Source organism: Dipteris shenzhenensis, chromosome 29 (assembly GCF_047967505.1).
Source record: "Dipteris shenzhenensis isolate YYH24624 ecotype China chromosome 29, Dip_SZ_1.0, whole genome shotgun sequence".
Classification (NCBI taxonomy): domain Eukaryota; kingdom Viridiplantae; phylum Streptophyta; class Polypodiopsida; order Gleicheniales; family Dipteridaceae; genus Dipteris; species Dipteris shenzhenensis.
In genome coordinates, this window is record NC_141624.1 from 46,752,171 (window position 1) to 46,896,349 (window position 144,179).

The 144,179-nt window shown below is 43.3% G+C and overlaps 1 protein-coding gene across 3 annotated transcripts; it reads right to left on the reverse strand.

The window, feature by feature from the left end:
• Positions 1–32,023: 32,023 nt before the first annotated feature.
• Positions 32,024–112,206, reverse strand: LOC147882930 (FAD/NAD(P)-binding oxidoreductase family protein). 3 transcript variants are annotated; one of them, XM_087400992.1, is made up of 10 exons: positions 111,965–112,206; positions 111,660–111,736; positions 102,772–102,853; positions 102,236–102,370; positions 101,783–101,841; positions 90,667–90,734; positions 90,513–90,564; positions 89,888–90,124; positions 63,178–63,759; positions 32,026–32,777 (listed from the first exon to the last, which is right to left on the reverse strand). In XM_087400992.1, exons 1-10 carry the CDS (start codon positions 112,074–112,076, stop codon positions 32,553–32,555), a joined length of 1,629 nt encoding a protein of 542 aa, XP_087257118.1. In that variant the 5' UTR covers positions 112,077–112,206; the 3' UTR covers positions 32,026–32,552. The 3 variants fall into 3 exon arrangements, with proteins under 3 accessions (XP_087257120.1, XP_087257118.1, XP_087257119.1); XM_087400993.1 differs by lacking the exon at positions 111,965–112,206 and adding an exon at positions 111,423–111,477 and having other exon boundaries at positions 111,660–111,732; XM_087400994.1 differs by lacking the exon at positions 63,178–63,759 and having other exon boundaries at positions 32,024–32,777.
• Positions 112,207–144,179: the final 31,973 nt, after the last annotated feature.

Here is a 144,179-nt window from a genome sequence, read left to right on the forward strand (position 1 = left end):
ATGGAATTATGATAGCAACCAAGCGTGCTTCAATATCATTTAGTTTTTAAGTGTAAATCTTCACGTCTACCATTTTCATATTTTTTCTAGAGAGCATGGGTATTTTGTTGTTTTTGATGTCTTTGTAGCATAGAGTACATAGAAAACCTTTAATGGATTCAGATGTTGATTCGTGTATTTCATTGGCTACAAGGAAAATAGTCATGTCCTCCTTTATTTTTTAAAACTTTGCACGAAATGTTAACATTCCGCAACAAATGCATGGAAAATTGGGAGTATTAAGGACCTTCTTTTGATTTTTTTGCACATGAGATATTATTGTTCTTTTTCTCCTTAGGTGTTTACCTTGTTCTTGAGTATGCTCTATTGTTGTGTTATTTAGTTCAAGGCCAAGATTTTGTTGAAGTATTACTCTTCTCATCTGGGATTGTTTTTATTGACATTGTTGTTGTTTTTGCAATAGTTTCAAAAGTATGCCATGGATTATTTCTTGTCTCAAATGTTGCAAAAACGTTTTCACATAGAAGTGTTAGCAATTGTTGGTATATTATGTTGGGGAAGAACTCTAGAAGACAAATAAGGGTATTTGACTTGAGAGGGTTTTTCATCATAAAGTCTTCATTTTGCAACAATTCTTTCGCGTGAAGTACCTCTTCTATTCCCATTGTATTCATCGGGGTGCGTTGAGAATATTATGGCTTCAAAACAAAACTCCAAGCTTGAAATGACAACAAGGAGACATTCACATCAAGCATAAATGATCATAAGTGAGATAATTACATTATGCATTTGCTTCAAAAGCAATGATATGAGGTAGTCAATAGAGCGAGCGAGCCCAAAAAAGCGACACAATTAGTTGAAGTGGTTGGAAAATCAAGCAAGCAAAGAGAGAATCTAAGTTTTCTATAAGATAATTGCTTCAAGTAGAAAGTATTCAAAATTGTGGCTATGTGTCACATTTCTTGAAATTGTGTATTCTAAAGTTAAGTACTATTGTAATATGACCCCATTTGGGTTTGGAAATTACCCTAGGGGGTCACTCATAAACATGTAACATAGAACTTTAGTGCATTGAGGGGTATCTTTTAGTGGGGGGACTTACATGTTGCTTATGTGCATGAAGGGATTTATAAAATAGCAACTTAATGTAATTTATATATGTGGATTTATATGGAGTGTCACAATTTTAAGATAGAAAATGTAAACATGTACAAGGGTTTAACCATTTACATGAGAAAATGAAGAATAGGGGTAATTTTTAACACATGCTTGCTTGAACATGCTTTATGGGTTTGTGAAGAGTGATCCCCAGAGTGCAATTAAAAGGTAGAGGATGTTAAAATTTGGTTTCTTTTTGCCAAAATAGACAATATCTTCTCACTACATGTTATGGGAGACCTTGCTTTAAATTTGGTGCAAAAATTCATATTCTGATGCATGCAATTTTTTTGATGGTGCAAAAAGGCATGATATTCATCTAAATCATGCCTTGTCATTTGATTTGATATTTTGTCGCTCGCTTTTTGGTAATCCTCCATATCCAGAACTATTCACCGTGAAGCTCCCACTAGGCTTAGAGCTTCTAAGCTTTTCGTGAGCCATTATGAGGTCTTGGTTGTACAGTTCCACAAAAGGAATACCCAAGGAAAGAACAATGTCGACGTAGGGGCCTCTGATATGAGCAGGTACCTGATCTCTTGCACACTTAACAATATCTCCCGTCAAGCAAGGGACTTGTGCAATGGCCTAAGAGCCCTTGCAAGTGAAGCAATACAGACGTAGAGGATCCCGACTAACACGAATGCCTCCACATGATTCACAAATGAACTCAAGCAAGTCTACATTGATGTTGGTGAAGTGCATAACACCGAATACTTACAATGGGACAAAGGTTGGTGTAATCCAATTTAAACATTTCTATAGGAGAATTAAGATGCATGTGGGGAAATTACCTGCGTGCCCTAACCTAGTCTTGCAACCTGACTAACAAAAGCTTGCTTCAAGCCATCTTTGACTGAATCATCAGGCAACTCTGCTAAAATGGTGAAGTCAAAGATGCAAATTATTCCTTTTGCCTTCAAGAATGACACATTCTTGAGTACATACATAACAACGCCTTCTTCATTAAACTCTTGGACTAGCTGGGCCTTGACAAAAGATAGCTATAACAAAAATGAAGGAAACAACCCAGAAGTTAGACAGTTTTTTAGCTCACACACTGGAAATGAACTGCTAGTGTCTAGACTTACTGCTGCTCTATCTTCATCTCGGGGCCCATCCACAACTATTATTTGGTCTACCATGCCTTCATCACTTGCAACCTTTATTATGACAATTGCAACAGTTCCCATAACATCGAAAACATTTAACTTGCCAGAGTTTATATTTTCAGTTGTCCAAGGAACATATGTGCAAAGAGAATGATCTGGCACAAGCAAAGATTCCCCTCAAATGGTTCCCCTCTAATGATGCAAGTGGTTGCATCAACAAGTAGGGAGAATTTAGATGTTACACCGTCTGTTGGTCCTCTTGCAACTATAGATGCCCCCTCTATTCTATAGAATTCTCCAATTTGTAAAAAATTTACAAGTTGGTGGATATAAGTTGAAGGAATGAGCAAAGTAATAGTATGAGAACAAAATTTGCTGGTGAAATCTCCTTTGAGGAATGTAGGATATTTGGGGTTTATAACTTTGTAAGTACCATATTTGCAAAGTAGTTTGCCCTCAAAACAAAATCTATGTGGTGTACAATCTGAGAGGTGGCTTATTCCTAGGGATACTAAAGAATTCCCCCCTCCCACAAAGTTGTCTTTTGATGGAACTATGGCTTTTGCATTGGATGGGCAATTATGTGGTGAAAATTTCATGTTCTTGAAATCATTAACTCCATTGTATGAGTTCACTTCATCATTATCTTCTTTGGAGAGAAGGTGTTTGTTTGCTATCAATACAAATCGAAGTTGAAGTAAGATTAAAGATTGCTATAATGAATATCAAGACAAAATTTCATTAAAAAATCTAATACTTATAAAAATGATATCCATTTGTCTTATGATTAAATAGTAGAATTTTACAAAGACATAGCTTTATATATTAGAATGCATTCAATTGACATTGTATTGAAATGTAAGAAAACAAGATAGGATATTCAAAATTATACTATTCAACCTTTTTTGTTAATTTACAAGCATATAAATTATATACTTCAAGCATAATTCCTTACATTCCAAAGTTACTAAATTTCAAGCATAATTTCCTACATTCCAAAGTCATTAAATCAACAATAATACAATACAAAGATTGTAAAAATTATTCTTAGTACTTGTAACAACCTTTAGATGTCAATGAAATAATAATATTTGAAAGCCATTCACCAACTAATCCAACTCAATGTTTATAACTTCACTTGCACCTTTTTTGGGTGGGGATTTGTTTCCAAGAGAGGGTCCACATGAATAGTTTTATGTGAGCATCGCACATAAGAAGTGATTGTTGATTTAAAACTAACATACTCATACGAGCTTCTTCAATGGATTCAAAAGAAAGTGAAAACAATAAAAAAAAGTAATTCAAAAGACAAATGCGAAAATCAAAGAAGAAATGTTTACCTTGGGCATACGCCTCTTAGGCGACCTCATGAAAAGAAATTTTCAATGAGCGGCATAGTGTTTTAAACACCCTAATTGGAGAATTCTTCAAAAGGTTTTCCTTAGGGGGCCGACTAGGAGAAGCAAGCAACATTAAATTCGCTTTTGGAGAGGGGGGAGATGAAGTCTTCTCAACATAAGAACATGATGATATGGCAACTGCAAATTAAAAAACACAAACGGAGAAAACACTAGTAAAGACTTGCAAAATACCATGCACAAGTAGAAAGGGAGCTCAAACGCAACAAACAAATAATTACATGTTATGCATTAAAAGAGTGGGTGCATAATTTGTAGGCATTTCTGAATCCAGAGAGGTAACAAATACATATCAAGCATACGCAGGGTGTAGAGACCGAACTAAAATCCCAAAGCAGAAGACTTTCAATGCAAAGTAGAAGACATTCAATGCAAAATTCCGAGAGCAAGAGATCTTCAATGCATTGAGGGGAACGGGTATAGCACAATGGTAGTTTATGCGTCAGAGACTCTAAACGCTTGTAAAACATAATTAAATACCAAAAGAATGAAGTGTATGCAAGGCATAGTTCAGACCCCAAAGCAAAAAGGCAAAAACAGAGAGAGACGAAGAGGTGATGACAAACTATGTAGGTTTCGAAGTTTTCTTCACAGATACTTGCTGGAGGATGAAGTTTGTATGCTCACGGGAGAGCAGTAGTAACAAGTGGAGAGCTTCGTCTTTTACAAAGGAACATTGTTTCTTAGTGCAATGTATATAAATAGAAGCAAACTACTGCTATGAATAGTTTCACTTACCATCGACTACCAATTTCACTTACCATCAATGACGTTCTTCCCCTTCACTTGTTGTTCCACATCTTAAACAGTTGTGATTTTGTTGGAAGGAGTGCTAGGAGACTCCTGAAAGTCTGGGCATGCTTTGGCAAGTCCTGCAGAGTCTATTAGATTGCAAATGATTATGAGATAAACATTAGATTGATAGCAAATCAAAATGATCAGTCACAAAGTCAGAAGAAAGAAAAAAAGTTGGAAGACATATGAAAGTGAACACCTTTAGCAAAAGTTCCATTGTCAGTTTCCATGAATTCAACAGACACATCCACCAAGAAAAAGGTAGAAGTGTCCATACTAAACAGTGCATGCAGTGTTTTTATAGGCCAGAAGAACCACCGCAAGAGCAAGACGCAAAGACTTGGAGCCTCAAACAAATATCCACTCTCGCACGAATTTATGAATGAACAACAAAAAGCCATTGAAAAACCACACCTATCATACATGACACCGGCCTCCAAATCTAATGCTCTAATTTGGTACAATCAATTAGAATATCCTTTGTCAATAGAGATCTCTCAATTTGCTGTAGTTTGTAACTGCGAAGGAGCTCAGAACCTACACAAAAACTATTTATGAAATCACGAGAAGAAGAATAACTACGAAGGAGCACAGAACCAATACACAACAAATTGCGAATCTACGAGAAGAACAATTAGTCACCCACGAGGAATGAGTGTTCATAGAAAAGCTACGCAGTGAATGTCTTACTCCACAAAACAAATAAGACAGCTTTGCAATGACGTGCTTCATTTGTGGTGCTGCAATCTGATGCCAAAATCGAATGAATTATATGCAGATGTCCTTTAATCCTACCCTCTACCACGTGGCAAGTCCTAAATTCTACCAGCATGCATCCAATGCCATCTAACACAAACTTGCCATGTGGATAGTCCACAAATTCGTCTTTTCTATTTCATGAAATTCATATTTTCCGCGTTGTGCTTTTCGACAGGATACTATGGTCTACCCCCAGGGCAGGCCAAAAATCAATTTTCTCTTTCAGAAGGGAGGTTGCCTTTACTAAGGCCTTCCCTAGAGAGCAGGCTAAAAAGCAAAAAGAATACACTGGAGATGATGTGTAGGAAGACTATGAGAGATAAAGGGGAGAGAGAGAGAGAGAGAGAGAGAGAGAGAGAGAGAGAGAGGGGAGGGGGGGGGAGGGGGAGTGAGAGTAGAGAAAAAGGTGGGGGAAAGAAATAGAAAATGGGAGTTGAGCCAATCATAAATTTAGGACTTTCACAAAAAGAAAATTTTGCATTTTAGCTTCTTAGAGAAGAACCTCCACTTAGACCTAGCCAGAGGGCCGGCCAAAAAACTCTAACATTTGTTGTCTTATCGTTTATGGTTGCCAACAAACCATAGTGCCAAATACCTAAAAGATGATAATAAAAGAAGAAACTCAATCAACACATTTAAAGAGAACAAGCCAATGGCACTTGACATGCATTGCCACCCAATAGAAAGAGAGAGAGAGAGAGAGAGAGAGAGAGAGAGAGAGAGTTTACTTTACTGTGGTAATATGCTAGAGCTTGTGCTCTAGTTGGCTACCCTTTGCATAGTAGGGTTGTAGAGAGAGAGAGTTTACTGAGCTTGTGCTCTAGTTGGCTACCCTTTGCATAGTAGAGTTGTAGAGAGAGAGAGAGAGAGTTTACTTTACTGTAGTAATATATCAGAGCTTGTGCTCTAGTTGGCTACCCTTTGCATAGTAGAGTTGTATAATAGTCAATACCAAGACAATCATCTGTAAAGAGCCACACGTCATGGTGGTCAATTATTTACAACCCCCAAGACCCTTCAAAGGCCTAGCCCAAGCCACGTTTGGCACAATGTTCAAGTACTTTTCCCAATGTAACTCTCCAATCTTCTAGCTCATTGTACCCATGCAACTTTCAAATGTAAACTCTCCAACCTTTGTAGCTCATTATACCCATGCACTCTATAGTCCCTACATACTTGGTTGTAGAGAGTAGCATGATAGCAATCACCACACTAACTATAGATTGCCATATGGCCAACAACCCTTTGGGGGGGAGATGCATCAATTATCTCTTTCCTCCATCACAATTGCATTATGCTACCCATAGTTGGCCATATCTTGATCAAAATTTTCATGAATTTGAGAGACTCATGCATGCGAGGCCTACGTTGTAACATGGTGAATTTCAAACTTTAGTTTTTGTCTTCACGAACATCATTCATACATTAAAAAGCGGTGCACACCAACCCTCTTAACTGCTCCATGCATCCCAATGGAAACACCAACAAGAAGCTATGTACTAGGCCGAATAGCAATCTAGAGCGGGGTTACAGCTGCACAAGAGGATCGTCTTGCTTCCAAAAAGGATCTCAGGAGACAGGAGCAGAAAATCAGATTAAATGACTCCAAGTTGTACACTTCACAGACTGGTGGCCATGGAGAATAGACAAGCCCACCAAAGAGACTTTGAAGTTGATTAGAAGAAACAGAGTCCATGAGGATGTTCCACTTTTAAGAAAAGCAGATGGCTCTTGTATTTCATCTACAGAAGAGAATATCCAACTTATTCAACAACACTTCTAGTTACTTTTATCTTTTGCAGTCATTCCAAATGAGGACACCCAGAGAGCTAGGCAACTTTGCCAAACTATAAGGGAGAAGGCTATTGAAAAATATGATCTACCCTCTTTGGAGAAGCCCTTTACAATTGAAGAATTGAAGGAAGCAGCCACAACATGTCAAGACACCCAGGAGAGGATGGTCTTCCCATTGAGTTTTATAAGACTTTCTAGGATTTGGTTAGTCCCTACCTTTTCTTACTGTGGCAAGACAGTCTAATGGAGGGGGCTCTCCTCTATCATGTCAATGGGGGAATAATCAAGCTAAGCTCTTCCAGGAGAGGGCCCCAAAGATGAACTAAGAAGTTGGAGGCCCTTAACAATGCTAAATTGTAGTTACAAGATCTTTGCAAAGGCTTTATCCCTTAGAATACAAAGTAAGATAAGTAAGATGAAAGAGTGGATACTTCCTGAATAGAACGGTTTCATAAAAGGGCCATCTCCTTAAAGCCATTATAAACATTTGGGAAGGGTGTGAGTATGCTAAGGAGACCATACAAGATATATGCTTTCTTAAAATTGATTTTGATAAGGCATATGATAGGTTGGAATGGGATGTTTTAATTTGATCCTTGCAAGACATGGGGCTTGGTCCATATTTTGTTTCAAGTGTCAAACTCTTACTCACCAATGCTTCAACTAAGATAAATGCCAAGGGGGAGATGAGTGAATCTTTCTTCTTAAAAAGATCAATTAGATAAGGATGTCCTAGCAACAAATGTTCTTGATTGGCTCCTCACAAGTCAATTTCAGGAAGGTAACCTCCAGGGGATTGAGCTCATGAATGGTAATCAGTTAGTTTGTTAGTAATTTGCAGATGACACAACACTTACCCAAGGAATAATGAGCAGGATGTCACATGTGTTATGAATTGTTTGATATTTTTTGCAAAGCTTCAAGATCCATGATTAATCACTTAAAAATAGGCTATGACACTTTAAGTGGCAAGGATATTTGTAGGATTTGGGGTATCTCATAATAAAAAAGGGCATGGTTTTCGAACTATTGGGGATCCCCATGGGTTTTGAGATAACAATAAAACAAAGATGGGAGTGGTTTTTAGATAGATTTCAAAAAAAAAAAACAAGTGGAGGGGTTTTCAAGCCAACTTGGCAAGGAGGAGATTAGTACTAAACCACTGCATTTACCCTATTTCTAATTTTTATCTTTCTTGTTGGTCTCCATCTAAAACTGGATTAGGCAGATTTATCAGAATGTGTAGATCCTTTTTGTGGGGTGGTAGCAACAAGATTTCAAAGGTAAGATGGAGCTACTGCATTAAACCCAGGGAAGAAGAGGGGTTAGAAGTTACACATATTTTAGCTATAGCCAAAAAGCTCTCTGCTACCAGGGTAATCAAAGCCCTTTTGAACCCATGATGTGACTGGGCTTAGCTTTTGCTGAGAAAGATGAAACACATCAAACGTGTAGGGCTCCTAAGTGGAAGAACTACCCTCTAACTTTAGCTATCTTCAATCTTGAACCCTGCAAAGCCAAAGGGAGCTCACTGCGGAAATCCATTTGGGGTGCCTTTGAGGATATAAAATCTTTTTTCTAGCTCTCTAGCAAAGGTGCTTTCATGGCCATTGATCTAGTTTGGCTTCAACAATTCTCAAGAACTCTCTGGTGTGACTGATGAGCAATTTACTATGGCATCTTCTTTGTTTAAGAAGGGATTGCAATCTTGGGGTTAGCTATGGAATAGAGACCTTTTCAGATGGAAGACACAGCATGACATCAGAAGGGAATTTTCTCTCTCCAATCAAAACCAGGGCCTTATCATGAGTAGATTGGAGCTATGGTAGGGAGATGTTAGATGGAAGGGTGGCTATGTTCTAATTATACATAAAGATTTAGTTGGGTAGGTTGCTCTTCTAACCTTCCCATACCAACTCCAACTATTGACATGGATGACCTTTTCAGAACCCTTAATGCTAGATGGAATCTGAAGGATAGTAGAGATGCTTGGTATGCCAGGTTTGATAAATTATGGATTAAACAGGTTCTAGAGAAGATGTCTTGTCTTGCTTGGCTTATTATTCACAAAGCAGTATGGACAAATGCTAGAAGACTGAGAATAGTGTGGGACACTTTTTTACAAAAGTGTTAGTATAGCACTGCCTAGAAGGCTAACACACCAAGCTCCCTCACTTTATGTAGAGAAGACCTATCACAGCTGATCCCAACCCTACTTTGCTGATGGACCCTCCACTCAGAACCCTTTTGCCCAAAGCTATGACGATGCTGCGCTCTCCTTTTAGATTCATGCTTTTGAAGAGATGTCTATTGACCCTGCCTAGGGTGTTCTAGCTGCTGCTCTGTTGATACTACTGTTACTATTCTTACTACTACTGATCTTGCTGATCTCATAGGAAGCCACAATGAAGAGACTACCAGCTTCTCCTTTCAAGTTCTTAATTCTTCACTCAACAAATATTGAGGATCTTGCTTTATGTTGTTGCTACTACTCTTTTTGTAAGATGCCTAGGTCTGCTCAGTTCTATAGGCTAAACTTTGATGATGTACAAAGGCTACTCAAGATAATATAATCTCTTTTTTTATACCCAATAAATAAATAAATAAGAATTTCCAACCATTGTGCTCTATAACTCCTACCATAGTATTAGGTACTCTGGATGACTACTTGTGCAGTCGTGGAGATCATGAACTTCTAACTGGACCATAGTCATGGAGACCATGAACTTCTAACTGCCAATTCTTGAGGAGGGGGTGGTGGAGAGCAAGGCTCGCCTGTGGCTAGGAGCCTGCTCTTGAGAGTTGGCTGGATCTTTATGAATTTGAAGGAGTTTTGGAGGGGGAGTAATCTGTGCATGTGTGCCTACAAACCAAGGTCGTGATCAGCTCTATGCCAACCTTCCATGCCCATTGCAATATGAAAGAGATATCTAGGGCAGCATGCAAATCACTCCTATTGCCCACGGCCACTTTGGGGTGGAGATGAGTTGAAAGCAGAAGCCCCATACTTGAGCATCCACCCCCATCCAATCATCCATCATCTGATAGAATTGATTGTCCACCATGGCATCGAGCATCATCGGTTTCCACTTCTCCATACTTATGGAGGTGAGCTGAGGAACCCATAAAGGATGCATGCGAGAGCCAACCACACTGATTGAGCCCCCTTTATAGGGCTTGAGTATCAATACTGTCAGCTCTAGCATGGAATACATGTTTGAAATCTCAAGATAGTTCCATGTCTTGAACCTCCAAAACTCCCTCAGCAGTAGTAGCCTAGCATGTGGACTCAAAGGGGAAGTATGAGAGGATGAATCCCATCCCTCTGGCCCCCATGTCCTACAAGGGAGGGGAAGGGGGTTATTGAATTGAGCAAGAGTTAGGGGGGGAGGGTACGGCCTTGCCCTTTTTTGGGGGTTGGGTACTAAAGCCATATGAGAGTCAAAAGGAATGGGTGAGCCTGTTGGGTGGGGTGGGGGCACTAGGGGAAGAGGGGGTCGGGTGACTAGGGTGATAATAGCAGGGGGGCAAGGAAGAGGAGGGGGGGTGGGGGAGCGTTCGAAGTAGGAGATGGAGGGGGGGTTGGAGGGGTCCAGGAGGGGGGGTCAAGGGGGCTATTAACATCCACAAGGTATAGTCACAAAATGCAATGATTAGAGGCGATTAGGTTTCATGATTTACTTCAAAGGTTGCAGCCATGGAAGGAGTATAGTGCATGCTTCACGGGGTTAGAGCCGCAAATAACTCAAGTGGTTACAGGCCTCAAGGGGTTTGAGCCATAAATAACTCAAGATCAGCCTTGCCACTCCAAGTTTTGAGCCTCGTATATAGGTTTGGAGCCTCAAATGGCTTAGGACTTGTAGGCACGAGGCTAACACAAGCACTATTTGGTGCTCTTATATGGTTAACACAAGTGCTATTTCTGACACACAAGAGTGGAATAGTAGAGGAGAGATGGAAAGGATAGTAAAGATGCCTTGGCACCCTATGGGCCCAAGAGCCTTATAAATGTAAAGAAAGAGAGAGTGCTAAAAGGAAAAGGGTTGGCCCTCCCTTCAAAAGGTGACTTGTATAAAAGGCCAAATGGTTGACTTTGGTCTTCATTGTTGTATGCATAAGTTTGGAATACAAGCTCCCTCTTCTCTTCAAGAGTGTCTTTGGGTGTTCTCTTGTTTCTTTTGTAGTGCCTTTGTGTTTGCCACTCCATCCTTCTTCACTCTCTCTTCCCTTCTCCTTCTCCTTCCCTTCTCTCCTCTCTTCTCCCTTCTTCCCCTTCCCTCTTTCTCTTGTGGAAACACACTGTAACAATCCGGGAGCCGGAGTCGCTTGAGTGACACATATAGATGGATCGTGCCTTGCATTGCTCTCACAAGGAGTAGCTTGGAGTAGAGGCTCCATCGGCATTCCTTCAAGATCCCCATGACATGTGAGTCACTATCGAGACCACATTTTTGGCACCGTTGTCGGGGAGTTCAAGGTATGCTTTTGCATTGCATTTTCCTTCTTTCGTAATGTACCCATTACACATGGCTTCAAGCCTAACTTGGAGATTTGTTAGTGGAATTTTAGGAGAGGAATGAGGAAGTGTGAGTTGGATGGAAAAGATAAGGAAAACTGTTATTTTATGTTGAAAAGCATTTTTGAGTATAGGAAGCTTGTTGTTGAGGTTTGCTAGTGTTTTGAAATGATAGGCAGTTAGTTTCTCAGATTGCTAAGAAGTGTATGGTGTCAAAACTCACAAAAAACAACCAAGAATGATGAATCATGCTGAAAATCAAAATGGTTTTGAGTGTTGAGAGTCACCTCTCTAAGAAATCTCTCATTTTGCACTCAAATGTTGTTTTTCTTTCTTGTTTTTTGCATTGAGAAGGCAGACTAGGTAGTTTAGCATCTCCCCATCATTAAAAACCTTGAACAAAAACTCCAAAACTGTTAAGAATCATCAAAAATTAGTCGGTGACAGTGCATTCCTACCCCCATGGGTCAGTGCCATAGCGCTATCCCCATGGTCGTTCGCCATAGCACTATCCCATCGATCAAAATTTGCTGACCTGTGGCCTTAGCCCTTATCCCCATGACCTAACTTTTGATTGCCATCTAACCCGCCGCCCTAATTAATGTGTGTCAAAATCAAGTATCCCATTGGTTTGATAGTCATTGACTCACGGCCTTGAGTTTTATCCCTACAACCATCGCCATAGTCTTATCCCCACATCTGTTGCCATATTCGTAACCTACCAATCGGCACCTTAAGTGTACTCTTGTGATCGTTGTCATCCGGTATCCCATTGATCTAGATATCCTATCAAGATCGACACCTTAAGCTCATCCCTACGACCATTTTCATATGGCCAACCCCCTGTTTGCCACCATACCATTATCCCATCCTTAACATCCCTCTGCCCGTAGTCTTAGCCCCAAACTCTTGACCATGGGGATGCCACTTTTGTCCTATCCCATTGACATGTGGCACCACCCATCCCTATGATCATCACCTTAGCACTATCCTTATGATCATCACCATAGTCCTATCCCCACGCCTGTTGGGATATCTCTGGGGTAGTCCAAAAAATATAGAATCAAGTTTTAGCTAGAGTGTTCCATTTTTGAGGTCTTATACATGTACTTGAGATTTGGAATAATTTTGTCCAAGGAACCCTTACCGGAAGATAGTGCTTCGAGCTACACTCAGCACACCTTTCACCCCAGTTGTGGATCTGTCTGAATTAGAAGCTTGATTCCTAGCTCCCACTCCGTAATAGGACCCCGATAGGAGATCCATCTAGCTCTGACGAGACAAAGAGCTTGAACGAGGAGATGCAAGACCTCGCGGATCCAAGGGCTTCTAAAGCCCCCTTCACTAGCTTGGCACCTCCCAACTCTCCTGCTCCTTCTGTAGCATCCAAGTTAAGAGGTACAATCACCAACATGTTTAGACGTTTAGGTCGAACATATTTGGTAGACATGGAGAACCCCTTTACCAATATGTCTATGGGAAGGGAAGGTCAGCAACAACAACCAGCTCCTGAACCACAAATAGGGACTAAAAACACCTTTGTGCACCTAGGGCCCACAGCTTTCACAAGGCACCCTCAGTGGGAATGCATGGAGGATGAAGACCCATGGATGAGGAACTTCATGGGACAAGACCCCAGTCGAGGAGATGCGAGAGGCTCCCAAGGAGGGCATCTTATGAACTCCCAACCTTCCAGGTACCTCCGACCTTCATCGGCTATGTGGCACCACAAGTTCCACTCTATCACCCAATGCAAGGAACCTCCATGCCAATGCCCTGTGACCCACCCCCTCTAGGAGTCTGATTGTTCCCACCCGAAGCTATCAATGAATGGAGGCCTTGGCATGTCCACCCCAATGTCGGTACCAGCAACTCAATGGGTCCCACCACCAGGGCCAATGCTTAAAACCCCTACATCTTGTTAGGCCCACAATGGCACTGCCTCCACTAGACTTCCAAATGGTGTTATTAGATGAGGCGATGGACATCCTAGTGAATGCGCTAGGAAGGGGGCTACACCACCCCCGCTTGCACCAGTGTTTCCAGCAGGGATCATGAATCCTTCAAGGAGTCGACCCATAGCCATCTCCAAGTTGATGACCAAATTCCTTAGGGAAGGAGATTCGGTCTCCCATGTGGAGTGATTTGAGCAGATATGTGAAGCCTTTAGGGCTCTCAGAGATCTAGAAATGGCTAATGCATTTGGTCTCAGCCTGGATGGCAAGGCAGGCCAATGGTATAGGGCTCTTACTTCAAAAGAAAAAGTCAACTGGGAGACGCTGATGAGAAATGCCTTCATTATAGGGTTTGCCCCCAGTGGACATAAATGGAGCCCGATTAATCAATTATATGAGGTAAAGTAGAATGACAAGGAAACCTTCGTGATTACATGGCTTGAATCAAGCACCTCAATTCCCATTGCGAACCATACGAGCGGATGAGTGATGAACGATTGTTGCCCCACTTCCTCATCGGATTGGCAGACCCAAAGCTACATGACCACCTGATGGTTATGAACCCTACCTCCTTCGAATTATGTAGGAAGGTGGTGATCTGTATAAGTGATAATATGATGGACAAGGTTACCTCGGACAAAGCTCCAACCCCATCAGAAGTATCACCAATGGTGAGGTCTTCCAGTGTGGAGTTGACTAAGAAGGAGAACAACGAGCCTAAGGGCTTGGATATGAGTGAGCTGGCTAGTAGCACCTTGACCAAGGAAAAATGCATATCCTGTGTCGATCTCCTAGTCTCATGATCTCTGACATAGCCATTGTCACAGTATCCATGCAACGGTGATGACTTCCTATGTATTCTATCCCAAACTATCTTGTACCTTTGATGTATCTCAAGACTCTTTTGTCTACATTCCAGTGAGACTGTTTTGGATTTGCCATAAACTATGCTAGTGAGCTTACTGCATAACAAATATCTGGCTGTGTGATTGTTAGATATATAAGAGATCCGATGAGCTACCTGTAGTATCTATCATTGACTATAGGCTTTTTTGAATCTTTAGTAAGTTTCAAACTTTGTTCCATGGGAGTGGCTGCAATCTTGCAATCTGCCATATGAAACTTCTTCAGAAGACTATCAACATACTTGAGCTGACTCATGAATGTGCTATCTGAATATCTCCAAAACTCAATTCCAAGACAATAGTGCATAAGTCCAAGATCTTTCATGTCGAACTCTGTAGATAAGTCTTGTTTCAATTTTCTGATGAAGCTATCCTTGCTTCCTATCACAATCAGATCATCTACGTACAAAAGTGCAATAGTAATGTCTTCCCCTTGAACTTTGTAGTAGAGAGTATGATTTGCATTGGACTTCATGTATCCCAGATCAGCAAAATACTTGTCAATTGTGCAGTACCCACTTCTGGGTGCTTGTTTTAAGCCGTAGAGACTTTTCTTGAGATGGCAAACCTTATTCTCCTTTCTTGGTTCAACATAACCTACTAGTTGTTGCATGTAGATTTCCTCGTCTAGATAACCATTGAGAAATGCATTCTTGACATCGAGCTGATACACATTCCATCTGCTGAGTGTCACTAGTGATATCAAGAATCGTATGGAATCCATCTTTGCTACTGGAGCATAAGTCTCATCATAGTCTTGACCATATTGTTGTGCAAATCCTTTTGCAACTAGTCTAGCTTTGTATCTCTGAATACTACCATCTGGATTGTACTTCACTTTGCATACCCATTTGTTTGCTATGGCCTTCTTTCCTAGTGGAAGGTCGCATAATTCCCAAGTATTATTCTTATACAAAGCATCCATTTCTTCATTCATAGCAGTTTGCCATTCTAGCTTGTCTACAAATATGCGGAGATGCCCAATGTGTGGCTTGTGTCTAGTGAATGCTTCATAAGGAGTCATATCCTATATCGGTTTGGTAGGAAGCCGATTAACCAAATAGTTTACTGTAGCTATTGCTTCTACCAAATACTGATTTGAAAGATGCTTTTTACTAAGAATTGCTCTAGCACTGTCTGCTAAACTCCCATTCTTCCTTTCAGCTCTTGCATTCTACTGAGGAGTATCTGCACATGTGAATTTTCTTCGAATGCCGTTGATGCTGCGGGTCTGGGCATAACCCCATACATCTGTATGTATCAAATCAAGAATACCTCATGCACGAGAGGTACTTCTGACAAAGTTGGTTCGCTTTTGTTTGCCAAAGCAGCATGCTTCGCAAACCTTTCCAAGAAACTGTAGCTTCGGAATCCCAATTGCCATCTCTGTGAACCATTCCTGATGATTTGTCATGTAAGATGATGCACCGCTGTCGATGTACCAAGGATCCTGTTCCACTTGGTCGACTTGATAGCTGTAATCCTCTTTGGGATTGAAATTAGTGTCTAAGTGCACTGTACTTTAATGATTTTGCGAATTCAGGGCCTCCCTCAAGAAACTGTCAACATCCTCAGCATCCTCTACATGGGTCTTTTGCTGCTCACTCTCCTCTAGACTCAACCTGGCTCTGATACCATGACAAAATATGAAGAGGGGAGAGGAGAAGAGTGGAGATGAGGAGAGAGGGCACAGCTAGAGAGCACACCACAAATGACTAACTGTACACTAGATTTAGTTGAAAAAATAGAATATATACAAAACCTTTTAGGGTTAGGGTTAGGGGTTGACCTTATAAGGTTAGTGCTATGCACATATGATCATGTGATGGTGCTATGCACACATGATCACATGATGTTGAGCGTGAACTCTCAATAGTGTTGACTTTGACTAATGATGTGGCTCTTATTAACTGGATTGCTGATGTGGCAGTCAATGGTGATGTGGCCTGTGGATAAGCTGATGTGGCAATCATGCCATGTATCAAAGATTAAGAGGCTTATCTGCCATGTGGTAGATAAGATGATGTGGCAGATGACCAGCTAGATGCTAACGTGTCACTAGAGATAAGGTGTGCTGATATGGTAGGAGAGGATAAGACTACCATGTGGCAGATAATTGACCAAGCCTGGGCTTTGGTGACCTTTAGGATAGGATAGGAACACGTGTCTGCCTCTAGTAAACCAGAATCTTTAGAGATTCCCCATCTAAGATATTGATTTCGTTTCGTTCGTTTGAGTCGGCTTACTATTGGTTGCTCGCTGGACTGGTTGATGAAGGCGTTTGGTCATGCTACTATGGAAGGAGGCTAGAGCTTGCTGGTTGTAGACATTGCTAGTCACGGATAGGTCACTAGGAGCAATCTCGTTTGGAGAGGCATTTGGTGCAGTCCCATCTAGGCACCACGGGTCGTGCTGCAATTTGTGGGAGAACCACCTTCTAGAGTGTTGAGGCTTTGAGGATGTTGCAAGAGGCACTGAGTATCGTTGTTGGAGTCCCATGTTACTGTGGAGCCTTGGCACTGTTAGACACGGGTGATGTTAAAGGACTTGCTGTGAGGTCGTATAGGAGCTATAGCCTTTGAAACCGGAGCTGGATGTGTTGAAGCACTCTATGCGTGCAGGATTTTGTTGATGGTCATTGCTATTTGGAGTAGCTGTAGGAAGGCTTTGGGTTTAGCCCATGCCTTGGAGGGATTGGTGAGCTTGGAGACGTTCGTGGATGTTGTTTGGAGGTAGTAGTCTCTTGCTTTGGAGAGGCATAGGCAAGGCTATTGGCAGTCATCTTGGAGGAGCTTGTAGTTGTGCTGGGTGTTAGATATCAATGCTCCACTCTCATGTAACTATGCGAGAACCAGCTAACTCTACTTGTAAGCCCCCCATATGAGGAGAAGGCATTTGAGTAGCTCGGTTATCCGGTAGGTCCTAGTTTGGACACTAGATGGGGGCCATGTGTGGCTTGATGGCTGGACGGCTTCAGATAGAGTTGGCACACCGCCAACTAGGCTACATGCAAGTGCAGGAAGGCATCCCTTGACTGACCGCACTGAGGGTAAACGGAGCATTTCTCGGGGCAGCCCACTCTCGGGTTTCGGGGTCCGTTTGGAGCCTCAGATGATCTCGGTTGCATTGCTCTATTTTGCACACCGGTTCTATCGTATGGTCGGTGGCCTATTTTGCTGACCCCCAGTCGACCGTTTTGGGTAGACTGGGTCGATCACCCAATTGAGCCTAACTAACTACGACTGGTGGCTATATAAGAGCAAGCTTGTGAAGCCCATTTCATCACTGGCTATAGCAACCTTGATTCCTTAGCATTCAGCCTCCGTCTTCTACTATTTCCAGCATGCCATCGAAGCTTCTTTCATAGGAGCGCATGGTTGGGAGGCAGCGCCATCTATTGTATCAGTTCTATAGTAATCAATTTTTTGATTCTTCATACTATCTTGTTTTCTCTCTTGCATATGAGATCCTGTTATCTGTTGAGCGTAGACGTATTATTTTCTTACATGGTATCAGAGCCTGGACTCTAGCAAGAAGATTTGGTAGTGTGTTTCTGTTTGTGAGCAGATTGTGAGAGATGGCCTAGCCTGCAAGACTGCGAATCCCACCGTTCGGTGAAAGTGGAAAGTTGGATGGCTCTAACTATCCACTCTAGAAGTTCAAGATGAAGACCATCCTAAGCGCATACGAGCTTTGGGACACTGCTACTGGGATGGATGTGAGGCCGATTGCGAGACCGGATCTAGCCAATGTAGGACAATAGATTGTACCAACTGCGGATGAGATTCTCGCGTGGATAAGAAGAAATGCAGATGCGCTGTGTTCTATTGTCTACAATGTTAGTGATTCCGTCATGGCATTAATTCAACATGTCACCATAGCGGAGGAGGCATGGACGGTCTTGAAAAATCAGTACGAGACCACGAATTAGATGATTCAGAATCTGGAGACTCAACTCGCGAACGAGTTGTCTGAGTCTGAAGCGGTAGAGAAGTTCATCACCAGGGTGAAGAATTTGCGTGATCAGATGACTGCGATTGGCATCACCATCACCAGTGAGAATCTAGCACGAAGGCGCATACAGATTCTCTCACCAAAGTACGATGGTCTTGTTATGGCACTAAATACGCAGAACAGAAATCCATCCCTCAACTTTGAGGATTTCAATGTGATGCTTCTGGAGGAGGAGATGTGTCAAAAGATAAGGATTGGAGAAGATTCGGCTTTCTGGACCGGATCAAAGAAAGGTAAGGGTAAGGACTCTGGTAACCCATCTTGTTTTGATGATAAAAAGAGAAAGAAGAAGATCAAGTGCTTCTATTGCAACAAGGTAGGGCACAAGCAGAATGAGTGCCGAAAGAAGATTGTAGATGAGAAGAACGGAGTAAACAAAGTCCAGCAACAGCACGCAGGCAACACCAATAGAGCTATTTGTAGCAATTGAGGAGATTTGCACAGAGGCAGTTCATGTACCTGCGAATGAGATGTGGATAGCAGGAGATCAATGACAGGGTACTATTTCTCTACCAAGGTCGAGTACAAATCTGCATGCTTTGCTTCTTGCAAGGTAGTGTGGTTGAGGAGGATTTTGGGGGACATGGGTGCAATGCAGAACAAGCCTACACAGTTATTATGTGACAATCAGAGTTGCATGGTGATTGCAAAGAACCTGATGTTCGACGCTCACACAAAACACATTGAGATTCAATATAACTTTGTATGCGAGCTCATCATGGATGGAGAGGTCGACTTGGTGTACTGTCCGACTACAGAGAATGCTGCGGACATCTTCACGAAGGCTCTTGGAAGAGACTTGGTGGAGAGGCATCTTCATCGACTCGGCATTGGGCCGAAAAAGTAAGTTCACTTGCAGGTGGACATTGAGGGGGGGTGTTAGATATCAATGCTCCACTCTCGTGTAACTACGCGGGAACCAATAACTCTACTTATAAGCCCCCCATATGAGGAGAAGGCATTTGAGTAGCTTGGTTATCTAGTAGGTCCTAGTTTGGACACCAGATGGGAGCCATGTGTGGCCTGATGGCTGGACGGCTTCAGATAGAGTTGGCACACTGCCAACTAGGCTACATGCAAGTGCAGGAAGGCATCCCTTGATTGACCACACTGAGGGTAGATGGAGCATTTCTCGGGGCAGCCCACTCTCGAGTTGCGGGGCCCATTTGGGGCCTTAGATGATCCCGGTTGCATTGCTCTGTTTTGTGCACCAGTTCTATCGTATGGTTGGTGACCTATTTCGGGACCGATCCCCAGTCGACCGTTTTGGGCAAACTGGGTCGGTCACCCAATTGAGCCTAACCGACTACGACTGATGGCTATAAAAGAGCAAGCTTGTGAAGCCCATTTCATCACTGGCTATAGCAACCCTGATTCCTTAGCATTCAGCCTCCGTCTTCTACTGTTTCCAACATGCCATCGAAGCTTCTTTCACAGGAGCACACCGTTGGGAGGTAGCGCCATCTATTGTATCAGTTCTACAGTAATCAATTTTTTGATTCTCCATACTATCTTGTTTTCTCTCTTCCGTATGAGATCCTGTTATCTGTTGAGCATAGATGTTGTATTATTTTCTTACATTGGGCTGCAACACTGAGTGTTGGAGTGATGGTTGGCGAGGATCCAAGGCATCATAGCCAGATATTTGTTGATGAAGCAAGGCTATTGGCACTGTGGGAGTCATTGGATATGGCGGCCGTGTGAGCTGCACCTTTGTTTGCAGGAGAGCTTAGAGAAGGGCTCGATTGCTAGGCTTGTAGTTGAGGTAGTTCGTTGAAGGCTCACTTGTGTTGGAGTCAGCCTTGCTTATTGTCAGCAGCAGCATGTAGAGTAGGAGCTAGGGTGTTGTAGTCGGCTGGAGCATAGGTTGTTGAAGGAGCCAGGAGCCCAAGTTCCAAAGTCCCTCTCTCTCAAATGAAGCCTTAGATGGAGATATAGAAGGCGGCCGAGTGGTTATTACAAAGGTGACAAGTTGTTGCAGAGGCCACCTTAACTCATCACCTTTCTCTCTTTCTCTTAATTCTCTCTTTCCGTAAGTTCTCTCAGGTAAAAGAAGACTCATACTCAAAGTCTTATCTATCTCTCTCTCTCTCAACCAGAATTCTATCAAAGAAATCAAAGAAAAACACTCAAGAAATCTAAAGAGATTAACAGAAATCTCTCTATCACTCAATGAACGGAAATTCTCTCAAATTGGACAAAAAATCTATGAACGGAAGTGAATGGAAGAAACTCATGATCACTCAAGAGAACTCTCAATCTCACAATCTCTCTCACACTCTCAAGAATCACAATGACCCAATGGAAGGCAAGGGAGCTTTGATACCATGACAAAATATGAAGAGGGGAGAGGAGAAGAGCGGAGATGAGGAGAGAGGGCACAGCTAGAGAGCACACCACAAATGACTATTTGCACACTAGATTTAGTTAAAAATGTAGAATATATACAAACCCATTTAGGGTTAGGGTTAGGGGATCTAACCCTTTCCTTTATATCACTCTATTGGGTTAGTGCTATGCACATATGATCACATGATGGTGCTATGCACACATGATCACATGATGTTGAGCGTGAACTCTCAACAGCAACAATAGACTCTCTACCTCCAATATTTTTCCTCCTTGATACTAGCTCTCAAAGTGAAGATGTGATCCAATGTGGAGTAGTCTTGCCTAAACACCCTTCACATGCATGCCTACCCACTCGGCCTCTGACTCATGTGCATCTCTAGTATTGACCCATATAACTTGTCCATCAAATGGCCTACCATGATGGCTTAATTGTTACCAACTTCCTTAGAGTCTCCTATTTTGTGTATTGGGGTTATGGTGTGAGTGGTCCAAATCATGGGGAAGCCACCTTTATAGAAGGCTTCATTAAAATAGCTTGGCCAAGGCCAAGATCGATGCAAGTGTTTCCCAACCATGGGTTAGGAGTGTCGCTTGAAGGCTATTATGATCCTTTTCTTGGGCATTTTGAAGCTGCTTAATGGCATCCCTTAGCTACTGGGAGGTAGTGAAGAGAGTGGAGTTGGTGGTATGGGAATGTCTGAGAGGTCTAGTTAGGGCTAGTTGGGGATGTCATATGATGTAGTCACATAGTTCTTCCAAAGGGTGGGTGCCAAGTCCATATTCCAAGGGTTTTGGTCACCTACAGTCGTGTCGTTGCTCGTTGTAGCAACATAGGTGTTCACAAGTGTAGCATAGGTTCTCTGTTCATATTCCATAGAGAGGTGTATGTAGACTGAAGCATGGAAAGCATCTCTCATGTGTGCTCAGGTAAAAAAGAGAGCTTGTTCACAATGATGGGTGGAGGCTCTCACCTCCAAGGAAGTCCAAGGGTTTAGAAAGGGGCTGCAGGGTTGAGAATGGGGTTAAGGTTGAAAGAGCTAACTAGGGGTTCCAAGGTTTAGAGAGGGCTTCAGGGTTTAAGAGGAGTCCAAGGTTGAGGAGTGGAGAGCTGGTCTCCATCACAAGTTCAAGGGTCAAGGGTTGAGGAGGAGGATCAAGGGAGGCGGTAGAGGGAGGAGGGCGAGGGTGGAGGATGAGGAGGAGGGAGGTAGAGAAGGAGGAAGAGGAGGGAGGAAGAGGAGAAGAAGGGGGGAGGATGGGATATTGCAAGGTTAAAGCATGCTATCACACGATAGCATTGAGGGAGCATGGACCTAAGGAGAACAAGCACATGAACACTAAAGTGCATTGAACACTAAACCCCAAAGAGTGGGGCTTCAATCCATTAAGAGAGAAATATACATGTTGGTCTCTACACTATTTGAGGTACCTCCAAGGTGGGACCTCTTTTGTAGGGGACCTTTTGGATAAGAGTACCTCCACTTTTTGGGGGAACCTCTTAGTCTCTACACAAACTGGGCACCCTTCTTGAGTCCCTCCACAAAGTGGGGGAACCTCTTGAGTCTCTCCGCAATGTGGGGGGACCTCATAAAGTGTAGGCATTTACTCTTTCTCTCTCTAGTTATAGTATATATCTTTCTAGATCCTGATTTTACAAAGTATAATTGGATCTTTTCTAGAGAGGATTTTGGCTATCCTCATCCTTGTAGATTCATAATACCATCTTTCAAGCTCAAGTTATTACAAGAGGATCTTTGCTGCTACTCTATACACACAGTGATCTCATCTCCATTGCTCTAGACTGTGCTTCTGGCCCTTCTTGCCACAGGGTTAGCAACTCCCCTGGACCGATTTGATTACCCATCCTAAGATTTTGCATTGTGCTCCATTTATGGAATTTGTAGTTGTCAAGGTCTATTGTTCTAGAGTTGATGAAAATTTGTTTGATGTGATTGTAGTTATCATAGTAGTCCTCACCTTTGTTGTTGAGTGTTTTATAGCTCTTTTTTTTCACTTTCCCAGTTTATTATATGGCACTTCTTTTCTTTTTCATGCATGTAGTATGTAGATACACATGTTGATCATTTTGTAGCAGCAAAGTTTGTTCATAAAAGCATATGCTTTTCTTGATGTACTCTACTTAGCATTTTTCTTATGGATCTTGGCATGTGTTTCTTTGTTGGACAAGAGAAACATTTGTATGAGGGAAAAGAATAAGGTTGTCACTAGTGAGGCTTAGCATACATAGCTTCTCAAATCAAGAGGCTTAGGACTTGCATACATAGGGTTGGAGCACATAGGTGAATTTGTGCTGAAGAGCTTCCTATTTTCACCTAGGGATTGTGCAAGTGCATAGATGGAGCTTATTGGGTGCCATGTGCTACCTGAAGTAGATATTCATTTGATCACCTATTCAACTGGACTTGGAGATTGAGTCCTTGACTTTATTGGTGCTCTTCCCTATGCAATGGGGTTTTATTTGTACTACTATTGTGTCTAAAATGAAAAAGCTTTTGTGTGTATTTGTGGACATAACCTATGTGCCTAGGTGTTCAGACATAGAGACTTGCAGGATTTAAGGGAATTTGCTTTGCAATTTCAGCCACCACTAGAGAACATGATTTTGAAAGCATGCTATTATTTGTGGTCCGGTCCCCAAATGCAGTTTAACCAAATGCCACTTTTTGATATTTGATTTTTCTTTTCTTGTCCTCCTTTTTTTTGCAAAAGATCATCATTGTCCTAGAGAAACTTCTTTCTTGTTGGACTTTGGATCTTGTTAAATCTTGCCTAGTCTTGTACTTGAGTTGATAAGAGTATTGGCAATTTGGAATTGACATTCGAGTTCAAATTTATCAAAATTGCAACCCCATCATTCTAAATGATGGATGTTTGGATTCCCATTCCATCCATCAATTATGCATGCCTATATAAATTTTTTTTCTATCTAGGCTAATGCATTTAGCTTTGTATCTTTTATGCTTTGGATCCCTTGGACTTGATTCCGTTGAGTATGGAGCTCATTTTGTTGAGGAACATTTGTATTGGATGACTTCATGCTTAGTGTGTGCCTTATTTTTATAGACATGGAGTAACTCTCTATAGCTTCTGCATATTGTCGGTTAGGTACCGAAAGTTCTTGTAGCTCATTGCATGGTCTATCAATTGTTGCAAGTTTTGTTGGAACAAGGGGATTCTACAATTAGAATAGGGAAAAAAACAATCGAGATCCATTTGGATCATGAAAATCAAAATAGGTCAAAAAAGGATCGAGATTCAACATCTAGAATATGTAATTCCTAGATCCAAGGATGTAAGCCTGGAACCTAAAATATAGTATGACCAAAGTTTGGACCCTACATAAATGGTCATAACAAATCTCAAAATATGGAAATCCAAAGGAAGTTAAAGGTTGATTCCAAAACAAGTAAAAAGAATGGTATTTAGAGCTTATATATCTAAAACCCAAACTGATGGAAACTAGTATAAATCTAAGAGCGTAGAACCCAAAACAAGTAAAAAGAGTTGTATCTAGAATTTATATATCTAAAACCCAAACCCATGGAAACTAGCATAAATCCAAAGTCAAATTTTGGACCCAAAATACATTATCATAATAAATCTTGGAATCTAAATCCAAAGGAAGTTAAATGTAGAACCCTAAATAAGGAAAAAGAGAATAAGATACAGTATCTAGAACTTACATATATGAAACCCAAACCCATAACAAATCCAAAAATGAGAACTCAAACCAACTGTTGTAAGAATTCAAAAAGCTAGAGTGAGCTAACCCCAACCCCGAGGTCATTATAATGATAAGTTTCTTTACTTCATTTGCAAAAACAAAGTTATACCAATCATATTGTCAAAGACATTGCTATAATGTATAGCAGCACTTAATCGCCTACCCTAGATTTTGAATTCCCAAAACCCAAGAAAATAATAGCAAGGATCTAGATCCATTCATATTGTGAAAATTGGAATAGGTCAAAAAGGGATCAAGATTCACCATTTAGAACATGTAAAGCATAAAATGAAGGTACATGAACCTAGAACCTAAAATAGTTCAATCCTTTTAACCTTGCTATAATGAACAACAGCACTCAATTGGCTACCCTAGATTTTGAATTCCCAAAACCCAAGAAAAATATAGCAAGGATCTAGACCCATTCGTGTTGTGAAAATTGGAATAGGTCAAAAAAAGATCAAGATTCACCATTTAGAACATGTAAAGCATAAAATGAAGGTACATGAACCTAGAACCTAGAATATAGTACTGTCAAATTTTGGACCCTCAATAAGTGATTATAATAAATCTTGGAAGTTGGAAACCCTAAATTTAGAACCCAAAATGAGTAAAATGAGAATCAAGATCTAGTATCTAAACTTGAAACCCAAACCCATGCAAACTAGTATAAAACCAAAATCAAAATTTGGACCCCAAATAAGTGGTCATAATAAATCTTGGAATCTAAAAATCCAAAAATAAATTTAAATGTAGAACACAAAACGAGTAAAAAGAGAATCAAGATCCGGTATCTAGAACCTACATATCTGAAACACAAACCCATTAAAACTAGGGATTACATATTTATGTAATCACATGAATTTTTACGTGGTTTACATACATGAATACCTTTTTTATGCAATGACGTGCAAACATGGTAAAACCTTTTGATTACAAATCATATGGAAACATGTGACTTAGTCATGCTCCACCTCACCCCATCACACTAATTGTAGGAGCTATGGACTATAATCTTTCCTAATAGGCCAATCTAACTTTTCACAATTGTATTCATTTGTCTTGTAGTTGTGGTAAACCCTTACCCCAACATATTGGAGCAATCAACCACTTTTGCAATGAGCCCTGCATCATATCTGCTTTGCCATGCTTCCCATTATTGAAAAAGTTATTGATATGCATGTTTTTGAATCCTGATATGAGGTTGATGAACACAGGAAATGTTTGTCACTCAAGAATATCACATAGGAATAGTAGGGAACTAGCCATGGTGATAGTCGTTAAACACAACATGATTAATTGATTTCAGAGGTCAAAATCGGACAATTATTCAAGTTTGGTTTGAGCTTTTATTCTTTTTTGTGAAATAAATATTGAGTTGTTGGAAACCTTACAAACCGTCCACGGAAGAGAAGCCTAGTTCTCAACCAATCTCAAAAATGATAAAATGGAGAGCAAGAAGAATCTTGAGTGGTGATGGCTTGCAACACCATCCATGCAGAGAGAAAAAAATGCTTGTAAAGAGAAGTAGGTCCACAATATCTTTTGATAAATGCAAAGGTAGAGAAGAAGCCCTCCTTCACAACTAGCATCTCTAATGCACCCACTTAATAAAAGAAAAGGGCCGAGCTTCCATTGGCAACCTACACAACAAACAGGAAGTGGCGACCCAAGCACTTGAATTCCTAAAGATGATAATTGTTGTGGACGGTGACATGGACCTATGGGCAGTTATAATGTGGAGAAGAAGAAAAAGCTAAGTTCAAAACCTTGGGTGTAGATAGCCCTAATCCCTTATTCTAAACAATTCATTTGCAACCATCCAAAAGCATCCAAAATAGTTTATTATTTTACTTCAAAACCTTGGTCATTAGCCAAGACTCCTTGGGTGACATGGACCTATGGGCAATTATAATGTGGAGAAAAAAAAAAAAAAGTTCAATACCTTGGGTGTAGATAGCCCTAATCCCTTATTCTATACAATTCATTTGCACATCCAAAAATATCCAAAGCATTTTATTATTTTACTTCAAAACCTTGGGTGTAGATAGCCCTAATCCCTTATTCTAAACAATTTATTTGCAACCATCCAAAAGCATCCAAAACATTTTATTATTTTACGTCAAAATCTTGGTCATTAGCTGAGCCTCCTTGTTATGGCATTCTTGGCACTACTTGGATTGTCTCATAATATTTTTGAGTCGACATCATTGCATGCAATCAGATACTACTAATAAAGCTGTATGATTGCAACAAAAGCTATGGAAGACTATTAAGGAAGATGTAATAATGCACCAAGTGAAAATTGGGAAGACAAAGATGAATAAGCATTATCACTGATTGGGCTATACTTGGATACTAATCTAATCCATCATCCAAGGAACATGCTAAAGATGGATGGGGTGAATTGAACATTGTGTCAAAGATAAAATAAAGAATCAGGAAAGACATCTCAAAATCTAGTTTTATGGGCTTCAAATGCACCTCAATGATCCTTGGCATAACTTGTGAACAAAATAAAAAGCATCACGACTCAATTAGAAAGTATAGATGCAAAGGATGCACTTGCAATTCTTCTAAAGAGTATGCTTGAAGAATAGAATGCATTAAAGCTATGTTAGCACTAGGGAGAGGAGATCATGAAATATTGTAATACCACACTCCACCACCTTAAGTTGCATGGTACATTGGGGGAGGGTGATGGATCTTTTGTAACTCTTATCCAAACCTCATCCAACCACTTGGCAAAAGTAGCCTATACATCAAGGCACCAAGGGGGCTATTGAGATGTGTGGTGCCTTGGGCACAATATAGGGCAAGATATGCAATAGCATGCTACCACATGTGCAAAGGGGCTTTAGCCCACATGATGAGCAAGGAATGCAAGGTTGTACTTCATTCCTAGAGAAGGGGCCATGGTTTGCATATGATGATTTTTGTCAAAGATTAATGAATGTGATATTCATCACCCAAATTGAGAACAAAGACCAATAGGAATGCATCTACTTGAATAAATATTGTGAGGGATTAAAAGAGTTGTACAATATTTTTCTTTAGCAAAGTCAGGAGGCATCAAATGACTGGTACTAAAAATTTTGCATTATTTGAAATACTTTATAGAAAGTGGTGCTTTGCAAGGCACATTCAAAACCTACGTGCAAGGCAGTCAAAATATGAGTGAAAATTTTGCATCTATCTATATAAAGATCACATAAGGAAAACTAAACGAAAAAGAGGACTATAACTATCAAGTATGTATGTATAAAGAATAACATATTTGGATTGGCTCCCCAAATTAGACATAGATTACCAAGTGTTGGAACGAATAAGGGCATCTCTTAATCACCTACAATAGTTATAACACTATCTACCAATGTTTTTTATAACATTCACAAAAGGAGAATCCATGGTTACTACTACTAATTACCTTGAAATTTATAAATAGTGCAACCTACTAAACATAAGGTTGACATTTTTATCTATCAATAAGCACATGAAAACTTCATTACTTATTGTGCATGCTACTTTGACTTTTAAATCAAGGCCCTAAAGAGATACTTGACTACAAAAATCATATATCTTTGGCAAGTCCTTGATTTCTTTGCCATAATATTATTCCAACTAATGGTATTTAATCTTTGCATATATATAATCCTATGGATCAAGGGTTTTTTGCTTCACCATAGACAAACAAAAACACACATCATAAACTTCCTGGATTGTTGCAACTTGTCGTGATTGTTACTTTCTATTTATTAACAATGTGACATCATAGCATACACATTCTTATCTCTATTGCAAGAGACAACCATACTTGAATCATTTCCAAAAACGACAAAACTTGATAGGATCCAACTCACAAAGATTTATAGAATTCTAAATGAAATTTGTTTTTTAAGAAAAAAATAACTTTTTGTATTATGTCTCAAAAGAAGATATAACCATGTCAAGTTCCCTTTACACTCGGTACAACCAGTAAACAAAAGAACTCAAAAATTGTACTGTGTCCTTACAAAAACCAAATTTAAATTCTTTTTTAAAGAGAAATCATCTCACAATGCATTGACAAACATATTTACAAAAATAGCGACCCCATTATGTTAAGAAGATAGCAATGCAACTTTCATACTTGATCCTAATTTTTAAAAACTTATAACACTATAACAAGAACATAATGAAGAGATGTGAGGACCAAAACATTGATTACTTATAACACATCTCATCAAAATAAGAAGTTTATATTATCTTGTCATTGCTTCTCATCACACATGTAAGAGTACACAATTCATGAACACATCACCAACCAACAAATGAATAGGAGCACTAAATTCACATAGGCAACAAGTCACTCTATGTGCATGAATGTATAAAGAAAACACACCATATTGAGAGAGAGAACATGCAAAGGTATAACAAAAATGAATACTTATTGACGTAGAAATGATGTAGTATAAAACATGCCAATGGATATAAAAACCAAGTACCAAATATATATATATATATATACATTGTGTAGAAACAAAGTACAATCACTAGATGTACCAACGAATATATTGATTTGAAATAAAGCACCAAAACTTGACTCCAAATATTGTACCTTTTTTTGTACACTCCTCTTTTCCACCTTGCTTAGTAGTCTTTAGTAGATCTACAAGGATGAGCACTTTGACTCCCCTTCAACACACCATGTATGGCTCTTCTGCTCTATTATAGATCTACCATTGTAGTAGGCACCTAGGGGACCCAAAAGTGTTGTAGGATCTATTAGAACAGTCTAATCTCTACCCTTGAAGGTGATATTCAAGATGAACTATTGGTTAGATAGTACCCCCAACTAGGGCATATTACATAGGCTTTTATGCCCCTAGGTCTAGCCAACTAGTTTCTAGGATAGATCGACCAAGAACTAGGGTAGACTATACTACATGCCAACGTGATCTAGTGCCAGCCTACTATGCAACAAGTTGACCTAGACTATCCAAGGGCCTTCTCTTGTACATAGACTTTATACGCCTATTTGGTGACTTAAAATAAGTCTACCATTGGGGCCTATAAATCCCCCTATGCTAGTTCCCATTGGTTGAGCATTGCCTCAACCCATTTGTGTTAAATAAGTGCCTCTTACTATCCTTATAAGATTCTAGTCTGGGTAGCCCATGGTGGTTGCCCCAAACTTGATCTCTGTGAATTGCAAGAAAAAACTTTATGGAAACCTTTCTGAAACAAAAATTTTGTGTACCTATTAAAGAAAAAATAATTGATTGTGATAATCATAATGTGCCTTGCTTTAGTCATCCAATCCTTTAGATTGAAAGTAAACCATACTGATTACGATATTGCTAGTCATCTTGGGTTTAATAAGACTTATTAGAAAGTAAGAAAACTCTTCTTTTGTCTTAGATTGGGACATAGTGAAATCCTGAGTTAATACAAAGGGAGAAAACTATTCTTATGTCTTAGATTGGACAAACTAAAATCAAAACAAAAAAGAATCATTAGAGAGATGGAGCCTTTAGACTAGAGGGGAAACCAAAATCATCCTTTTTGTATTGTCTATTTCAATCATTTCATCCTTGCTATACTTGATTTGCATTGCATGTTTTTTTAGTTTTATTTACTAAATAATCACATAACTCCTATGTGCTATTCTTGGACCATGCATCCGTATGCAAAATATATTGGTCCTTGCACATCCTAAGTGATTTACTACTTTCATTGATGTGCCTTTACTATTTAAACTTTTGTTTCTCCTATTTGTCATTTGCAATATCGCTAGGCAATATAAATTGTGTTCACTAGATCAAGTAGCTTATATGATTTACTATGCTCATTGTATTTGACCATTGTGTACTTCTAAAATTAACATCTTTTTCACGTGTGTGAAACATTCAACATATATCTGCATAAAGCTCTTCATGCAAAGCTACACCATGGAAAGGATTTCTCAAAAGCCTATATAGAACGTAGGAGGACCATTGACTACGGGAAAAAAGCTTTTCACTTGACATAGTTCTTACATATTTTTCTCACTTTGTTATGTTTTCCTTCCTAGTGTGGAACTTTGATATTCTCTCTCTCTCTCTCTCTCTCACTTTGTTATGTTTTCCTTCCTAGTGTAGAACTTTTATATTCTCTCTCTCTCTCTCTCTCTCTCTCTCACTTTGTTATGTTTTCCTTCCTAGTGTAGAACATTTATATTCTCTCTCTCTCTCTCTCTCTCTCTCATATGATCATCCATGCATGTTCCACTCTATTAAAGTCTCCAACGCTCTCTCTTAGCGTAGTCAAGCTTCCAAAATCTAAGTCCATGAATATTACACTTTGGCAAGTTTCGATTAAAATTCCTAAATGTGTAAGTCATTAGATGTATAAAAGCTATTGCATGAAATAAGCCCTCCCACAATGAGAAAAAAACAAAATGTGTGGAGCTTCTAGCCAACCACCGAGCCTAATCAAAGTATAAGTCAAATGTCCAAAAAGTCTTAGTAGTAAAAACATGTGGTGTAGGAGAGACATAGACTAATCACCTCTCTCTCTCTCTCTCTCTCTCTCACACACACACACACACACACACACTTTTTATGTACATATAAATGTACATGTATCGATCTATATGTATACATGTGTGTGTGATTTCACACAAAAATGTGTGCACGCACACGCGTGTAATGTATGTAAATGCATTTGTGTGCACATGCATTCATCTCCGTTTCATTTGTGTATGTGTAAATGTACATATACTCATATGTACACAAACACGTAAACATGTCTGCGCATTTCACAAAAAAAAAGTGCACGCACGCACTCTATGGTCATTATATTATGCATGGAGCGTGTGCATGTACTTCTCATCTCTATGGACACTCTGCAATGGCTATTTATCATTTCTTCCGTTCCTCCCCACTTTGCTCTGTGCAGGACGCACATTGCATGGGGGATCTTTCAATAGCCCAGCTATAAGTGTTTTTTTGAGAGTTTTTAGTTCTTTTGTACCAGCTTTCCTTTACTGCATCAGCTTTTACTACTTTTAGTTGTTAGCATTTTGTTATGCCACTCTGGGGCAGCTATGAATTTAAATGCTTTCATAATGCAAAATTTCTTTAATTTAAAAATAAAGTGCTCCTTCAATCCATTATCACTTCTCTACATTGGATTAACAAGTTAGAAAATTGAATTAACAAGTTAGAAATAACAAGTTAGAAAAACGAAACCTTCTCTTTTGTCATGTGTGCATCTTTGTGCTTTAAGGTGTTCAAAAGTTTTGAGATATTCGACGATTGAACTAAGAGGATATGATGAGAATAGAGCTCGAGGATGTTCTTTGGTTTGTTGGAAAATTGGTTGAGCATGATTGCCTCCTTTGAAAATACTGTTACTATGCAAAAGCTTGATCAACTGAAGCTTGGTAGAAAGAAACAAGAGATTTTCCATGTATCAAGTATATTTTTCACCAAATTGCCTATATGACAAATGGAAATTTTGTGCATATTAAGGGTGTATCAATAAGTTTCAATAGTTGATACATATGACGAACAGATTTCTCATTCAAGCCTTTTTCACGGAACATTCCATCATGGACTGCAATCGTAATTTGTTCTTTTTTGACATTGACTGCAGTAAATAAGGTTAGCTTCTCTTTCCCCTGACCTCTTACATCTAGATGCATTCAGATACCACACAGGCCTTAATGTAAACACTCATGTATCCACTTACTACCTTCGTCTATGAATTGGTAATATTTTATTCGTAAATCAAGGATCACCAGCGAAATTCAGGTTGTGAGAAAAAGAACGCCATTATGGGCAGCTTATGTGCCAATTCATCTCGTACAGCCAGACTTCAACTATGACCATAACAGTGAACAAAAGGCAGTGAGCTAAAGGCTTTGTGTGCATTACTGGCATGCACTTTAGATTTGGCAGACGTAGATGTAGTCCCTCTGCATCCCATTCTTTGTTGCACAGCTCTCTCTGCTTTTCAAATTTTGATTTCAACTTTTCACTGAATGATCCTCAAGACGACTGAAAATTTAGAAGTCAAGTTTGGACTTCAACAACGCCCCCTCACCCATTGCATATGAAATGACCTGTCTTTTCAAAGGACCGAAAAGCTGTACAGCTTTGAAGGCTGCTGCTCGAGCAACATTCAGAGGTTGAAAATCCAGAGAGAAAACTCTTTGAAAACCATCCAAAATGGCCATCATTGGAATATTTGCAAACATCCGTTCTTTCTCATACTTTTCCAACAAAGAGACCTGAAATAAAGGAACAGAAAATTTTATCTTTATTGCGGATTGGTTAACAAATGTGAGCACAAAATAACATACTGGGGAGAGGGAAAACTTCAAAAATCTTGTTCTTCAGTACTATATTTCAAAGGAAAAATACATCTGATTTTGATGGATGCCCTCTTGCCCCTTTCCTGTATTTATTGGTGGCTAAAACAAGGAGCATATTTTCTAGATCTCAGGAAGATGTTATTGGGTTGAGACTTCCCCTGAGACAAGACGAGTTCTTGTATACTGAACTGGCTGATGATACTATGTCCTTTTATGCCACTCCACAAGACCTCGCAGCCTTGGATCTGTTTTGTTCAACAGCAGCTGCACATATTAATTGGAACAATCAAATGGCTTCTGAACTAGTAACCAAGACAATCCAAGATGGGGAGCTGATTTTGGTTTCACTTGGATTCAAAGGGGTGTTTCCCTGTCAGATATTAGGGCTGCCAAGTCAGTATGTAGTTTGTAGTTTTGTATCTGGTTTCTTACAATCTCATAGACCCATCCGTCTTTCGAAGACTTTAATAAACTTTCTTTCTTTCTCCTTCGCAGCAATTTGCCCTAGTGTTGAAGGGTAAGCAGAAGGAAACTCCTTTTTTTAAGGTGGTGGTAGTCAACCACGTACTACTGACCACGGCATGGTTTGTTTGCTCTTGTTGATGCCATTCTAGGAAACTACATCACTGAGCTCAAAAGGTTGATAAGGAGTGGTCTAGATGATTCAGCAATAGACATCAAAGACAGGGTGGCTTGAGAGACTTTGACCTATCCATGTGGGAAGGAGGCCTCAATATAATAGATCCAGACTTGCAAAGCAGAGCTTTAGTATGCAAGATGGTGGTCACAGGACTTGCCAGGATGGGAACCTTGGAACTTGGAAGGATTTCTTCATTAGATGCATACAGTCATGCTCTCCTACCACACAGAGATTGGATGGATATAATAGATCGATATTTACCTCAGCCCATCTCAAGGATCCTTCCTTTCCTCTTATGGCTACTATCCTATAAGCGTAGGCCAAGCCTCAAGAGTATCAAAGAGTTTGCCCTTCCTCTCTAGAAGAGATTGATAGGCAGCCTATCATGTGGAGTGACAACATACTTGTATATACCTTTGTTTTTTTTTTTTTTCAAAGAAAGGAACCTTGTATTAATGCCTGAAAGCTTTCATACAAGACAGCAGCCCCGAAGGTGGTAAGTATGGAAAAAACCGGAAAGGCTGAAAAAAAGAACCGGCTTGTTCCAGAGAGACCCATCTCACTACCTAGGGGATCTCTGGTACTGGGGCTAACAGCCAAGTGGGGGGACTATACAACCAGCGAATCCCTCGCGGGGTGAAGATGTAGAAAACTCCTGCATGCCAAGCCTTGTAGAAACGAGCATGCCTCTCGATAGTCGCCCTAGAGCCTGAAGTCCCACGCTCCCAGGTGGACCGTAGTGTGTATATGATGTCCTGCCAGATGGCGACCTGACACGTCCCAGCACTCCTGAAACCCCTGATCTGCAAAACAACCACACACAACATCAGAACTGAGCAGGCTGCTCACCACCCAACCGTGACATCTACGGGATGTGATCCCGAATCAAAAGATGTCCCCTCCGAGCCACGAGCTGAGCTACTGGCACGAACTCCCAATCAGATCCTAACCAGCCTGGTGTCCCATACCACCAGGTGGCGCTGTGAAGCCCTGGATCTGCCACTGGGCCTTGGGCTCGCTAAGATGCAGGCGCGCGTCCGCGACACAATCCAAGATCAGACCTAGCACCTGGGAACGAGACTTGCTCCCAACTGCACTTTGAGAACTGAACCCCCTCGGCCTCTTTTATAGACTCGGGCCCCGGCGCCAAAAATAGCGAAGACCTATAAATAGTTCATACCCTTGCCACTCAACCCGAGAATCAAGCCTGCCTAGCTCTAAGCCTCCCCAGGCTAACCTGAGCTAGTTCTGTGTACCTAGTACACGTCAGATACCAATCCGTGCACATGACATACTCCCCCTCCTCTAAGAACTCACTCCTGAGTTCGCTAAGAAATCCGGAAATGTTCTTTGGAGGTTTTGTAATGTCTCCCATGTTGCATCCTCCTCAACACGATCCTTCCACTTAATCTTGTATTCCGTGATAGTACGATTTCGAATCTATCTTTCACGAAATTCAAGAATAGATTCAGGTTCGTGAGGAATAGAAGTCAAATCTGTAACTTCTATAATCTCATGAGGAGAAACAAGTTGATCATCTGCACCCAATACTTCTTTCAGTCTACTGACATGAAAGACTGGATGTACTTTAACATCAGGAGGCAATTCTAGTCGATATGCAACTGGTCCAATTCTTTTAATGACCTTGAATGGGCCACAGTATCTGGGGGATAATTTCGGAACCAAACCAGTACTTAGGCTCTTGGATTCCTTAGGAATTCTCAAATATACCATCGTTCCTTCAGAGAACTCTCTGGGTGAACGATGTCTATTAGCATAAAATCTGTCCCGATCTTGGGCACTTCTAATAGACTCCTTGGCAAACTGCAACATTTCCTGCATGTCTTGCAAGAAGTTCTTAGCAGCATCATTTTGAATCCCTTTTAATCCTACCATAACTGGTGACTTAGGTTGAAACCCGTACATAAGCATAAAAGGACTATAATCTGTACTAGAATGCTTTGCACTGTTGTAAGCAAATTCAATCATAGGTAGATAATCTTCCCATGAAGACTGTCTCTTAGATACATATGCCCGAAGCATGTCTTCAACCAACTGGTTGACCTTTTCTGTACTGCCATCAGATTGTGCATGATCCGAGGAACTCATACTTAGAGTAGTTTCCAACTTCTGAAATACAAGTGTCCAGAAGTTACTTGTAAACTTTGAGTCCCTGTCACTGACTATGTCAGATGGCAAACCATACAGCTTGAACAAGTGGTCCACAAACTCGTGAGCCAATTGAACAGCTGAAATAGTTGTTCTTGTAGGTAAGAATCTAGCCATTTTTGTCAAATGGTCGACTATGACCCAAATAGAGTCATGACCCTTGCGCGTTCGAGGCAAACCAGTAATAAAATCCATGGAAATACTTTTCCATTTATTACCTGGAATCTGTAAAGGCTGTAATAAGCCCGCGCTTCTAAGGCGTTCAGCCTTAGTAACCTGACAAACCCGGCAACCTACTACATAGTTCTCAACAAATGCACGCATCTTAGGCCAATAAAAGGTATGCTTCACAAGAGACAGAGTCCTATGTATACCTGGATGTCCCGCACTAGGAGCATCATGACACTCCCAGAGAATCTTGGATTTAAGGTCCAGAACATCAGGCACACAAATCTTTTCATTCCGGAACAGCAAGCCATTCCTAATCATCCATTGACCTCCCGCCGCCTGTATCCTAGGTGGCACAATCCCTGAGTCCTGGTCAACCATGGAGCTCCCATCCTGGACTCTCTGCCAATAAGAACTGAAATGACTATCAGTTGCGTATAGCCCTCTCAAGGATTGAAATAGGTCTGAGGATATTTCCGTAAATGACAAAGCATTTACAAACTTAACTCGACTTAAGGCATCCGCCACACTATTCAACGAACCCTTACGATAACGTATTTCGAAATCAAAATCCTACATTAGCTCTGCCCATCTAGCTTTCCTTCCTCTTAATTCTGATCCATCACACACATACTTAATTGACTGGTGATCAGTCAATACAAGTAACTTTGAACCATACAAGTAGTGTCTCCAAACCTTGAGAGCATACACTACAGCATAAAGTTCCTTCTCAAGTGTGGGCCAACGATACTGGGTGTTGTCTAGCTTCTTACTCTCAAAAGCTACAGGTCTGCCCTCTTGGAATAAAGCTGCCCCAATCGCATAATCACTCGCATCGGCCTCTAAAACATAAGGCCGGGTAGGATCGGGTAATGCAAGAACGGGTGCTTCCTTGATAGAAAACTTCAAGGTTTCAAAAGCCTTGTTCATTGCATCATTCCAAGGGATCGGCTGAGTAGACCTGCGTCCACGACCTTTCAATATGTTGGTCAAGGGTGCCGTGATATGTAAATAATCACGCACTGACTTCCGAAGAAATACCGTAAATCCTAGGAAAGAACGAAGTTGTTTCACAGTCTGAGGGATAGGCCTTTCTAAAACCTTCTGGATACGATCCAGATCAATGCTAATACCTTCAGAAGAAATCTTGTGTCCTAAGTAAATGATCTCCTTCATAAAGAAGTCACATTTACTCATCTTGGCATAAAGCTTATGCTGTCTTAGAACAAGTAAGACAACCCGGAGGTGTCCTATATGATCCTCAAGCGTTTTACTATATACCAAGATATCATCTAGGAACACGATAACAAATTTGCCCAGAAAATCCCTGAACAAATCGTTCATCATCTGCTGAAAAGTAGCAGGAGCATTGGTCAAACCAAAAGGTAATACGAGGAACTCGTAATGACCATACCTAGTCCGGAATGCGGTCCTATCTATGTGTTTAGCATAGATACGGATTTGGTGATAACCCGTACTACGCAAATCAATCTTAGTGAAATACTTCGCTCCGGCCAAACGGTCTATCAAATCATCAGAACGAGGTAAAGGATAGCGGTTCTTAATTGTAACTTTATTTAGTCGTTTATAATCTATACACATTCTCCAGGAAGAATCTTTCTTCTTTCTTAAGAGGACAGGTGCACCCCAAGGTGATTTACTTGGGCGGATATAGCCCATATTCAGATAATCCTGAAGCTGGATAGCTAACTCATCCTCCTCTACCTGGCTCATCCTATAAGGTGGTACACTGATAGGTTGAGCCCCTGGGACTAAGTCTATGCGATGATCTACTGCCCGTTCTGGAGGTAAACCTTCCGGCAGTTGAGCTGGGAATACGTCCTTAAAATAATCTAACAACATTCTCAATTCTCGGTGTTCAAATACACTTAATTCATTTTTGTTAATGACTGAAACAACAAATGAAGAAAGTGGAATCAAAACACACTGATAGACATCATAATGAGAATTGTTTAATATATTCCGAAGCTGCATCGCAGATACAATAGGCCCCTGAGAAGGGGGGATTTGATCACACTGAATACAAAATTGGGTGTCCTTGTCTACAAAAGAAAGCGTATGCTCTGTCCATCCGATCTGAATATTGTGGGTTTTAAACCACTCTATCCCGATCAACAAGTCTACATGCTCTAGATGCATAACATAACATGTGAGAGCTCCTGTGTAGGCTTGAATCCGGATGGGAAGCGCTTCAACCTTGCGATCCCAAAACTGCTTCCCAGCTGGAAGCTGCACCTCGTAGGTGTGGTCGCTAGGTACTGCGGACAGCCCCATCTTCTGCACAAATTTGTAATTAACAAAATTGTGAGAGCTGCCCGGATCAAAGAGAATGTGAACCTGTTGGTCCCTAACTTCTCCATAAACTCGGAAAAGATCATGGGAACCAAACAACGAAGTATTAAAGGTACAATTACAAGAAAGGGGGCAGGTAATGACATTTACTGAAATACCTGTCATCGTGACTTGGTTGGCTCCCTTGGCTGAGGTACGTGGACCCGCCTGGAGCTTCGGTCCTAGCACCAACTTTTGGTTCTTCCGCTTAGGACACTCATTCTTTGTGTGGCCCCGCTCCTCGCAATAAAAACATCGGCCTTCTTTCTTGAGCCTGAGAGTGTGAAGGAAACGGGCCTTACCATTCTTCGCAGGAGTTAAGCTTTTCCTGGAGGCGTTGTCCGTAGACTTCGTCTCCCCAATACCAGTCGCATGCTGAAAGAACTTGCGTTTGTTCTTTCCACTCGTTTCGGTAACTGTGGTTGCCTTGGTACCGGCCATGGTATCATCATATATGCGCGCATATGTCATGGCCTCCTGCAATGTTGTGCACTTGTTATTCTTAATCTGTAACTTATAGGAGTCTGGCAAACCATCCACGAAAAAACCTAACAAGGTTACAGGATCCATTTTAGTGGCCCTGGTTTGCAGATCCCTAAATCTTTGAAGATAAACTTCAAAAGTTAAATTCAATTTTGACATATCGAGGGCCTTGAGTTTGCCGACGATATCGTAGTCATCTTCCTTCTTCAGGAACTCCTTCCTGAAGATGCCCTCAAAATCTGTCCAAGTATCAGGCTTAGGCTGGAGCTCTTTCCACCAAAGCAAGGCTTTACCTGACATAAACCCTGCTGCAAGCTGAATCTTTTTCTCATCTGGATAGGGGTGAAATTGGAAGTGTACTTGCCACTTGTGCAACCAAGTGTCAACTACCTCCTTTGTTCTTGATTTTTGGTCACCTGGAAAAGGATCCGAGTGATATTCGGGCCTAGCACGGAAGCCATGGCATCCACATGCGTGAGTGCCTGAACCGTGCTAGCCAGAAGAGTCAGAGTTGCTTGTATCCCCTGGAGTTGCTGTGTCAACCCCGATTGATTAGCATTGACCTGCTCAAATTTACCATCAAGAGCAGTCGTAAACTCACTGAAGGCTTTCTTAGTTATCAGGTCGTCATAGAGACCCTGATCATCCTCTCCCACTGGAGTGTAATCTAAGTCCTGCTCTCCCATAGTGAACTCGGGATTTGGAGCATCAGACATGGCTGAAATCTGATTTGATTACGTACGGAGAGAAATAACTGACTGAAACGAAGCACAGAGGAAGATGGAGCAGAAGAAAACCGTCCCGAATGAAGCTGACGGAAGGAGATGCTGAAATCTGGCAACTCGGAAGACCACGAGTCCTGGAGCCTCCCCGAACCCGCAAACCGGATGCGTAGGATGCAGTAAAAGCTGTACGGTCTGCTGACGCAGTGTCATCCTGCTTCAACATATATCCACTTGCTTGGTACTATTTCTTTTTGTTTTTCAATAGTATGCTTATTAAGAAATGAAATGTTTTCCTTCTGTTCAGTTACGGACAATGGGGACTAGGTCTAGCATTTGAGGGTGGACCCCCTTGCTTGGGGTTATGGGCATTAGTGACCCACAAGAGTGATGGCCTCTCTTTGAGAGGGACATCTAGAAACCACACCCCACCTGAGTACCCAAACATGGGACCAATCAAATGCACAGATTGCATACCGACCTAGGAACCATTCAAGAGAATGTTCCCTGAGCTTTGGGTGTGGGCCTGGCAGCATGCCAAGAGTAATGGAGATACAAGATAAGACGACAAACAAATGAGCTCAGTATGGCTCAATTATGACCTTAGAGTACGTCAATAGATAGTCTAAGCTGTTAGGAACCCGTGTGTACGATCAGAATTAAATTCTGACAACTTTGAAATTTTAGGGTTTTTGGGAGTGACGTGGCAGCTGACACGTGGCAGACTGCCACTTGGAATCTGAGCTGGCAGGACAGTCCACCTGTCCCACACATGTGGCAGCATGCATGGCAAGTGGCAGGGCATGCAGGCCAAGTGTTTGGCCCCAAATCTGGTAGATTTAGGGCAAGTGGTGGGCTGTCCTCTTTGGGACTGCAGCCCACCAAAAATCTGGGACAAGTGTCCACCTTCCACTCTAGGCCTAGGAGGGGGGCTGAGCCTATAAAAGAAGGCCTCTCCCCTTCATTCCACACATGAAAATTTCGTCACTTTTCTTCTCCCTCCTTTTAGATGATGCAGCAGAACCTCTCCAGCTCCTTGGGTGCAGCCAGCTTCTCCCCAGGCCATTCTCTCACCTCAGCAGCACTTTCTCTCTCTACAACAGCACATTCTCTCTCTACAGTTCCAGCCCCTCCTCTCCAGAAATCTGCCCCCTCTCAGCTCTTCTGGAACAGCAGCAGCATCCTCTCTCCTTCACCTAGCCTGGAGCAGCCACAGCCCCTTTCTCTCTCCTGCTGCAGTCTTTCTCTCTCTACTGCAGAATTTCTCTCTCTACTGTTCCAGCCCATTTCCCTTGCAGAAATCTGCCTTTCTGTGCACCTCTGGAACAGCAGCAGCTCCTCTCTTACATCTCCTCCCTTGGGATCAGCATAGGCACTCTCTCTCTACAGCTATCACTCCATAAAAGCTTTCTCTCTCTAGCCTACAGGCTGTTTTTCTAAGCTGTTCTCATTCCAGCCCCATTTCCACACTCTCCTCACCCAAGGTAGCTTCAGAGGCATCAAGGACTTCATCTGCAAAAGGGCCAAGTCACGAAGGGAGCCTGTACTGTCAAGTTTATCTCATTTACAGCACTATTTCATGTTGTTTCTACTATCTTTCTAGAAACTAGTGTTTGTCTCTAATGTTGGATGTAAGTGGTGATTGTTGCAGGCTTCTTCCTTGTGGATTGGGCAAGCCAAGAGCTGAAACCTGAGCTTGGAGTCCTCCTTTTTGTTGTCTACCTTGTACATATGCTCTTGAGTCTTGTATCTAGGTCCTAGGTTTTCACTGAGTTCATCAGTTTGGAAGGTGCATTGCACCTTGGTCTTGTATCTCCATTTTCAAGAATAAAGTGAGCCTGGATAAGGGGGGGGGCCCGTCTTGGCCCCTCAATCATATTGCATTCTCCAATGATGTCACTTTGTGTTTAAGCTGTATAAGTCTTAATTCCAGCTTAATTGCAAACTCTTAAGTTCAAGTATATGTGTTTGGCAACTCGCAATCATCTCATTCAAATGCCTCTGCAAAATCCGTTGTTTGAATTGATAGAAAGCACCGAGTAGTTTACACGCAGGCCGTACTGTTGCGGGCGTGGCTGGTACGGCTGCTGACATGGCCTGTACGGCTGCTGACGCAGGCCGTACGGTGGCTGCAGGTACAGGCGCAGTTGCTGTTCGGTGCAGCAGCAGGTACAGAAGCTGGCGGAACAGTCCGTACAGTCCGTACAGGCTGTACGGTTGTTGCAGAAGCTTCGGGAACCGTGCAGGGCTAACGCAGGCAAGGGCAGATGCGAGAGGCTGAGCGGAAGCAGGGCGATGCTGATGCAGGCTGTACGGACGAGGCTGGCTGGGCACGGATGTCGAGGTAAGATCTCGAAACTCGAGGCTGCTTGTGGGTAGCCTAGCACCCAGCCCCCACCTATATAGGGTGCAGGGCTGCCTTATTTGGAAGCTGGGCTTCCAAAAAAGGCTGAGCCCCTCCAGCTTTGGAGGGGTGCTTTTTCGAAAAAAGCACCCTCCTCCTGCGCAGGCTGCACGCAGCCCTAGGCGCAGGCTGTTCGCAACCTGTTGCGCAGGCTGTGGACAGCCTATTGCGCTGGCTGTGGACAGCCTATTACACAGGCTGTCCAACCTCTACTGCCTCGTCTACTCCGCCCCTTCCTAGGCTCTGCATCCCTTCCTCCCTTGCTGTCTATTTCCTGCACATCCCTCCTACCTTTCTGCTCTATTACTCCTCCCTCTAAACTTCTCTCCGAAGCCTTCAGAGATTTCGATTCTCTCTCACTCCTATTCTTCTTTCTTTTCCAGATCTTTCTCCACCCCTTCTACCCCAGGTAGTCAGCAAAAACGCAGCAGGAAATTTCGAATTTTAGGGCATACCTGGAAGAGAAATCCGTCAAAATTCTCGCACCAGAAGTTCCTACCTCAGGAGTTGGCTCTGATACCAACTGACACATCCCAGCACTCCTGAAACCCCTGATCTGCAAAACAACCACACACAACATCAGAACTGAGCAGGCTGCTCACCACCCAACCGTGACATCTACGGGATGTGATCCCGAATCAAAAGATGTCCCCTCCGAGCCACGAGCTGAGCTACTGGCACGAACTCCCAATCAGATCCTAACCAGCCTGGTGTCCCATACCACCAGGTGGCGCTGTGAAGCCCTGGATCTGCCATTGGGCCTTGGGCTACGCTAAGATGCAGGCGCGCGTCCGCGACACAATCCAGGATCAGACCTAGCACCTGGGAACGAGACTTGCTCCCAACTGCACTCTGAGAACTGAACCCCCTGGGCCTCTTTTATAGACTCGGGGCCCGGCGCCAAAAATAGCGAAGACCTATAAATAGTTCATACCCTTGCCACTCAACCCGAGAATCAAGCCTGCCTAGCTCTAAGCCTCCCCAGGCTAACCTGAGCTAGTTCTGTGTACCTAGTACACGTCAGATACCAATCCGTGCACATGACACGACTAGAATAGCCGAGGGTGGAACTGGGTCCTCACCCATCACAAGATTGTAACAAGCCACCCAAATGTTCCATGCCGTGATGCTAGCTACCACCTCCCAAACGCTGCCCTCCCTAGGAGGAGGAGCTAGGCTGCCAGGAGGGACTGCCCCGTGGAGTGCTATCCTTTGGATGCTCTGACCCTGTTTTTTTTTTTTTTTTGCCGAAAAAACAGTGCTGATTATATTACTTCGAAAAAACAAGATACATGGGGTCAGTTTTGCAGCTGACGGGGCTGCGTTCACAAATCGGACGCAGCCCTAAGTGTAAACAAAAAGCTCTCTCTCACGGAGGGATCAGGCGGGTGTGAATAAACAGCCAGAGAGGCGGTGAATAGCGCCTCTGGAGGCCCTGAGAAGTATGCTCGAAGAAGAGGCCCTGCGTATCCCAATCTCGGAGGAAACGTCTCCGCTTCTCCCGGCCAGCCCGGGAATCCCCCTGGATCTGGTCCCACTGGCCTCTGAGTGTGTGGATAATCTCGCTCCAGATGTCGGCCATGACCTGGGCAGTCGAAAGAGAGGTACCACCAAGGATCTGTGCACAGCGCGAGGTCCAAATGTGCCATCTGACGATGCTGCTAATAATCTCCCAGACTGGTTGCCTCTCCTGAGATCCTGTGTCCGCCTTTGCCAAGTGCTGCGGGATGCCCTCAAGCGGCCCCCAAGTCCCCTGTGTGATAAGGAACATGGGGTCCTGCGGGCTTGCCTCGAACAACTGATGATAGCCAGGTGTGGTGCTGCACCAGCAGAACGCACCCCAGGTGATCAAACCTAACTCCGGTGCTGCGCGAGTAAGGATCCCGAAGGCCCACCTCCACACGTCGTGGGCGCGAGTGCAGCTCCACAAGCAGTGCTTTGGTGTCTCCTCGTCCTCATGACAAATCTGACAAAGTCCATCTTGACCAATCTGCCGCAACCAGCTCCCCACTGGAAGACCCTTGTGGGCGAGTAGCCAAAGGAAGTAGGAAATCTTCCGCGGCCGCCAGCTCTCCCACAAGGCCTTCCAGAAGGCCTGCAAAAATAGCTGGAGATACCCTGAGCATACCCACTGGGCCGCTGGGTGGCGGTCGGCTCTGCATCCTCTCGAGAACTCTCCTGCCCAATTTCGTGCTGTAAGCAAAGAAAGGAGTCGGCCCCTGCCCTGCCACAACCTCTGGCCATCTCCACTCACCTGGGTCCCAATCAAGCTCTGACAGGGCCCGCCCCTCCCAAAGCCAGAGGCGCCATAACTGCAACTGATCCTGCTCTATACTAGGATCGATCCGCCAAACCTTCCCCACGAGGCCTACGACACGAACCCTCTGCCACGAGAGAAGGGGTCGATGAGCACACCCTCTCTCCTGAGTCGGCCGTCCCCCAAAACCGCGAAGAAGGATACAGAGGTGTCATCCAGCCGGCCTGCAACCACCAGTGGGATGCCACGGGGAGTGAACTGTCCAAGCCAACGGGCATCACTAGGCATGAGGATCTGAGTCTCGGGTGGAACCAACCAACCGGCAGGAATCGCTCCATCCATCTTTGTGCGTCTCATCTGAGCTCCACGGACACCTCCGGCTGCGGCTGCTAGAGCAACGGTCTCCAAATGTCTGTAAGTGTCCCTCCAAACTCGAAGAGATCGGGCTGGCCCCCGCATCCAGCCATCCCACGAGATATGTGACCTCTCCCCCAGCTGAAGGCCCGAGGTATCTCTGGCCTGATCGTTCCAGATGAGCGGCTGGCGGTCGATCTCCTCCTGACTGCTAGGAGGGTACTGGAGGAGACTGAGACGGAGTCGCCTTCAAACCGTGAGAAGGCTACGAATGAGCGGGGAGCGGGGGTGAGTAAGCGGTGCAAAGGTGAAGATCCACCGGAGGGACGGTAGCCACTCTCCACCTCGACGCGGGACGCAAGAACTGATCCCCTGCTGAAGTAACATCTTCCACGTTTGCCCCCCCTGACAAAGTGCGGAACCTACTTAGCCTAATCTATCACTCAATGAGCATAAAGATCACAGAGGATCAAACCATAGAAGAAACTCCATGAGAGAGAAAGGAAGTATGAAACACTCAATCTATTTCAATCTATATGATCAACAATACCATGATAGGCCTCTTATATAGAGAGAGCCTTTAGAATAGTCAAACCATGTGGGATCCTCTCATCCACATCTCTCCTTGTGGATATCCTCAATCCACATCTCCACATCTTGTAGTCCACATCCTAGGGTGGCTACTTTAATTCTTTCCTATACCATACCTTTGCCCTTTAATCTATGTGCTCATGGCACCATATCTCAACACCTCCCCTTGGTGCCATGATCCTTTGGCTACTGCAAGGTGGTCAGATGTGAGTTACATTCCATCACCTCCCCTTAGTGCATGCATTGCTACTTAAGGTGGTCAAGTGTGGCTTACATGTCAATACCTCCCCTGGGTGCTTTCATAGCTACTCTCAGGTGGTCAAGCTTGTTTTACAAACATATGGGCTGAAGGTGGAAAGGATTTTACTTTTCAATGCTTCATGTCGATGGCGTTCGCTTCTTCGCTTGACGTAGCATGATGCTTTGTTCTTCCATGTGCCTTGATGCTTTGTGTGTGGATGCCATGTTTCGGGCTATGGTCATCTCATGCACTTGTGCTTTTGGCATGCCTTGTGCATTCATGCGTTGCTTTGTTGTCATTTATTGCAAAGGTCTTACCAATTGATTTCTTTCAATATTGGCAGTGTCTAATTGCATACAATGATTCTGATCTGACAGGCGCGTAGAGCTTAAAAAGATGATCACTTTTCCTTTTTGGAGCGTGGCCAAATTCCTCTTGGATTGCAAGTTATGGCTTGTTGAAGTTTATGTGAAGAAGAGGCCTTTAATGATGTGGCAGAGGCTGTTCACATGCAACTTACAGGCCTGTGCTTACAAAGGGATTACAATGCCTGGGTGGCACTATACCATGTGGCACAACTTTGACCAAACTAAAATTCAACCAACCTATAACTGAACCAAACCCTGTGTAACCTAACCAAACCCTTTGAACTCAAGGTTAACTAAACTTAACTATTGTGCTAACCAAGGTTAGAATCTATCTGCCACGTGGCAACAAACTGACCAAGCCTTTGAACCATGGGTTAAATGCACCTAACCTAACCTTATTTTGCCACGTGGAATTGCCACGTGTCCTAAGGTTTTGTGGAGAAAACATTTGTGGAGCTAAAGAAGGCCCTCTGTCTCCCTGTCGCACCACCTGCGCCTCGTCGCCTAGCTTCTTCATCATTGTAAACTCTACTGGCTGCAGCTTCCTTGCCCTCGTCGTCCCCTTAGCGAGAGCTTGAATCATGATCACACTTCATCGTCCAGTCTGGATCACGCAAGAAGAGTTCGGGCAGAAGCCTGGCCTGTGGCTCCATCGCAGAACATAGCTTTCATCGAAAGTAAGCTTGTGCATGAGGGTTCACAGACATTGGCTTTGGAGCTTGTTGTTGTGTCGTTGCTAGAGCTACTCGTTGGAGAGGCTTCCATTAAGGCCGACGGTACAACATCTTTCGCTCATGCTGTATACAAAGCCGGCTGGAGGCAGATGAGGCTGGAGGTTGTAGAGGAGCCATGGCAGTCTAGCCGTTCCGTTTGCTGGAGTCGGGATGCTGGCTAGAGGCGTCACTTGTCCTCGGACTCGCTGCTGCCGAGTTGCTCTTTTGCTCCCTAGGTGTGTTGCTTGCTCTAGCGCTTGGAGTGTCACTTGGCTGTCGTGGAACGTGATTGATTGCAGACAATTTTGTTGCGTCCACTGCTGCTTGTTTGCCTACAGCAGGTACATGTAAGCATAGGAGTTGTTGAGCGTGGACAGCCGTTACAGGAGCGCTGGAGGCCCTTGTAGTAGAGGAATGAGCCAAAATTGGAGCTTGATGCGAGCTCGATTGCGACAACGGATTCTGTTAGAGCCAAAGCTCAAGGCGTCATAGCAAGCAGCGGTGGAGGATTTGTTGAGCCATTCATTGTTGAAGCTTTGGAGTTGCTTAGGCTATCATAGTTGCTGCAGAAATTCGGTTTATGCAGATGTGTAGGGTATGGCATGTAATAAAGCAGGAGGTCGCCACTGATTCTCTCTCTCTCTCTCTCTCTCTCTCTAAGCAAGGAACACTCAAGCTCACAATTAACTGAACTCTCTAAATGAAGAACTCTCAAAAACTAATCTTCCATTCTAAAACTAATCTAGGAATGGGAGCAATCCTAGTGAACTACTAATGAGCTAAACTAGGAGAGCTAAACCTATGCTCTGATACCATGACAAAGTGCGGAACGTACTTAGCCTAATCTATCACTCAATGAGCATAAAGATCACGGAGGATCAAACCATAGAAGAAACTCCATGAGAGAGAAAGGAAGTATGAAACACTCAATCTATATGATCAACAATACATGATAGGCTTCTTATATAGAGAGAGCCTTTAGAATAGTCAAACCATGTGGGATCCTCTCATCCACATCTCTCCTTGTGGATATCCTCAATCCACATCTCCACATCTTGTAGTCCACATCCTAGGGTGGCTACTTTAATTCTTTCCTATACCATACCTTTGACCTTTAATCTATGTGCTCATGGCACCATATCTCAACACCCCCGAGGTCAAACCGCGGATAACTAACTTGCCCAACAGGGCCTGACTCTGAAGCTCACGATCTATGACCCCCAAGCCACCCTCAGCCTGCGGAAGAATGACTGTCTGCCAGGCTACCCTGGCTCTGGTATCTCTAAGACCATCCCCCCCAGACCACAGGAAATTCCGGACCATCCTCTTGAGCTGTGCCACGCAGGATCTCGAGAAGCACCAACAAGAGGCCACATACCAAGCCGTGGCCAGGAGAACTTGGTTGACTACAAGAGCACGACCTGCAAGAGAGAGCTTAGCAGTGCTCCAGAAAGCCAGCTTCCGTCGTATGGAATCTAGCACCGGGAGAAACTGCTATGCTGGCGTGATGTCCAGGCCGACTTGAAAGCCGAGATATCTAGTAGTTTGCCCCCGCGGGATCCATCTGAAGCCCAAAAACCTCCCCCACTGTGAGCATGCCCCAGGGTTTGTGAGAAAACCAACTGATTTGTTCCAATTGATTTTCGCACCAGCTGCCGAGCAGAAGACCTCTAAGGCCAGCCTCACCCTCTCCAGCATCATCTCATCATCCTGAACATACAGCGCTGTGTCATCTGCATACTCCGAGTCCAGGAGCTCCGTGTCCTCCCTGATGGGAAGGCGAACACCCTGGATCCCTGTCGACCTCGCTTGAAGATAGTATGTCATCGCCTCGGCGAAGAAGAGAAACAGGTAAGGAGCGAGGGGACAACCCTGACGCACAGATCTCTCCAATCGAAATCGCTCTCCCATCCTGCCGCCGATGATGACCCTGCTGGAAGCTGTCCTGTATAACGCTGAGATACCCTGAATCCATCCTACTGGGAATCCAAGTCTCTCCAAAGTACCCTCCAGGAAGGACCAGTCCACTCGATCGTAGGCCTTCTCAAAGTCGAGAAGTAGGATGGCTAAGTGCGACCCGCTGTGCTGAGCCCACTCCGTCGCCTCTGAGAAGGTGAAGATATTATCCAAGATACTGCGATCCTGGACAAAGCCTGTCTGAGTGTCATGAATGAGGTCACGAAGTAGTGGCCGAACTCTGGCGCTGATCATCTTGGCAAGGATTTTATAGGCAGTGGTGAGGAGAGTGATCGAGCGCCACTGACGGATCTCCTGTCGATCTCCTCCCTTCGGGATGAGGCAAATCAATCCCGAAGAGAGGCTCTCTGGCATATCTCCGCTGCTGAAAATCCTCTAGAGGGCTGCTAGGAGGGGCTGATGGATCTGATCCCAGAAAGAGGTGAAGAAAGCGCGAGAAAGCCCATCCTCGCCAGGGGATTTCTACCCATCGATGGCCATCAAGGCCTCCTGCATCTCAACAGTGGTGAACGGTGCCATCAGCGTCGTCTGCATGCTGGGCTAAACAAGGGCCGGAATGTGCCTCCATACCTCCTCGCGGGAACGTCTAGTACGGGGGGCAAGCTGCTCCTGCTGGAAAAGAGTCCTGTAGAAGTCAGTAGCCAACCCCAAGACCTCTTCCTGGTCGGTAATGATGTGCCCCTCCGCTGTCCTAAGACTCCAGAGCTGGTCACCTGCTGCCCTCTGGCCATGCGTCCTGAAGAACTCTTTGCTCATCCGGTCGCCCTTCCGAGCCCAGTAGGAGAGGGAGGCGTGATAAGAAAACTCTGAGCGACGCTGGAGAGTCTCCTCAAGAAGGGCTCTGGCTCAAAGGGCCTGGATCCGAAGCTCCTCCGAACCCGGAGCTGCCTGCTGGAGTCGCTGAATGGAGGCGAGGTCCCTATGAAGAGCTCTCTCTCTGCCCCACCACTCCTGGCGAACCTGAAGGGCTGCGAGCTGGCAAATCTGGCTGGACTCCTGCAAAGCCTGCACCACCGACTCTACCAGATCCACGCACTCGCCCCAATCTCTGTCCCAAAGGCTACCGATACTACTGCGCACCTCCTCCCTAGAGAAGATGGAATCAGGGATCCTGCACGAACGGGGAGGAAGGGATTGAGCTGCCGAGTCTAGTGATAAGAGCACTGGCGCGTGGTCGGAGAGCGTTGTCCCTGGCACTACACCCACCTGACCACCTCTGCTGATGGCCCAATCACTGACATAAAATCTGTCCAGTCTCTCCAGGAGTTTGCCCTTTTCCCTGCGGAAGCCCCACGAGAAGTCCAAGCTCCTGTGCCATCGACGGAAGGACGGGTCTCTCCAGCTGTCCCTACCTCCTGTCACGAAGAGAAAGGAGTCCCAAGCAGACTGCTCTGCCTGAGCTATACCTGTAAACTCTGGCCCTCTGCCCTCTGCCCTGCTGGTCCTCCAAAGTCTCCAGATTGTTGAAGTCACCTCCAACAATCCACGAATCCATGTCTGGGAGAATTTCTGTGAGTGTCCTCCAGAAGATGGCTCTGCGTCGGAGGTCCGTGGGTGCATAGATGTTGAGGATTCCTATTTTTGAGCCCTCCAACTCTAGGCCAACCCAAAGTGCACGGCCTGGGATCAACGTACCATGGCCAAAAACTCCCTGGGAAAACGACTCGCAAACGGAAGTGCAGACACCGCCACTCCTCCCCTGTGCACCGATCGAGGGCTCCCAATAAGTGTGAGAGCGTCCAGGGAGGATCTTCCCGCAGCTACGAGTATGAGCCACTGAAAGCTTATGCTCCTAGAGCAAGAGTAAATCCAAGCGACCAATCACTGCTGGTTGAAGTTCCTGTCTCAAGATGAGCTTCCTAGGACCACGGGTGCCAGAAGAATGAAACCCGTTCACGTTCTAGGAGACAAGGTGTAAGCTCATGATGAGGACTGGTAGGCTGCGAACAACTGTTTGCTCGCGGCTGAGGTCGATGAAGAGGCTGGTATTTCGGAATGAAGGCGCTGACGCTTTTGTGAGGGTTTGGAGGGGGAGGCGGGGTCATCCTGCCCGTTCTTCAAAACTTTTAGCAAAGGCGTGAGGCCTTTGGTACCATGGACAAACGCTTTCTCAAGCTAACTCGAGATCTCTGAGGTATGTTGGGGGTAAAGGCACATTGCCAACCCTTAATTAAAGAATTAAAGATAGGACACCTATGACTGTCTTAAGACAGTCATAGGGTAAACCTAATCCTAATAAAACATAAGTGAGTTTGTGGTGTGGCTCACTATCACTTCACACCCGCACTAGAGTGTCTCTCTCTCACTCTCACTCTCTTGCTCTCTTCCACTTCTCTTCCCCCCCACAACTGGTATCAGAGCCTCCTCTCCCAAGCCCCCCCTTCCTTGTCTACTCCTTTCCGTACGGACATACGGCCAGATCCGTACGGCCGTACGTCGTCCGTACGACTGTACGGACGGACTGCGACGTACAATGCGCAGGCGGCGGCGACAGCGCGGGCGCGGGTCAGATCAACGTCACGGGCGTGGTCACGGTGGTGGTCGCTGGTCGCGGGTCTCCGTGCACAGGAGCTGCTAGCTGCAGCTCGAGGCGCCGTATCCAGCTAGCAGCCAGCAGCTGCATAGCAGCTGCTACTAGCTGCTAAGCCTTTCGAGGCATTGTGTGGGCACAGGGGCAGCAGATCAGGGTGTCGTCGATTTGCGATACTGTATTAGGCAGCTCCACAGCTGCTCGGCGCAGCTATTCCACAGCAGTAGCCGTACGGACTGTCCGTACAGCCATACGGACTGCCGTACAACTGTACGGACGACGGTCCTTCATCCACCTGCAGGTACAGTATGGTTGGCGTCGACAGCAGGGCACAGAAGTACAGCAAATTTTTTTTTGCTGCAAAAATCTCGACTTTTTGGGGGAAGCGTGCACCGATAGTACACAGGTACTCTGCAGGGACAAAAGTACAGCAGGTACTGAAAAGTACAGCACATTTTGTGATTGGAAGAGGAATATTCCTGAAGCATTCTAGCAGTATACTGTGCATTTGTTGAGGTACATCAGGTACTCTCGTGTCACTCACGCTTAGGGTGACTTGTGCCACAGTGGTGGTGTTTGTGCAGTTACTTATCATTCAGGAAGGTCAGATGCTTGTTTTGCAGAAGCTTCTATGCATTTACTGAGTGCAATTCTCAGTTTTGGGTGACCATTTCAAAGGGCTTTTGCCTGGATGTGTTTGCAGTATATGCCTTGAGGCAGTGTGTAGCCAGGGAGCACACATTTGCTTTGTTTCCGCAGTGCATTTGGTGACATTTGTTGCAGGTCACATTCTTTGTACGCACTTTGAAAATCTCAGTTGAGCCACGCTTGGTCAGGGCGCATCGAGTTTACTCGGTCCCTAACTGCCCATCGTTGACACTGCTCAAAAGATTTTCTTCTTGGTGTTTGTACGTTGTGATTTGTGTTGTTACTGAGTACACAGGGGCAGTCTATGCATTGCACATTGTCAGGTACAAGTGTCAGAGAGATTTCATATTGCATGCTACCTCAGTGTTGAGGTGTTCTCCACTTGATTCAGGTGTCAGATCAAGGGGCTTTTGCCCAGACTTTGTTTGATAGCACTTCGGTTACTGACAGAGATCTTCAGATGCATTTTCTTCCCTTGGTGTAAGGGTGATTGCTTGGGATTTATCCCATTTACTGTTGCAGGTTTTGTGACAGGCTGAAGGGTCATTTACTGTTTTTTGGGGTGTTTGTCAAGTGGTTTCTGCAATTTAACTCAGTGCCATACCTCATCTGAGGTGGGAGAAGTGATCAGTACAGTCAGTACAGCAGTGTTTACAGCAGTGTTGGTGGTTTTGTCAGATGATTGTGCACTGTTAAGCACTTGTTGAGCAGCAACAGCAGTCTGAAATCACTGTTTTTTATGCCTTTTTGAGCTCAGAACAGTTTGTCAGAAGGTACAGTATTTGCAGGGACATTTACTGTTTTGCTGCAGATTTTACTGACAGTAAAAACAGCACCATTGAGAGTGCTTCTGGCTCTTGAATAGAAATTTAGATAGCCCCTTAGGAGGGGGAGGGAGTATGCGTCATAGTTCGTTTGTTACAGATAATTAGTAAATTCTGTCGCAGGCTTTTCTGAGAAATCAGAACTTTTATTCAGTCTTTTTACTTCCAGGGAGTCAGGTACTTTCCTCATCTGATATGGCATCAGGAGGAGGTGATTCTTCAATTCTGAACATAAAGAAACTGGAAGGAGCACATAACTATGCATTATGGGCAGAACAGTGCTTGAATGTACTTCTGTTAAAGAAGATTGCTAAGCCCATAAGGGTAAAGGGTGTCAAGCCATCTGATATGGCAGCTGATGACTGGGAAGAGCTTGATTTGTCCGCGAGGGCAGCTATCATGCTCACTATTTCAGACACTCTTGTGTTCAATGTACAGGCTGAAAAGACCTCTTATGGTCTATGGCAAAGACTAGAAGAATTATATGCCCAAAAGAGCTCAGCCAGTAAGGTTTATTGGCTGAAGAAGCTGGTTGATCTTCGCATGAAGGAAGGTACAGCTATGACCCCACACTTGAGTGAGTTCAATGCTATCTTTACACAGCTGATTGCACAGGGGTTGAACCTTGATGAGGAGTTCAAGGCTACTTTCTTGCTGTGTACCCTCCCTGAGAGTTGGGACACTTTCAAGACCACCCTGTCAAACTCAAATGCCACTCTTATTTATGCTGATGTAGAGAGCTCTCTCCTTATGGAGGAGATGAGCAGGAAGAATAATGCGGGCAGCAAGTCTTCAAATGCTTTGCAGGTACAGGACAGAGGCAGGACTCAGCAGAAGGGGAGATCTGCTAGTAAGTCCAAATCCCGCAGTCAGTCCCGTGGCAAAAAGGACATTGAATGCTTTTATTGTGGCAAGAAGGGACATGTGAAGTCGAAGTGCTTCAAGTTCATATGGGATCAGAAAGCCAAGAAGGCTGAAACAAAGGATGCAGGAAATGCAAGCAAAGGCAAAGGCAAGGCCAAGGCAGATGACTTGGATGCAGTGAATGTTGCAGCAGAGGACAGTGACAGTGACATACATGATGTTTTATGCTCTTCTGCTGTAATGGCACATGCTTTGGTTATTGATGGCCATGACATGCACACCTGGCTCTTGGATTCAGGTGCCTCTTTTCATGTTACTCCTCATAGGGAGTGGTTTACTTCCTACACAAGTACTCATGGAGTTGTTCATCTTGGGAACAACTATGCATGTCAGATTGCAGGGATTGGCAGTATACAGATAGTACTTCCTGATGGACAGTCATTTATGCTTGATGGCGTTCGCCATGTGCCGCAAATCAAGAAAAATCTGATTAGCACTGGCTTATTAGATGACAGTGGTTACCACACCACATTTGGGGATTCCAAATGGGTGATTACTGATGGCCAGACTGTAGTGGCTGAGGGTTTTAAGAGTGATACCTTGTACCCTCTTTATGTTTCCAGTGTGGGTAATCATGTTGTTGCCATAACCGAGCTGCCAAGGGTTTCATTGTGGCATAGCCGGTTGGGACACATGTCTGTGAAAGGAATGCAAGAACTGTCACGTTTGGGTTATCTGCCGCCTCTTTCTTTTTCAGATTTGCCTACTTGTGATCATTGTATTTTTGGCAAGCATTCTGTGACTCCTCATAAGAGGAGATCTCCCCAGAATAGAGCACCACTTGATCTAGTGCACACTGATTTGTGTGAGATGCCAGAGTTATCACTAGGGGGTGCAAAATATTTTATTACTTTCATTGATGATGCCACACGTAAGGTGTGGGTCTATTTCTTGAAGCATAAGGGAGATGCCTTAGATGCTTTCAAGAGGTTTGTCGCTCAGGTTGAGAATCGGACAGGTCGTAGACTGAAATGCCTCAGATCCGATAATGGGGGTGAGTATGTGTCACATGCTTTTGTGCAGTTTTGCCAAGCTAAGGGCATCAAACAGGAACTCACAGCCCCTCATAATGCATCCCAAAATGGTGCAAGTGAGCGGATGAATCGAACTATTCAGGAGAAGGTTCGATGTATGTTGTCTTATGCTGCATTACCCCATGGCTTTTGGGCAGAAGCCGTGCAAACAGCAGTTCACATTATTAACAGGTCACCAAATAAGGCTTTGGAGTTGAAAGTGCCAGAGGAGGTGTGGTCTGGCAAGCCTCCCTCATATAAGCACTTACGTGTATTTGGCTGCGAGTGCTTTGCTCATGTACGCAAAGATCTACGCACCAAACTGGATCCAAAGTCTATCAGATGCATCTTTATGGGTTATGGTGACGAAGGTGAAATGGGGTACAGGTTATGGGATCCCGTTAAACGGAAGATTATACGCAGCAATGATGTCATCTTTAAAGAAGATAGTGTACACAAGGAACCCGTGCAACCTGTGGAATACAGGAGGGTTATTTATGATGATGTTGGACAGCAAAGAATGCCCATTTATATGCAGCAGCAGCCTGCTGCAGATCACCCTGTTCAAGAGGGTATACAGGCTGAAAATCAGCCAGATAATTTTGCCAATGATGCACCACTGGATGTGCCAACAGATGGGCCTGTAGAACAGCCAGATATGGTGGTACAGCCACCCGTCATGCATGAAGAACAGGCTGGACAGCAGCCTAATCCGGAACATTTTGTGAGGAGGAGCACCCGTGCACAACGGCCTCCTGCCAGGTTTGTTCCAGGAGCCAATAATGTGGCTGATTTTATCATGCTGACTGATTGTGGTGAGCCTTCCAGCTTCAAGGAAGCTATGGGAAGAACAGAGAAAAAGAAGTGGGAGAAAGCCATGCAGTCAGAAATGGACTCCCTACTTCAGAATGATACATGGGACTTGGTGCAGCTACCTGCAGGCAGAAAGGTTTTGCCATGCAAGTGGGTTTACAAAGTCAAAGTGGATTCAAATGCTTTACCTCAGTATAAGGCCAGATTGGTTGCCAAGGGATTTAAGCAGGAAAAGGGCATTGACTTTGATGAGATTTTTTCCCCTGTAGTCAAGATGACTACTTTGAGAGCAGTGTTAGCTCTTGTTGCTCATGATGACATGGATTTATGTCAGATGGATGTGAAGACAGCTTTTCTTCACGGAGATCTTCATGATGAGATCTATATGAGTCAGCCAGAGGGATATGCTGTTAAAGGGAAAGAACAGCTTGTGTGTAAGCTCAAGAGGAGCTTGTATGGACTCAAGCAGGCGCCAAGGGAATGGTACAAGAAGTTTGATGCCTTCATGCAGTCCCAAGGGTATCATTGGTGTGAGACCGATCATTGCTTGTACACCAAACGGGCAAAGGATGGCAGTTTGATGCTACTCATTCTATATGTGGATGACATGCTTATTGCCAGTAAATCTCAGCATGAGATTAGTGTTTTGAAGAAACAACTGCATAAGTCTTTTGACATGAAAGACTTGGGTGATGCAAATCATATTCTTGGCATGCGTATTACTCGTGACAGGCCCAAGGGACTTTTGTTTCTGTCACAGAAAGAGTATATTGACAAAGTACTGCAGAGGTTTAAAATGGAGGGGGGGAAGTCCATTAGTACCCCGTTGCCTCCACATTTAAAACTCAGCAGTAAGGACAGCCCAAGATCAGATGATGATAAGGCTGAAATGGCCAAGGTTCCGTATGCATCTGCAGTTGGATCTTTGATGTATGCCATGGTTGCCACTCGTCCGGATATTGCTTTTGCGGTGGGAGTCATCAGCAGGTATATGGCAAATCCAGGCAAGCGGCATTGGGAAGCAGTGAAAGGTGTCTTGAGGTATCTCAAGGGTACCAAAGACTTGTGCATATGCTATGGTAGGCAGGATGCATTGGTGCATGGTTTTACAGATTCAGACTATGCAGGGAATGCGGATAACCGGAAGTCTACTACCGGTTATATTTTCACATTTGCAGGAGGTGCTATATCATGGGTGTCTCGGTTGCAGAAATGCGTTGCACTGTCAACCACAGAAGCTGAATATGTTGCAGCCACTGAGGCTTGCAAGGAAGCAATATGGCTTACTCGGCTGGTGGGAGATTTGGGCATTACAGGAGATATGCCAGTTTTGCATTGTGATAGTCAGAGTGCTATCATGTTGGCAAAGAATCCGGTCTTTCATCAGAAGACCAAGCACATAGAAGTGAAATATCATTTCATCAGGGAGGTACTGGAAGACAAGCGACTTGAGCTTGTGAAAGTGCACACTGATGATAATCCTGCAGATTTGCTCACTAAGAGCTTGCCTACAGAGCGGTTTGCACATTGCCGCCACATCATGGGATTAGGATGAGACCATTCTTTCTTTATGGTCTTGTATACAGTAACTGTATATTGCTGTAATTTTTATTCTTTTCTCCCCTTTAGGCACATTGGCCTTTAGGTGGGAGGTTGTTGGGGGTAAAGGCACATTGCCAACCCTTAATTAAAGAATTAAAGATAGGACACCTATGACTGTCTTAAGACAGTCATAGGGTAAACCTAATCCTAATAAAACATAAGTGAGTTTGTGGTGTGGCTCACTATCACTTCACACCCGCACTAGAGTGTCTCTCTCTCACTCTCACTCTCTTGCTCTCTTCCACTTCTCTTCCCCCCCACAAGGTAGTCATCCCGTAGAAGGCGCGAAGTTTCTGAGGAGTCCAGGCTCTGACATCCTGGGGAAGGGGCCACGACAGAGGGGGCCTCAAGATCACAATCAATCTGAAACGCTTGGCGGCGCATCGCCACCGCAGGCGCACGTCACCCTCGGACCACTGAGTCTCGAGAAGCTGTCCACCCGACGGGCCTATCCAGGAGCAAATCTGAGCGTGCGTCTGCTCTCTGAGAGCCTCCCAGACCGAGTCGTCTGTCCAAATCTCGGTGTTGTCGCTGAGAAAAGTGAAAGCAAAGCTGGGGCCGTCCCTCGGGGCCAAGGCTGCGATCTTCCCATCCGTTCCTTTACGGAGCAGGAAGATACTGATGTCGAGGCAAGCTGGGAAGGTCCCGAGGTCGGCCACATCCAAATAATCCCAAGGACCGGACCTGTAGAAGTCGCGAAGAAGCTCTCTCTCCTAGAGCTGAGGCCCGTCAGGATCTGCAACTGAGGGGGACGGGCTAGCAAACAAGGAAGACTGCTCCAAGGGTGGTGCAGTCTCGGGGTGCCCTGCCTGGGGTGAGGAAGGGGAAGGAGGCTGAGGGGTAGGCGACACAAACTCCACGGAAGCGACTAGCGGAGGGGGTGGAGGTGAGGGAGTGGGGGCTGCACGCAGCTAAGAAACCACCGATGAAGCTGACACTGCAGAAGAGCTGAGAGGGACGGGGGAGGAGGGATGGGGCTGGGGCTTGGACTAGGGTTGAAGAGGAAGAGGCGGGGGCTGAAGAGAAAGAGGCGGGGTTGTTGCGGGTCGGAAGAAGGGGACTGCGGCTGGGGTAGGGACTGGGACTAGGTGGAAGGGAGCTGGGGATCGGAAGAGAGGGGGACTTGAGGCTGCGGAGGGCAGACGAAGAAGAAGCTCTCCCAGGACCCTGGGGCGGCTGCCTGTCAGGTCTCTGAGGTGCTGCTACAGGCTGGGTAACCTCTGCCTCCTTGCTGCTCAAGCGTGTGCCTGCATTGTAGGTCTCATAGTGAAGATGGGTCCGAAAAAGACAACCCCAAGATAAGTGTATGATGAAACTATCTCAATAGGTGACCCATCAAATGCGAATTGCTCCTGGCGCATGACGACTCGAGATGTATTGAAGATCATAACCTTGTTTTTACCCAGGTTGACCTTCAAATCATGAGACTTACAAAGGGACTGTAGTGAGTCAAGGTGTCTCTGGAGCCCCTCTGCTGTGAGGAAGACAAGAGCGCCACGTCATCTGCATAAAGCAATATTTGGATCAGCGTGTCTGCAAGAGAGCAACCGACCCCCCCTGTGTCCTTTGTCAGAAGTCTTCTTATTCTTTCCTCTTTTCCTTCTGACCTCGGTCCAGCCACCAGCCACCTCTGGACCGGACTCCGACTGCCTCTGCTCTTCCTGACGTGGCTGCCCGGAGGGAGGGGGAGGGGGCTGCCGGGTGGGGGGGGGGGGGGCCAAGAGGAGCTGGAGAAGTGTGGACAAGCAGCAGCCAGGTGCCCAAAGCCATGACACCTCAGGCACTGGCCTGGCTGTCCTGTGACTACCATGCTCTGAGTAATGCTGCCAGCATCTGTCACAATCTTAATCACTGCAGGGAGGGACGCAGGATCTGCCACAGCCACACGGACTCTGGGAGCTCCTGCCGCAGCAACCGCGTCGACGAAAGTGTCATGCATCACCCAACCAAAGTGGGAACCCAGGTCCCTGACTATCGGCCGCAACTCAGTAGCAAGGCCTAGAAAAACTAGCGTCACTGGGTGGCGAGGTATGCGGAAACGAGCATCAAAGTCCGTTGCGCTGAATCCTCGGTACCAAGGGACTATCATGATAATCTTTCCATCCACAGATGTGGGGGAACCAGCAATCAGGTTGCTCGTAGCTTTCGCAGTGGAGAGTTTAAGCCAGAAGATGCCCCTTCCCATAAGGGCCACCTCCTCGATGTGGCTGTCCTCTAGCATAAGAGTGGATTGAAGCCAATCCCTGATGGCTGGTATGGAGGGAGAGTGTCCAATGACTCTGCCATAGACTGAAGTGTGGGCAAAGTCATTGGCAACCTGTTGTACCCGAGACGACTGTTGCTCTGTCAAGATCACGTGGAGAGGGAGGGTCCGACTGGGCCTCCGATTCCGGGCAGGGAGCCGCCATACCGCCAAGACAAACTGCGAGAACTCCGATGAGGAAGAGGCTGCCACCAAAAAGGGGGGGAGTTAGACGAGGGATGGAGCCTGGGTGTGACGGAGGAGGATAAGGCGAGGCGAGGCGAGGCGAGGCGGGGCGGAAGAAGAGGAGGCGATGGCGAGGTGAAGCAAGGCGGCGGGTATAGGGCGGGGGGGCGAGGTGAGGGCGTGGCGAGGGCGAGGGCGAAGGCGGGGGCAAGGCGAGGGCGAAGACGAGGGCGAAGGCGAAGGCAATGGCGAGGCGAAGGTGAGGGCGAAGGGTGAAGGCGAGGGCGGGGCAAGAGCGTGGCGAGGGCGGTGGTCGAAGGTGAGGGCGAAGGGCGACGGGCGGAGGGCGTGGTGGCGAGGGGCGGAGGGCGTGGTGGCGGAGGCGAGGGCGTGGTGGCGAGGGGCGAGGGCGCAGGGCGAAGGGCGCAAGGCGAGGGGCGAGGGACGCGAGGCGAGGGCGAGGGACGCAAGGCGAGGGCGAGGGGCGAGGGGCGCAAGGCGAGGGCGTAAGGTGAGGCGGAGGGGAGGTAGGGAGGTAGAGGCTACGGCGAGGGGGAGGAGGGCTCGCAGGAGCAGTCGAGCTTGCACTATTTCTTTAAAGACATACCAGAATTCTTTATGCTCTGACCCTGTATCTGGTAGGCTGGAGAGATCTCATCAATCTGAAACGCGTGTCCTCCCTCTGTCAGCCATATATATCTTTGTAAGACTAAAATATATCCAATCATACAAATTCATAATTATTTTTTTTCTAAAATCCAAATTTCTACAATGAAAAAAAAAAAGGAAGCGAAAGAGAAGAAAATGAGCTATAGAATTTTTTTGGAAACCTAGCAAGCAAAGCAATGTTTATGTCGTCATCAGTGCCCAAGCATAAGCAACTATACTGGGTTTCTAAAGACCCGCGGTCCTGGGCAACCCAGTGCTTACTAAAATACGTCAAAAAAACCAAAAGGAAAAGATAACAAGAAATAAAGAAGGAAGAAGGTGATTTAGCAAAAATAAACAAACAAATCAAGAAACATAGGAGACCATTGTCTGCAAAATGCAAAGAATTAGAGCGTTGACGACGAATGGCATCACATAGATTTGACTTCGTGTTCAACGTGAGTAATATCTCTGTCCTTTGTAAATGTTTCATTTATTCAGTGGGGTGAGTGTGCACTTGCTCGTGCATGGAGAAACCCAAATATTTTGTAATAACAATGCTTCTCATATTTGGATAAACACACATATAAAGCATTCCTTGCATGCAATGATGATGAAAATATATTTATTGCCCCAAAAAAGGAGTAATAGTGAAGCCTTTTGATGATGATGTCTTTAATGTGATAGGTATTTTAGCCCCTCGTATGGCCTAGGTAGGCTAGTGTGTGTGCTAGTGTGCTAGTGAGCAATTGTGCACTATTGGTTCATTAGCATAAAGTCAACCTTATAACTTAAAAAGTTGCCCCATGGGTTGAGTAGGCTAGGGCTAGACCTAAAATTGATGTACCATGTAGGTCTAGCCCCATCAGTTGACCGGGCTAGGATTTTACCGCTAGACCTAAAAGTGATGTACCATCACATCACTTATGCTTTTCTTATATTCTCGTGCTCCTGCAAAAACTTACACAACTTGTTTTTTCAGCTTCCAAGCTCAGTTTCTCAGCTCCATTGCTTCCCAACAACCTAACAATGGTATCAGAGGAGAGCTAAGGTCCTTCCTTGTGCATTCCAACCTGTTTTGGAGCATTTGTGTTGTGAAGGTTACCCATTCACTGAGGATTGACATAGGACAACTGCGGGTCTCATCTCACCAACTGAGGATCAAGGCAGGGAGGGCCGTAGGGCCACCTAGAGAGCGGCAAGTTTGCAAGCTATGCCCATTGGCGGCGGTGGAGACGGAGAAGCATTTCTTATGTATTTGCCCTGCTTGAGATCCGAGGACAATACCATTGTTTCTTTCAGGAGGGACACGGGTTCAGACCACTGTCCCGCTTGATCCATTTCCACGGCTACGTGCGTGGTGGCCTCTTTCTGATGGAGATGTGGCGACGCAGAGAGACCCTACTACACCAGATCAGATAGCAAGACATGACAATACCATAGGGCACCAACCGAGCGTAGAGACACGTCACCAATTTATATGCCTTCGAGTCAGCCCCGGGACACATTGGAATAGAGGAGGAGATAGCCAGCATGAGGGCAGCATGGATAGGGTGGAAAGAGACAACGCAGAGCGGTTGAGCATGTGACATCGAGGATGACCAGAGCGCGCACGATAGAGGTCCAGCCCATCACTGCTCTACTCAAAGGAAACCGACCTACCTGAGGTGTCAACATTGATATGGCCCATTGGATACAGAGATCCAAGAGACCAAGCCCCCTGCCACGACAAGAGACAGCTCGGCAGCTACAGATACGTGACATCTTTGCGTCTCATCGGAGGGCTACCACGACTCCTAGATGCGTCTTCGGAGCTTTTGCACTACCTTATGGAGTCTCTTGAGAGTCTCTCTGAGTTCTTGCTTTTTTTGAGACTTTGAGATTATTAGCTTAACTTAGCACTCAACAAGAGCCTTAGCGAGCCCTCTGCTTCAGCCCATAGTGGCTTGTACGAGTTATTTCTGCTGATTGTACTTTGTCTCAAAGGCCCCCGAGCCCTCCTGAAGACGTTAATACAACTCTCTCTCTCTCTCTCTCTCTCTCTTCCGTTCACTATCCCTTGCTATCCTTCCCCCTCTTCTCTACTTCTGTCCGTCGCCTTCTTTATATAAAGAAGAAAACAAGGTCAAGTGCTTTTACTACAACAAGATAGGGCTTACAAAATGAAAGAACGCAAACCTGTAACGACTCCAAGGGCGGTGAATGCAAATCTTGTACAAAAAATACTTGTCTCCACTGGTGGACACCATAAAATACTGGAGGTTCATAGGCAGCCTCATCTAACTCTTAAATATGAGCCCCGACATCAGTTATGCGATTGGGTTGCTGAGTCAACTCTTGATGGAGCCAATGGAGAATCAATGGCTTGCTGCGATACAAGTTCTCGAGCACATCAAAGGTACTAAAGAATATGCCATCAGATATAGCTCAAATGACATTTTCAATGGTTTCTGACTCGACTATGAACGAGATGTAGACACCTGGGGGTCTACTTCTGGGTATTGTTTTGTGCAAGCCTGTAGTTGTCTCATGGCTGAGCAAGAAGCAACCTACAGTTGCAGTCTCTTCAATGGGGACAGAGTATGCTTGGCATTGTGACTTGCAAAGCAATATGGCTCAAGTGGATCCTAGATGACATGTGTTCAAGATAGGATGATTCGATCATCCTACACTATGACAACCATAGTTGCCTAGCCAGTGCAGATATTTCAGGCTCGAACCAAGCTAAAGATCATCAACAAAGAGATTAATCTTTTGTATTCTAAGACTCTATGTAACAGTATGGATGCTGACGTGGCATCGCAGCGACCTGCTGACATGGCAAAACAGCCATATGGACTGTTAACAGGTGACATCGCAACAGCCACATGTCAAGCACTGGCAAAGGGCAGCAGATGACTGGCAGATGTCGGCTGATGATGTTGCACTGATGTCACATGGCAAGTTGGCTACAAGTTAGCTAAAGGTCGTTTACATGTCAGCCCCATGTCAGTTTTAGTTAAGGGCTGGTCAGCCAGCCTGCCCATTGCTTGGGCTACATAGTGGGGGTTGGACCTCCACACGGTCTCTTCACTTCCCTCTCAGAAGTTGGCAAGAGTGTTCAAGCACTATACAAGTGTGGCACATTATTCCTTCACCTCCTGTCTTGAAGCTGTGCACGGAAGGCTACTGACATCAAGTAGAGAAGAGAGGGTGAGTTCCAAAAATTACATCTGTGGTGGAGCTTCAGTTTTCATCCTGATTGGGCTGCCTTTCTATTGATCTGCATTCTGTCTCTCTCTCTCTCTCTCTCTCTCTCTCTCATGTGTGAACTATTCTTTGTTAAAGATTGCTTCCACTGTTGTGCATTACATGCATGGTGAATTCTCTCACATGATGCATATGACCGTGTGCAATCTAAGAGTCTAAACAATTTACTTGAGTTCAGTCTAAGCAGGAGCATCATACCTCCCCTATGTCTGCACCAAGCTCGATGCCTGCATTTAGAACATTGACCAATGATGCTGCATCACCGAACCCCAGATTTACCCCTTGTCCCGCTAATGGGTGCACAGTATGGGCTGCATCTCCTGCTAAGACCACACGGGGGGATATATATTTGTAAGCATGACCAAGAGATAAAGAAAAAGATGACCTCTCAGATAAGCATTTAGTTATTCGGGGAGGAGCTTCGAATGGCTCAGAACATGACGAAGTTACACCATCCCAAAGTGGTTCAAATCTGGTGGAGGAAGGAAAAGGACCAAAGTCTTCCACAAGAGCTTGATTGATTGCTGCAACAAAGTCTTCATCCTTCATATTCTTCAGTCCAATGGCTTGTTCAGGACTAGTCGACCACACTATGTTGCTGAAAATGCCCCCCATAGGAAGAATAGCAAGAGGACCAGTTGGCAGAAATCGCTGCCATGCAGTCGCATGAGCTGTATCAGTCTCAACAGTGCAAATAAGCGCTTGCTGTTTATATTCCCACTTTAAAGTCTGCAATCCTACCATTGTTCTAACTTTAGAATTAGCTCCATCTGCTCCAACCTGACAAGAAAATTAGTCCCTATATAAGCTCGTACCCAATATATGTGTGTAGGTGGGTGGGGCTGTAGAAGGGGAAGGGGGCGGGTACGTGGCTCTCTCTCTCTCTCTCTCTCTCTCTCTCTCTCTCTCTCTCTCTGCGCGTGTGTAGTAGCTCCTGCACCAATGGCCGCCAGCAGCTTCCTTTTTTCTTTCCACCAAGCTTTCAGCTCACAGTTACACCACCCCATGTTGGGCTGAACCCCTAGCCCAGAACCCCTAGCCCAACCTGGGGGGTTAAAGCTGACCTTTATGCAGAAGTAAAGGAGCAGGAGAATAGAATGACCAACGAAACAATCTTACACATTGGGGGGCTGCAAGAGGGCTGCCTTAGTGATGAAGAGCGATACACACAATACGAAAAAATCATATGCCGCAAGAAGAAAATACCTCAAGTTGAATGGGATGAAAATGATATAAGTTGTATCACTCAAAAGGGAACACAAGTGCGGGTTTATTTCAGAGAGAGGAAAGCAAGAGTCAAGATTTTTAGACAAACAAACAAGCTGAAGAGCTCACCCTAACCCAGCTCAAACAAAGGATCACATCTTCGCTCTTAGTGTTAGAAATCAACCAACAAAGGGTACGCACAGCGGAAGACTGATAGAATAGCCCAAGAGCTCACACTATGTGTGTGGGGTGTGGAATCACAAACTTCTTTACTTAATGTGCATCACATAGATGTGCAGATCAGGAAATACAGAGTAGACATAGCCAGATATAGAATCCACCAAAATAATAAATTCCCGTCCAAAGCTATGGACACAACAAAAGAGATAGATTCAGAGTCCCACCAATGATGTGGTCCTCTGATCTTACCAAAGGTCCTTCTCTATCTGTTAGTCTCTTCTAGAACCCTGAGTCCGCGTGCTCCACCTCGAGCGTAGCAGACTCTCTGTCCATAATGTTTTCTCCACTATAGTGAGTTGGAACGTGCACGGGCTCCACGACCGTGCTCGTAGTCAACCGCAGTACCTGATCCTTCGACAAGAGTTGCAGAGGGCAATGGTAGGGTGGACAGTGGACATCCTTTTGATTCAAGAGCATATGTTCTCAGCATCAAACATTAGACGGCGACACCACCTCCTCCCAGGGAGAGGTTTGGAGGTGTGGTCCCCTACAGTAGGACGAAGCGGAGGGGTTTGCATCTCAGTCTCACAGACAGTGGCTCCAGAGGTCTATGATCAGGGCAAGCTTATCCCAGGACAGGCAGTTTGAATGGAAGAGTCCAAGATTGGGATCCTGAACATGTATGCCCCAGTGTGCAGACAACACCGTCAGGCCTTTTGGAGAAGGCTTTCAGAGTGTCTTCGAGATGTAGATTCCTGGATTATTGGAGGGGACTTCAACAACCTAGAGCTTGGGGAGGACAAATAGGGCGGCGCCGCCTTCTCTGAGATGGCAACAGTAGAGCGGAGCACCTGGGAGCAATTCATTTTCATGATTAGTGGCACAGACCGATGGCGAGAGCCAGATTTCAGCAGGATACCTAGCAGCCTCCTCTTCTCTTTCGAACAGAGGAGACATGATGGACTGCTTGAGAGGCTAGACCGCTTCTACGTTGGGGACTGGGCACTACACAGAGGCAGCTCTACCGGGATTCTAGCAGGTACCACGATGTCAAACCTCTCTCCAGTAGTACTTCACTTAGAGCAGCCCCGCAGAGGTCTTCCCCAAAAGAGGGTCCGCCTTCCATAGGACCTCCTCTAGGACGAGGAGATTCAGCAGGTCATGGCAAGGATTAAGCAGTAGTCAGAGACGGCACCGTACCAAGGCTGGGCTTCATGGGTGGCCAATGCGATCCAGAGGAGCACTTAGGAGTTGCAGGCTTATGCCCTCAGGAGGAGGAGGACTCTTCGGGAGCGCGAACGGGCACTGAGGAGAGACCTCACCTCCATAGAGCAGCTCAGGGAGCAGGACCCAGGATCTCAGTGGCTTAGGGACAGGTTTGAGAGCGCTTCGCCTTGAGCTTCAAGACACGGAGATTCGACGGGTTGAGTTCTCCTATCATTCTTCTCGGGCCCGATGGGTACAGCAAGGGGACAAGATGACGAAGCAATTTTTTCATACCATTGGGCCATGATCTACAGGCACGCAGCTGCAGTGTCTTTGAGATCTGCAAGGCATCATGCACACTCACCCGCACGAGATTTTAGACCTGACCACAAGTTTTTACAGCCAGCTCTTTTAGACAGAGAGGATGACTTCAGCTGGTCTTGTGGCCCGGGAGATAGTTTGGGATCACGTTCCGACGGTAGTCTCGCAGGATTTGTGCAGCAGTCTGGAGGAGCCTTTCACGGATGAGGAGCTCTTGGAAGCCCTCAAGGCTCTCCCGACCTAGAAGTGTCTTGGCGAGGATGGCTTGACTCCGGCCTTCTTCCAGAACTTCTGAGAGATCATCTCCACCCCTTTCTGACTAGCTTGTCAGGAGATTTTACACGGGCTCCCTCCCTCGGTCCCTAAGCAAGGGGTAGATTTGTTTGATCCCGAAAGGAGGAGATAGGTCAGATATTCGGCAATGGAGACCGATCACTTTGCTTGATACCGCATAAAATATCCTTGCCAAGGTCTTGAGTTTACGGCTACGGCCCCATCTTACTGACATCATTCACGACACACAGACTAGGTTCGTCCAGAAGCGCAGCATCTTGGACAACATCTTCACGTTCTGGGAGGCAATGGATTGGTCCAGGGAGGAGTCACAGCTGTTGGCCGTCCTCTTGGATTTCAAGAAGGCCTACGATAGGGTGGAGTGGTCCTTCTAGGAGCGTACTATGCGGAGATTAGGTTTCTCTGACAGATGGGTCAGAGGAGTTTTTGCGCTTTATGCAGGCAGCTCTAGCTAGATGCTTATCGAAGGACACACAGGCGAGGCCTTTCCTTTCTCTCGCTCGGTCCGCCAGGGCTGCCCCCTCGCTCCCTTCCTCTTCTTGTTTGTGGCGGAGGCTTTGGGCGACTACTTGAGATCACAGGTGGCGGGCCTCACAAGGTTGAGGCTCCCAATCAAGCAGGAGGAGGAGCTATTGGACTCTGAGTTTGCAAATGACACAACCTTGTATGTAGAGGGCACCACAGCGAGCTTGGAGAGACTCAAGGGAGCCCTGACTATCTACTGCGAGGCCTCGGGTGCGCGGATCAATTGGACAGAGCCATAGGTTTCTTCACAAGCTCTGAGGAGACACAAGAGATTTGTGATTGGGGGAGCGACTTTGGCTTCAGATGGATACTGCAGGGCCAGACAACAAGATACTTCGGATGCCAGGTTGCTATTGACATTACAACAGAGCAACAGATCGCCCCGGTCCTTGAGAGTGTTCGGTGCAAGCTTCTCTACTGGAGCTCGGCCAAACTCTCCCTAGCAAGTTGCGCCTTAGTGGCAAACCAAGTCCTTCTTGCCTCCTGTTGGTGTTTTCACAGAGGGTGCATTGGACAGCTCCGACGGTTGGTTCGGAACTTCCTTTGCACGGGTCGCTTAGCAAACGGTGATCATGCCGCAACAGGCACTAGGAGGCTTGGGCAAGTTGGTTGTTCATGGCCTCGCACTAGGTGCAGAGCCTTGGAAGCTCCTCTTACAGCGAGGGCTTCTCAAGAACACCCCACGCACTTGGGGACAGTGGCAGCTTTCATACAGATGGATCTTCTTAGAGGCACCCCTTAAAGGGGAAGGGTTCCACCTTGATGAGGAGCCTCCATAGGGTCTGGCAGAGATTAGCAGGGGGGCTCATTTGAGCTCAGCCCAGATGCAGAGAGGAGTTGGAGCGTCAGCCCCTTGTTTGGCACCCAAAGATTGGAGATCAGGAGGGGCGTATGCTCAAACAGTGGACTCACATTGGTTGGGCACAGTGGGACAGTGGACTGGCTGGGTCCTTTGGCAAATGGAGCAGATTACCCATGGAGGCAAAGGCGAAGCTTGGCACCGTAGCGCATCTGCGAGAGGCAAGGCAGCGGATGAGAGAGATTGACCTAGCTATCCCTAAGTCCTAGTGGGAGGGACTTCGCGTGTGGATGGACAGCGGATGGTTGGGCTAGTTTTCTCGAACTGGTGTTTCCTTGAGGATGATGATGCAGCGAGGTAGAACGCAGCCCGGATTTTTCCGTGTAGGACCTGGAGGCCTACTCCAAGCACTCACTGAGAGAGATCCAGAGATGGATGGGAGTCTTGATGGGATTCACTCGCACATGATCAGAGTGGTGAGACGTTTGGGGGAGGATTGGCACATTGACCCTCCTAGTATCTCAAAGCAGGATGCCCCCAGATGGCGCCTCTGGCTTTGGGAGGGTAGGCCCTTGAGGGAAGTCCAGTGGGATCCGAGAGAGTGGTTCTGGCCCACCAGGGGCGGCCTTGCCGAGTTGGTGGACGAGGTGCCCTTCTTTTCCTACACCACACTGATTGACAAGAGGCTTCAGATGGATTCTTCGCTGTGGACCCCTTCGAGGGAGAGGCATAGGGCGGTTATGGTTCAGTTTGCGGCCGAACAAGATATCCTACTTCTTCTGGCTGGCCGTCCACAGAGGCTTGCCCATCGGCCCGTGGTTGGAGCAGATGCAGGTGGAGGGGCAGTGTCACTGTTGCTCTGCTAGTTTTCTGGAGATGATCCTGCACTGCCTCTGGAGCTATCGTAGCACAGTGAGGATTTCTTTAGAGGTACTACACTTGAGGGAGGACATGCGTTCCAAATGGATGAGATCTCCCAAGCTTACCGGATACAAGGTCAGAGCATTCAGATGATAGAGCTCCATGAGGCGGTCCCTCCTGATAGCATGGCTCCTCCTCCAAAGGACAGCGTATGGGGGATAGTAGCCAATATCACTACGTGGAACATTTGGGTTGCTCGCTATAGTCTGGTGATGGGTGAGCATCTGGTTCCAACCTCGGCTACCTTGGTCACCATTTGGAAGGATATCATTTACACCCTCCGCTCCGCCTGAAGCGTGGGACCTCAGGCTCTAGGGTGACTGTCTCGAGGCCTGCTCGACACTGCAAGGCTTGGCCTGCATGAGTTTTTTACATTTTCACCCTGCGAGGGATTCGCTGATTGTATAGTCCCCCCACCTGGCTGTTAGCCCTTGTACCAGAGATCCCCTATGCAATGAGCTGGGTTTCTCTGGAACAAGCCGCTTTCTCTTTCAGTCTTTTCTCGGTATTTTTCCATACTCAGCACCTTCGGGGCTGCTATCTTGTATGAAGTCTTTCAAGCTTTACTAGAAGGTTCCTTTCTTTGCAAAAAGAGAAAAAACAAGTAATCAATCAATCAACACTGTTACATTAACAATTCTGAAAAAGTATTACCATCGGATTGGGAGCTAGAGTGCCCCTACACCAAGACAAAGACACAGATTGGCCCCAAACCTTGGTGCGCCTTTCGGTATTCTTTAATAAAGGGAGAGACCCAGAATTCCAACCTACAAAAAGGATACGTTCCTTCTTAGATCTAGGGCATTCCACATTGCCCATTGGGCATCCACATACCCTGCATAGCCTTTACTATTCACTTCTCTCACCACTCCTGATAGTAGGTCTCCATCCCTAGTCCAGGAAACTTACACACAGCCCAGAACTATCACTAGCAGCCCACTCAGCCACTCAATTCCCCACAGCTGTCAAAAGTGCCCAACTACTCGTCCATCTGCTTAATGTTGAGAATAAGCATCTCCAGGAGTGGCCAGCCGACCAGCCCCCATGCAGCAAGGGGGGGCCAGAGGGGGTAGGCTGGTCGGCCCAGTTGGCCTGACCGACCAAGCTGGTCGGTCCAGCCAAACTGGCCGACTCCCCCCCCTGGCCTGACCGACCAAGCTGGTCGGTCCAGCCAAACTGGCCGACTCCCCCCCCTGGCCTGCCCTATAAAAGGGCCTCCTTCCCTTCACTTCCTCTATCACTTCTTGCAGCTCCTCAAGGCTCCAGCATACAGCCTGCTCCTGACCATCCCCTCAGAGCCCCCTCTCAGCTGCTCAGTTGGCTGCCCACACTCCCGCAGCAGATCTTGCCTCTTCAGGGCACTTGCCTCCCCGTTCCAGGCCTCTACAGTTCCCTTGTTCCGAGGTTCCTGCCTCTTCACCCAGGCCACTTCAGCCTCCTCTTCTCTAGGCTCTTGCCTCTTCAGTTCAGGCTCCTCTAGCCTCTTCACTCCAGGCCCCTGCCTCTTCATTTCAGGCTTCTCCTGCCTCCGTGCTCTCAGGCTTCAGCTTTCTTGTGTCCCCCCCCTTTTTCTCTGCTTCAGTTCAGCCTCTCCTGCAGCTCCTGTTTTCTTATCTTATTCAAGATATCTTGTATTTCAGTTGCTGCCCTGGTTTAAGGGCTGATTTACAGCAGATCAGTGGTGGTACATTTTGTTCTCTCTAGTGTTCTCTGTGTGGCTCTATAATTTCAGTTTGTTTGCATCTTCCGCTGCCATTTAATATGGTATCAGAGCACCAGGTTACTCTCTGATCTGGGAACTTCTATATTGATGAAGTTGAAGAAGTTTGTCCTCGTCAGCAATTCTCCTTCCCACTGACTACAGAGCTCTCTTCTCCCCTCCCTATATATTTTTTTTTGCTGCCTGTCGGCAGCCCTGTTCTAGACCTTGATCTTTTCACCAGCCCCGTTCTCTTCAGCCCCTTGTTGCTGTCCATTCCCTGGTTTCAGTTATGGCTGATGAAACAAAGGATTCTACTCCGGATCTTCGTGTATCCCCTATGTCCAGTTTCTTTCAAGAGTCTGACAAGCCTGTACGTATTCCCACTCTTCCTACATTTCCAGATGCTCGGCACTTAGATGGAACCAATTATTCTCTTTGGAAAATTCAGATGGCGTCTGTATTGGAATCTTATGATCTTGCTGAGTTTGTTGATCCCGGGATCCCTCGTCCGTCACCTGAGGAGGAGCCACATGCTTCTCTTATCTGGGATAAATTGAATGCTCGTGTACGCTCGTTCATCTTTCTCAATTGTCAACCAGGGGTTCTCAATCATATCAAGCATCTTACTTCTGCACGTGCTATTTGGGAATTTCTTGATGGCATGTATCTTCGCGTCACTCCCATGAAACGTATTTCCTTGGAAGTTCAGCTTCGTCGCCTCGATCCAACTACTTCTCCTTCCATACGGGACCACGTCAACAAAATGCAGAGCATGCATCAGGACATCCTCCATGCAGGCAAGGCTATCTCCTCCGAAGATGTGGCTATTACTCTCTTATCTCATGTTATTTCTGACAGTCGATATGCAGCATTCTATTCTTCTCTTATTACCTCTGGCCGCCTCAGCACCATCACTTGGGAGGAACTTGTCCCCATGATCATGGATCAGGAGGAACAGTTCACTAAAACCTCTGATGGTTCTTCTGAGGCTCTTGTGGCCCATCGTCCCAAATCACGATCCAAGAATGCCCCGTCCTCTGCCAATAACTCATCTCCTTCAGATCCCTCCAGTGACCGTCCTGCTCCCAAAGGTAATTGCAATCACTGTGGCACTCCTGGCCACTATTGGCGCAATTGTCCCTACCGCAAACACAAACGAGCTGACGCACCTCTGGCCGCTGCGGCTGATGCTTCCCTTACCCCTACTCCTGCATTTGTTCACCTTGAGCTCTTGAATTCGGTCCCCCTTCCTGCAGCAGAGTCATTGGCTCTCCATAGCTCCGATGCTCGTGAATGGATTGTTGATAGTGGGGCCTCTCGGCATATGACCCCCTCCTCCTCACTGCTCCAGGATCTCACTCCTCATTCTGGTCGTGTCTGCATCGGCGATAAGCACTCTATTCCTGTTCATTCAGAGGGCTCTCTTGATATTATTCCTGATGGCAAAGGGGGTAAACACTCTTCTCGTGTTCTTTATGTTCCGTCTCTCGGCTTTCATCTCCTTTCGGTTCATCAGATTTGTCAAAACAATATGAAAGTTGAGTTTGAAGCAGCCTCTGTCACCATCCGCGATCGTGCCACCGGACAGCCGGTTTGGATCGGCCATTCTACTAATGGTATCTACAAGCTTGTTGCCCTTCCCTCCCTTACAGGAACCTCTCTTGGCGACCTTTGGCATTATCGGTTTGGTCATTTACACATTGATGCTCTTCATCGTGCTTTCCGTGATCAGCTTGTCCTCGGCCTCCCTAACGTCGGCACTCGCCAAGGTCTCTGTCCCTCTTGCATATTGGGCAAACAACATCGCGAGCCGTTCGCTCATCATGCCTCTCGCCGTGCCACTGTTCCGCTTGGTCTTGTTCACCTCGACCTATGTGGCCCTATGCAGATTATGTCCCTTGGGGGAGCCTCGTACTACATGCTCCTTGTTGATGATTTCAGTCGCTACTCTTGGATCTATTTTCTTTCCCACAAGGATCTGGCTTTCAATCGTTTCCAGACCTGGCTAGCCATGGTGGAAAAAGAATCCAATCACTCCCTCAAAATTCTTCGTGCTGATAAAGGTGGTGAATTCACCTCTCTCGAGTTTGATCGGTTCTTGAGTAGTCATGGTGTCAAACGGGAATTTGCCAACACAGGTACCCCTTCTAATAATGGTGTGGTTAAACGTAAACATCGTACCGGTGTTGAAATGGCTCCGACCATGCTCACTCACAATCAACTCCCTCAGTCTCTTTGGGCCGAGGCCATGATGACCGCCATCCATACTCTTAACCGCTCTCCGACATCAGCAGTCCCAGGCATGACCCCTTATCAAGCTTACTATGGATCTAAGCCCGATGTTTCCCATTTTCGGGTATTTGGCTGTGATGCTTATGTTCATATTCCTAAATCTGATCGTGGAAAGCTTGATCCTAAGTCCCACAAGCTCTTGTTCGTAGGCTACAACTCCGTCTCCACTGGCTATCGCCTCTATGATCCTCGCCGCCGCATTATCTCCGTGAGCAAGGATGTTCTTTTCGACGAGCAGGTCCTTCCGACATCCTCCGACTCTCCTCCTGTTCTTGGAGATCCGTCCGATGCCTCGGAGCCCTCTCTCCCTCCACCTGCCTCGTCCCCCGGTACATCACCTCCTATTCTCTCTCCTCCGCCTCCTTCTCCGGCTCCACCCTCGTCTGCTCCTCCTTTGGAACCCCGCTCGGTACGTGTTCCGCGATGGCTCATTGATACTCTCCGCTCCTCCGGTCTTGAGGATCCCTACTCCGAACCACCCCCTGATGATGGGCCTCGTCGCTCTCATCGCCATCTCCCACCGTCCTCTTCTGATCCCCTTCATGTCAATTATGCCCTTATGTCTCGCATCCTCGCCACTCGTGAGCCCACTACCGTTCCTCAGGCTTTGGCCCAGCCTCATTGGAAACAGGCTATGGAAGCGGAAATTCATGCTCTTCTTCGGAACCACACCTGGGACCTTGTCCCTCGTCCCTCACATCGTTCCGTCATTGGTGTCCGGCGGATTTTCAAAACAAAATACGCCTCTGATGGTTCTGTCGACAAGTATAAAGCTCGGCTGGTGGCTAAAGGATATGCCCAACGACCCGGCATCGACTATGGGGAGACCTTTGCACCTACCGCCCGGATGAGCACCATCCGCACGATCCTCGCTCTTGCCGCCCACCATCAGTGGCCCATCTTTCAAATGGACGTCAAATCTGCATTTTTGAATGGTAATCTTCATGAAGAGGTATATGTGGATCAGCCGCCCGGCTTCATTAATTCTCGTTCTCCTTTCATGGTCTGTCGCCTTCGCAAGGCTCTCTATGGTCTCAAGCAAGCTCCTCGGGCCTGGAATCAGCGTATTGATACCTTCTTCTGCCGCCAAGGACTTCTTCGCTCTCTGGCTGATCCCAATCTTTATCTTTTTCATGAAGGACAGCTTCATACCTTCATCATTCTTTATGTGGATGATTTAATCCTCACCGGGAGTCATACCAATCATATCCTTGCCATTAAAGTTGCTCTTCAAACTGAATTTGAGATGACGGATATGGGCCTTCTCCATTTTTTCTTGGGTCTTGAGATTTGGCAGACTAAGAGGGGGTATTTTGTCTCTCAGCAACGCTATGTTCACGAGCTCCTCGAAACTTTCCACATGGCTGACTGTCGGCCCATCACCTCTCCCATGGATCCCAACGCTAAACTCTCTGCTTCTGGGTCCACTGCTTATCCTGATGCCTCCCTCTACCGCCAGCTTGTTGGATCTCTTCTTTAGCTACTTAACACTCGACTGAATCTCGGCTTCTCTGTCGGCACCCTCAGTACCTTCATGCAAACCCCTTCGCTTTCTCATTGGCAAGCTGCTCGACGTCTCCTCCGCTAGCTTCAGGGGACCTCTACTTTCGGGCTCTTTTATGCTGCCGGTGGTTCCTCTCCTTCCCCGCTCACTCTCCGAGGTTGGAGTGACTCCGATTGGGCTGGCGACCCCGATTCTCACCGCTCTACCACGGGCTATGTTTTCTCCTTTGGCTCTGCGGCTATCTCCTGGTCCAGTAAACGCCAACCCACGGTCGCCCTATCTTCCACCGAGGCTGAGTATCGGGCTATGTGTAGTGCCACCTGTGAGGCTGTGTGGCTTCGGCGCCTTCTTCTCGATTGTGGTTTTTCAGCAATCCACTTCTACCACACTTTTTTGTGACAATCAAAGCTGTATTGCCCTTGCTCGCAATCCGGTTTTTCATGCTCGGACAAAACACATTGAAATTCAGTACCACTACACGCGAGAGAAGGTTCTTGACGGTACCATTGTGCTCCTATTCAGCACCACTTCCGACAACGTCGCCGACATATTTACTAAATCTGTTTCTCCTCCCCTTCTCCAACGTCATACCAGCTCTCTGGGTCTTGTGCCACACCCTGGAGCTGAGAGGGGGTGTTGAGAATAAGCATCTCCAAGAGTGGCCAGCCGACCAGCCCCCATGCAGCAAGGGGGGGCCAAAGGGGGTAGGCTGGCCAACCAGCTGGTCGGCCCAGTTGGCCTGACCGACTGGCCGACTCCCCCCCTGGCCTGCCCTATAAAAGGGCCTCCTTCCCTTCACTTCCTCTATCACTTCTTGCAGCTCCTCAAGGCTCCAGCATACAGCCTGCTCCTGACCATCCCCTCAGAGCCCCCTCTCAGCTGCTCAGTTGGCTGCCCACACTCCCGCAGCAGATCTTGCCTCTTCAGGGCACTTGCCTCCCCGTTCCAGGCCTCTACAGTTCCCTTGTTCCGAGGTTCCTGCCTCTTCACCCAGGCTCCTTCAGCCTCCTCTTCTCTAGGCTCTTGCCTCTTCAGTTCAGGCTCCTCTAGCCTCTTCACTCCAGGCCCCTGCCTCTTCGTTTCAGGCTTCTCCTGCCTCCGTGCTCTCAGGCTTCAGCTTTCTTGTGTCCCCCCCCTTTTTCTCTGCTTCAGTTCAGCCTCTCCTGCAGCTCCTGTTTTCTTATCTTATTCAAGATATCTTGTATTTCAGTTGCTGCCCTGGTTTAAGGGCTGATTTACAGCAGATCAGTGGTGGTACATTTTGTTATCTCTAGTGTTCTCTGTGTGGCTCTATAATTTCAGTTTGTTTGCATCTTCCGCTGCCATTTAATACTTAAAGCAGAGAAAGAAAGCATACAAGAGCTTTCTCCACTGTCTAGGACTGTCATGACCAATAGTCTCTCACCCTATGGGTCGCACGTATCCTGGTACATCAACTTGATTCCCATAAGAGAACTGGCATCACAACGCAGCAGACACTATGGCAGTCACACATGTACTATCCCTCTCGGGGTTCCAAGGATACTTCCCATTTCAAGCATGGATTCCCGACCCCTGCCTACTCAGGAATGAGGCTCTAACAAAGATGTGCCGTCTGCCTAGCAACCACTGCCTGCAAGTGACCCATCTCCTAGAGAAACCAAAAACATATTCCCACACAAAACATGTTACTTGCCAAAGCCAGCAAATAGAATACACAATGGGTACAAACCCACTTGCATTCAGTGCTCTTCCCACACTCCGTAGGCATTAGTATCACAATACATTAGCTCTGCAAGGCTCTGCTCACACCCGTGTACTGTGTACAACAGTCCGTACACCCATTAATGCAAATAGCACACATTCCAAACAGTTCGTACGAACTGCTCCTTACAAGCACGTACAGATTATCCCGTACAGTTCTTTGGGCCTCTTGTGGCCCTAGACCTTTCATTTGCCCCCAAGGCACAAATGCTAGGGGTTCTAGCACATCGAGTAACCCATGACCTCGCCCCGCCCCTTGTTTTCCTAGGGTCCTGCCCACATGCACGCCAACATGCACGTGCCAGAAATCACCCCCTCGTGACACGGGCTAGAAGAGGAGTATCTTGTTTGCTGTTTTTTAATGTGTCAAGGAGCCAACGGGGGACATTTTTGGGCTCCTCCATTTTAGCTCTTTCCTGGTCAAGAGCCCTGTGCGACATCATGATCAATCAGAGGCATATCAGGCTGAATATCTAGCTGCACAGGTGGCTGCAAATGACCAACAGATGGAGGAGGTACAACCTTTGATGGAGCATCGGACGGAAACAAAGGCATCAAGCTGTCAAAGATATCCGGAGCATCAACAATGGGCTGTGTTTGACAGTCCAACAAAGGCATAGTGGTAGATTTATCAAACACAACATCCCGACTAACAAAACACTTGCCCGTGCACGGCTGATAGAGCTTATAGCCCTTGCTCTCTCAGCTATACCAAATAAAAATGCACTTGACAGCTTTATCATCCAACTTGCTACGTGTCTGTGAAGGGACATGAGCTTAGGCCAAACATCCAAACGTCCTCATGTGAGAAATTCTTCTGCTCAGCCACGGGATTCTATTGAGGAGTATAAGGCACCATACATCGATTATGTATGACACGTGAAGCCAAAAAAACAGCAAACTCCTTTGATATGTATTCCCCCCCCTGTTTGTATTAAGGTGAGCAATGTGCAGCCCACTCTCATTCTCAGCCAAGGCAATAAAATGCTTGAAGCATGAAGAAACTTCAGATTTGGATTTCAAGGCGAAAATCCAAGCGTACCTGGTGAAGTCATCGATAAAAGTGAGAAAATAATAGAATCCCCCAAGAGCTGCAACCCTCATGGGTCCACAAACATCACTATGAACCAGATAGAGCTTGCGTGAGGCACCAACTCTCCCATCCTTGGGAAACGCAGCATGGGGCATCTTACCAAACAAGCATGGTTCACAAACATGTTTGGTAGGCATATGCATTTTGGGAAGTCCACAACCATATCTTCCTTATATAACTTCACCAGGGCTCCAAAGTTGAGGAGTCCACACCTCTCATACCACAAATGGGTAATTGTCATGGTAGAATCAAGAGCAAAGGCATGTGTATCTGCAAGTGCAGCATCATCCAACACTTGTCATATGCATCAAGTCTACAAAGACCTCTAGTCAATGTGCCAGTCAAGATCATGGTAAAGGCATGTGTAGCATTATATGTTGCACACCTAACACCTTCAAAAAGAACCTAATAGCCACATGTAGCTATGCCTGAAATAGAAATGAGGTTCTTGCGAATACCTGGAACATAAATCACATTCTCTAGATTGACAATACCACAAGAGACAAAAGTAAGAGCAACTTGCCCAATACCTTTCACGGTATATGATGCATTATTGGCACATGTGACACTGCCCCCCTCAGATGTATGCTCTAATGAATTGAATAACTTCCTGCAAGAAGTGATGTGCTTACTAGCACCACTATCAAAGAACCACGCATCATGAACATTTGAAACTGCCATGCAAGCATCATGAATATTAGGATTATACTGACATGTAACCAAGAAAGCCCAATGCTGGTCTTGTGCAAAATTAGCGGACTCATGTCGATCTTCTGCACTAGAAGAACCAGATACTACAAGACCAGACTCTTTCTTCTTATTTTCAGATGCAATCCGCTTCCTGCATTCAGAAATATCATGCCCACGTTTCCTGCAATAGTTACATCTCTTCTTCTTTTTGTTATCCCCTGAAGAAGAGGCTCCATTGAATGATCAGCATGTGCATGAGGGGATTTACCAGCTGAAACCTTGCCTTTGCCTTTGTTTTTATGCTGGGCAGCAAAGGCTTGATCACTAGCCATAGAAGCATTGCGATTTGCACGACTTTGCTCCTCCTAAGAAGAAAAGCCACCAGCTGGTCAAATGAGAAATGATTGGCATTGCCACCTGCAACCAACCTCAATGTAGTAGCAAAGCCTTCATAAGAATCAAGCAACCCATCAAGGGTATTTGAAACAAGCTGAGAATCAGGCATAATCTCACCAATGTTGGCCAATTGCTCTTTCAAATCCTTCACATTAGTGAGATAGGCATCCATGTTACCACCCTCTTTAAGCTTCAAGTCCTTCAATTGTTTGTGGGGATAGGCAACCCTCGCCTCATTCCGCACCTGATACAAGGATGCAAGCTGATCCCATGCTTGCTTAGCTGTCTTGCAAAACCGGATGTGAGGGATAATAACCCGTTTCACTAAAAGAGCAATCAAGGCATGTGCTTTGGCATCACGACCATCCCACTGTATTTGCTCCTGTGTAGGAGGCAACCATCACCTGAAGACCCATCACCTGAAGTAGCACCAAAGGCGGTAGGTGTAGCACCAGAAGCTACAGTACGTGTAGGCATGGCCTCATATCCTGAAACAATAGCCCTGTGTAGGAGGCAAAGTACCTGTAATAGTAGCTACAGGTGCTCTAGAAGTAGCATTAGAACCATCACCTGAAGACCCATCACCTGAAGTAGCACCAAAGGCGGTAGGTGTAGCACCAGAAGCTGCAGTACGTGTAGGCATGGCCTCATAACCTGAAACAATATGCCATAAATTCTTGGCAACCAAAACATGCCCCATCATTTATAACCACATGGGATAATCGGTACCATCAAGCTTGTCATCAGCCCCAAGCATTCCAAAAAGGTCATCTTTGTTGCTAGCCATGAGAAAGGCTAAGGAGAGATGCAACTCTCAACTACAAGAATAGTGACTGCACAAGCCTCAAGGCTTTCAATGCAAGAGTGCAATAACCAGTCCCAAAAGCTGAGATGTATGACCTTCAATGCACCAAAGTGCATCAACAAGGCCCAAACACGAAGGTAGATAGAGACAGTTGCTCCAAAAATGCCTTAGCAGGCTCCAAAACTGAGTTTCGGTGGTGAAAGTGACCTCAAACAAAAACCAAATGCCACTATACGGCACTAGAGACCTGCTGTCAATTCCGTACAGTCAATAAATGTTTCAAAATACTGGTACAAGTCCCGAGACAGGTCAGTACAGCATTCAATGACCTGATAGCAGTCCGTACGTGCTGTAAACGCGCCTGTCCGCAGTCCATACAGCAATAACTGCTGATGTACATGTCCGTACAGAGTGTACAGACCACACGTGTGAACTGTCTTGCAATAAATGCGACTGCACGGCCTTCAACAGTGCAGCAGCAGGCTCCAAAAGTCCAGGTCGGCTGGTCTAGGGCTTCAAAATGCAAGAGCAAACCACACAAGTGCAAGGCCGCTGATGTAGATGCTCCTGTAGGCGTTGCAACAGCACGTCGGTGGCTTTAGGTGCTCCAAAATGCGGATGCTGATCACACATGGGAAAGGCGGCTGTTTTAGGGCTGTTGTAGGCCTTGGAACAGTCAAGGATGGCTTATGTAGCTTTGAAATGCTGAACCAGGGCAAAGTGCAGCTTTGGAGCAGTCGGCTATGCAGCAGCAGCACAAGAGAGTAGCTTTCCGGCAATGCCCTCAAGTGACCACACGTGCAGCCGAGAACAGACGAACAGCAAGAATAGGCTGCCAAACAGCCATCAATGAGGAAGGGAGGGCTCGGGATGGCTGGAAATGGCTGAGAGAAGGTCCCTGACCCACTCTGATACCACTGTTGGCTATGGCAGACAATGTAAGCTCAGAAATCAGTGATAGAAGAGCAAAAACGAGCTGTTGTATTGAAAATGCTGCTACAATGAGTGGAGGCTCAAGAGGGAGCCAATATGACAAAACCCTAGGGTTAAATGCCCTAATTGGACTAAGCGTCCTAACTGACCTAGGTGGTTGTCATGTGCACGGATTGGTATCTAACGTGTACTAGGTACACAGAACTAGCTCAGGTTAGCCTGGGGAGGCTTAGAGCTAGGCAGGCTTGATTCTCGGGTTGAGTGGCAAGGGTACGAACTATTTATAGGTCTTCGCTATTTTTGGCGCCGGGGCCCGAGTCTATAAAAGAGGCCCAGGGGGTTCAGTTCTCAGTGTGCAGTTGGGAGCAAGTCTCGTTCCCAGGTGCAAGGATTGTGTTGCGGACGCGCGCCTGCATCTTAGCGTAGCCCAAGGCCCAGTGACAGATCCAGGGCTTCACAGCGCCACCTGGTGGTATGGGACACCAGGCTGGTTTGGATCTGATTGGGAGTTCGTGCCAGTAGCTCAGCTCGTGGCTCGGAGGGGACATCTTCTGATTCGGGATCATATCCCATAGATGTCACGGTTGGGTGGTGAGCAGCCTGCTCAGTTCTGATGTTGTGTGTGGTTGTTTTGCAGATCAGGGGTTTCAGGAGTGCTGGGACGTGTCAGTTGGTATCAGAGCCAACTCCTGAGGTAGGAACTTCTGATGCGAGAATTTTGACGGATTTCTCTTCCAGGTATGCCCTAAATTTCGAAATTTCCTGCTGCGTTTTTGCTGGTTGCCTGGGATAGAAGGGGTGAAGAGATATCTGGAAAAGAAAGAAGAATAGGAGAGAGAGAATCTAAATTTCTGAAGACCTCTGAGAGAAGTTTAGAGGGTGGAGAAATAGAGCAGAAAAGTAGGAGAGATGTGCAGGAAAAAGACAGCAAGGGAGGCGGGGATGCAATGCTTAGGAAGGGACGGAGTAGACGGGGCAAGTAGAGGCTTGACAGCCTGCGCAACAAGCTGTCAACAGCCTGCGCAATAGGCTGAGTACAGCCTGCGCAACAGGCTGCGAACAGCCTGCGCCTAGGGCTGCGTGCAGCCTGCGCAGGGGGGGTTGCTTTTTCCGAAAAAAGCACCCCTCCAAAGCTGGAGGGGCTTGGCCTTTTTTGGAAGCTCAGCTTCCAAATAAGGCTGCCCAGCACCCTATATAGGTGGGGGCAGGGTACTAGCCTACCCACAAGCAGCCTAGATCTTCGAGCCTCTACCTCGATTCCTGTGCCAGACAGCCAGCCTCATCCGTACACTGCCTGCGTCAGCATCGCCCTGCCTCGAGCAGTCTCCCGCATCTGCCCCTGCTTGCGTCAGCCTCCGAAGGCCCTGCAACAGCCGTACAGCCTGTACGGACTGTTTTCGCCAGCCCTGCACCTGCTGCTGCACCGATTCGCGACTGCGCCTTGTACCTTCAGAACTGTACGGACGCCGTACAGTTACGTCAGCACTGTACGGCCTCCGTCAGCCCTTGTACGGCCTGCGTCAGCAGCCGTACAGGCCACGTCAGCAGACCGTACAGCTACTACAGCAGCACGCGCATCCGGATCCGGATTGCGGGTTCGGGGAGGCTTTGGGACTCACGGGCTTTCGATTCGCCAGATTTCAGCATCTCCTTCCGTCAGCATCATTCGGGACGGTTTTCTTCTGCTCCATCCTCCTCTGTGCTTCGTTTCAGTCAGTTATTTCTCTCCGTTTGTAATCAAATCAGATTTCAGCCATGTCTGATGCTCAAAATCCGGAGTTCACCATGGGAGAGCAGGACTTAGATTACACTCCAGTGGGAGAGGATGATCAGGGTCTCTATGACGACCTGATAACTAAGAAAGCCTTCAGTGAGTTTACGACTGCACTTGATGGCAAATTCGAGCAGGTCAATGCTAATCAATCGGGGTTGACACAGCAACTCCAGGGGATACAGGCAACTCTCACTCTTCTGGCTAGCACTGTACAGGCACTCACGCATGTGGATGCCATGGCTTCAGTGCTAGGCCCGAATATAACTCCGGATCCTTTTCCAAGTGACCAAAAGTCAAGAACAAAGGAGGTAGTTGACACTTGGTTGCACAAGTGGCAAGTACACTTCCAATTTCACCCTTATCCAGATGAGAAAAAGATTCAGCTTGCAGCAGGGTTTATGTCAGGTAAAGCCTTGCTATGGTGGAAAGAACTCCAGCCTAAGCCTGATACTTGGACAGATTTTGAGGGCATCTTCAAGAAGGAGTTCCTAAAGAAGGAAGATGACTACGATATCGTCGGCAAGCTCAAGGCCCTCGATATGTCAAAATTGAATTTGACCTTTGAAGTTTATCTTCAAAGATTTAGGGATCTGCAAACCAGGGCCACTAAAATAGATCCAGTAACCTTATTAGGTTTCTTCGTGGATGGTTTGCCAGACTCCTATAAGTTGCAGATCAAGAACAACAAGTGCACAACGTTGCAAGAGGCCATGACATATGCGCGCATATATGATGATACCATGGCCGGTACCAAGGCAACCACAGTTACCGAAACGAGTGGAAAGAACAAACGCAAGTTCTTTCAGCATGCGACTGGTATTGGGGAGACGAAGTCTACGGACAACGCCTCCAGGAAAAGCTTAACTCCAGCAAAGAATGGTAAGGCCCGTTTCCTTCGCACTCTCAGGCTCAAGAAAGAAGGCCGATGTTTTTATTGCGAGGAGCGGGGCCACACAAAGAATGAGTGTCCTAAGCGGAAGAACCAAAAGTTGGTGCTAGGACCGAAGCTCCAGGCGGGTCCACGTACCGCAGCCAAGGGAGCAAACCAAGTCACGATGACAGGTATTTCAGTAAATGTCATTACCTGCCCCCTTTCTTGTAATTGTACTTTTAATACTTCGTTGTTTGGTTCCCATGATCTTTTCCGAGTTTATGGAGAAGTTAGGGACCAACAGGTTCACATTCTCTTTGATCCGGGCAGCTCTCACAATTTTGTTAATTACAAATTTGTGCAGAAGATGGGGCTGTCCACGGTACCTAGCGACCACACCTATGAGGTGCAGCTTCCAGCTGGGAAGCAGTTTTGGGATCGCAAGGTTGAAGCGCTTCCTATCCGGATTCAGGCCTACACGGGAGCTCTTACATGTTATGTTATGCATCTAGAGCATGTAGACTTGTTGATCGGGATAGAGTGGTTTAAAACCCACAATATTCAGATCGGATGGACGGAGCATACGCTTTCTTTTGTAGATAAGGACACCCAATTTTGTATTCAGTGTGATCAAATCCCCCCTTCTCAGGGGCCTATTGTATCTGCGATGCAACTTCGGAATATATTAAACAATTCTCATTATGATGTCTATCAGTGTGTTTTGATTCCACTTTCTTCATTTGTTGTTTCGGTAAGTAACAAGAATGAATTAAGTGTGTTTGAACACACCGAGAATTGAGAATGTTGTTAGATAATTTTAAAGACGTATTCCCAGCTCAACTCCCGGAAGGTTTACCTCCAGAACGGACAGTAGATCATCGCATAGACTTAGTCCCAGGGGCTCAACCTATCAGTGTACCACCTTATAGGATGAGCCAGGTAGAGGAGGATGAGTTAGCTATCCAGCTTCAGGATTACCTGAATATGGGCTATATCCGCCCAAGTAAATCACCTTGGGGTGCACCTGTCCTCTTAAGAAAGAAGAAAGATTCTTCCTGGAGAATGTGTATAGATTATAAACGATTAAATAAAGTTACAATTAAGAACCGCTATCCTTTACCTCGTTCTGATGATTTGATAGACCGTTTGGCCGAAGCGAAGTATTTCACTAAGATTGATTTGCGCACGGGTTATCATCAAATCCGTATCTATGCTAAATACATAGATAGGACCGCATTCCGGACTAGGTATGGTCATTACGAGTTCCTCGTATTACCTTTTGGTTTGACCAATGCTCCTGCTACTTTTCAGCAGATGATGAACGATTTGTTCAGGGATTTTCTGGGCAAATTTGTTGTAGTGTTCTTAGATGATATCTTGGTATATAGGACACCTCCGGGTTGTCTTAAATGTTCTAAGACAGCATAAGCTTTATGCCAAGATGAGTAAATGTGACTTCTTTATGAAGGAGATCATTTACTTAGGACACAAGATTTCTTCTGAAGGTATTAGCATTGATCTGGATCGTATCCAGAAGGTTTTAGAATGGCCTATCCCTCAGACTGTGAAACAACTTCGTTCTTTCCTAGGATTTACGGTATTTCTTCGGAAGTCAGTGCGTGATTATTCACATATCACGGCACCCTTGACCAACATATTGAAAGGTCGTGGACGCAGGTCTACTCACCCGATCCCTTGGAATGATGCAATGGACAAGGCTTTTGAAACCTTGAAGTTTTCTATCAAGGAAGCACCCGTTCTTGCATTACCCGATCCTACCCAGCCTTATGTTTTAGAGGCCGATGCGAGTGATTATGCGATTGGGGCAGCTCTATTCCAAGAGGGCAGACCTGTAGCTTTCGAGAGTAAGAAGCTAGACGACACTCAATATCGTTGGCCCACACTCGAGAAGGAACTTTATGCTGTAGTGTATGCTCTCAAGGTTTGGAGACACTACTTGTATGGTTCAAAGTTCCTTGTATTGACTGATCACCAGTCAATTAAGTATGTGTGTGATGGATCAGAATTGAGGGGAAGAAAGGCTAGATGGGCAGAATTAATGCAGGATTTTGATTTCGAAATACATTATCGTAAGGGTTCGTTGAATAGTGTGGCGGATGCCTTAAGTCGAGTTAAGTTTGTAAATGCTTTGTCATTTACGGAAATATCCTCAGACCTATTTCAATCCTTGAGAGGGCTATACGCAACTGATAGTCATTTCAGTTCTTATTGGCAGAGAGCCCAGGATGGGAGCTCCATGGTTGACCAGGACTCAGGGATTGTGCCACCTAGGATACAAGCGGCAGGAGGTCAGTGGATGATTAGGAACGGCTTGCTGTTCCGGAATGAAAAGATTTGTGTGCCTGATGTTCTGGACCTTAAATCCAAGATTCTCTGGGAGTGTCATGATGCTCCTAGTGCTGGACATCCGGGTATACATAGGACTCTGTCTCTTGTGAAGCATACCTTTTATTGGCCTAAGATGCGCGCATTTATAGAGAACTATGTAGTAGGTTGCCGGGTTTGTCAGGTTACTAAGGCTGAACGCCTTAGAAGCGCGGGCTTATTACAGCCTTTACAGATTCCAGGTAATAAATGGAAAAGTATTTCCATGGATTTTATTACTGGTTTGCCTCGAACGCGCAAGGGTCATGACTCTATTTGGGTCATAGTCGACCGTTTGACAAAAATGGCTAGATTCTTACCTACAAGAACAACTATTTCAGCTGTTCAGTTGGCTCACGAGTTTGTGGACCACTTGTTCAAGCTGTATGGTTTGCCATCTGACATAGTCAGTGACAGGGACTCAAAGTTTACAAGTAACTTCTGGACACTTGTATTTCAGAAGTTGGAAACTACTCTAAGTATGAGTTCCTCGGATCATGCACAATCTGATGGCAGTACAGAAAAGGTCAACCAGTTGGTTGAAGACATGCTTCCGGCATATGTATCTAAGAGACAGTCTTCATGGGAAGATTATCTACCTATGATTGAATTTGCTTACAACAGTGCAAAGCATTCTAGTACATGTTACAGTCCTTTTATGCTTATGTACGGGTTTCAACCTAAGTCACCAGTTATGGTAGGATTAAAAGGGATTCAAAATGATGCTGCTAAGAACTTCTTGCTAGATATGCAGGAAATGTTGCAGTTTGCCAAGGAGTCTATTAGAAGTGCCCAAGATCGGGACAGATTTTATGCTAATAGACATCGTTCACCCAGAGAGTTCTCTGAAGGAACGATGGTATATTTGCGAATTCCTAAGGAATCCAAGAGCCTAAGTACTGGTTTGGTTCCGAAATTATCCCCCGGATACTGTGGCCCATTCAAGGTCATTAAAAGAATTGGACCAGTTGCATATTGACTAGAATTGCCTCCTGATGTTAAAGTACATCCAGTCTTTCATGTCAGTAGACTGAAAGAAGTATTGGGTGCAGATGATCAACTTGTTTCTCCTCATGAGATTATAGAAGTTACAGATTTGACTTTTATTCCTCACGAACCTGAATCTATTCTTGAATTTCGTGAAAGACAGATTCGAAATCGTACTATCACGGAATACAAGATTAAGTGGAAGGATCGTGTTGAGGAGGATGCAACATGGGAGACATTACAAAACCTCCAAAGAACATTTCCGGATTTCTTAGCGAACTCAGGAGTGAGTTCTTAGAGGAGGGGGAGTATGTCATGTGCACGGATTAGTATCTGACGTGTACTAGGTACACAGAACTAGCTCAGGTTAGCCTGGGGAGGCTTAGAGCTAGGCAAGCTTGATTCTCGGCTTGAGTGGCAAGGGTACGAACTATTTATAGGTCTTCGCTATTTTTGGCGCCGGGGCCCGAGTCTATAAAAGAGGCCCAGGGGGTTCAGTTCTCAGTGTGCAGTTGGGAGCAACTCTCGTTCCCAAGTGCAAGGTCTGATCCTGGATTGTGTCGCGGACGCGCGCCTGCATCTTAGCGTAGCCCAAGGCCCAGTGACAGATCCAGGGCTTCACACCGCCACCTGGTGGTATGGGACACCAGGCTGGTTTGGATCTGATTGGGAGTTCGTGCCAGTAGCTCAACTCGTGGCTCGGAGGGGACATCTTCTGATTCGGGATCATATCCCGTAGATGTCACGGTTGGGTGGTGAGCAGCCTGCTCAGTTCTGATGTTGTGTGTGGTTGTTTTGCAGATCAGGGGTTTCAGGAGTGCTGGGACGTGTCAGTGGTACATGTACTAATTGTACCAATAGTCCTAACTGACTATAACTAGGCCTACAAGGCACATACCAAGGAATAAGTGGCACCTATGGATAGCCCATAGAATGGCCTACATCTTCCTTGCATTTTCTACAACTACCTCGCGTGTGTGGGCTAAACACCAAAATGAGCCTGGTCTAAGGGCTGCAACTACAAATAAATCTGAAATAGGGCCACCCATGGTGAAAATGACCTATACTTGGAGCTGCATTGCAGATTCTTTATTTTCACCTACAAAGATTATCCGGAAACAAGTGTGAAAAAATTCCCCCAAAAAAAATTCCCATAAATCTCCATAAGATGCATACCACTAGCAAAGTCTCGTTTGATTGCTGCAACTGCTGTGCAAACGTCCATACAGCTTGTATAAGGTTGTAGCTATAAGCGACCGTGCTTTGAAATGCATGCCAAAGATTGAAAATGTGTTGCTTGTAGCCATCTCAATTTTCAGCATACCTGCTTAGTGATATTCTCGTGTATGTTTGCACGCTTTCTGTCAAGAGACGCCTCCGAAGGTTCACAAGCACATACGCTCCGCATGGAATGCTCTGAAAGGGTGTCTCACTCGAAAAGAAGTGGAGATGAGAGAGCACATGATTTAAGAGCAAAGCTGAAATGAAGTGCACACACTTCAAAATACAAAGAAAGTAAGGGTTTGTAGGAAATCATAAACCCTAACTGAGTTAAATCTTAGCCTGACATGTGGCATGCTACATGTACACTCCTAGAATTTGTACTGACCCATAAGCTTGAGAACCCTAGACACCTCAGCTTAGTTGACGTAAGATTCTAAATCAGGCAACTCGACATAAAGCCACAAGACCCTAACACTTGTTACACAAGTCTTGGTCCTAGTCCATCAAAGTAACCTAGAGTTTGAAGCAAATATCGTGAAAATAATTACAACCAATGATGGCATTATCCCAACAACGATGGAGTACAATAATGCATAAACCGCACTTATGTACCTTTGTGATACTATATCCAATCTTACAAACAAGATTTTTCGGACAACAACAAAAGAACAATGAGAGAGAGAAAGAGAGAGGGAGAGAGGGGTGGGGCAGGGTGGGGTTTTTTTTTTTGTGGTGGTGGGGGGGGGAGAAATAAACAAAGACAAAGGGAAGAAGGGTTTTCGAAGAAACATGAAACAAAGCAAAGAGCAAGAAATCAAAAGTAAAAATAGATTAGTAAGGAAAGCTAGGCTTATATTCTCATCAGTACCCAAGCATAAGCTGCCATCAGGTTTCAACAAATTCCCACGCTTCCTAATCTAGGAATCCCAACTCAAACAACAAAAACTACAACACCACAAGGAGGAAAAAGAAGAGCTAGGGAGAAAGAGAGAAGAAGAGCAGCCAGGGGGGGGGGGGGGGAGAAAGAGAGAGAGAGAGCAAGAAAGTTTATTAAAGTCTATTAAAGACCTATGAGGCTGATAGAAACCTGATACAATGAGCAAAAGGGTGGAGCTACTAAGTGAGCATCCTAACCCCTGCTAGAAAAAACTGTGTAGACATAGTCAATGCTATCATCAAACATGTCACCATAGTCATAGACATCCCTAGCATCATCATCCTTATAGTAAATATATTCTTATCCAATACAATACAATACAATGCAGCATACACAAGGTATGAAAATGTCAAGGTACATCTAATGACGGACTAGGCAATGTAAGCAAGAAGCCCATTATAGATAGATGTCTACTATCTGTCTCCTAGCGGCTACTCTACGCCTGACGAGCGCCACAGTTACCCCAGTCAACCGTATCCCAGGTTGAAAATAGAAGAAATGTCAGCAAGTGTGATCTGTGCGTTTGCTCTAACTAGAAGAACTCTGTGATCATGCTCTGGGATGGACCAAGCAAGCCCCTCCCGCTCCTCTCTCCATAATATAATGGGAGAGATATAAAGTTCAAACCTACAAACTAAAAAGAAAATGGGCTTTGAAGCTCCTCACTTTGGAATTTAATTTACATTCAAGGATCCTTGATCTTGAACATATCCAAAGCTGAAATTCCAAAGATATAGTCACTAGCATAGCCACATGGCTGAGAAGGAAAAAGGAGGTTTTTTACACCGCAAAATAAATGTGTCTCCATCGTTCAGAGATAGAAACAAGTAGTCAATATGAGAGTCGTTAAATAGTTTTGTTGTGACTAGCACACAAGAGCCAGATACCAATACTATACTTGCAAAAATCCAGAGCTTAAACAACAGATATTAGACTTCTCGAGACGTATAAAAGTACAGCAAGAAGTTTTATATATGCCTTTGTAAGACTAGAATAAGTCCAATCATACAAATTTAGAGTTTTTGTTGTTCTAAAGACCAAAATTCTACACAGAAAATAAAAGAGAAAATTAAAAAAAAAACAAAACAAAAAGGTAAACAAAAACTTTTATGAAAAACAAAAGGAAGACATACTTAGCAAGCAAAGCAACACTTATGTCGTCATCAGTGCCCAAGCATAAGCAGCTATACTGGGTTTCTAAAGATCTGCAGAGTCTCTTGGGCAAACCCAGTGCTTCCTAGATTACGTCAAATAAACAAAAGAGAAAGAAAACAAGAAATAAAGAAGAAAGGAAGAAGGTGACTAAGCAAAAATAAACAAGCAAGTCAAGAAACAAAATCTTCCAAAAAACTGGAATTATCATTCTCTCTCTCTCTCTCTCTCTCTCTCTCTCTTAAAACATAAAAAGTTAAATAGAACCTTTACACTTAAGTATCGCTTCCTACAAAGAGGAAAAATTACATTCCTAGCTTAGACAGCACAAGCATACTCAATCATACTCAAGAAGTTGATGTTTGCAATAATGATCATCCTTATCACCATGCATGGAATCTATAAAGGAGGGGGGATAGGAGTTTGACAGCAGGACCGCTTGAATGCCTCGTGGAACAATTACTGTAGTCCCTTGTTCCCCATTCTTTGTTTTACTGTGGGCAAATGCACCCTCATTACTTCCATCTAAACTATATATTTGAAGCACTTACAATATAAAATCTTGTATCACTGAAGATTGAAACAGTCAAAAACCAAACTGCTCATTTGTTAATTGACACAAAAATTTTCTATTACAAGAATTAATAACCAATTCAGATGCCCACTTGATGATATAATACTCATTTTACATACTGTGAAAATGCTTATTGATCAGAAAGAGGCAGAGAAGGGATGTGTGTGTGTGCATGTTGGCCCGCGTGGGCGCGGGGGGAGGGGGGGCGCTGGGTTGAGGGGGGGTTGTGGTTTGCATTCCAGCAGGCTCCTGGCAAAAGCCTTGTGAATTAATACACAAGTCACCTTGTTGCAACCCCCCGCCAAAAAAAAAAAATTTGTCCCATGTATCTCGATTATGCTAATCATGATTGTGAGTGCAATTACCACATGCACCCACTCATCCCCTTACCTACCACAAGACGTGTAAACAAACACCGGCCATCATCTAGTTCGACTTCTGCCAAGCCATTCAAAGCAGTCGCATGATCCTTATCTGTATCACCTTCCCTTGGAGATGATGCGAATGCAGTTCCAACAGTCCCCTGTAATTTGCTTTGCAAGTTCTCTGAACCCACAGCTGCTAGAAAGTGCTTAGGCATTCGAACAGCCTTCACACGTGCCGGGCAGATTATTGTAGTAGAGCCTGAATCCTGCGAAGGTAAATCCAAGGGCATGGGATCTGTCACCAGGTATCTCTGCCTTATTTACTACAAAAGACCCTTGTTTGATTAAACCCCTACCCATCAGAACTACATATTTCAACCACTTAAAAATGACCTTTGCATCACCGAAATTGAAACTGTTCAAAACTAAGTATCGCAAGACGAACTTAATTAATCCTACTACAATTGTCCATAAATCACATAGTTTGTGCTGACCTGATGACATAGATTTACTCTAAATACTTTCGAAAGTGCTCATGCATTAAGGACTGTGTGGAAGACTTTTTGATAAACATATGCAGTGATCTCATTGGATTTTACACCCTGGCAATGATTAAAGAGCTCATGTGCAAGCAATATTACATTGATCTGCTACCTGCATGTTTGAGTGCAATGCTGACAGAAGCACCCTGTTCTCCACCACGTAGCTGCAACAGAGGGGGATAAGGGATTAGGTCAGAATTATCATGCAGAAGGCCTTGCAATGCTTGCAGTTTATTCAAACAAAACAACACGACTGAACAGCTCACCCAAGAACTGGTTTTCCCACATCTGCAGCATTATACCGAGTGTATCCAAGACCTGTGTAGTCCCATACCTTAACAAAAAAGCAATTGCAAATCAGTCTTGCATTCCAAGCATAGCTCGTACCTAGTGATAGACTATCTTGCTAGGACTGAGGTGACAGATTTCTTGAGCTTGGTGATAAGTCAGCTCCATGAGCCTTGTGATCTTAAAGTGCTAGCAGATTTCTTGTTACATGTGCAAGTATGTGGCTGTGTATAGATGCTTCCACTTTTTGAACATGTTGCCCAATTTTGTGCCTCTCCCACTTATGCTCGCTGAGGGCTAGAGCACCCATGCACCTACACTAGATGATCACCTTTAGGTATTGAATAACTTTTATATTCTTTATTTTCCCGAGATGCCTTCCTTGGTATCTCAAAACTCCCCTCAAACCCTGCCTGCTCAATCTAGTCGGGCCCCATGATACTCTTCTACTGCCCCCAAAGATATTATTCACCATACCAACTATAAGTTCTGCAGCAAGACTCCAACTTCACACTGAGTTTCTTCCTGTGGTACTGTCATGACAAGAGAAATCACTAAACCGTGATTAGCAGACATTAAAACACTATTAAAACCGTGATTAGCAGACATTAAAACACTAAACCGTGATTAGCAGACATTAAAACACTATTATAGATCATACGCCAATGTGTAACATATATTTGTATTTATGATGGACACCGACTGAATTGTTATGGCAGTGGATGATTTTGAATTGATAGAACTAGTCAAGCTGGAGCCACTGCTTCAGATGGCATCAACTTTGGACATGTAACACTTATTTTATTAATAAAGATGTGCACACATGTGTCTAGGTCCTAGGGGCAATAGGAAGGGAAGGGTGCATTAAGGCGCATGGCATGGGTCATAGGCTAAGGGTAGGTCTAAATGGAAAGATGGAACTTGAGTGATCTCAAGACATTAATGAAAGGGTATCACCCTTTCATTGTAAATCACATAGCATTCTCTCTATTCACCTTGCATTCATCCGCCATCTTCCTCCCACCTTGCATGTAGGTTGAACAGAGAAACAAGTACTCTCACGAGGGCCAAACGGCATTCCAATTCTACATGCATTAGACACATTTGCATTCTCGAGAACCCTGTTTCTTCACATCAGAGCAACGACAATGGGACGGGAAGAGGAAGAGAAGAAGTGAGCAGGAGAGAGGGCATAAGTGTGCAGGACAAAGGCTTGAGCAGCCAACGCAGCATAGCAAGAGTGCGCGGAAGGGAGCCATACAAAACAAGCCACGTGCGGGAAGGCACGCACAGAAGAAGAGGCACGCACACGGCACACTGCTAGATGGGCAAGACCACAAAGCTCTGCGAAACCACACGGCGAGACAACCTTTGGCCGGCCTTGATGAGAATCCCGAGATCTGAAGGCCCCGACAAAAGACCATCTGCAAACCCCGAGTTTTGGAGGCAAGAGGTTTCTGAACCCTGCAAACTCTGAATTTTGGAGTCTGTAAGGTAAGGGGCTTTCTTTGAAAATTTTGTGTCTTTGGACGGAGAACGGGGGTGAACCCCCCGTGCAAATAGACCCTTAAAACCCTTAAACCGTGAAAAAAAGAGATCCCACCCATTCCCCCCAACGGAAGGTAAGATTAGAACAAGATTTAAGGGGGGTGATCCACCCACCAAGTACCCCCTATAATAGTATCTAGAGCTCCAATCCATTCAAAACATATAGCCCAAACAGAGTATACTAGTTTACAGCAGAAATACAAGAAGAAGAACCCAAAAGAGAATTTAAGTGGTTTTCCGACACAAGTAAAGCGGGAGTCGGGTAAGTACCACCAACTCTATAACACTTGACTTTTGTTGTAAAATAAACCCCTTTCTGAAATTGCAACGAGTCATTTTCTCTCTTGTATTGCTAAAAGGAAAGAATGGAAGGGAAATGGATATTTAATAATGAACTTGTCCTTTTTCCTTCAGTACAAAAGGAGATAGGAAGAGCACACCATCACCTCCTCTTGAAGAGGATAATTTAGATGAGAGTTACAGACATATTGAGTATGATAACCCACGCATAGAATTACCTTCATCTCTCCTTCAAGAATCTCTTGATAGGGAGTTTTCCCTTTAGAAATGAAAGGAGAAACGAGTCCATCCAAGAGTAAGGCATTGGGTTTATGCCTTTAACTCAAAATCCCATACACATGGATTATAATCCAAGTGCAAGAGGGAGAGAGGAGTCTCCCATTGATAAGCTGGTTTCTCAACTTAACCATATGATTGAACAGTCCATTATAACAAAATTAGGGACTAAGAGAGTGCTGAATTTCGGGGATGATGATTTAAGTACCCCCTCGAAGAGAGCAAAATTTCAACCTCGAGAGAAAACAGAATTCCCAAAATATGATGGAGCAAGAGAGGCGGATAAAATCCTTAATTCGATTCGCCATTCTGAGCTATATTTTGCCCATCAAGACAAGACCAATCATGAGAAGCTTGCTCTTGCCACACTACATCTACAGAACGATGCTTTGATGTGGTGGTCCTATTACAAACGCGAAAATAGCCTATTCTTCATTGGTCCAAGTTTGTAGAGCAGCTTAAGGCCACTTTCATGCCTCCAAGGCATGAAGAAGAATTAACCTTCTGTTGGGAAAGATTCAGGCAATTCGATAATGAGAGTAACGCCGAATTTACAGCTAGGTTTTGTAAACTCTCTTTAGAGTTACCTGAGAAGAGTGAGGATAATAGAAGGAAGAAGGATTTAGCAATCCTAACCCCGAAAGTGAGGTATGAGGTCACCCTGAAAGACCTTGCTAAATTGGTTGAGATTGCTGAGAGGAAATTGAATCCTCATAAACCCTTTACCAAAGAAAAGGAGAAAGCTATTGTACAAAATTTTAATAGCCAATCACGTCCTGGATTGATACCATTTCCTTCCATGTCTGATGATGAGAAGAAAAAGCCTATTAAGGACAGTAAAATGTTTCGGATGTAAGAAATATAAGCCATGGCATCCATGGCATAAATGTCCTACTCTATTAGCCAAAATTGCCAAAACCAATTCTGTAAAAGGGAAAGGCAAAGAATCCAAGTAGGAGGGCGAGGCTTCTACCTCCTCATCCGAGGACTCTGTAGTAAACATAACACCAAGCGTAAATGCTATCCATTCAACCAACACTGGTGTTTGGATGTGTGAACTGAATAGAGAGTAGGCATATTCATTGTAGAAAATGGACAGAGAATAAAGAATTTTCTCCTCCATGTAGAGCGTCTTATAGGATGAATAGGGCTGAAATAGAAGAGTTGGAAAAAGAGAGTGACAATCTATAGTTTCGATAGACTAAGAAGCCCTCCATCACAAAATCATCTATACCCAGTTTCATAAAACATTTGGGTGAGAGAATCTTTTTTATTCTAACCAATATGTTTCAGCTTATCGAGTAGGTTATTATGAAGAGATTTCAGTAGCTTGGTATTCAGAAGAGGCTTCTGAGCATGAAGAGATACTGAAGAGGCACTGCAGTGGTACTCCTACACCTCATTTGCATTCCCATATGTGCTGCCCGTTGTCATCTTATACTTGCTAGCATATTTGGGCTCAAACACCTCTGCCAATTGGGATGCACGCTCAATTGTTTGAGCGTTATGTGCCTTAACATCCGCAACGAGAGAAGGACTCAATCCATGGATGAAACTCAGTAACTTCCCTCTCTCAGATACGTCCTATACAAACAAAGAAAGTCTCCAAAATTAATGCAAGTACTCTTGGATGGTAACAATCTCCGATAATGCATAGAATTCAGCCAAATATTGCTCTAGTACGAGCAGGGATACAAATGTGGTGATCATCAACTCCTTGAACTCCGGCTAGCCTCTGAGGCGAGTCCCTCATATAACGCCACCAAGTATGTGCATAGTCCTGCATGTGCATACCCGCATAGATTATGTGGTCCTCATCATGCTTAGGGTAGAAGCGGAAATAATCATCCACCTTCATAAGCCACTCCTCCAACTCATTAGGTGTGCCAGTGTCCCCTTTGAACTTATGCACTGTGAGTTTGTCCTTGATATCCTTGGTTGCATAATTCTTGTGTGTGTAACCTCCGGAAGTACGGCCATCATCATGCTTGAGGTTCACATAATCGGAAAAAGACAACTCAAGTTTGATGGCCTCAGGCAGGGCCTTATATGAAAGAATCTGCCAGCATATCATCAAAAGTGGCTTGCTACCCACCACTAACCACCTGCTACGTAGTAGCTACTGCCCTCTGATGCACTGACCGCGTCTGGCTATATGTGCTCGCTGGCGGAGCGATAGGTGCATGAACCCCTGGCTGGGTCTCTCTACCAAATGCATCTCTCCGAAATGATGGCATACCAAAGGGCTGAGAAACCTCTCTCCCAGGGGTCAGTGGGCTGCCATATAAACCCAAGCCAACTCCAAGCATTGTCACGAGGACGTGAAATTATGAGAATTTTTATTTGCGACTCCCGTAATTTGCACGTGACTGCCTTGAGCCTCTTGGGCGCGAGGGTCCGGCCAAGGGACGGGACTTGGGGAATTAAAATTCCTAATGGACCCTTGGAAATACTGAATGTGCGCCTAGTTACTAGGCAATTAATTCCTAGGGCCAAAGTATGCAACAGGGGACCAAAAGAGTGGTGCAATTAAAAATTGCTAATTTTAGCACAAGACTACAAAAAGGGCCCAGGGCTCTTATTTTGGGTTCAATTGGCCAAATTAGTTCCAGAAGGAGCCAGATCATGAGTTGTGAGCTGCCAGGTGTTGCTAGAGCAAAATCGCATTTTATCAGGAGCTTCTGGAGCCTGCCAGAGGAAATCATCACCAGCCAAGGCTTGCCAGAGGAAAACGCACCAGATCCAAAGCCTGTTGCAGATTGCAATTTCTACTAGGGTGCCTTGTGCAAATTGCGATTCTGTTTCCAGGTCCTCCGGGCTGTGCCAGGTGACTGCGTCCTATTCTAGTTCAATTTCTAGGTGTTTCCAGACTGCTACAGGAATTGCGATCTGTTTTCAGAAGTTTCCAAGCTGTCCAAGCTGTCCCAAGGAAATTGTGATTTGTTTCTAGGCTGTCCATGCTGTGCAGGAAGATTGCGATTTGATTTTTGGAGGCTTCCGGGCTGTGCCAGTTGATTTTAGTAACTTTCCAGGCGTGGGTGTTCGCTTCTAAGCTGCGTTTGGGGCTATGGCAGAGCAAAATCAGCTTATCTCCGCAGGATCTAGGGTTTTCCAGCCAAGGTGGCCTTTCTTCTGTGGATTCCAAGTAGAAGAAGGCTTGTCTTTGCCTACCTTTGCCATTCCGTGATTGGTTGTTGGCTAGTTATTGCGTTTGGGTTTCTTTCCTCGCGAATAAGGGTTGATTTATGCTATTGGGCAGTGGCCAGGGAGGCTATAGATTGAGGCAACCCGCTGGGAAGTGTTTGGTTGTTTGATTGCACCAAAGTTCAGCTGTTGAGGGCTTTGTCTTGCAACTGTTCAGCCGTGTTTGGCTGGTTGGGCACTTGGATGTGCGATTGCAGGAGTGGTTCAGACAATGGATGCTATTGAGGTCTCTGTTGCATGCTTTGGTTGGCTGAGATTACAGGATTGTCTAGTGATTGGATGCCATTCACCATTTGAAGTTGAGCAGGGAATTACAGGGTGGGCTGGACGGGGAGTCTGTGGGCGTTAGTTTGCCTATGTTGCAGCTTCCCAAAGACCTTTGTAATCAGCCGCTTGGCTTCAAATGAATGTTAAATAAATACCGCAAGGGGCGCCAACGTTTGGGGCCAATTGATGTCTTGTTTCTGAGTAGGAGCGCTTTAGCTCCTCTGTGATTTGTTCTGTGGTGCATATTTACTTGTCTGTTTACTGTGTATGCTATAATTAAGTGGATCCTACCACCCTTTACGTTGTTGAGGCTGGAGCAGTGAAAGAAGCACAAACCGGATGCACACCAACGGGTCGGCCCAAAAGAGACAGCTAAGTGTGCATAGATGCAGAAAGATGTGAGCCAAAAGATGGCTTGACATTCTACAAGAAGGTGCTCTGTGGCACAGAAAATGCATCATCTAAGTCCAGATATTTCCATGCTGGGGTACATGCAACAGTCCAGAAGATTGATGCTCATAGGCACGCCAGGCATTTGCCATAAAACCCCTGCGTGGAGTAGACGAAACATCCTGACTGTCTGAGTGGTCCCCTTGCTAGGATGCAAGCTGCTTACACTTATCCTGCATAGCAATGGCAAATGTGATCTGTTGACCAATCTGCTGTCCCACCTGGGCAAGAGTGGTCTCCTACATAGCCATGGTTGTGGTAAGCTACTGGCTGAACTCCTCGCCTATCTAGCGGAAAGCACCCTGGATCATAGAGGAAAGGCATCCAAAACCTGTGTCTACGCTGCCTGCGCTTCCCGAGATGCAAGAGAGAGAGGCTAAGTGGTGTACCACCAGTGGATGCAACCACTGTGGCAGCCACTTGCTCATATTGAGTAGCCTCATCACTGTCATGCAATATATCACGAGGGGCACACTTTGGTGGCATGGTGACTGGCCCTGGGAGAGGAGCTCGAATGCAGGCAAAGAGAAATGGACAGCTTGGGAGAGAAGTCGTCAAAGAAGCTTCAAAACGGAGCCCAAATGAGCCAAAATAGGGCTCTGGAAAGCCCCTAAAAGAGGCTGAAAAATTCTGACTCTGTTTTTTTTTTTTTTTTTTGGAGGGGGGGGAGGGGAGTCCCCTATATAACCTAGGACACTTAGGACTCCTAACCTAAAGATTGATAAGACAGTTAGGACATTGACCTAAGGTAACCTAACTTGACTGTTTAACCCTAGTTAGCACTAACCTAGCCTAGCCCAACTAACTAAACCTAAACCTAACCCACTAACCAAACTAACCCCTGGTTAAAAATCTAACCTAGGAATTAAACTTTTTAGTCTAAGGTTTGCAAGGGAGAAATTGGGCGACAAGCGAGGCAGAGGCGGCGCGCGGTTGGCGGAGCAAAAGGCAGCGGAATGAAGAAGGGATCCGGAGGCGGCATGGGTGGAGCAAGAGGCGGCGTGGGTGGAGCAGGAGGCGGCGTGGGTGGAGCAAGAGGCGGCGTGGGTATGGGCTGAGCCATGCAATAACCGAACAGCGTGGGCAAGCATCGGGCTAACAGAACGAACCGTTTGTCACCAAACGACGGGACTGACTACTCGTCAAAAGGGCTCGTGCGGCTACCGATGGGACTAGCTGCTCACGGTTGGAGCTACGACAGGACTGGCCACGAACGGATTTGTTTGTGTCTAGTTTACGATGTCCTTCTACCGCATTAGCTTCTAATAGCGGATTGCCCTCGTTCAAGGCATTCGAACGGCGACTGGCAGGTTGAGCAAGCTACATGTGCAAACGATTTGTTCGCTCTATCGTCCGTTGGCATTGGCGTCAACGAGGCCTGTGAACTACACGGGCTTATTAAGCAAAGAAGCTTTCTCTAATTCATGAGGGAAGGCAGTTATGTGGGGAGGCACTTCATCAGGTCATGTATTCCACCGTCAAGCAGAGCTTCACGAGCATTAGCTTGTTCACAAACACACCCCTACAACTAAGTGTGACGAGCAGAAATTTGCAAGATACAATGGATAGTTGTACTCCTTGATTGCAGAAAGGTCTTCGCACAATTCTTCAATCCACAGCAACGGAGTTGATGTTGTGAAGGAAGAGCCAAGGAGTTCAAGGCCCAAGGAAGGTGCTTTGATACCAATGCAATGAAAGGGGGAAGGGCAGATTAGAGAAAGGAGTAGAATTGGTAGGAGGGAGAGAAATGAAGGGGAAGAAGGAGAGGAAGGGGTACAGGGAGAGTAAGAGAGAGGAAGAGAGAGAGGAAGAGTGAGGGGAAGAGAGAGAGAGAGAGAGATTGGGAGAGAGAGTCAGCACGTAGGAGGAAAGAGGAGGGAGTAAATAGGATTAGATGTCACATCCAAAGGTGCTACAATGAGTGGTGGATGGAGACTTATATAGTCCCACCTAAAATCCCTCTAAAGGGCCTCCAAATTAGCCCATTTCCCCCCTTCATTACAGCATGGGTCATAGGCTAAGGGTAGGTGTAAATGGGAAGATGGAACTTCAGTGATCTCAAGCAAATTAATGAAAGGGTGATACCCTTTCATTACGTAGCATTCTCTCCATTCACCTTGCATTCATGTTTTATCTCTCTCCCACCTTGCATGTAGGTCGAAAAGAGAAACAAATACTCAAGGGCGTTCTTTCCGCATTGGAGGGCCAATCAGCATTCAAATTATGCATGCATTGCACACGTTTGCATTCTCAAGAAGCATGTTTCTTCACATGTACAACCAAACAGTTGCAATTGCACCCATCCTCGTAGATCCCACTTTGCAGTTTCCTGCAAGCACAATGGAAATCAGCGTGGACTTGGTTCACTTTGTCTCAACATGACTCCAAACATACGCACATTTCGTCATCCTCTAAGTGATATTGCTCATCCACACGAGAGAATATTGGAGAGATTATCGATCAGCTTGAGTGAAACCGGCCTTCAATAAATTAAAGGGCAGTAGAACTATCAAATAACCAGCCAACACTGTTACAACAACAATTCAGCAAATATACAACTAGCAGATCGGGAGCCAGAGTACCTCCACACCAAGATAAAGACACAGATTGGCCCCAAACCTTGCACCCCTTCCAGTATTTCTTTAATTAAGGCAATAAAGGATAGATTCTTTCTTGCATCTAGGGCATTCCACATCCCATTAGACATCCACATACCTGCATAGCCTCTGTTGTTCACTCCTCTCACCAATCCTGGTAGTAGGTCTCCATCCCTAATCCAAGAAGCTTGCACACAGCCTCAAACTGTCACCAATGACCACGCTTGGCCACACAGTTCTCCATAGTCGTCACTATTGCCCAATTAACCACCTATCTGCTCAAAACAGAAAACGAAAGCATACAAGAGCTTTATCCACTGTCCAGGACTGCCACAACCTATAGTCTCTCACAATATTGGCAGCATACATCATGAACCATCAATGTGTTTCCCATAAGAGAACTTGTATCTCCACACAACAAACACTATGGTAGTCACACTTGTACCGTCTCTCTCTCTCGGGTCCAAAGATACTTTCCAATCTCAAGCATGGATACCCAACCCCTGTCTATTCAGCCCACGAGGTTGTACCAATCATGTGCCCTCTGCCTATGAACCACTTCCTATATATATCCATCTCTTGGGGAAGCCATAGCATAACCACTATTGAAATTGTCCTCCATCAAGCATAGCAAAAGAGCATCCATTTCAGTTCAACGTACAGCCAACCCCTTGCTCAGCCGTACATCTCCGTAATCCTCATGCCGCCCTTTCGTATGCCACTACGTGCTTCGGCAGATTCCTCTCTTCTCCCATCAACCAGCCACCTTACATAGCTTTCTCCTAGGACCTTCCGTAGGGAACCTTACCAAAAGCATCAAAGCATGGGGAAATTCCACGTGGCATCCCCCCTTGTCATTTGCCCCCATTGCCCCCTCTAGTGGGGCAATTTTAGAGGCCAACCAATTACCAACCTAAACCACTAAGGTTATTTGCCCCCTCTTTGGGACCAAACCCCAAAATTCACCACCCCAAGACACAATTCCCTAGGGAAAACTTTGCACACCCATCCCTGCCCACTCAGTTTTCCAAGGTCCTACCCCATGCAAGTACAAACTCACGCCCACGTGACATTGAGGATCAGCATTGCTGGAAATTACCTTCAACAATATTATTGTTGCTAATTTAATTGCACAACTCAATCAGAGCAGGCGTTTGCATCGCACTTCCACAAAACTCCCAACTAGGTTTGTGAGGCCCTATTACCATGAAGCGCAGAATAGTACCATCTCCCACCCCATCTTAGTGAGCCTTACATCCAGCCTTGGAATGTTTGCACCATGTCTTCTGAGAATTGACCAAAACCATAGGAAGCTCTTCATGCACTAGCAATTATATCGAGCCCAGCTTCAAATAGTGGTGGATATGTTTACTTCCCTCAATGCATAGGTGACGTGTCAAAAGCATAGCAAGTCCCCCCAAAATACAGCCATGTTTTTGGACACCAGCTATTTGTACCTCACGAGGTGTATCTATTTCAATTGGTCCACAATGGTTCCCCTCCTTTAAAGATCAGGGAGGCATTGTGTCTATCAAGGCACAATGGATCCAAATCATATTCAAGGCATTGCAGTAGGGATTTTGACTATATGTGCCGTTGTAGCTGAAGAGAATTGATTTCCTAAAGAACAATTTAGAGAGGCTGAGCATGCGTGACATTAGATCATTAGAAATGATTTCATCTTCCAGGAGGACCCATTTGGCAAACTAACATCTTGGCATTACTTACTATACTTTATCATGTCTCCTTGATCATCCAAGGATAGATATGTTTGGTCGCACCAACTGCATTGTCCCAAACAGGACTAAGCCTGGAGTAGGCCATCCAATCCAGATGCAATACCAGAGGAATCCAAGATCAGGGCTGATTAATGGATTCAAGCTATGTCCAACAAAGGGTTGGCAACAACCTAGGGTTGAGAGTGGAGGTAGGTCTAGAAGCCTCTACTTCAGCTATTCTGTAGAAAGCAGGCTATTTATGGCATTGCTCTTAGTACTCTGGGTTGAATGTCATTCATAGCTGAGCATGGCTTACAAACTCTAAGCCAGACCACAACTTTCACACAAAGATAGTTCATTCCCCCAAATATACATGCTAAAATTGCATACCATGTTGCTGTTGGACAACTGGTGCCCTCTTGCTAAAATATTATTCTCAGACGGTCATCTCACTGGGTTTGAGCAGCAGATCGTCTGCTTGGAGCAGTCATCTTCCTCCCACTTGATCTTTCCAAAAATGTCCCATGTATCTTTTAGTTTTTTATTTGGACATCACTACAAGATTTTGTTTGTCCTTTTCTTCTAGCAACTCTGGAGATTCAAGGCGTCACCTATTTTGCATTTCTCATCTCATATTATCTTACAAAATTCATGTAAGGAGAAATCTATTCAACTTTCTGAGCATAACCTAGTTTGAAGTTTTCAAATTCAGTTCTCTGGAAGCTGAAAAGTACCTGCATTGACTCAAAGGGTGCATGCCTACAACTTTGGATATCCTCCCATGCACCAACTCCTGTCAATGTCATAACACTCCAAATAAACATATGTAATCGATAATACTGGACAAAAGTTGGAGGCAGCTAAAAACAACATCCAGCACTATTTAGCTAATACATAATATTAACTGCAACAGGACAAAACCCATGATAGCCTCAAAGGACATTTATTAAGATGCTTGCACCCACAAGTACAAAAGCATAGAGCCCTAATATATAATAATAATCCAAGATAGTGATATTTCTGAATACTCTTTTCATTCTAATCTCCACAGAGCCAATGACTGGCCATTTCCGAAACATCCTGCAATAGAGTGACTCTACATTGCCATATAGAACACCGGAATTAAGTTCATTGCTGTCTAGGAGGGGTTGCCTGCTTGATGGGGAGGATACACTTTTCGACATTACCTTTTAGAAAAGCAACAGTTCCCGGAGTGATTGCACTGACTCTTGAATCAGGAATTGTATTTTCAGGCATTCTTGCAGTGATGGAGTTATTATCAACAATGGCAACTCGCAAGGAGCTAGTTAGTGCATTTCTTGCTGCAAGAAAAAAGGAAGCCTGATCACCAATATGACAATGGTTATGTCCCTATTAGTCACCCATGCCAATAAAACAAAAACAGGAAGCAGATAAATTGTCAGCCTCAAGGGTTGAAAGACAAAACTTCCAGCCATAGCACTTGAGATCCATAACAAAAATATGGCAAAGGGAAGAAATACAATCTTTTCAGGCAGGATTTAACATGTTGCCTTTTCAATTTTACAGAACATCTATCTCAACTAATACATGCAACAATTTCTTTGAACGACGTCATCTACCACCTTCATTGAAAGCATGCACGAACTAGCACGATGGTGCCCAAGCCATCGTGCCTTTCCTGCCTTTAGAGGTATGTATTTCAGCCTAGGCTACCAACAAGATTAGATAAGATAATTATTACCTAGGCCACAGCTGACTGCCGCACCAACCATCCCTCCACCTACAATGACTACATCATACTCTTCTTCTAAGTTCCGAAATTTCTGCAGGATGAAAACAAGCGTCAGAAAGATTTAAAAGGCAATTGGTGTAGATCTGAAAATTGGTCTAGAATTTCAGAGACAATGTCTTCAATGAGGGACAATCATTTGAAACTTTGTAACTACCTACTTGTATGAAAAAATTGCATTCACAAGATGACAGCATACACTTGCAATGTTACACAAAACTATATATATTTTTATAGGGGGACTGAAAACACATCCTGATTATCAAAGTGGAAATAAAACAAAAGAGAAGCTCAGCTTTCGGAGGTGAGGAGGATGGAGATCGACTCTAGCGGGACAGCCCGTCCTCTCCAACTCTCCCCCCCAGATCTTGTGCTCGCAAATCGTGCTTATGATGTGACTACCACTCCACGGACTGATGGCTTTCGTCTCCCCTACGTCCCTTTCAGTTCGGATGGATCTAATATCGACTTTCTGACTTCACAAAGTTCCCGCCTATCGACCAACGCTCTGATCTTCAGCAGGCTTTAACTCCTTCCCCAAGAGAAAGCGACACCCATGGAGCCCCCTTCCCTCAATACCCTGCTGGTCCCCAAGACAGAAGTCAAAGAGGAACCAGTGGACGTGGCAGCGCAAGCCTTGGTAGGCCCTTCGTCACTGGTAGCGGAAGCTTTGCAGTCAGAAGTACCACGAGAGGCGGTTGTTGCAATGAACCCACCAGAGCAATTCCAGAAAGCAAGACAAGCCAAGGCACTCAACCCCGCACCTCTTACGCGTGGGCGCGGGCACTACAACAGCACAAAGGGAGGTTTTTTCCGCATCCCCAGAAGGCGCAATTTTTTGGCAGCAGTCGGATTGAAGAAGATACCAGAAGAGAGACCAGAGCAAAAGGGAAAAGATCCACATGCCAGCACTGAGAAGCTGGAAGAAAATAATGGCGTACCGACCGGCGCGGCCGACGACCAACCAACAGGGTCCCATGACTCCATTGGAGGAGAGGATGCACTTTAGAATCCACAAGCGACCCATGCAAAGAGCGATGCAGCTTCACGAGCGGAGAAAACTCATCAAGCAGGTAAGATTGTTGCCATAGTCATTGATGAGGATGATCTCGAGGATTTTCTTTTTAATCGCGCACTTGTGGGGTTCCTTCATGGCCCTCACCCTCTAGTAGCTGAATTAGAAGGATGGTTCTGCAATAGCTGGGTGAAGGAGGGGATTGGTATTGTTAACGTGTGCTTCTTAGGAAGAGGGTACTTCATCTTCCTTTTTGACAGCCCTAAAGCCACTTCCAAAGTCCTCCAACTGTAGGCCATCCTATGGGCTATCCATAGATGCCACTTATTCCTTGGTATGTGCCTTGTAGGCCTATTATAGTCCGTTAGGACTATTGGTACAGTTAGTTCATGTACCATCTAGGTCAGTTACAACACTTAGTCCAGGGTTTTGTTATGTTGGCTCTCCCTTGAGCCTCCTCACTTGTTTTTTGGCTTCTTGCACTCATTTCTGAGCTTCCATTGCTTCCTACTCCCAACAATGGTATCAGAGCAGGTCAAGGATCCATCCTCTAGCCATTTCCCGGAGTCCTCCTTGAGCCATTGGGAGCTGTTTGGCAGCCTGCTATCCTGCTGGTCGGTTCATCTTCTCAGGTCCCTAACACACATGTGAGGATTCACGGCTTCACCGAGCATTTCTGTCTCCAGAAACCACTTCTAAAAGCTGCTGCTGCATACGTACCCTGATTTTGGTGCACCAGATCTATGTTGCAGCTCTGTACGGAACAATTTACTGCAGGCGGCTCCACACGTGTGGCCCGTACTGTCCGTAGAGACTGTAAGGACACTGCTAGCTTCACATTTAATGCTGTACGGCACAATTCCAATTCATTTGAGGCAGTCTTGAAGCTGTACGGGCGTGTCAGGTCACATTTAATGCAATACGGCTGCTGTACATGCTCATAATGGCGCAGCTTGCAGGAGCAAGACTGGTACGACGCTACAAGGGGAAACAGTATGGAACAATCCATACAACCAGTACGGACTGTACGGCTGGGTGTGGAGGTTCTAGGTGGGCAGGTAGGAGTGCAAAGGAGGCGGAACTGAAGCGGCTGCAAGAGAAGGAGGCGGAACTGAGGCGGCTGCAAGAGCTTGAGCTAAAATGACGATTTAGGGCAAGGGTGGCGTGGTAGCTATGGAAGGTGGCTCTGATACCATGTTAGAAACAGTATGTCTCGATGGCTATGAAGGCCAAGGCATCACTGTTTCTTTTAAACACCACACTTCATTTGTTTGTACATTTTTTGTATAAACACCGCCTTGTATGTGTGTGTTTGATGACAAGGCTCAAAATCTTGTCTGCAGAGTTTTCTCCTAGCTTAAATGTATGAGATATTGTTTCTTGAGACACATTCTGATTTATCCCTTGTTACTTTGCAATATGTTTCGGTTTTGGTTTCTTCCATATGATACTTTCTGACTTCTGCTGCATAATTCTCCTGGGCTGACCAAAGCGACTTGGCTAGTTGTTCCCTGTTTTCATTATGTTGACCATCACTTTTAAAAGGCTACAACTCTATCATTTCAAGATGTTTAGAGCCCTATTTTCTGTGTCTTCCTCTGTGACATGTATTAGGTCCACCTACAAAGGTTGACTCATGCCCTGTGTCATACATACGTGCATAGGCATTTGCTTAAGAAATGATGGGCTCTCCTTTCCTCCCCCCCTTCCATACGATACTTTCTAACTTCTGCTGCATCGAATTCCTAGGCTGACCAAAGCGACTTGGCTAGTTGTTCCATTATGTTGATAATTACTTTTGAAAGGCTAAACTTGATTATTTCAAGATGTTTAGAACACTACTTAGGTGATCAAGTCTCATGTGTTGTACATACTTGCATAGGTGTTTGCTTAAGAAATGACTTGGCCGCCTTTCCTCCCCCCCTTCCATAGAGAGCATTTTTGCCTTTGGCATGAACCAAGTGCATCTAGGGTAGTGAGGCCAATAGGCTTGCTCCTGCTGCATGGTTGATGGCAGGCTGCCCTTCATATATTGCTGCTTGCTGGCCGGACTCCAAAATTGAGAGGGGGGTCCTTTTTAGGCCTTAACTCTCTCCCAGTCTGCTGGCTGATCTGGGCAGATGGGGTCGACGTCATGTTGCTGACATACTTGAGTCACCTCAGTCCTCACTGCTTCTGTTGAGAATGTCCAATGGTGGGCCTGCCACAGTACAAGTGGCTGCTCCAAAGTATCGTGCTTTCTGTACCTGCTGTGGCAGCCCTTAAAGGCTGCCTTATTGGAAGCTCTAGGCAGTTTTCCATGTCCTAAGGCAGCCTTCAAAGGCTGCCTTGTTCGAAGCCCTAAGGCAGCCTTAACTCCGTCCTAGTCTGCTAGCTGATCTGGGCAGACTAGTCAACTTCACACTGCTGCTGGCCTCACTGCTGCTAAGAATGTCCGATGGTGGGCCCCTCCACTGGCTGTCAGCTGTCTGCAGTGCCGCAGGGCAGCCTTTCTGCTGTGCACACCACTGTCACAAACCCATCCATCTTTTTTGCTTGCCAGACAAGTTGGGCTGCGTGAGGAAAATTTAGAGTGTCCTATGATCAATTTGGACCTTGATTTTCATCCCGTACAGGTAGTGATGCCACTTTTTGAAGGCATGTAGGATGACCAACATTTCCTGATCATAAACATGGTAGTTGTGCTCTTTGGCATCAAATTTTGTGTTTTCAAAAGCTATTACACCATGCTCTTGTCGTAGAACAGCCCCCAGCCTTTGCCACTAGCATCTGCCTCCACAATAAATGGTTGTGAGAAGTTAGGGCATACCAACACTCTTGGAAATAGAGGATAGAATCACTCACTCCTCACACTCCCGATTGCAGCTCAAACAACACTTAAAGAGATAGAGAGAGATTGAGACAAAACTCAGATATATATTATTTGGGCAGACACAAGCTCAAAGATGAGCACAAAGGCGCTTGCCAGTGCAAGGCTGGTCAGTGCAAGTGATGAAGAATCAAGGAGGAATGGGGGGCTTTATATAGGAGAGCCTGGAGCCCTCAAACTGGCCGACCTGGCCAGTCGGTTTCAGCCAACTGTACCGACCAGGTCAGGGACGCTTTTGGGGCTGAATCTGGGCCGACCAGACCTGGCTGGTCTGGCCTATAAATAGGCCCCCTTTGTGGACCTTTTGGTCTGCTGATGCCAGACCCCCACGTGTACTGCATGCTGCTCCAGCCTCTCTCGTGTTTGCTGGCGCAACTCCATGCAGGGTGCTGCCTCTGAAAGTCAGGTACTCTCAGCCCATCCCTCTATAGTCTCCTGCCCCCTTGTCCCCTCCAATCGGGGGCTCACAGGTGGGGCAGTGACATTTCTAACAAACACAGATGCATGAGTCAAGACAAATTTTAGGTCTTCAAAACCAAACTGTGCCTCTTTTAACCACAAAAAGGCATGCCTCTTCAAGAGGTCTGTAAGAGGAGCTGTCCTCTTGGCAAATTTCACCTGTAGAAGGAAGCAAGACCCAAAAAAACTCTCAGCTCAGTGGGATTTAGTGACTGTGGTCATTCCCTCACGCATTTCACCTTTGCGGGGTCCACTCAAGTCCCATCTCTGCTCACAATGTATTCAACCTGTTCTGCCATAAAGGTACATTTGCTGGCTTTTGCATAAAGCTAATGCAATGTCACGGGAATGTGATTTTTGTTGTACATATAAACCCGTGGATGGTGAAAACCCCTAAGGTTTGATGTAAGAAGAAGGGTCTAATCCCTAGGTGCTCCCACTAGGCCCAAAAAGTGTGTCATTGGTAAGGGGTTACATGCTTTAATGAGCCACGTGACAATCCCCTGTGTGCATGTGCTTGCAAGTGGTGATCTTTCTCTCTCTAGTTTGGATCTCCTCTCTCTAGCCTTGGACTTTGGAGCATGTAACGCAACGTACGGATTTTCTTCTTCCTCTCCGTGATCGATCGTACGGTGTCTTGCACGTGTTTCGAGGCTGTGCGCATCCCAATCGCAGTCATTGCTACTGTGCAAACTGTTGGCATGCATCTCGATGCAATATGTTGATAGTACGGCTATTTTGCACGTACCTCGAGGCAATTTGGCTGCACGTACGGACTATTGGCACTCATGCCGAGACTAAACACAAACTGTACGAGCTTTTGCACACATTCCAAGGTGCATCAATGGGTTGTACAGCTGAGTGGCATGCATCACGATGACCATTGCAGATTGTATGGCTCTCCCTATGGCACGCATAACGATGCTCTTTGCTAGCAGTACGCTCTCCCTCTTCCACCCGTGATCCTCCTGCTCTCCCTCTTATTTCAGTCCATTCTCTCTCACCCATTCCTCCTATTACCTTTTGCTTGATGGATCTACTGCCTCCTGGAGGTTTTCGAGCTTGGAACAAGACACCTGGGAGTTGTTTTGATGCCATTTGGAGTGGGTTCACGCTCATTTGCTACTCTTGCTTCATTCGTTCGTGACTGAGGGTCAACTATGCGCTGCTAGGGGCCTAAACAGAGGATAGTGCGAGGGCAAAGCTTGCCCCTCTTCCAAGGACAGCGGGTACGGTCCTTCTAACCCTCATTTGGTTTCCATTTTGTCGTTTTTGAAGCTAGTTGTTGCTCTTTGTTGTTGGAAGCTTCCTCTTGGCCTTTCAAGCTGTGGGCAGACACCCAATCACAAAGGGTGCGCCTAGATTGGTGCCAAAGGGCAGTGTTGTGGATTTCTTCATGTTTTGAGGTCGTGTGCAGTTTGAGATCTGTGTTGTTCCCTGAGAGGCTGGGCATTGGCTTGTCGGACTGCCAGACCCTTAGAGCAAGTTGGATGCCTTGTGGAACGCCTGGACAACTTTGCAGTTGGAGACAGACTGTGGGAAATGCATTAACCTTGCCTTGGCAGATGGGTTCTAGTGGAAGCGTGGTATTGGATGCTTTTGAAGCCAAAAATTGGCTTAGTCAGTGGATTGTCAGCAAGGCAAAGTGCAAGGGGTGAGCCGTTGCTGTAAGAACAAATTCCGTTGCCAGAAGAATTAATAATATCGAAAGGGGCACCAAAGCGTTTGGGGCCAATCGGTGTCTCTCGTGTATTGTTTCTGAGCAGGGGCACCCTAGCCTCCCTTCCACTGTGGTTTTCTCAATGTTTTTTATCTAAAGGAAGTGGCTGGAAATGTTGTATTGTGGGTACAATTGATGTGGATACCCAGTTAGTTATTGCCCTTTAACTTGCTAGAGGCCGGTTTCAGTGGTCCATGGCCGGGACAATCACAATCTTCTCGCAGAGGTGAGCCCTGGTAGTGCTAGGAGAAGGAAGCCTTTGCTGCATTTTTTATTACAGCCACAAAGTTCAGCCACAATGGTGAACACACCCAGTAATCCGGCGGAGGACTCAAAGTCTTTTGAATATAAGGCATGGTATGAAGAAAGAGACGAAGAAGGGCAGAATGCTGGGGTGCAGGATAATGAGGAGCGGCATGTTCCATTAGAGTATGCCACTGAGGCTTCTCAAGATGAGGCAGATAAAGAATTAGATGCAGACGCTCTTTTTAAGGTGCAATTGGCAAGTGCGGTAGGCACCCTCACACAGTTAACTTAAAACTTGGCTGAGGTTGACTTTTAACTCACTTTGATAAATCATAAGGACAAGTTTGGGCTGACTCTGAATATTACTGCTCCTTGTAGCTCTTCTTTGTTGCTGATTTTGTGTTGTATGTAATGAAGGTCATTTTGAAGTTAAGCTAGTTTGCAGTTTAAAGGTTTTGAGTATTAAGGATAGCATCCTATTGATTTTTTGATCTGCTTTAAGTGGTGGCCATTTCAGCTACATTTTATATGCTTTCGTGTCTATAAAGATATATATGGGAGAGAGTAAAATTGAAAATGTTTTGTTTCCTAAGCAAACGGTTTGGATGAATAGGTTGGAGTGTAGTATTTTTCCTTGATTGCTAGCTGTTATCTTGGCTGATGCATCTTGCTTTTGGAAGTATGTTAGGCCTTTAGCATGAAATCCTTTTGTATACATTGATGCTCATGAGTGTGTATGTTTGTGCGTGTGCCATGTATTGCCCCTCACTTGTGGTGCTGATCATGTTGGTGAGCTTATAATTGCTAGTTTTTGCAATGCATGAGGGGGTTGATAGTCTCAGAAAACTTTAAAGATAGGTACTCAAAATGTGAGATATAAACCTCTGACTTCTTTCTATGGTCTTGGTACATACTACTCAGAGCTTTGACGGTAAACTCAAAGCAAGCTGCCACGGTACAGACCCGGGTTCGATTCCAGCCAGTGCAAAAAGATCTAGTTCCTTGTTTTGAAAAAACTTTTACATTTCAATTCCGAACAACGGGAGTATTTTTCAAAATGGACCAATTTTGCTTTTACGAATTACTTTTCAGCAAAGGGAGGGCAAGCTACATATCTCCAACTAAAAGTGGGTAGATTTTTTTTCAATATTACATTTTTTGGGGCGAGGGAAGGGCAAACTATTTGTGAACCATCTAAAAATCGGACTTGGTCCTCTATTAATTTGGCATAGTTTCCCTTTCCTTTTGCAAAAAGAAGATCAGACAACAAGTTATGAACCTTTTCAAAGAGTGTTATACTTGGCCAAGTGCCAGTTTCTTATGTTCATTTGAGTTCTCCTTTTGCCCACATAGATAATAGAGGCGCCAGGCTTTGGAGATTGTCGACAAGCAGAAACAAAAGTGAAGTGGCTATGGAGGAGGCTGAATGAAGGCAGCAATGAAGGCGGCTGTGCAAAAACCTAATCAGGTAGGAGCAGCTGAAAGGAGGAGGCAGCTGGAGACGAATAAGGGTTAGGGTTAGGGCAAAGATGATGTGGCAGGATCGCTATGGCAGATTGACTTGCTCTGATACCATGTTAGAAACATGGTGTGAGTGAGAGAGAGATATAGGCTAGTGAGTGAAGAAATGGCAAACAAATGTAGAATCCATGAAGGCTTTCATTCATTCATCATCACTAAATGATACAATTTCCTGCAGTTTAAATATTCCTTTAAGGCTTTTAAACCCCTGTCTTGACACATGAATCCTCAGAGGCCTTAGCGCCTATTGTATGTGGACCTTCTTGGTTAGCCAATGAAAATCAAATATCTCAGATTTGAGATGCATAGAGATCCTAGCAGCCATTATCTTTTTATTGCATTTACCACACAACACATGCAATGCAACACCACACCATGCCATATTCTGAGGATAAGAAAGTGAGCTTTGAACGTTCCCAGGTAAAAAGTCATGTGCTCGGGTACCAAAACACTCAGGGTCCACTTGGCTTCACAAAACAAAAACAAGGTGCATGGCATTCAGACAAGAGACAGATATGTCCCATAGCATGCAAGGCAGGGCAACAGCAAAAGATTGTTAGGAAAGCTAATGATTACGTGTGAATATGTGAGGGCGTTTAATTTCAGCGTCAAGCAATCAGCAACATATAAAAAAGCTTCAATGTTTACAACTCTGCCATAACTACATGCGGTGCCATCATCAAAATACACATTCACAATAGATAAATAAGCACTCGGGCAGGCAAAGGCTAGGTGATTCATGCTTCCAAATCTCCTAAGAGAACTGATCGAACCTCGTTTTTCGAAAGAACCTAGAAAAGCTTTCACAACATCTGTCTTAAAGACCACCTACAAAAAAATGTCATGCAAAATCCACGGGGATAAAGGCAAATAATCACGCTCCTAAACGCAACTTTCTTCTGCTACAATTCCATATTTTCCCAGCCTGCGCCGTTTATGTATACGATCAGATCAACTTACACGGCGAGAAACTATAAGCAAAAGCTTTTGCGGTATTCGGAACAACTCACCTTTGCAGAAACCATATCATTACGCTTAACAGCCTCTTTAATGGTCTTTTGCACGCCTCTCTCTTCACGCTGAATGTCTGAATGAACCAATACAGAATCACGGGCAGACTATTGTAAGCAAAGACAAGGACACAAAAGACTAGACAAACAGACTTTGCAATACATCCATCAAGCTGCACAACTGCAGCTCAAATTTCTAAACAATCCTTGCAACATAGTTTCAAATTGACGAGTCCCGGGCCAAGGATCAGAGACACATAGCTAATTAATACATCACATTTTACGCTGCAAATAACACGGCCTACCTCGAACTTGCCGCTCCATATTCCTTGCTTCCTGTCTGAGCTTCCTCTGCCAAACCCGCAATTGCTGCTGAGGGGTGGATTTCGGTTTGAGTATGTGTCGCATGGCCTCCATGATCGACGGGCAATGAGGCAAGATGTGAAGCAATTGTCAGCGCTGGTGCAATTGCAAATTAGAATCGTTGGTCTTGAGGATTTTGAAAACAAGGGGCACGGGGTGCCGAGAGCACTGCCCCTACAGGCAAGAATAGAATTGAGGTTTTTATGAAATTTGAAAGACTATTTTCTTTTTTTCCCAATAATCTTTTTAAGTTGGAAATTTAAATTAATTAAAGGAAAAAGAGGAAATTTATAACTTTTTGAGAGGAGCTCGAAGAAAGGCATTGGTTACATGGAGCTTTAGAAACATGATACTGAAGTGTTTGATTGTGCTAGTATAGTGAGACAGTCTTGTAGATTACATCATGCAATCATTCAATGTGGCTAAGAAATTTGATGTTCTCGAAGGAGTTGATCATGCTTTGTTTATTGGACTTGCGGTTTTGTCGGTGCACTATTATCATTGATCTCAATGTTGATATGACCTGTGAACGAGTTAAAAGAGAGCAGGTTAGATTGTAGCCGTGGTTGAAGTCTTTACACTTTCAAAGAGAGAGAACGCATGCAAAACTTGTTATGCAATTTACCTGTCTTTTGAATAGTGACTTTACTGCTCGGGTTTGTGGCCTTTTTTGTTCCAGGAGGTTGACTTCTTTCCTATAAAATATAACAAGACTTGTTTAGTATCATTGGAACTTTGCTATTAAAGAGAACTGCTAGTTTAGTAGAAGTGGCTATAGTTTACTAAAAGTCAGGATGTGAAAGATAGGGAAGGAATCTAAGTAAGTATTGATGAAAATTAGTTGTGAACGTACCTGAAAGGAGCGAGTTGTCGATCGAATTATTTACGAGCATACTTGGAGGGATCGATTGTCCATGTAGTTAGCATTGATAGAAAGGAAGCAATTTAGCAATCATCTTAATCGAGGAATAAAAATCTAGAAGTTCACTTTTCTGGTTGTCTCATATTCGTTTTTTAAAATCAAGTTTCCTGTGTTATTTTGAATGAAGGCATATATGATGGTGTCCTGTATGATAGTATAACTGCACAATGATTTGACCAGTAGATCGATATGTTATTAGTAACGGATTCTGACAACATATTTGATCTAGCTATGATTTGTAATTGGTTGTTGGTAAGCTGTTTGCTAGTCTAGATGATTTGCAAACATTAGTGATTGCAATGTTCTTTGTTCTTTACTATTTGTGAGCATATTAATATTAAAGCCACCAAGGATAAAGGTTACAGAATTAGTTGGTATTGTTTTTATCTTGTTGCTCAGTACTGTTAAGAAAGATTTTTGGTTACTAGAAGGTGAACGATATATTCCTATGATATGGAGTAATGTGTGTCTAGTAGCTTGTAATGTTATTTCGATTATGTCATAATTAGTTGTTGTTTCTACGAGTGTTTCTTTTAAAGTATATTTACTGTCATAGAGAAGTGTTGTTGCGTGTTTACTAGGAGCTATGATAGATTTGTATTTGTTGCTGGTGAAGCATGTTGTTAATTGAGGCGTGTTGACTTTTGTTAAACAAAGATGTGACTATATTCCATAAAGTAATATGCTTTTAGATCGTTCGCATGTGCCAATAAAGAGCAAGTGTTTAATGTCAATATATTGTGGTGACCTGCAGTGAAGTCTTGTATTTGTAACATTGAAAATTACCATGAGGATTATATCAATAGTCATTTAGTTTCTTCTTCGACGGTGTTGTCTACATGAAAGTTCGAATCTATAAGTGGTGATAGTAGGTATAAGTGTTCCTTTGATCTTATACGTTATAGTGCAATGTATTAAGCCCATGCCTAGTAATGTTTGCTGGGCAAAAAGCTACCTGTTCTAGAGTTAAACCTTGTGAGCGATGTATTATATGAGTTGTAGCTCTTTGTATTGGAAACTGTTTTCTGATTCTGTATTTGCGATATGGTTTCCTATTTGTATTTCTTTCGACACAAGGAAGATGCATGTCCAATTGTGTTGTATGCAATCTGTATATAAGTCTACATATCGGGCTCGTGTTTGTACACCTACACATGGTTGAAGGAATTGTATCCAAATAATTGGATCGTTCGTATCTATTTTTGTTGATGTGTGAAAGTAGATGTCTGCTTCGTTAACCAGTCCATCTATTGTGTCGTAATTTTTCGCACATAGTTCTACTAACATTGATGGTTTTAACTCTAGCCTTTTATGTAAACCAACTGTTTTGTTTGGATTATTTGGTAATGTTATGCTTGTTTTAAAATGTTCATTGTAAAAGTCTTTTTCTTCGAAGATGTGAATTTCACCTTGGGTTTTTTTGAAAACGATGTTATTGTGTTGGTTTGTAGCCTTTTGAGTGTAGAATAAGTGTGGTGTTGTCAAGTCATCTGGAGGTTCACAGAATATTGTATTGATTTCTTCATGTGTTTGTTTTTTCGAAATTTGTTTAGGATATTCACAAACTTGGTGTCAATTTGCCGCATAACTTGTGAGAGTTCATAGTACTTGAAATTCGATGTCCAAATGTTTGCAGGCAGTATACCTTCTTGTGCGAATATCCACCTGTCATGTATGGGTCGGATTTGATATAAGTCACCAAAAAAGAAAACATGCACTCCACCAAACGGTAGATGTCAAGCATGTTTAATTGCACATAAACGCTTGTCTAGTGTTGTAAGCATTTGTGCTCCTATTAGGGATATTTCGTCTACGACTATTGCTTGCAGTTCGGAGTATGCTTTTGTGAGTGCATCTAATCATTCATCTAGTATTTGTTACTTTTCTCTTTTGTTGATAGGAATATGTAAAGCTGAGTGTAGTGTCATGCCATCTATATTGTACGCAGCTTTATCAGTGTATGCTAGTTTCAGGACTTTTAGTTTCAATGGATCAGCTTATTTATTTGAATTGAATTTTCTTGTTAGGAATTCAACGAGAACCTTTAATAGCGTTGTTTTCTTGATACTGGCTCCTCCTGTGATGAATGCGTGTATTTGTTCTTCCTTTTGGTAAGTTAACTTAAATGCGATGTCATAAAAAATCTGGCGTTGTTCTGGATTTCATTGTCTTATTTGTTTGTAGTACTCATCTGACGATAGAGCAACTCCTTTTAGTGTTAGTAATTGGTACGATGGCATGTTTCGTTTAGCCTTTTTGCTATCTTCTTCATAGGTTAAGTTATATAACTCGACATTTGTAGCATTAGTTAACTTGATATAGTTCTCGTGAAAGTCGGTTGCTGTTGAGCTTATGAAGTCATCGTTGTCTTTTGACAATTAATGAGCATTTTCTTCAAAGTTATTCTAGTTAGAGTCTTCTTTTCTACAGTAAGCATGTGTGTATTTCTTTACGTTATTTGTTATACTGTCAATGTGGAGATTGTAGAGGTCTTTCCACATTGTATATGAACCTTTCAAATTTTCTTCGTTTCCTCGAAAAGGTAAATGTAGTAAGACCATATCTTTGTAGTGGTTTTCGAGGTCACAGTTTCTATTGTATTTTATTGATCTTATGATTCTTTCTTTTTTTCGCTTTCTAAAGCTCTCATTGTAATTATAAAATGCAACAACGTCAAATAGGGTATAATTGTCAAGGCAAGAGGGACGTGCCTTGTATTTTTCTGCAATGGATGTACACATTATGTCCGTCGAATCGTTAGGTAAGGCTTGAAGCTTGTGATTACATTTCAGCACGAAAGATTGGTCTTCTATAGGTGCCGTGTTGATGAATTGGAATGATCTAGAGGCATGGTGCAGGGGTAACGAGAGTATTATAAACACTGCTTGTTGAGCAGACATTTGTTGCATGTTTAAGAATGCTGATCCAAGTTGCTTGATACGCATAGCAACATCACTGTGCTCGTGCTTGCATTTCTCTATAATTGCGTTAAAAGTTTTTGTTATTGTGTTGTTGCAGTTTGTGAGGTACGATGTGCAATACAATGCTGCTGCATATGGCTCCAAGATATATTGGGTGTCCATATTAGATTTCCATAGATTTATAAGCCGGTGAAAATAGATTGGTGCGTATGTTTGTTAGGCTACATTTTAAAAAAACTCTGGGATGTTTTAATGTTGCGAAAATTGATTGTTTGTATGCCTGTTCATCTAAGTGTAAGGCGGATAAAAATTATTCGAATGTTTTCATTTTAGTGTCTTCAATGTATGTCTCTAGAAATTGGAATATTTCTTTCGCTTTTTCAAGATCTTCTTTCTTTATGTCTTTATCATGTACTAGAATCGTAGTTTCATTCATTTGTGGTTGAGGAAAATTGAATCTGCATTTTGTTTTATGTTTTTTTCGACATGTATGCGTGTGATAATGTGTTTGTATATTTCATATTTCTTCATTGATAAGTTCTCTATCGCATGAGATATACTTGTCTATGAACTTAATAATTTCATCATTCTTTGATTGGTTGTATGTAGGTGCATTTTTTACCCATAGTAAACCATGTTCGTGTTGACTTCTGTGTGATTGAAATTCCATCACGAAGAAAAAATCTTCAACCTCACCGTATATATATTTTGTGTGTTTTAGAAGTTCTTTAAGTGAAGAAGTTCTGTGTGAGTAGTAACATGCACATGTAACAGGATCTTGTCTAATTAGTTTATGTATGTTATCTTTATTAGTATCTTGGTTGTCATTGTCTTTTGCTAGTATTTGCAAAGCTTGTTGGAGAGGTTCCCAAAGGGGTTCTCCACTAGTAAACGTCAGAAAAAATGTAGGTGGACCAAGTTGACATATCATAGCAAATAGGTTCTTTTGCAATTGTTCAAGGTAGTCTAGTGATGTATGCAACCGTTGCAGGTCACGGCAGCCTATGTCTAAACGTAATATTCAATTGAGTTTTGCTTTTATTTTAACCTCTTTTGCATAAATGATTCTATTTTTGAGTTTTCCTTTTCGAAGCCAGATCCATGATGATGATGCGATTTATTGGATCATAACTTTGATCACCTTGAAAAATATATTAGTAATATGCATAGCGAATCGTCGGTAATTCCCATTGTGCTATTTTTTGGTAGCTGAGTCTTTCTTTTATTGTTTTCCTTCTCTGGTTGCCATAAAATAATTTTGGAAAATTTAATTCTCGCGATCCTCATCTTTGAAAAATTCAAGTGGATGGTATTCTTGTGAAGGTGCTATTGTTATAATATTAGATGCAATGTCAAAAAAATCACATGAGTCCATGAAACCATGTACAAGTGTATTGTATAAGCATCAACGGCGTCTTCATTAAAGATTTCAATATTATCATCGCTATCTTGTTGGTCATCATGTCTTTGATTTGGTTTGTTCATTTCATAACTTAGATGAAATTGTGATATCCACAAATTTGAGGTCTTAACTTTGTACTTTCTATAAAGTGGTGTTTGTGTAAGAATGTGTAGAGCTTTCATGACATTATATGGTCGAATGTGCCCACTTGTATAAATTGATTTGTACTCAAGTTTATGCTTTATTGCCACACCTATTGTCACTGTATGTTCTATTGGTTGTGGAAGTACAGTTTGTATGATATTGGTATTTGCAGGCATATTGATAATATTACCTTTTAGTAAGTATTGCCCATAGTTTAAAATTTGATGTATTTGGTCAAATGTGTTTCAAGGAGCAAGAAGTCTTTCTTCTAGTTCGCTCAACTTTGAGAGTTATGGCAACTTTTTTTGCAATTCAATACAGTATGGTGATGCATTTTTTGGTATTTTGTCTTTTGGGTTTGCTTGTAGCATTCGATGCAAATTTTTGCATCTTCTTTTTCATTGCATGTCAATTGCATTTGCAATTCACGTTCAAGGAAATCTATTCCTTTTGAGGAATGCTCTTTTAATTGAAAAGCAAACGACAACCATTTGCATTAAAAGCAAGCATGTATAGGACTATCTAAAATCTTCTTCAGGTAATTCATAACAGCATGTTGGTCACAATCATGAATGATATCAAGACAAGGTTCAAGTTTTTCAATACATGTTTCTTGGATATATTTTTGCTTTAAAGATTCTGTGTTTGCAAGTTTTTTCTCTTTTTGAAGTATATATTGTAAGTGTTTAACTGCAAAGTAGGGTGTTATGCTTAATTGTGGGTGTTGTTTTAAAAACATTGAGCATACTTGTAACTTGGACAATTGTTGGTTTTGTCAAAATAAAGAGATTAAATCATTATTGACATCATTGTTCCATGATGTACGGATTCTTTTATCTTGTGCTTGATTTATCCCATTGTCATAAATACTTGGTGGCTTGGAGTTTTTATGGATACTTTCAAGATGATTGTATTCTTGTATAGCATCTATGTCCATAGTAGGTTCATAGTGACCACTATTCTGAAACTTATCATAGTATACAAGATTACATGTATAAGAATTTTCGAACATGTACTTTGAAAATGGGTGGGCCGTTGAGCTAGACCAAATAGTAATGTTATATTAAGCGCTTTTGCGATCCAATACAATATTACTAAGTCACCCCACAACCTGCCATTAGTGCTGTTTGTAGCCATACCTGCTGCTAAATATTGGTCAATAGTATCAATATTGTGTACGGTGTTCAAGTAATCATGTGTCAAGTGTACTTGCACAATTTGTAGTGCATGTTTAGTTTGTTGCATAAGTTCTTCTTTAAAATTTGAAGCATCTTTATTTCGTATTTCTTAGCTTGTGTAAAAAAAATTTAACATATAAGAGATATTATCAAAAAGACAATCTCCTACATTGTAGCTATAGTTTGGTACTAGGAAACTATCAAATATGATTTTACGTATGTTTGGATCAGATTGCTTAAAACCCATTAAAAAGCTTAAAGTATCAAATAAACAATTACCAGGTACGTATTTGTAATTTGAGGGGCGATGTAAGCCATGCAGACTTAGGGCTCTGTCTATTCTATCCATGGCTTGTATGTATGCTTTTATTTGGAACTTGTAGGCAACAAAAAAGAACAAGATATAATGCGGTAAAAATTTTACTGTGTAGGAGGTCGTTTAAATTAGAACCAAATACTAGAATAATGACAAGTTAGTAAAAAAATAAAAGAAAATAGCACAACATGTAAATTTGAATGGCATTAAGTTAAAAGAAAAGGTGTATAAATTAAAATCTAATAATAGTGAAAGGCATACTTAATAAAGTAGATTATAAACTTGCATGTAAAGGTACATGGTAAATTTACTTCTTACAACTCAATAAACAATATTGATGGATGAAGGTACAATAGTAAAGAGTCAATGAAAACAAAACACCATTTTACTAGGAACATATAGCTAGGAAACATGGTAAATTTACTTCTTACAACTCAACAAACTGTGTTGATGGATCAAGGTACAATGATAGTCAATGAAAACAAAAAACCATTTTGCTAGGAACATGTAGCTAGGAAAAGAGTTTTGATATGAAACACTTCTAAGGTGGAAACAAAGATGAAGGTCTACTCTATCTTTTGTTATCCTTCAGATAACATGTTGATTATATTCTTGTTCACATACAAGTAGTAACCACCAATCATGCTACTTGGTGATAGCAAATCTTGTTGCTCAAGGCCAACCTGTAATTAGTTAATCTTTATTTTTCCCTTGTTACTTTCTGTATCGTTGTCACTTTCTATTTTTTGTGTCTTTCTTTCAATGTTATCATATCCAATAATCGTTAGCATGAACCGTCCATGTATCCTTTTTGCATTACTTTCTTTGTGAAACCTTGCTCAATTCTCGTTATAGTAGGTTTTGATTGGTTTATCTATTCCTAGAAATGATAGAAGTATTGATCTCCGACGAAACCATTGATCTTGCTTGAGATTGTACTAATGGTGCCTGCCATTAGTGATATTATTTTTGACTCAACATCACTTTGACACTTCAAGCAGTAGAAAGCATTGTTGTTCAAGTTTTTGTTGATTTGCACTTTTGAACTGCACTTTGAACAAACACAGTAAAAAGGTTTGCTTGTAAGAGTAAACCTGAACTCACCTTCAACCTACACAAGTGCAATAACATCATTAATAAAACTTGAGGACATTAAAAGGTGTTTTAATGTTTGATTGCAAATGTACGGGCACCAAAAGAAAACATACTTCCCTGTAAGAATTTTGCTTTCTATAGTGTCTTTCTACCTGGATCAACTCTTCTTGTATTGCAGCATCATTTATTGGAGCAACAATACTAGATGTTTGGAATTGAATGTTTCTTTTGTTATTATATGTACTTACATGTATATTTTTTAGAATGCACATAGGAAAATCCTTTGAGCGTAGCTCATCGACCATCCAGTTTCTTTCACTTTCAGTTTTGGGGAAAAAGGTAATCTAGAATTCAAAAAAATGAAAAAAACATCATAGTTTTAGTATAGCTTTGGTATTAGATTTAACTAAATATTTTAATAGAAGTGTAGCTACCAGTTCATTGTATGTTTCATTCACACCATCAGCAACTTGGATGTAGAACATCGTAGTCTTTTTAGTGTCTCTTTTTCCACCATCTTCCAAGAGAGCAACGGCAAGAGTGCCTTCTGTTTCCTTACTAAATGTACCCGTTAATGATTTTACACTTGTATTAGGGTAGAATTTAACCTCGATTACTTTTGGATGTATTTTGAATATCTTTGTATAGTATGCAATTCTTATTATTATATTATCGTCTCCTTTATCATATGATGTCTTTTTTCCCGAAACAATGAAATTTTTTATTCTTACATGATGGTTCTTTTGTATATATTGCTCATACTTTTCTATTAATTCCTTGTCAAGTTGTAATGTAAATGTTACAAGTCCTTCATCATCTATTAAGTCGGCACGGATATTTAAATATGAACTTTCTTTGTTGAAGTCAAATGTTCCATAACGATTAAGGATTAACCCCTCAAATGCAACTCCTTGCATCTATTTGATGAGGTCTGTAACCTTGATAACTTTCAACTGTTGTTGTAGAGCTGCATAGCTGCCATCCTACACAATTATATAATTGTATAAAGTTAAATAAAAGAAGGTTGAAATCAGCAATTAAAATTTAGTACTTGATTGTTATCTAACAAAGTAAAAGTTTAAAAAATAATGATATTTAACTATGATTTCACAAGGTAATAATGTTTTAAAAAATCATTATATATATATTTTATGTATATCTTATTATATAAATATTTGACTACTTTGAAAAAACATTACTAAAACAAGAGTAACTTGTAAAAAGTCACAATGTATGATATAAATAGGCTGTATGTAACTTAGAGAGTTTGAATTACCTACCTATGAAACATATTTGACTTTACAAGATAAGAATGTAAAGAAGAATCATCATGTTATTTTTGTATGTATATCTTATTATATAAATGTTCAATTACTTTGAAAAAACATTACTAAAAAAAATGTAACTTGTAAAAAGCCACAATGTATAATATAAAATAGAAATACAAGTATATAATATAGGAATACTGAAATTAAAATGCATGTAAATGATTTAGAGAATTTAAATTGTTCATCCATGAAACATATCATAAAAGTAGTTAAAACTATACACGCATTGGTTAAATGAATGCAAGTATGTTTAGAAAATTTTATGAAACATGTCATAAAAGATTGGAACGCGTGTATGTAATTTGAATTGCCTACCTATGAAACATACTATAAAAGTAGTTGAAACTCTATACATAGAATGCTTAAATGTGAATACAAGTCTGTTTAGAGAGTTAAAAATGTCTACTTTTGAAACATTTTGTGAAAGTAGTTGAAACTGTATATACATGATGCTAAAATAAAAACTTTTACAAACATGATTTCATCTCTTCTATAGCTCGCATTACAATGTTCTCATCAACATGATGCATATGTAGTTTTGTTAGAATCTTTTTCATTGTAGCTCTTTTCTCATGATCTTTGTTACATAGACTATTGTGACAATCCATGAGGAGCTTGATAACAATTCCTCTCCTATATAAGTTATCATGTAATGCATTTGTAGAATCTATGATAAACATAGCTATTTGTCCAAATAGCCAGCCCACAACAAAGGAATCTAACTTCTGTGACCAGTCACCCTTATGTTTTGGCCCTACTTTAACACTTGCATATAATTCTGGTGCGAGCCAAGGATACTTGTTTGAGGAAACAAATATTGGATCTAGCTCATGTCTACTCTCAGTCTAGTGCAAACTCTTTCCCCAATCAATGACTCCTACTCTTATTGATTTATCATCACTGGTAAAATCTAAAACATATAGTTACAAGGATTTAGGTCAGTATGTGTGAAATTTTGCTCATGCACTGAACCCATTGCACTTGTGATTGCTCCCACAATTTGTAAAGCATTCTGGCAAATTAATCTTAATCGTATCTTGGTGATTGTAGAATGCCATGAGAAAGGTGGTTGTTCTAAAGGATTTTGTTTCTTTATCCAATTGATGTATGATCTAGAAGATAGAGGAAGAGACATGAGCATGTCATGGATAGTGCCACCATTGAAAAATGGACTAATTAGCCAAAGCTCCTTGTCATGCACATAGCCTATTGCTCGACACACATCTTTATGTGCCACGCTCATTATTAACTCTATCTTTAGTGACGAATGTGCTCTTGCATTATCCTTTAGAAGTCATTTGCCAGCATAGGGTAATATTGGTCTAAAAGTTGGAACACCTTGAACTTACACTCGGTATACCCTTCCTTCTAATCCACCACCTAAATATTAATGAATTGTCAATGCTGCTTGTGGAAAATGCATAGTAGAAGAACACAACTCAGCAAATTGAGTGCATAGTTCAATTTGTGCCCTTCCTTGTATGTTTGCAGCATTAGTGTTTTCCTCAGATCCACTAACCATCTTATATAATGAACGAGAGCACTGGTAGTTGCTTTCCCTATTGAACCTCTCTCTATGATATTTTCCCTATGGATAACAGCATGTGATTCTTTCCAAAGAATTGTCCACAGGTTTAACTTATCATGTCCATCAATAGGCAAGATAAAGTGGTTTGTTGCCTTAAGCAGTATTTGTAATTGTGTTGTGATATCCCCAAGTACTCTAGGAAAGTATCCATTTACTGTCTCATGGATCTCGAGTCCTATTTTCTGTCCATGCTTTTGCCAAGTAATGTGAAACCTTTCAAATATTTGCTTTTGCATTTCATCTAGCAAATGTTTACTAGCCGTAGTAGATCTAATTTCCTCATTAGTCAATGCCATGACATGCCTAATTGAAAACTCATGAATAAGAATTTGAATCTCGAACTTCATCTTTGCACTCTCTCCCTCTGTTGAGTTTTTGTGATCCATTGTTGCGTGATGATCTAGACCAATCAACAATCATTATGCAAGTATTCTACCAAGTAGCACCAGTAATAAATCATAAAAGCTACTCATGCCATAGTAATTCTAAATAAAGTATATTTAATAGAATTTTTAGAATATAAAGTAACATATTAATTTAATATCGGCACTATCAACATCGATATCATTAAATAGCAAACAAGTAAAAACTTATAATATTGTAATATGGTATATATTCTTACAATGTAATATCGAAGATCAGTTTATTCAAATAAATAGAGCAGTTGAAGTTCTGAAAGATTAGGTTCAAGATATTCTTCAAGTCTAGTTTTGTACAAAATTTATATAGTAGATAGAACATGAACATTTTAAAGGTTTTTAGGTATGCTATAGATTTGTAGTAGCTATACAACTCTATAAAATTTTTCGACTAGAATTTAAAATGGGCTTTTAGTTATAAAAAATAATGCTATCGTAAATGAATTTTAAATCTTAAATAAATGAATTGTGTAGTATTTATGTCGTAATAATAAAAGAAAAGTGGTAAGAGTTGTATAGTACTTATATTGTAATAATAGAAGAAAACGATTATACTAATAATAATTAATATTTTAGGATGTAACTAATCATTGTACTAGTGTCCATTTATCTTTCATCAAAGAAGGGCTTAACTTTTGGGTCTTAGCATGGGAAGGTGACACAAAAAGCACTATCCATTGGGACATTTACTGGTTTTATTGGTATAGGACACCTATTTCAAACCTTAAAAAATTATTGCAATGATAAAATGTGATTTTTGACTCTTACAATATTGTAAGTTTATTAAAGAACATTGATATTTAAAAAAAAACATATATTAAGGTACATAATTTGTGCTATAAGTAATGTGCTATGTGTTTTCATAAAGCACAAAAAGCATGTCACCTAACCATGCTTAGACCCTTTTACAAAAGATTCCGGTAATATATATTCAAGATTTACTTTTATACATTTAAAACTAGTTTAACATTGAAGCTAGAATAAAAAGAGGAAGGCTTCCATATCCGTTTGTTGGTTCTTTCACCAAGCAATATCTAAGTTTAGCATTAGCTCTGTTAGCATCGATATCATTAAACAACAAACGAGTAGAAGCTTATAATCTTGTAATATAATATGCGGATCAATGATTTATCTTTAAACTAGATAATATGTAAGCTTACCTTCAATAAAATATAACATATGAGTTTAGCATCAATACTGTTAACATTTGCGTCATTAAACATCAAACAAGCAAAAGCTTACAATCTGATAATATAATATATAAATGGAGTATTTATATAAGTAAATAGGATATCGATAAAATACACATACATTTAGAAGTCAAAAATTATAGTAAATAGTACTACATATTTAATACTAGTGTTAATTATATTCAAGATTTACTTTTATACATTTAAAACTATTTTAACATTGAAGTGTCAAAATAAAAAGAGGAAGGCTTCCATGTCCGTTTGTTGGTTCTTTCACCAAACAATATCTAAGTTTAGCATTAGCTCTGTTAGCATCGATATCATTAAACAACAAACGAGTAGAAGCTTATAATCTTGTAATATAATATGCATATCAACGATTTATCTTTAAATTGGATAATATGTAAGCTTACCTTTAATAAAAAATAACATATGAGTTTCGCATTAATACTGTTAACATTTGCATCATTAAACATCAAACAAGCAAAAGCTTACAATCTGATAATATCATATATAAATGGAGTATTTATATAAATAAATAGGATATCAATAAAATACACAAACATTTAGAAGTCAAAAATTATATTATTTAGTACTACATATTTAATACTAGTGTAAATAAGATATACACTATGTAATAGTTATCTATCTTTGAAGCTTTGAAACTCACACCAATTACTAATTACTAGTTAAAAAGATATCATCAAGCTAGTATAATCTAGAACATAAAACATGCAACATCACATAATCAAGATGATCTAGGTTATCATTTATGATTACACATCTGATTGCCCATGCTATAGTAATTCTAGATAAAGTATTTTGATGTAATCGTTAGAGTGCATAGTAATATGTTAATTAAATATCAGTAGTATTAACATTAATATCATAAATAGCAAACGAGTAGAAACTTATAATATCATAATATCATATATAATCTCACAATGTAATATAAAAGGTTATCTTATACAAAAAAATAAAGCAAGTAAAGTTCTAAAAGATCAGGTGCAAGATCTTCTTCAAGTTCAATTTTGTAAAAAATTTATCTAGTAGGTAAAAGATAAGCATTTTAAAGTTTTTTAGGTATGCTATAGATTCATAGTAGTTGTATAACGCTAGAAAATTCTATGACTACAATTTAGAATGAACTCTTAGTTATAAATAATGTTACAAGAATCTATGTAAACTCGTAAATGAATAAATTGCAAGCGAATTTTAAATCTTGAATAAATCAATTATATAGTATTCATATCATAATAATAGAAGAAAACCATTGTATAAACAAACGAATTGCATAGTACTTATTTGTAATAATAGAAGAAAACTATCATGCTAATGAACATTCTAGGATATAAGTAATCAATATACTGGTGCCCAAATGTCTTTTATCAAAGGAGTGCTCAACTTTTACAAAAGACCCAAGTTTATATATTCAAGATTTACTTTTATACATCTTAAACCAGTAACTAAAGTTCCAGAAGATCAAGTGTGTCATTTTTGAATAATTTTATATTCGATCAAGGCTTTTAGGACGGTGGCCACTGGCATGACATAGAGAGTAGTGGGAGCCTTCAGTAACATACTTCGCAAACTGTGGGTCCTTGTAATTTTGAAGGCCTTCCCACAATTCAACCTACAATTGATCCTTCTTTTGAATAATAATCTCAGGTCAATGTTGTGGAATACTAAGCTCTTTCTCCAATTGATCAATTACATGTACAATGATCTTAGGTTGTCGAGGCACCCATTGTGAAATGACTTCATCTTCTACAAGATATTAAGTTGAAGGAACATCGTTGCTACCATGGCTTTCCATATATGTTTGTTCGTTCTTTCATCAAGCAATATTAAGTTTAGCATTAACTCCGTTAACATCGACATCATTAAACAACAAATGAATAGAAGTTTATAATCTTGTAATATCATATGCAGACTAACCATTTATATCTGAACTAGATAATTTATAAATTCACCATGAATAAAAAACAATGTATGTGTTTAACATTAATACTATAAACATGCACATCATTGAACATCAAACAAGTGAAAGCTTATAATATGATAATATCATATATATAAAGGGAGTATTTATGTAACTAAATAGGAAATCGATAAAATGTACATACATTTAGACGTAAAAAATTATAGCAAATAGTACTAGACATTTAATAATAATAGTATAAATTGCATGTACACTATGTAATAGCTATGTACCTTTGAAACTCTGAAACTCATACCAATTACTAATTACTAGTTAAGGAGATATCATCAAGTTAGTGTAACTTAGAACATAAAACATACAACAGTATCACATAACTAAGATGATCTAGATCATCGTTTTATGATCACACATTCGGTTGGGAAGATAATTATCGAGATGAACTGACCAGTGGCAATGAGGCATCATCCAAATAACAATCATCTCTATATGTACCTATGTATGTGTATATGTATACATGTGTACTAAATCATAACGAGGTGATTCAAACAAGAAAATGTGAGTTATCACCCGATTGTGATTGTATACTATCTAAAATATATGCATAACTCAAAGCGAGATGATTCTAACCAGCGCATGTGAGCCATCATCCAGCTTTAAATGGTAAATATAAAGATAGATTTCTCTCTCATCAACATAATATAGACTTAAAAAAACACACGCATATACATACACACATATACATGCACGTGCACGTGCACGCATACATTGTACATGTGGTTAACATGAGCCTTCTCTAAAGGAATGAACGTGAAGTAACTTACTAAAGTAGCTACAGCTCTCTCTCTCTCCTTAAAGATTCTGTACCAAGCTTACCCAAGCAATTCAAATCACTATCTCTCTCTCCCTCACTCTTTCTTCTTCCTCTTTCACTCATCCAACACCCAAGTATGGTCACCAGCACCTTCTCAATCCCCCCCTATCGCATATAGTTTTGCAGTGAAAAAGCATAGCAATATCAAAACTCACTATACAAGACTCTACTTCAATTGTCACCTAGCTAAGAATCCCGAGCTCCTTTTCTTGTCTTCATTTATTTTCTGAACTCTCTTTAGAATCCATCGCTGAACCCAACACTTGCCCTCCACATATCTCACAAAGAGCCTTATCATTCTAGCCCTCTCATCGATTCCTTTTCACTTGTCTTCATTATTACCTAGGTCTAGCAATAAACCTAGACTCAACCCCTTCATAATGAATAATACAATAAACCTTTCTCAAAAGAGAGTAGATATAATAAATAAATAAAACAAAAGATGTCACTCAAGATAACCAACAAGAAAAAAACTTGTCAATAGAAATCTTAATCACAAGAAAGTTTGTTATAAAAGACTACATAGAAACAATAACATGAAAATGAGTAAATTAAACACTTTTCTTCAATGTTCTTTTCCACATATAAGAATTCATATCTACTAATTTCATGCTCAACAAATGAAGGCTAAATTTTTTGTCTAAATGCAAAACTACTCAAAGCAAAGAGACAAATTAAAGACTACTAATGATACTTCCCCAAAAAACCAAATGATACTTGTTTTCCAAAAAAAGACTCATGTCTATCTTTTCATGTCATGCCCAATAATAAAAGATAAAATTCTCTTTTAAATGCAAGCCTAAGACACAAAAGTATAATGTTATATTCTACTCAACGTAAAAAATACACCCCAGAACCAATTCATGCCAAAACCATGCATATGAATACTCTGAAGACTACGAAAATCTATGGTGGTATGGGACAGAGTTATTTAATGTTAGGACAGTCATAACCCCGTTCCCCTCTCTTACTCCTTTGGCCATCACTAAGACCTACGACATAGTCCACGACCCCGTCACCGTTGACTCTGCAACTGTCAAAGATAGAGACAAACAAGATACACAATCCGCTTGCATCTCCAATAGCCGACACGTAAGAGCTGAAGATTGTTTCATCTGGTGCGAAGGGAATGCTACGTGTAGAGATGGCGGGGACTGGGAGGACTTAATCCTCTTCTCCATCTTCTTCCAGGATCTGTTCGTCGTCCCGCACGGAACCTCGTTTGGACTCTGGTTCAAACTGGTGATGAGGTTCTTGAACTTGTTTAATGGTCGCTGATTGTGAGCTGGGAATTACAGCAACGGTGATGTTGTAGACAGCTTGCTACACAAAGTCTATCAACATTTCATTTCGGTCATTCCTACTGTCAGAAACTCCTTAGTTCTCTACAAGGATTGATTAGATTGCCTAAATCCGTAGCTCATTCAATCTTTAAGAAGATCAAGCATCCCAATATTTGGATCTCCATCGTGCCTTTCGGCTCCCTGGACAGGGGAGCTGCAATCGTTTTGCTTGCATGATGCATCCTTCCAACTGTACAATACAGATCGAAGTCCCTTCGAGTAAGTAGAATTTAGGCTTCTTTTCTTAAGAAGCTTGGGAGAGAGAAATAGACGTAGGCTGGTAGCTCTTTTCATGGAGTCGAAAACAAAGGATCTCTCCCAATGTACTCTTTGGAAGCTCGTTTATCTTGTACAGGTCTCTCCCCTTCCAGATGAAATGATTCGACTTATCTTCTCATTTATATCGGGTTGCAAGTCTCTGGTTTGATGCATGTCCATTTCAAAGGCCTTCTGTCACAGCACTTAGTTCAGGTTCCTTCGCTCTCGATTGTATGTCCTAGCAGTTTCTCATCTTATCATGAAAAGCTGCAAAAGATCTACTCCATGGTGAACGGTTTTCGAAAGGTTGTAAGAGTTGGGCAACCTAAGGAAGAGCCGCCCTCATGGGCAAGATGTATGAACTATGTCGAGATTGAAGGTTCTGTGGAGAAGTTTATGTTCATGGCAGCAAATTCTGGTGACTTCTCTGAATTAGATTTCGCTAATCTGCGACTAGATAAGGTTGCATGCAGATCGATCGCTCATCTTTCCTTGGTTCATTTCGCTTCTGCACCGTCGTTAACTTAGCTTAGCAAGCTAGCTTTGAGCATTGAGGCTAGTCAGCATGCGTTACTTTGGGTTGCTCTTCTAGGAACCTGAATGCCCGATAGCATTGCCCTTATGGGCTCTTTGCCAAAATAAAAATCATGAAGAACCAATTTCTAGAACTTCGACTAGCCAACTGCGTAGCCAGTCCCAAGTGCTAGCTTCATGAAGCCTTCCATCACCAATCTCTTCACTTACTATTTGGCAAAAGGAGCAATATCGCGAGCCTGTTCAATTCCATGTTTGCCACAAGGTTGTGCCCAAGAGGTTATCGGCCTATGAATTATGTAGGAAATAGATATTCAGACCTACCAAACCTATCGCTGCTGCAGAAGATAGCACCGGAGACTATCTTTCCTTTTAGACAGGCTCACGAGTACCATCAATATTTACAAGACGCTGACACTAGCCATGGATCTTTGGATGATTGTTTAAACCCGCTTTGACGTTGTCACAAATCTGAATTGATACAATTTTCCCAATCCAATGTCTGATGCTTCCGTTCGCAAATAAAATCGTTTCATAGGCTTCCCCTTTTTGTCGGCCCAAGCTTTCATGTTGCAAGCCTCATAAGGCCGCTGCCAATTTTGGAGGCGAAGGCAGAACGGGCTGAGATAATCTGGCGAGATCAATGCTGTACTTTGCAAGGAAATATGTCAACAGCCAGAGGACAAGAGAGGGATCGGTGGACGTGTATGGGAACTTGGAAGGACGGCAGCTGGATGTGGATTTATATAGAGGCAACTAGTTATGCATAGGACTTGGTAGTGGTGGGCACTGGGGAGTCATGGATCCATGAAATCATGGATCATCAACGATGTAGAAAGAGCAAAAGTGAGTATAAGATACGTCAAGATATCTTGGTGGATGACGCTAATAGGGTAGACTAGATACGTGAAGAATCAAGATATCCTGGTAGACTAGATACGTGAAGAATCAAGATATCCTGATGGATGAGGATAACAAGAAAGGCGGGTGATAATTAGATTCACTACGGTTGGTGAGCACTGAGCGAATTCATTTTACTCAAGCTTGAAAATGTTTTTTACAAGAGCAAAGGAGTACATCCTTTTGCAATTTATGGAGAGAGAAGAGTCGGGCCACCATAGCTAACGATCAGGCGCTTAGCTTGGCCCGTCATCTCATCTTCCTACAGTTCCCATTCCGATCACTTCCGCTATGCAACATTGTCCTACACAAGATAGTCTGTATTTACATAAAGAGAATCCTTGATTTTTGATGGACCGTAAGAAGAAAACATGATGCACTGATGTAGTGTAGAAGTGATTGGACTCTTCTTGAATGATTGAGTTTGTCTTTCCTTCCAAATTACACTGTGGCCATCGAATTTCTTTGCGTATACACGAATTAAAAGCTTAAATCCACCACGGTTCCACTATTCTGAAATTGTATGTCCAAATTTGCGGAAGACCAATTGCAAATGAGGAGATGCTTAGCAAACAAACAAACTAAACGATAGAGAAATTTGAAATCGCCTTACACATGAGACCAACAGGTCGACTTTTCTTCAAAGAAATCCACAGCCAATGAGAATAAACGATCAACAGGCCGACTTTTCTTTAGAGAATCCATAGCCAAATGACAAGAAGCACAAAGGAGCAACAATCTGAAAAGGATGAAACTTTAAAAACGAGATAGCTCAAAAGAAGATAGATGAAGAGAAGAGAATTGGTAAAAAAAGAAACAAGTTCCTTTACCAAAGGATGAAAAATATGGTGGTAGCCGCTTTAGACAGGAATTAATTTCGTTGCTATAGCTTTTGCCCCTAGCAGGGCAGTGCTAATAAAGCAATCCGTTGAAGAGAGCAAGGGCATTCCCCAAAAGAAAATTCCAAGGCCTCAATAATTTTGGGAATAATCACATAAGGATGCTTATATCTTCGAGCATTCACAGCTCACTTTCCTATCCTCAGAATATGGCATGGTGTGGCATAATGCATTACATGTGTTGTGTGGTAAATGCAATAAAAAGATAATGGCTGTGGCATGTTTTGGTTTTGTGAGCTCTCACTAACCCATGTCTCACAACCTTGGGCATTCTTGGTTTTGGCTTTTGGAAATTTTGGCTCTCGTAGGAGTGTTTTTCGCATGACACTTATTTGAGGCCTCCAAGATCTTTAGCTTTGGCGGACTATATCCTCTGCCTTTGCCTGTTTATTCCCATGGCTATACATGGGCCCTAGCATGGAGCAGCCCCTTTGTTGCCTTCTCCACCACTTGAACAACCTCCCTTGTCCTTGATTTCACTTTGATATGCCTGCTAGCCACATTGCGATGCCCTTGACTATTGCTTTGCCATGCTTTGAGTCTCCAATAATGGCACGACCTTGGCATGCTCAAATCCATGCATAGCTCCACCAGCGCTTGTAACAGTTACACTCAAATATTCAGGACGGTTTACATCTCTCCCACTGATTCATTAGTAGATACGTTCTCTTGCTCTCATTCGATGGCATCAGCAAAGCACATGTTTTCACTCAGCTGCCTAGAGCTCCACTTAAATGGCTTCAAACCATGAGTGCTCGTGAGGACCTGGCCTTAATTCTCTAGATGAAGCCAAAGTACAACACACGTGACAAGGCGAGCTGTGATGGAAGAGCCATAGCAGCAGCAAGGGTCCATGGTGGCAATAGAAAGCAGTCAGCTTTAACGTGACAGGTGTTAATGGGAGAGATGAAAGGGACCCAAGGATTGGTGGCATGCAAGGAGGAATTGAATGATGGCAGAGCTCGCATCAAAACTATGCTTGTGGCAACAAAACTCTTGGTGATAGCGTGTGCGATTCTTCTTCTTATCTTTGACCTCCTCTCATGTTCTTGTAAATTTCTATTTTCTTATCACCATAGCCTCACCTTCCTCCCCAGTCACTGCAAGCTACATTCCTGCTAGACATATCCTTTTGCATTGCACTCATCCACCCACAAATTGGCTGGCTTGAGGAGGATTCGTAGTCTCAGCGTTGGGTGAGGAAAAGCATTTGCTCCCCCATAGCCATTTAAGGGAAGCAAAGTTCTATGCTATTGAAAGTTGTCCTTACTTTGAGTACCAGTCCTGAATTTGAAGTTGTGGCACGAAATGAACCTACTCTTGCAACACCACTAGCATTAAGGCCCGATTGTTTCAATTTCAAAGCTTCCACAGATCCACAATTCTCTAGCTTTTAGTCTCTGTGTAGAGCCTTGTCTTTGTCATCACCAATCCTTTTACAATGTATATGTTAAACACCTTTCAATTATGAGCACCTTCTAAGCACTTTTTGCAATTCCACATAGTGTTGGTTGTATAGGCCAACCACATTGAGTGTTCTTTAATGCATAGGTTTTCAATGTACACTTTTCGAACACCTTTTGACCATTTTTTGTACTTTCACACCATGTTGGTTGCATAGGCCAACCACAGTGAGTGTTCTTTGAATGCATAGTGAGTGTTTTTAAATGCATAGGTTTTCAATGTATGCTTTACATTGACCAGTATGGTGGTTCAAATGTAGTAACAACCATTGTGGTCATTGCAAGACAGTGTGCTAGTTGTGCTAGTTGCAGCCACCATGTTGGTTTTGAGCACTTCAATCACAAAAAAACAAAAGAATCAAATGTATGTATACATTTGTACTATTAAACATTAAGTTCTAATCATATTGAAATTTAAAAATTAAAAATTAAGCAAGTTGTCATTCATACATTTGTACTATCACACATTAAGCAAATTGAAAATTGTAACCGGGTTTTGAATGGCATTATAACTAAAAAATCTAAAATTATAATAGCTTGATGTCTTATTATTCTAACAGTCTGGTTTGTCTCAATGTCAATCTAAGCTTGTGATTTAGATGGTCCTAAGTGCATAGCCATTGCTCTAATAGCTTGCTTTCCTATTATTCTAACAACCAAATTTCCTAATGTTCTAACAGTCTTGTACAATATGAGCCTGCAAATTAGATGGTCCTGAGTCCATGGTGATTGTTCTAACAATTTGGTTTCCTATTGTTCTAACAATTTGATTTTGGCTCAATGCTCATTTGAGCCTGTGAATTAATTGGTCTTGATGGTACACTCATGCAAGGCCAACGTTAGAGCTGTATACATTCGTAGTGTGTTGGTTGCAAGCCACTATGCTGGTTGTGTTTGTCGTAATCACCATGCTGGTTTTGAGTACTTCAATGATGAAAAGTTGAAAGCAATATAGATGTAGCAGCATACATTAGTGTATTCAAATAGCTATGTATACATTCATACTATCTACATTAAGTGTAGTCACTTAAATATTAGATGTATTCAAAATGGAGAGCATTGTCATATCAGTTTTTTAGTGCTTTTAAGCACTTGCTCAACTCATTTTTTTGCTTATTTCTGATTTTTGTCACTTTTAACACTTTTAGCAGCCTTCACCTTCTCTTAATATTCTCTCACTTTTTGAGCATTGTGAGAGTACTTTAAAAACTATCTCTATCACTTTTTAACTTTTTTGGTGGCACTATTTAGCATTTTATGTCACTTTTGAGCAATGTAATAACATTTTTCAGTAGTAAGTTTTTGAATTTTTTGGAACTTTTCAGCACTTCTTTTAGCACTTGTCAGCACTTGTCAATACTTGTTGTTAGCACTTGTAAGTACTTTTAGCTCTCAGTGTCAATTTAGCACTTGTTAGAAATTGTTAGCACTTTAAGCTCTTTGTGTCACACTTATCAGCACGTTTAGTACCTTTTTTTGCACTTGTCAACACCACCATGGTGGTGGGAAACATGCTTCTAGTGGATCATGCAACCTTTGAGCACTTTTTCAACACTTCTATGCAATTTTCCCACACTTGTTAGCACTTGTTAGTATGCTTTTAGCACTTACGTACCCTTGTTAGCATGTTAGCTTTTATTAATACCACGGTGGTGGGGGGAATAGAATCCCACTTTTTAGCACTTTTGAACATGGCCAAGAAGAGCCTAGACAAATTAAGCCACCTTGACCAAATGTGACTCAAAGCAGCCTCAACTAGAGAGGGTGGTGAGAGTATGTCAGGGCGGTGAATGTAAAAGTGAGCAAGTGACAAGGGAAATGCCACTGAGACAGAGACAGAGAGGGGGGGGTTGCTAGAATGTTTTTCTTCAATTACATGGAGCCAAACAACTAGATCACAATAGTGCTCAAGCTACACTACACATGAGTAACCTTTTAAACTAAGGTAGCTATCGACTTTTGTGTCTTGCCTAGAAGAATCCCTCTATCATGATGTCTTTTGTGTTGTTTGTTGATGGTGCTTGCTATGGTGACTACTTGAAGTTTGGTTAACATTTATGCTACTTGCTTTTGCTATAGTCGGATGCTTTGATCTCATTATCCTTAGCCTCTCACAAAGAAGGGATGAGTAGTCATGGAAAACAAGGAATAACCTATCATTCCTTCTTTACATTGTGGGGCTTACTATGCTAACTACTTTTGCCACCCAACATCTTGGCCCATTTGCCATAGTAGGAGACCTATGCATGCCAGATGGGACCATTTGTCTTGGCTCCCCATCCTCATGTTCCTCTAGTCATGGCTATGGTTCTTAGTGCCTCGTTTGCTCAAGTAGCCCACTAGTACATAAGAAGACCCATTTGTCTTGGGCCCCCATCTTGCAATCCCTCTGGTCATGGCTACTACATAGTTGAGTGTTGTTAGATGGTGAGCCAAGGCAGTGAGCCAAGGCAAACCATGCATGCCATGACTTGGGTAGCATGCTGGAACCGCCTCACTCCTCAGGTTTGTAGAAGGGCTTGTTGGAGTCGTAGTAGAGGTTTAATGATAAGGGAGGAAAAGATGACATTTGAGAGCATGGAAGGGCAATATGAGAGCATGGAAGGGGGGTAGGGGAGGGATCTCTTTGGGTTTGGAAATTTTTTTCTCCCCCTTGAGGCCTTTATATAGTTGGGATTGGGGGCTTGCTACCCTCCCCCTTTGTCAACTCACTCCTTCCCCCTTTGTTCTATATGTCAGCTTGTGCAACTCTAGGTGCTTCTCACTACTATGATCATACAATTCCCCTTGATATTTTGCCATCTCAGGGCCATCATCACCCTTGATATCAAAAACCCCTTAAATGAGATCACACAATCCCTTTTAGGATTTTGATTGTCACTCCTGATCCTAGCACCTCGTTAAATGGCAACTTTCTTGGATGACTTTATGTGTTGAGGTGAGGGATGAGGAGGGTGGAGACACCAATGAGAACTTTGGAGGTGAGGGAGGGGTCATGTAGCGTCCCACATATAGGTAGTCATTTTGGCCATTTTAGAATATTTCTTAGACTTTAGAGCCCATGACGTGCGAATGAGATGGTTGCCATGGAAGGAATTCTCGATCACCGGAGCCTACATCATAATGGTTTGGGAAGACTAATTTAATGGCAATCAAATTAGGAAATTGAAAATCGGAACCATATTGTGAATGATATTATAACTAAAAATACTAAAATCCTAATAATTTGATTTTCTATTCTTCTAATAGTCTGATTATGGCTCAATGATAATCTATGCCTTCAAATTAGATGGTCTTGAGTGCACAATCATTTTTCTAACATCCTCCTTCCTTATTGTTTTAATTATATGATTTCACATTATTCTAACAGTCTAATGCAATCAGATCCTACCAATTATATGGTCCTAAGTACATGTTCTAATAGTCTAATTTTCTATTATTTTAATGGTTTGATTCTGCCTTAGTGCTAATCTAAGCCTATGAGTTATATGGTCCTGATCACACAATCATGTAAGATTGGTGTTCAAGCCACATAAGCTACCCCAATGGCCATCAAGCAATCCTGATGGCTTTAATTGTCCATATTCTTGAAAGTTAAGCTAATTGAACTTCTACAAACCACATTCTTAGAGTGCACAAGAATAGATATCAATGCATTCCAAGGACATCTCCCAAGAATAGATGGCTATTCACAGCACAAATCCCATATAGAATGAATCAAAAGCAAGTAATTCTCAGAGACAAAGGCTAGCTTAATGATGCCCAATATAGTCCATGGAATCCTGAACATGCAAGGGCCATGCAACAAATATGGAGGATCCAAAATAATACAATCTTTCATTTAGACATAGACACATAGACACACATGCATGTGTGTGCACATGCACACGTGCACACACACACACACACACACACACACACACACACACACACACACACAATGAGTACACTTCACACCACTACTACACGAGGTTCAAGTTATGCTCGATGGGCTATTTTAACGGGTTTGCCTACGTAAACTTTGCCACTACAATGTAGTGCCATGAGTGGAGAGCACTAGGTTAGCATGTCTATTACGTATTAAAATTGGCCTAACTTGTATCTCCATTGATGATGGCGGTCGATTCAGCTATTCAGTAGATTCCATGACATGATCTCATGAAGTTGCTTCAAGGGATTAAATCCAACTATTCATGCTACTTCAAAGGATTAAAGCCATCATACTCTTTCCATAAATTAATGGACAAAAATACATGTTGTTGTATTCCACATGTTCAAATGTGCTATATAAAGGATGCATTCAATCAAAGGCACCAATAAAAGTTTGGGCTCCATGGAGCATCATGCTCCTATTGATGTGACATACATGCTAGTCAGATTAGATCCCTCACTTGCAAATCCACATAACATGTATGCAAAATTGTAGCCGGTCTTTGGAAGTCCATATTGTGAAAGACCAGTTGGATCTACCTTCCATGCACACAAATGTTTCATGGGAAAATGCAATGATTGTGGCATAAGAAAATTGTGATTGTGCCCACACGAGGTTGCACTAGAGAATGACAAGTCTTTGTAAATGTATTTAAAGGCATTAAAGGCGGAATTGATAGAAATGGGAATAAGAAGAAAAGAATGGAACCATTATGCAAGAATATGCTTTGCAAGGACCTTCTTCATTGGAAAAATTATAAAGCACAATTGTCATGTACAAATGGCAGGCAAAAAAGTTCAAGGAATGTCTTCTTGGATTCTAATAGTGTGGTGGTCTCTATGCTAGACTTTACTGAATCTTCATTGAACAACTACAAAATATAACCTTGGCTATGACACTTTGAACTTTTTGCCTCAACCATTGCATTCATGCATGTTAAACCTGTGGCAACAAGGGCCAGAAGTGCAGCCTAGAGCAACAACGATGAGATCATTGTGTGTGTAGAGTTGCGGCAAAGCTTCGGTTGTAATATATTGAGCCTGAAAGATGATATGATAAATCTTAAAGGATGAGGATAGCCAAAATCCTCTCTAGAAAAGATCCAATCATACGTGCAAAATTAGGATCTAGAGATAGAAATACTAAATCTAGAGAAATAAATATTAAAAGCCTACACTTTTTGAGGTCCCCCACTTTGTGTAGAGACCCAAAAGGTTCCTTCAAAAAGTGGAGGGACTCTTGTTCAAAAGGTCTCCTACAAAACAGGTCCCACCCCAAAGGTACCTACGAATTTGTGTAGAGACCCAAAAGGTCCCCCCACTTTGTGTAGAGACTCAAACATCCCCCCACTTTGTGTAGAGACTCAAACATCCCCCCACTTTGTGTAGAGACCTAGAAGGTTCCCCCAAAAAGTGGAGGGACTCTTGTCCAAAAGGTCTCCTACAAAACAGGTCCCACCCCGGAGGTACCTACAGATAGCTTAGAGACCAACATGTATAAGTATCTCTCAATGGAATGAAGCTCCAACTGTTTGGGGTTTAGTGTTCAAGCTCACTATTGTGTTCATCTCCATTGCATCCATGCTATCTTACACTATTGTGTTCTAGCATGCCCTTACCCTTGCACTCCCTACCCTTGTACTCCCTCATCCTCCTCTCTCCTCCTCCTCCTCCTCCTCCTCCTCCTCCTCCCTCCTCCCTCCTCCTCAACCCTTACCCCTCAAAGTTGCAAAGGAGACTAGCTCTCCACTCCTCAATCTTGGACTCCTCCTAAACCCTGTAACCCTCTTTGAACCCTGGAACTCCTAGATAGCTCTCTCAACCCTGTCCCCTTTTGAACCCTGCAACCGCCTTCTAAACCTTGAACTCCTTTCTCGTGCACCTTTACTATACTTTTGTAGAGTGATACCCTTGGAGGCAAAAGCCTCCATCCATTGTTGTGATCAAGCCCTCTTTCTCACCCACACACACATGAGATCTACTTTCCACACTTTAGCCTACACCTCTCACTAAAATATGACCCAAGGACCTATGCTACACTTGTGAACTCCTATGCTACAATGAGCAATGACACGAATGTAGGTGACCAACACCCTCAAAACCTAGAAATGGGAGAGATAGTGACTACAATGCAGTCTCGAGGTTCTTCGCTTCTTCTAAACTTTCCTGCTCAATTGTTGCAAGGAGAAGTGATGAAGTATAGTATCTATTTATTTGCTTTATTACAAGAATCATCGACTTGATGGTGTTGTTATATATGAAGGTTAATTGCACCTATAGAGTAGACTCCATGTAAAACTACTAAAATTGACTTCATTATAATATTCTAAGTGATAGAGTCATGTATGTATTTAGATGAGTATACTGTAGTCCTTCATTGTAGTATCATGGTGGTCATTATTTCAACCACCAACTTGGTCACGATAGAGAGTACATTGAGAATCAACCCTGTGATTGGATTGACCAGCTTGATGTTTTGTAACTAGCATGGTGGTAGCAACAGATAGCGCATTCAGCCACTAGGCTAGTCACTTGCAAAAGATCTCTCTCTCTCTCTCTCTCTCTCTCTCTCTCTCACACACACACACACACACACACACACACACACACACACACACACACACACACACATGCACACACAAATAATAATGCATAGATAATAGCTCTAAAAGCTCTTATGAAGTGTCCAAAAAGTTTTAAATAGTTGCTAAGAATTCTAAAGAGCCCAAAGGGTGCCCAAAAAGTATTGGAAGGTGAAGATAAATTCCTTGGCGATATTAGGAAGTTTCTACAAATGCTAAAACGTGCCAAAAAATGGCAACAAGTGTTCAGAGATTGCTTGAAAATGGCACAAAGTGGGCATAGTTGTCCATGAAGTACTAAAAATACCCAAAAAGTGCCAAAAAGGTGGCAAAAAGTGCTCCAAAGTCTTAAAATGTATTCAAAAGTCTAAAAAGTGCTACGAAGTACTTAAACATGGTTAATCGTGCCAAAATTTTGCTCAAATGGTGATAAAAAGTCCTCAAACATCCTAAAAATTTCTCAAGCGCATTGAAAAGTCTCAAGGATGCCAAACAATGCTAAAAAGTACGTAGATGTGCCAAAAAGTGCTAACACATTGTTGAAAAGTGCTCAAATGTGCTAAAAGTGCTCTAGAAAGTGTGCTAGAAAGTGAAAGTGTTGAACGTGCTAAAAAGTGCTTAAATAGTGCTTACAAGTTAGTGAAAAGTGTGAAAGGGTCCTTGGAGAGTGCTTATAAATTCCTATGTGCCATGAAGTCTCAAAAAAGTGTTTAGTACTGTTAAGAGGTTCCCAGAAGTGCTAGAAAGTGGCCAAAATGTGGCAAAAAAATGCTTGAAACAGTCCTAGAAAGTGTGACAAGAGTGCTCAATGAGTGCAAAGGGAACACAAAAAAATTGTATTCAAAGTGGCTACAAGTGCTCAAAAGTACTAAAAAGTGCAAGGAAGGTGTCTAAAAGGTGCTTCACAATGCTTCAAAACTACAAAAGGCAAATGACAAAATGTTGACCTGATCATGTACAACACATTGGTAATATGTTGTAAATTTGAGGGATGAAGCACTGATGCAATAATAAAAGAACATAACCTTTGAGTATTTGATGGAGGGACCGAAATGGTACCCCAAAACCATTTTCTTTGCAACATCGACGATAGCCTGTGATGAGTAGTTGCAATGCAAACATTCATTGTTTCTCAAAGATAGGCTTGCAAAACATATTAGGTGGGAGGGGTTTACACATGGGAGCATGCAAAAACCCAACACCTCCATGTCATTTAAGGACAAGACACATGCAATGCAAGCCACAAAGAAATCTCTCACGCAATCTGCAAGGATGCCGTGCTAGATGCCATTGTTGATGAGGAGTGCGAACTACCATCTAGAGCAGTAAGTGTTTTTTTAGGCCACTATTTTTGCCTCTAACTTGCAACATGTAGGCTCTTCCATTGTGTGTCCGCACTTTAAAAGATCATTTAATGTCGTTTCCAAAGTTTCCAATTCCTTTTGTAGAGCAACACCCCTTTGTATTAATGTTTTCTTTTGTTTGCATTCTCCAATGCAGCAATTGCACTTTTAGAGCTGCTTCTTTTCATTCAACATAGCCCTTGCTACAAATCAAGCATAGATGTTGCCTTATTTGATTTCACTCCACCCTCTAAACTCTATAAATCATATTGTTGTCTCGTAGGCAATATATTGCTATGAGAAACAATGTTTAACGCACCATTTAAACTCTATAAATTATATTATTGTCTCATATGAGATGTATTGCTATGAGAAACAATGTTTAATGCACCCATTGTCCTACCTCCAACAATCCATCTTTTACCCTATCTCTCCATGGTTTTCATGACACTCTTTGCAAATTCTACCCATGCCACCATACAATTTTACTTCTTGAAAGGACTCTTGGAAAACGTGTCTGAATGCCATGTATCATGAGAGGGGACCGAGTATTGGGGGTCCCACACCCCAGCCTCCTAGCCATGCCAACCTCCTCTTCTCCCAAAAAGTCATGGGAGGGATTAGAGGAGGGTCTTCATATTTGGGCCCTATATCCAAGGCCCCATTTATTACACATTTGTATATGGGATTTCTTCCTTAATCTTCCACTTGTCAAGTGCACATCAAGGTGCTCCAATACGCCTCCAATACATTCATATTACCAAGGTACCACGAGGGGGTTAGGATTACATGCATAGGCCCCAAAATTTCCAACACCCCCCTCTGGACCTAACACCATGAGAGAGAACCTGGCTGGCCAAAAATATTATTGACCACCCACACAGGGCCAGATGAGCCTCAAACTCTAACCACCCACACACAAGGTCTGGTTAGACACACATGGCAACCACCCACACAGGACACGACTGCCCAATCAAATGTTGTCACCAAGTTCACACACAAGACCTTGATAAACGCAGGCCATCGATTCCCGTGCCATCCATTGTTTCTATAGATTCTTCAATTTTGGCCACAGAGTAGCAGGCAACCACCGCCATTCACTACAACTTAGACACAACATGGGTCACCACTCCCACTTGTGCGCAGTTACTTGTTCAGTTGCCATCGTGCCAGAGAGTCATTCAGTGTCACCGCCATACACTCTACAAGCCAGATCGCCTGCTCTGATACCATCTTGGAAAATGTGGCCAAATGGCACCTGTCACCATGGGGCATTGAGTATGAGGGATCCCACACCCCTGCCTCCTAGCCACACCAACCTCCTCTCCCAAAAAATCCTGGGAGGGATTAGAGGAGGGTCTTCATATTTGGGCCTTATATCCAAGGCCCCATTTATTACATATTTGTATATGGGATTTCTCTTTTAATCTTCCACATGTCAACAAGTGCACATCAAGGGGCTCCAATACATTCATATTACCAAGGTACCACGAGGGGGTTAAGACCACATGCTTAGGCCCCACAATTTCCAACAAGGATCCCCCACTGCACCCCCGATGGTGCTAGCACCCCAAGCTCCTGCGTCAGGTTAGGACCCTTTCACACGCCCGCCCCTCGAGCATTGACGGTGTCTCAAACCCCGGCACGCCCCTGAGCACCCCGTCATCCTGATGCCTTGCACACTAGAACCTTGTTGCACCCTTGACGGCACCGTCCCGATCTCCCACAAAAGTGATAGACTTCATTGTTTGAGAGTGGGCACTTATACACTCGATGATGCAGTAATACCTACTCCTTATATAAAATGTGGTCTTAGAGTCCTTCAATGAACCTTATTGTGCCCAGAAAGGGATTTTGTGAATACATAGAGCCACATTATTTTAGGAACATCACTATCTAACAAATAGTGAGGGTTTCAACTAACCAAAGTCAGCCGATACTCCTTGGAAGTCCTCCTTAGATTGGTGAAATTGTGTTTGCCGAGGCAAATTTATGGGTTCTGTGTGCCAACAAGATATGTAGAAAAGTGAGCTCTTGACAATCAATGAACTAGACACACACAAGATGCTTCATAGCACTTCATAGCAGTAATGCAACAAGAGTTTCTTACCTAAGTTCATACCTTCCATGTAGAGAGAGAGAGAGAGAGAGAGAGAGAGAGAGAGAGAGAGAGAGGGAGAGAGGGAGAGAGAGAGAGAGAGAGAGAGAGAGAGAGAGAGAGAGAGAGAGAAAGAGAGAGGGAGTGAGTGAGTGAGTGAGTGAGAGAGAGAGAGAGAGAGAGAGAGAGAGAGAGAGAGAGAGAGAGAGAGAGAGAGAGAGAGAGAGAGAGAGAAGTCATATCTTTCGAAATCTGTTTCGAGATAGTGACCATGCAATAAAGTAGAATGTAAAGTTGTGCACAAGACGATGATAGGGGGATTGAACTATGTGTGAAAAATTAGGGGGACAAATTACATTTGAAATTAAGAGGGGATGAAGTGCATTTCAAAGCACCTTTGATTGATGACTTAGAGTGGGCTTGTAGGTAGTCTAGTTGTAGGATCTTATCGCAAGATCCTACTATGTGGGTCTCAAGAATGCATAGGTTGAATCTCCAGAAGTGCTCCCACCTATGTGCTCTTTTGGCACTAGAAACTTGGCCACTTTAGAGTGCAAAAAGTGTACCACCTCATCTTGCATATATCCAAAACCCAAAGTGAATACTATAGGACAAAAGATTGGCCCCTATCAAATAACATATAATAAAAGAGCACAAATATTAGCTTACATGTACAATGAGACCAATACATCTACAAATAGTTTCTTCTATGTATAATTGTGCATCAATTTTTTTTTGTATAGGAGGGTGATTTTTAAATAAAACTTGTTTATTGCATTTTGTGTCACATAGGTATTTCTTTGATTCATCTTGATGCCTATATGCACAAGTTTGGCTATATCTTTCACATGATAATTTGAGTCATAAATATTGTTTTTGAATATGTCTAACATTGTAAGGAATCATCTGTTAGAATAAAAAATGGAGGTTGCTTACTATAGCCCAAACTCCCATGATGAAAGAATATGTCCATGAATCATATATACTTTGTTGTATAATCCACTAGTATAGCCTATAAATAGGTTGTAGCATATCTGTATTGTACTATCACGTGAATCTTGTACTAGTTGCTTGCACTAAGCTCTTGTACATTGCTACAGCCTACTATCGACTTACCTACTATCCCTGGCCCATAAGTCCCCCAAGTTAATGAATCCCCTTTCATTAATACATTACATGTGGTGCATTAAAATCCCCTTCCATTGACAAACCTACTATGTTACATATTGTATAGAGTAACTGCCCTAGGCTATATATTCATGATTTGATTTACTTATGCCACCAAGGTGTTCCATTGAATGAATATTTGGAAATGCTTTTCATCTACTTAGTGGATATTGCAATGATGCCCAACATTTTGGTTTGAAGTAGGGAAATAGTTTGGCTTTAAAACTTTGGTGGGCCTCTATTAAATGCATGACATAGGGTATTTTAATGTATTGCAAGGGGCTCTGGTCCCTCTCCCCTCAACGTTATATTGTTTGTGATGGC

Bases quoted from the DNA above. Each gene is read 5' to 3' on its own strand.
- LOC147882930 (XM_087400992.1), bottom strand. From the start codon at position 112,076: ATGGAGGCCATGCGACACATACTCAAACCGAAATCCACCCCTCAGCAG. The intron at 111,737-111,964 runs GTAGGCCGTGTT...TGGTTCATTCAG, and splicing joins TATGGAGCGGCAAGTTCGAG to ACATTCAGCGTGAAGAGAGA. The intron at 90,735-101,782 runs GTACTTTTCAGC...TTTTTTGTTAAG, and splicing joins CACCCTTTGAGTCAATGCAG to GTATGGGACTACACAGGTCT.